General features: G+C 41.3%; 1 protein-coding gene across 1 annotated transcript; it reads right to left on the bottom strand.

The window, feature by feature from the left end:
- Window positions 1-49,080: 49,080 nt before the first annotated feature.
- Window positions 49,081-120,968, bottom strand: hs3st4 (heparan sulfate (glucosamine) 3-O-sulfotransferase 4; the record flags this gene model as incomplete). Its single annotated transcript, XM_079233088.1, has 2 exons — window positions 120,346-120,968; window positions 49,081-49,735 (listed from the first exon to the last, which is right to left on the bottom strand). Exons 1-2 carry the CDS (start codon window positions 120,930-120,932, stop codon window positions 49,081-49,083), a joined length of 1,242 nt encoding a protein of 413 aa, XP_079089214.1. The 5' UTR covers window positions 120,933-120,968.
- Window positions 120,969-144,179: the final 23,211 nt, after the last annotated feature.

Genomic DNA, 144,179 nt, shown 5'->3' with positions numbered 1-144,179 from the left:
AATTGAAGCACTAAATGGGAAGAAAGAAATCAATGCAGGTTCTGACCTCTGAATCCTTTTCTAGAGGTAATTATCCGTGGATACCAAATCATTAGAATAAAACATTATCACAAATAGGATGTGAAAGAAAGAGAGCCGGCCAGTCAGTCAGCGTAACACACATGATTAAGCCAATAAGCAAATGATGTCGACGGATGCATGCAGTATATTTAAAATGAAGACAAATGAGGATCGTGGGACAGAATATCAGTAGCGACTATTGACGGATGGAGGTAACTCTGGAGAAACAATAAAAAAAAGTGGCACGTGCGAGATTAAAGTGGATAAGAATACAGACATTAGTGGCGATAGCCGTGACAGTTTCTGGGCACGACTGTGCAAAATTAACATTTTGGGAATTTGGTTTGGCAAACTTTCCTCTGAATGGTGCAGCTGCAGAACACGAGCGTTGCCTTAATTATCAAATTATTCACTGTTTTCCACTGAGGCCCGCTGACAACTCTGCCCGGCCTCAGTCTGCGGGAAGTTTGGTCTTTATTATAACCGAAAGCACTCTGTATTGTAGTGTATATATCAGTCTTTTACTTCTGTCTCTAGTCTAATCTATGGAGTCATTATATGTGAATAGGGTTATTTGGCTGGTGATCCTTTTGTAAGGCTCATTTATAAAGCTTCAAGATCTCCTCGAGCATTCAATATTGAGTAGTAGTCATTAATAAAAAAAGGTATTTCTATTCTGATTCCGAACCTCGATGCATTTGTGGGGGTCAGACGGATCTCTGAATATATATTTTCAGGCACATTACCCCCTTTTTTACACATTAAGTGTACAGGACACACACACATATTCCCGTTCCTTTTTGTGATTTTATTATTTTCATCATTTCCCGGCTGAAAGGTGGTTGATCAAATGTCCAAGGTTTACAACCCTGTCACCACTTTTAAGGTGAGAGCAGTAAAATTGCTTCAAGATCATTTCAGCCATTAATGAATGACTTTGAATGTGCCGTATAGTATATTATCTTTAGGGAAATTACCACCACAACTTTTAATCACCCTGTAATTTTCATTTATTCTTACAGGGAACCAATTAATACATGTAATTGTACTTGTAAAGCTTCTTATGAAAAAAGAAAGCTCTTAAACAGCATCCTTCTGTGGAGGGTGAAGGAGAGCTCTATATTTCAGCTGTAATTATAGTTTCAAACTGCAGGATCATTTCTAAGTGAGACTCAAACATCAATATATCTTTGTTTATTCTCAGGGAAACGCGTGAGGAAAAAAAATAATAAAACCCAAATCCTCACCCTGAGGATTTCTTATTCAATTCTGGCTCGTCAATAAAAAGGAAACAATGTAATTAATGTGGTCATAATCATTGATCATATTTGTTGTGTTTGATATTCCTTCAAGCTTTATTTGAGCAAAACTCTGTCTAGGGAGAAATTGTCTCACTATAACCACATTAATTGTTTCAAAAATTCTCTACCTATCATATGCTTGCATTATTAATTTGTCTATTTGTCACATTAGTTTTTTTCTTCTCCTCACATAATGTAATAAATAAATGCAAAAGCCATTTTTCTTTTCAGTTGATCTGTTGGTCCTCGAGCTTGAAAGTTGACTTTCCTCCCAGAGTGCTTCTTGTTTTCAGTCCTACCTCCTCAGCTGAATTCCCTGATTCGATGGTTAAAGAATAAAGCAGCAGATAGCTGACCGGGAGGGGATCCTTCAGCTTTCTCCCTCCTCCTCCAGGAAGTCATTTGGAGCAGAAACACGGAGAGATGAAGAGACAGAGGAGGGAACAAGGGGAAAGTCAAGGCAATTTGGCACAGTATACTTTCTGCTCCATCATTAAACACGGACGTCAGTTATTCATGAAGCGGCCCTGAGCCGGAGCACAAATCCACAACATGCCTCACAGCCCATCAGAAGCAACCTCATGCGATGAACATGTGCAGGCTTGTTAAGATACATGAATAGAGAGGTTACTAGCAGCAGCCTTGAGTTGCTTGATACTGAATTAACATTGAATGTCTTTACATGGCTGGGAATAAACCACATTTATGAGGCTTATCTTGCTAATGATCATATTCAGGATATGATGTTTCCATGTGTTGGTGCTTTCACTCCAATAACCCGGCACAATCAACACATTTAAGTTCCTCATAGTAGCTTTAAATTAAGGGTGAAATTAAATTGAATCTTATTATCTTCACAAAGTCAAGGCCTTCTTCAGTGATCGGGTGAACCTGAATACTAACGTGCCCACACAGAGCAAAAGCCACGGTGTCATCGCCCAAAATGTCCTCGTGGAAGTGAGTAAAAGAACACTGACGCATTAAGTACAAAGGGAAAATTAAAAAAAAAACAACATAAAAGTCCTTCCAACTCTTTCAAAAAAAGAATAAAACTATCAGCTGTAATGACACGGCCTCTGCAGCGGGGAGACTCAGGGAATATTCAATCTGAAGGCTATAAAGGAGCATTGTCAACCCTGTTAACAGCCGACCCCTAAAAGCAATGTCTGGTTACATGTTGGGACTTAACCGGTGGAAGCACTTCCTTCGTGCACTCCATCTACCCCGAGGAGATTGAGTGTGAAGATAATGCACCAAGAAAGATGTCATAGTCACAGCTTAGGCCTCCCCTCCCATACCAATGTAGCGGTACTCTGGAGGCATCAACAAGGTGTAGGGACAAGAAAGTGATAAATCTAATACACGCTGACTGAAAGCTCACAGAGTCGGATTCTGTTAGGGATTTCTTTTTCTTCTTCTTCTTTTTTTTTTACATCGGTTGAATAAGTGCTGCATGGTTTACTCATACAGCAGCGACTGATTCATATATTCCATCTCCTTCCACCTTGGGCTTGATAAAACCACTGAAACTGTACTCACCGTCAATGATTATCGACGTCATCAGAATTGCACCGGAGGCTCGTTCGAGCACGTTTTTTGCGTCCCCGGAACCCGGCGACCTTGCGCGACTCGGAGAGAGAGCAAAATGTCGTGAGTATGGATTGTAATATATTTTTTGACAGGGTTATTTCATGCGGTCACAAGGGAAATGGAGATGTCAGCGCACTGTTGTCAAGCTATGATGTAAACAGATATTTTACATGCCTGTCAGACGGGGCAACCGTCGGAAGGGTGAGTTAGAGCAGTTGCCTCAGGATCTAATGTGAGTTTTCTAACAAATACATCAGCGGTTTATGCGAAAGAACACCTAGAAAATAGCATTCCCTCAAAAAATAAATGCATTAGTCAGGGAGCATAACAACAGCCAATTGCAGTGTTTAGATGACGAGTAAATGACGAGGCTGAGTGTCGCAGGGCTCTGTGTGCTTGCATGGTGATTGTGTCCCTCGCATTAGCAATCAGGGCTACGTACTTTAAGGGTGACAGTAACGAATGACTTGCTCTTTATGGACAGCGGGGCCTCCGGATAAGTGATGTCTTTCCCTACAAATTGCTTTGTTTTAAAACCTGCACTTTCATATCACAGTGGCACCAACAATCTGATTAAGTGTCGGTAACAGATAGCACTTTACTTTGTAATTTAAGATGATGATTGTTGGAATGTTTTTTAACTATTTTGTGGATTTTTCTCGTGATATTTGAACTGTGGCGAGAGTGATTGCTGAGAATCTCATACTTGTCTTTTGAAACATCGGTGCACCATTTACTCACTGCCTAAAAACTGCTTATTAAATGGCTAAATATAATATTTAGAATGCTACATGGATTACTGTAAAAGTACCGTTATACGCCGCTAATACCTTTGGTCATTGTCCCCATTTGCACCCCGCTGTAGCCAGCTGGCGCTCAAGCTAGTTCTGCGCTAATTTCCGCTAGCTCTCCGCTAACTTCCGCTAGCTCTCTGCTAGCTCCCCGACACCCACCAAAGGTAGGGACCAGCCCCGGCTCTATACCTGACTTGGGCAGAGGGGACTCGGACAGTAGCAGCAGCAGCGGCCAGTAGCAGCATCAGCGGGGAGCTAGCAGCAGGAGCAAGGAGCTAGTAGCAGCGCTAGCTAGTGCTACTCCTAGCTTGCTACAGCGGGACACTCACCGGAGGTAGGAGCGGCTTGTAACCCGACTTTTACGGTAAGTTAAAACAAAGAAAAAATACTACACAAACTTGTGGTTAGAAACTGTAAAGAAACAGAAGTGTCAGTCTTCCACCTCGACCTCCTCCTCCGTGGATTTCGTAGCTCTATAACAATGTCACCTTCCTCCTTTTCACACTCCATAATTATTACGGGCAAAACATACATACATACCAGGGCTCTCAAGTTTTTAAGACAGGTAAGAGTGACATATCCTGCCCACAGACCAGCCCCTCTCTCCCCATATTATTATTAGCTTTATTTTCATTGGTTGCTGGATTACATTTCACCCAGATACAACAGATACGTTTTTCTGATTGACTATTCGTGTAGCCCATTTCTTTTTTTTGATTGGCTGATGAGTGGCACCTCGCGGCAGAACTCCAGGGGATTCGGGGGAGACGTGCTTGATTCCTCCATGGTGAGGGCAGCGCGACCAGGTCATGTTTGCGCGCTGCGGCACATTAAATAGTTTTTTTTCAGCGTGAGAAATACGATGTGTGGCGGGAGGGCGTGACTTAAGACCGAAATGTGTGACAGTCACGCTCAATGCGTGACTTTTTTTTTCCAGATGTTCCTCAATATTGAACTGTAAAGTGCATGTATATAAATGCTGTGACCAACATGTACTGTAGAATTAGATTATTTAGAAGCCTTGGAATTAAGCCTTTCATGCTTTAAATGTCCACTCATTTATTTTTTCATCACATTTTGGCGGACTATAACATTTCCTGAGTGTGAATCCACACGCTTTGTCACACGCAGAGGTTGGTTGAGTATGAACGCATCATCAAAAAGAAGCGGCGCCATCGAGGCACATGGACGGAGCCAAGGAATCATTTTAATGTGCCGAGTTCAACGTCCATTGCCTCCATTGTTGCATGGATAGGGCTCGGATCAGCGAGGTGCGCTGCCATGCTTCCTCTAAGCCGGTGGGGTTCGGTCCTGTGCCCTGGAAGATATGCGGGTTAAACATCCCGGCCAAATTCAACACCAGCTGCTGTGTTGCTCTCTGTCTGGTTGAAAGCACGCTGATTGGTAAAATGAGTGGCTGAGGTTTGATTGAAAAGCTGCACACTCCACCACTGGCAGGACGGCGTGAACAACGGCATCATCACCAGCAGCCAAGGCAGGGTGTCGAGGAATGTTGTAGCATTGTACTCGTGTCCGTCTTTACAGAGCTGCAAAAACAAACTATACTCATCAGGCATCTAGCTTTTTATGAAAGTAACTACATGCACACTCATATTCCACTATGACAAGATTTTAAATTTGATATGGCTCATGTTAACATCATATTCCGTTTGGATATTCTGAATTCGGCCCACATTTCTGGTCTTAACCCTTAAAAAACAGCATGCGAAAATCCCCCTGCGCCTATTATCAGACAAAAAACAACAACATATTATCTCCGGAACCACATCGTTGTTTAACTTCATTTAAATTGCTACAATACCACAACCCTTGTGAGAAGACACATCTGGTGTGAAACATAATTCAAGTAACCGTTAAGTTTAAGTATTTACGTAAACTCCATTTTTTAACCGAACGACACAGTTTTTTGACTGAAACTCCTTTGAACACCCAAATGCTGTGTTCTATTATGATTTTTGTTGCAGATTCCGATTTTTTAGGTGCTAATCGTTCCTTAAAGCTGTCTTATTAGTATGTAGGCTGTTGTTAGGGCACCATAATACAGTTTGAAAAACTCGGTGACCGCTCAAGGAGGCATTTTTGGGAAATCTTGCTCATATCGTGCTGGATGTTCATAGTTTTGATCAAAATATCTTTTAAAAGTGATTTTTTTGAAGACTTTACTGAACAAATACATACAATAAACACAACTATTGGAATTAATTTGGGGTTCCTATGAACACTCAAACACAGGGGAAAAGAAAAAAAAGTGCTTAAAGGGTGAAACACATTACTTTTAAGCATTGTGAAGGACGCATACACAGCCTCCCTCTTTCATCCCTCGTTCGGTGGAAAACTTTGAAAAAAACCAACATATTTTGACGTAAAGAAGCGAAATTGCCCAAGTGGCTCCTGCTGTTTGTTTATTATGTATTCTGACGTGATGAACAACATGTTTGGGCATCGACCCGCCAAACACAGCCAAGGATGGCATCGATGTGGGAGTCACTGGTCCCAGTGATGAGGATGTGATGAGCTCCTCAAATGGACCAGGTGACGCTGGTAGGGATGGAGAAAAAGACACTTGGTATCCAGGTGGTTTTGGTATAAAACAAGGTTACACTAGGAGAGACGTGCAGCTGGAAAGAGAGGTACATGTAAGTTATTTAAAGTGAAGAATATGCACAGCCGCCTGTAAACGGGAATAATAATATTGGAATATTCATTTTCATTAGCCATGTAAACAGCTGATGATGTTAATGTCCCAAAGAAAAGCAACGCTAAAACTGTACAGAACTCCCTCCATGTGAATTGCAGGCTGAATAATTTAGTGTTGGACTGAAGGCCTTCTTCACTCAGAAACTCAGAACTCTGTAAAGTAATAGAGTTTAAGGACTGACAGAATGCGATGGATGCTTTCTTTAATTCAGACTTTCTGTGTCCTCGTTGGCTCAACAAAATGACCCAGAAATAAAACACTGCTTTCTGTTCAATCGGACTGCATGAATCCCAGAAAACTTCGGAAAAGATGAAGAAAAAATGACTTTGGTTGATCACTTCCTCCAAAACTTTTTTTTTTTTTTAAATGAAATTCCCTTTCTGGAGCCTGCGTTTTGTGAAAGTACATTTTGATATTGAGACAATAATGATGGCTACTGCTGCTTATTTACTCGAAGTGAACCCTGCATTGTTATATGAAGACAGCTGAGTGGGGCTTCTGGGTATTTGTGGTAATCCCATACTAGTGCTCTTTGGATTCTTCAGGTGTGCCGTGCTTAACTCATCTTGTGAAGGGCCTTTTGCATGGGGTCCATGTATGGGCTCAAAAAAGTATACATTGCAGGTCTTCCATTAAAAAAAAACCCAAAAAAAATCCAAGACACACACACACAGGTTCTACAAGGCAAGCTGTGTTTAAAATGGCCGACCAACACAAGTCTACATCACGGTCCTGCATCGCAATAATTCACATATAATCAGTTCATATTAAACTCATAAGCGCCTTCATTTTGTAAGTGTGGACAACCCTGTGATGCGACAGAATCAAAACAAGGGTCTGAAAAATAAAATCATGTAAAATGTTAAACATAAATCTTAAAGATGAATATTTCTTTGTGTCTAGAATTTAAAATTGGACGCCTGAAAAGCACAGGCGTTTTTACCCCTCCCCGTCCACCTATTAGGGTCAAGGCTCGACCGCCATTCAGTGTAACTCTGCTGTGAACAACAATGTGTAAATCTGGAATGCAATAAAAGCTTAACACACAGGTCACCTGAGAACTAAATAATGTTCACAGGCAAAGTATGAATACGGCTTTCCAGGTATAAAAACCACAGATGGGATTATTTACAGCAGGTCAATGACACATGATATGAAATGAATCAAAGCCCCCAAGACTGTACCCCATTTTTATGTCTATTTCCTCACACACCAAAGGCGTTTAATAGAGGGATAGAGATGAAGATGTTCACCTTACGTGGTGTTATACAAACACGTTCTGCCATCCTCACACATTAACACACAATGCAATAACAGAAAGGACTTTTGTTAGAACAATTAATAAACCGTCTACGTCTCGTTTTTTTTTAATGCCGATATGAAAATCAGGAATTAATTGTGGCTTTTCATTTCGGCCCCCGTTCATTTAAATTCACAGGGCATTGTTGCCGTGACGCTGTAAGAGACAAAGATAATGAAAAACTTGACGCGACCAGATCCTTGGAGTTATGATTTCAATTGCTATGCACAACTTGGTTTTCAAGGTCTGGAGTCTTTCTTGAATGGATGCTCGGGATCTGGCTCTGGGGGTTAACAAGGAAGGCTCCGCACGCTGTTTAACCATTCCGCCCACGCTCAGCCCACGTGACAGCGCATGCAATAGGGCCTGCACTTGTTTATATCTCTGGATAAAGCATCCCACTGGCCGCAAATTAAGCATTCAGGCTCGGCAGCCTGTTGTGCTCCAGCGTGACGTGGTTAGAGTACTAAATGGGACTCGCCGCCCGAGGAACACCACAATCTTGTTCGGGAGCTTCGTAAGGTCTGAAGATGTCAAACCCTTTGAAATGACTTCATAACAACCCTTTTCTTTCAATGGAAAGACTTCTGTCGGGGCTTTTGCCTTCGAGTGATTGCATGTTCTTAACCTGAGCATCTATTTGTAGAGAGTTAAACATCTTCTATTGGGAACAGTGGAAAGGTCAAATGTTGAAAAACTCCTAGGCCAACAATAAATATGACACAATGTAGCTTGTCACATATTTAGATATTTCATCTGGCACTGAAGTTAAAATAACTGTGGGCCCAAAATAATATTCACAGAATAACCGCGCGTCCATGGTGCGCCTCTGATTTCATGTTGCTGGGGCAGCAGTGTCGGTGTAGAAATGCAAATCAATGAAATGAAAAGATCCCCTCTAATACATTTTAATGATATTTCCCGCTGTGAGATTTTGCTTTTGACGGTCAGCTCCATTCTGCCTAGTTTTGAGTGTACTGTATGAGCCAATTCACTCCAACCTACCATCTCATATTATCATTCTGTTGGAAAAATATTTACCAATGTTTTCCTCATAAATGATGTGTTTTAGGAAAAGTCCCTGGACATCAATATCAAACCCTGCACCGTCCACTTGTTTTAAATTCCGTCCACTTGACGTCTCCTTTCAACACAACGTATGTATGAGATGACACCGGCCTCCGTCAGAGAGACGTGAGCAAGACTTCTCATTAAAGCAATTTATAGATGTTATCTCATAGTGACGACAAGCTGGATCCCACACTTCTTCTGACAACATATTACATGCATAATTAAGCACACAAGCTCAGTTTAGTGCTGGTAAGGGAGTCTCTGAGGACGTTACATGCAAGAAGAGACACGTGTCCACATTTCATATTTTTAGCACTTCCGCTGTATCTGGCACTGCAGGTTGACGTGGATGGAGACAAACCGTAGTGTGAACTGCCTTTCCGTTTCATTAAGACTCCTTACTTCAATTCAACTCCCCACATTTGCACAGATCAATACAGAGGAGTCTATAGAAATGTCGATACCTGAGACATAGGCTGCAGCGCCCGAGGAGCTGAGGATAGTACAGCACCCCCTATGTGGGTGTATGGCTAACAAGTTCCTCCCTTTGAACTCAATGCAGGCTTCTGTTGTGAAATACCAAAGCATTGATTAATCCATCTGTACTGATCTGAATGTTCTCTGCATCCCTTTGAGATATTCAACGCAGAGCTTCTGGTGGAACTATCATATGTACCTTTGCTCTCCTAGGGGCAAGCAATGAAAGAAGCTGAATGCAAATGAGCTATCAGCCAGGCGCAGTGAGAGAGATTGAAACCCCACTTAATAATACTCATAATATAAATATACACATATAAGGGTCGATATATACATACATAATAAGCACAGCTTTGCAATATCTGCGACCATTTATCTTCATGGATTCACACACACACACACACACACACACACACACACACACACACACACACACACACACACACACACACACACACAACAAATATTTGCCTCCCATGGCAAATAAAAAAAGCACCTCTCTGCTGAGACCAATAATGCCTCCTACAGTTCCTGAGTTATGAAAGGGGCGTGGCTTAAGTATAGGGAGCAGAATTCAGTCACACCATTAAAAGAGGAGCTCTGGGTTGAGTGAAATGGTGCCTGGCACAAGAATCCACTGTTCATGAGTTCTGCCACGGTACGTGGATCTGTTGATCTGCGTCAAGCTGTCAGAGCTACTAGCGCACTCCCTGAATTAATGTGATCTAATTTTGGGGAAAATCTAAATGCGATTTCCGAGAGAAGCGGACAGAAGGGTTCTACAAACGTGTTTAAATCCAGGATCTTAAACTGATCCAGCAGTGAAAATGAGTTAAAAAGGATAAAGACGGAAGCTAAAGCCGACAGATCACAGTGTGAAAGAAACACAAACACACACCTTCAGACCCACACACCTGACCTCCACGCCAACTTTCAGCCTCCGAGAGTAAAAAATGTGACCCTCCGAACAAAAAGAGTGCGAAAGGTCGCTGCAAAAATAACGATTTATTTGCTGGAGTAGTTGCAGACACAGTTTATTGCATAATTGTGAGCTGCACATATATTCGTACCATAAAATCCCAAGTTGATACATCACACAGCAGCTGAGAGTAACGTACCTCCTAATTTTTGTGGTTCAACCTGAGGATGAATGCTTCTGTCCATAATGCATCCCCTGTGCGCTGTGGACGTACAATACATTTATTAAAACACTGCAGTGCAGACGTTTTTTGCTTCACGTGCCGTATTTGGTGACAATCCATCTCCGCCTCTCCATCTAACTGCTATAATCAGACACTATTGTGTGGCAAGTTAGACACAGGAACAAGCAATGTTATGTTTACATCAATAAAACAAAGAATAATTACGCTATAAGGTCTGTAGATTGTCTTTAAATTAATTATATATCAAATATATATTTATTTTTAATGTTTGGGAACATATGTTGAATGAGCAAATGTCAGTACAAGCAATATGAATTGAAACATTCAGCAGATGAAGATGAAATAGAGAGAAGTCAAGAACCAGGCGATGAAAGAAAGTCAAGAACCAGGCGTGGATTATACAAAAGGGCTCCAGTTCAAGGTCATGCAGGCAAAGTGATTAATGCGTCTTCACCAATAGACCATACAACATACCTGAAATGAAAATAATTCAAAATGTATTTAAGTCGAGAGTGCAAACAACAATAAAACCAGAAGGGACCTGACACCAAGTCTGTACTGTAGCCTGAAGCTTGTTTTTATGTTGACAGCACATTTTGTTATTGAATTTTATGAGTTTCTTTCTTTATTAAATATTGATGCGTGTTGGCGCGCCTGGCCGAGTGGCGCTATCCGTGGTAATGGGGAATTTAATCCTGGCGTGTTAAATTAACATTCATATTTTGTTTTGTTGTATGATCACATCCCCTGTGTGTCCGCACCAAGAAAGGACGAGGCGAGAGTGAAGAATCACACTATTTATGAATTAAATACAAAATAAGTGGTTAAATTCAACAATTCAAAATAAATAAAAATATATATATATATATATCATTTTTTTTAACAGTACGTAGCCTACATTTTCTCACAAAATACTTTCAGGTTGTTTTTAAACTGTTTAACATTTGCCTGTGATTCTGTATTCTGTCTCAGTGGGTTTGGTTCAACCTGTTTTTCAACCATGTGACATGATGCCACACGTTCTACTGTATGTTGTTAAACCCCACTAACACATACATAATTAGCTAACATAGGCGACACTATCACCGTGAAACCTTATAGTAACACACTTTAAAATGTTAATATTTGCGCTTTGAAGCTAGAAAAAAAACGTGAGAATGTGAGGTGGTTTGCTTTCTTTCTATTTTTTTTGTATTTCACCACTGGTGAAGTTGGCCGAATCGCCCCGCAGTGCCGGTGAACAACCTAGAATACTGAACAAAAATAAAGCGTTTCCCTTCCTGTTTGTAGTGTTCAGTATCTGAGAGACGAGTCTGCGGGTCAGACGCCCCTCACCAGCGGGGCCCCTCACCAGCGGGGCCCCTCACCAGCGGGGCCCCTCACCAGCGGGGCCCTGCACTGCGCTGCATCATCTGTAGCCCTCAGGGCGAAGACCTGGACCGAGCACCGGCAGGCCCTGTGCTCGCACCCCAGGCGTCCACGTCCTCGCCGACTTTATCCTTCTAATTTTGCCTCTAATATGCAGCGGCGTTAAATCCTCAGCCGCTATCAGCACGACTGGCTGTCTTCTGTGCAGAAATGCAGGGTGTGTTTGACTCTTCTGGAGAGATTCTGCAACAGGGGCAAGCGTCTCAGCTGGCCTCACAGCGTCATCTCTCTCGACACGGCGTTACGCACTCGAACGGTTTCTCGTCGCGTTAAAGGCCGACACAGTCGGAATTAGTGGTTACAGCCAGCTACTGACTGTCTCACTGCACTCCTGTTAGAGGTCCACCTGGAGCAGCGGTGTGTCCACTGCTAACACTTTCATCACAAACAAGTCAGCGTTCTGTTGGTGCTGCGCATGCTGACCACGCTGATCCACCGGCCTCTAAACTACGTTTCCAAACAAGGAATCTGCTTTGTCAGTGTTTCGAGGGAAACGTGTTTGTTTTCTGCTGGATTCCGTTTGATTTTCACGTATCCCAAAGACGTTTCTTATCATATATACTCCTTTTGTTTCAGACTCATAGGTCCATATAGCAAAAAACACAAGTACAACAACAATATATAAAATACAATAACATACAATACGAGGACACGGGTAGAATCATTGCATTTAAAAAAATCACTCATGGTTAAAAACATACAGACACTTGTTCCGATGTTTCCAGAAACAGGAAGAATACCTCATAGTAGAACTCCTCAGGAGGAGGTAGGGGTGGATCGATGGGTCAAACAAACACAGGACTTTCACCCAGGAGGCTTTGTTCGTGTCCCATGTTAAACCAAGAGCCAACATGTTATTTACGTCCATAACTTTAATAATGTAACAAAACATTTTAAGACCTACCGTGATGTTTTACTTAACCCAACGAGTTTTGTTGTCTAAACATAATGCAGCCATTTTGTTGGTGTTGCTTTGTTTTGTGTAAATCCAGGAGAAAATATATTTCCCTCAAAACATAATTGAGAATACTGTTTAGTTGTCATTTGGTTGGCTGTGCCTCACCACTCATCCATGGTGAATGTTGTGCTCCTGCTTCATACACGGATTACAATGGGTCATTCTGGCACTCTGTTGGGAAAGAAAATAAAAGAGGCTGAACGGGAAAAATAAATCTGTTTGTAAGAATAAAACCACCTGCCTGATTCCATGTGAAAGCGCCATTAGTCAATCCCCAAGATTATTTGTAAAATTATAGAATGATATTCATTAAAACCAAAGATATCTGATCCAGCAAAGAACCAAAATGTGCATTGTAAAAAAGCTATATATATATATATATATATATATACATTTTTTGAAGGCTGCTTCAAGATTATTGACATCATTAATGTAAGTGTTGTGTGCAGGTGGTGACCTCCGGTTCTGCAGAGTGAAGCCAGTGTTTAAGTGTCTGCATTCTCTCTACTGCAGCATCGCTAATGGTCAACGAATGAAGCTTCTATTCCAACATTATGATGCGTTCAGGCTCTGTTCAGTGAGAATGAGTATTAGGCTCAGGTCAATTATAACGTTATTGGGATGTGTTCACATGAAATCGTGTAAAATGTAGTGTTGGTGAGAAACTAAATAAATATAGTTGTTTGAAGGAGAACAACGTAAATAGAACAATTAGATGAATTATGAAGTGTTTACAATATCTCTAAGCAGCGCAGTAGGAGCAAGCTCAAATTGTGGCACCGGCACCTCGTATAGGCACTTCCTGTGGCACCTCTAGTTGCCACTAGTTGTTGTGGCAGCTTGCCACAACAACTAGTGGCAACACGCGTCTGGAACGAACACGCGTCTGGAACGAACGCGTCTGGAACGAACTCGCGCTGGAAGGAACGCGCCTCGGTCCAAAATCAGAAATTTCTTTTGCCGTGAGAAATTGGTTGTGTGGCGTGAGTGCGTGTGAAAACATGCAAAAGCATGTGTCACACGGCGAAACCGTGAGAGTTGGTAGCTCTGATAATATATACCTTCCAGGACCTTAAGCAAGTTGCAGCACCGCTCTCTCTAACACAGGCAGATGCCTCAAAAACTAGTGGCACACGAGTGGCCATCGGAAATGCTGCCTCTAAAGTAGTGGCAGCTCGCGGCACATGAGACGTGCCACCGGAAATGCTGCCTCTAAAGTAGTGGCAGCTTCCGGAACAGCGGCACCTCCCTCCGGCACCGCGGCATGTGCCTCCAGCACTGTTGCAACTGAGCGGTGCCACAGGAAGTGACTGTACAAGATGCCGGTGCCGCAATTTGAGCTTGCCCTCTCTCAAGCAGCTGGTAACACATCGTTAAAACTAATGACATTATTTGTTTTAATCCATAAAAATACAATATATTCTGTTCTTTTCCTTCACGCTGACTTCAGAGGAGTTGAAATGATCTTTAGGAAAATGTAAAATAAAAGTCTGGAGTCTCATAGACGAGCTTCTATAATCAATCAACAAGGGATCTGTAGCTGCCAATATGGATCATCAATAATCTGCAATTAGTATCGGCGGCAAAACACGTGATCAGGGATTTAAAAAAATGAAACGTGAGTTTTATGATCCGTTGCACCACTAATAGTGGCCGACCTCATCTGATGGTATTTTAGTGAACGGTGTTCAAATTTATGGATATACAATGGTTGCATAAAGTTGCACTAACATAACCAGATAACTAAATACATTGATGACCAATTACAATATTTTTATTGTTATATATTTTTTTTTACACTGCTTATTCCTGAATGCAAATAAACCTTTGGAGGATTATGTCTGTATGTATGTATCAGATTTTAAACGTTGCCATTTCGACGATAAGTTAACACAGCTTGTTATAAGGATGTGATTATTATATTGATAATATAAAACTATAATCCAAGGATTCTAATTAAAATCTGTAATTAGCTTTTTTAATGAAGTCTCAGTTGACAAAGAGCAAATAATGAGTCTGTGTACTGCAGCACCTTAAGAGCCTCGAGGGGAAGCATTGGTTGCAGTATGAAATGCTAATGAAGCGACTCATTCAAAGCCATATTTAAAATGTGGCGCTGCATCGTAGCAGATTTGTCATCCTCGATTAGAAAAACAGGAACACAGTCAGGTCTTCTATTTAGTGCAGCAGGAACTCAAAGTTCTATCGTATCGTTTATTTAAAAAAAGTGTAATTTTCATTTCTACTGCCCGAACAATAACAATAATCCAAACAATAAACTTTGACAATCCAGTTTATTTTCCCTCCCCTAAAAAGCATATGAAAGTGAATCTTTTCCATACCACACGTTTGCTCTCATTATATTGGAGTCATCACTCTCTCAGCTCACTTATGTGATAAATGGCGGCAAATTTGACTTTATGACGGTATTTGTCCTCTTCTGATCTGAAAGATGACGAATACAATTCCTTTATATAAAAGGTGCTTTATCAATCAAACTTGAATTAACATATCCATCCATTGTCAGTGGCTGAAAAATATGCTGCAAAAATAACACTGATGGTGAATGTAATAAGTATTTGTGATCTGTTGAGATCATTCCGGGCATAAAGTTGCTTCCTGAATCTCAGAACACACACACACACTACGTTCACGGTTCATTTATTTTGGAGTGTCAGAAATAGTGTCCACCATGTAAACTCTGTTTTCCCAAAATGCATTGCTCCGTGTGCCTTTCTGAGATGACAGATGTGTGAAACCACAGATGTAGGACTCTTGTTTTTTTTTCAAAATATTCAAAACACAAGGCGCCTGAATCCTCAACTTGTGCTAACGACGCTCTTTTGAGAGCATCTGGGATGCTAACGACAGACGCTTCCTCATGATGACAGCTCACTGCCAGAATTACAGGAAACAAATAACACAGGAAGCAAAATGAGAAGACTTTTGTATTTGCCTGTGAACAGATTAGAAGCAGAAACATGGCAGCTGTTATTGATGGTGATGGTGAGAATGTGCAAATTATTTCATCTTGTTTTGTGCTTTGTTAAACAAATTACCCCCCCACACACACACACTCACACACCCACACCCACACATCCCGTTACCGCACATCAACTCAATAGTAAACCATTTATTTTTCCTGTAAAAACAAAGTCATGGAATTAAGTTGGACTCCAGGTGCACTAGCGATGTGAAGTGGACCATGTTTCATTTCTAGAGTGTGCAATCGTTTCACAATACAAACTACACTTGCTGTCCGTCGTGTTTGGGAACATTATACTTTCATGGTTTCTTCTTGCACCATCAAAAAGTTATGATGTTCTTGGATTAGTAAAAGTGCCGAAATTGCGATTACTTGTGTATATTGGTGATATTATCCAGAGGGCACGGACCTTTTGAATGTATTGACTCATCTACGGTTTCTGTCACTTTGGTTATGCAGCTCTACAGGAGGAATGACGGGTGCAATGTTTGTATGTTGACGTAGTTAGTTTTTCTGTCACTGTTCAACTTCATGTCACGCCTCATAGGGATCATATTAATGATCTTACACAAAGATAGAGACTCTACAGTGGATGTTGGGAGCATCCCTTCCACCACGTAACGAGCTACAAGCTTGTTAATTTCCCTTGGAGCGGCACTGGCATCGTTCTCCTCCTCGATGCGCCTTGCCGCTCACCAGCGTCTTATTGTTCTGCTGTGTGTGTGTGTGTGTGTGTGTGTGTGTGTGTGTGCAGGTTCTTCTTCAAATGTGTTTCCTGCTTGCAGATCTTTTTTGTCTGCTTCCTGCAGATTTCTGCTCATGTGCATTCTTAGCACTGCTCTTAATTTATTGTTCTAACTGTTCATATTTTTCTTTTGATTGCTCCTTTGTTCATAAGGATGTGTTTATGCTGTTGTTTGTCATCGTGGTAAAAATGAATACTCATGTGGTATTTTAGAATATAGTTGTTTTGGATTATTTGGTTCTTTCTGCCAGGTCTCTAGTAATATTGTATGTTGACCGTAGGGATGTGATCACAACTGTATTGTTCTGCACATATCTCAACCCTTTTTTACAGAAATATATGGGAAAATAAACGTGTATTCTTCATTCATTTACATTTAAATCTTTCAATCCGTTCCACCAACACAACGTGACTTCAGTTCTGTTCTCACAAATCCTGTTTCACTCGACAGGTGATCGCGAAAACTCAATGCTTTTCAGTAAGAATTCAATCTGCCTTGAAGTAACTATTTTTGCTTTCTTCTCCAAACTCAACACTTCTTCAAAAAGCCTCGGCTTGTCACAGCTGGCACTTTGTTTTAGTGACATCACAACCACCGCCATTTCTGTCCTAAGAAAAGTCATTTATTGTGGAGCAACCACAGCTAATTTAAGTCGAAGACGATTACTGGATGCTAGTGGCAGTATATTTAGCGCCGCATTAGCATCTTCTTTGTAAAATCAGATTTCAAACACAATGTGTGGAGAGATGTTCAGCCGATGTTCAGGGAGAACAAACGGGGTAAACTCTTCCACCAGTGGGATGATGCTTCATGCAGAAGCTGTTCTATAGGTTCCTATATTGCTGTCATGTTGGGCTCAAACATTAAAAGATCTTAAGCCATCTGGCAATGGAGCGCGGTGCGATTCTGAATGCTATTCAAGTGACATTGTGATGACTGGCAGTGTGGAGGGTTTTGCATCTGCAAACATGCATTGTATCCAAAAATGTAAATATTGCCGCTAACGGCTAGCCTGTGTGATTAAAAGGTCATTTAAATTTAGATTTTGACGTCTTTTATTGCTTTTTTTTTGTTGCCAAATCTGCCAGAAATATGAATACGCCATGACATAATGTATATGTGGTATTGCTCAGCCTTGGTATGAAGATGCTCATTGTTTTCATTTGTTTGAAGTTTGAGGCCAGACTACATACCTCACGTCTTATAAAGTGAGCAGTAAGGGACTGTCTTGGTAGCCACGTGGTTACCGTTTGCAATATAGCTGCATTGTCCCGGGTTCAAATCAGAACTTGGGACCTTAGCTTCACCCCCATAGAAATCTCTGAAAAAAACAAGTAGTCAGACGTTCCCTTTAGCTGTCATATGAAGCGTACTGACAATCAGAAAACCATTACTTCTGTCTTCTCATTATGAGACGCTGCAGAGAAATGACGGCCCACAACCCAAAGACACAATTTTGGCAATATTAGACAGGAACATATTTAATTGAAGAGATCCTCCTGCTTCACTGAGCGCAGCAACAAATCAAATTGAACTTGTCCGCTCACGCCTCTCCTGCCACTCAAAACTATCTCACACCTCGCGAGACCTGGGATTTAAAAGCTGTTTCTTTAAGACTCATTCACACTTTTATGTGCGGTATAATGGGAATAAAACAGCTCGAGGCACTTTGCATTTCAAGTATTATAAGCATGGCTCTTGACTATTGCAAACACTTTTTCATATTTCAAGATATTAATGACAGAATGTTGTCATGCATGTTATATTTTTAATCTTAGTAAAAGTTTAGTTTTTTAAATGTTTATGAAACAAACCAACAAAATTTGTTTTACATAAGGAGCAATTTATGTTGAAGTTAAATTTCAATTGAATCTGAATGTCGTAATCAACGAATGAACGAACGAACAAATGAACCAACGGACTAACTAACTGTAGATTTATAAAAGCCGTGAGAGGCACATCCTGTTTATCTTAATGTTGCAATGCAAGCAAAAAGTGGATATACTAGTAAAGCTGGGTAATAGTACTCCTTACATAGAGCAGTGAACTATTGTTTTCAAAGAAGGTGTTTTTAGTGATAAAGTAAACATGCTTTTTTACTGTCCTTGTTCATAGTAATAATTCTATATTTTGTATGTACTGTAGTGACTATGTAAGAAGTTCAAATTGTTTAAATGGAAAGGATAATAAGAATAAGAATTTTCACATCTTGAGTTTGTCAGTGAAAGGTGATGTTTAAAAATCTAAAGAAAGTGTCTAATCAACGTCCGTGAGGATTGATCACAATAATCAACCAATCTTCATAACCAGTTATTTGAAGTTCCTGCAAAAATATTATAGCATAATATATAATATAGCACAGTCACTCCATACAGAACTACATACAGAAGCTGCATTGTACCTTTCAGAAAATGTCAGAGGCCTCCAAAAAAAACGGACATCCACGTATGCATTCACACACAGACACACACCTCCATGGACGTAAGCAATAGTAGTTCATGATTAAGGATTCCTGCCACAAACGTCTACGGCAAACGCTTCATGAATGCGTTTAGAAGTTGTGGCCTTTTCTGTTACAGGCCACGCCTCCTTTTTGCCAATTAGCATTACACGCGAACATACACCTTCACAGCCACACACCTGACCTCCATGCCAAATATCAACACAGGGCAAACAACTGGAGCCGCTCTTAACAATGTAATATAATAATTATAATAATAATATATATATATAAAAAAATTATGTTGCACTTATTTACGACTCCATATTTAATCCAAATGTATCCAGCACCCTGGGAATGTGGGCTCCATGACGATGTCATTGTGAATAGTAAAATAGTTTTCAACCCCTTGAATTATGTAATACCTACACTACACCTTGTGTTTAAGTTCCCCCAACTTCTATAATTAATATGGAGAGCAAAAAAAAAAAATTACTACTACTACTCCACCTTCCCGACCATCTACCAGTAGATCTACTGCCCTGAGGCGAATAGAATAGCTGTCAATGCTTAAAAAAAAAGTTATACTATGTTTTGATGATCTTTTAACTACTCACACACACACATACACACACACACACACACACACACACACACACACACACACACACACACACACACACACACACACGAAGCAGCGGACAGGAGGAATACTGACGTATGTCTGCGTTCTTCATTCTTTATGAACTGAACTCAGAATGTCATTTATTTTATTGACATTTTACATTTGTTTCCAGTGAGATAATGACTTTCTATCGCGACTATGCTGTTTAGAAACAGTATTTAGCTATATACACATTCAAAATAACTTCAAATTCTGTTCTGAATTCATTCGTTTTTAAATCGTTGTATAACTTTATAAAAATAATTATCTAGTCATGTAGAAGAACCAAGTATTTATGAAAGTATCCTCCTGGCCACCGTAGTTCTCCAACAAGCTTGGAAAGAAAGGGACGGAGCAAGATGCCACTACAATTTACACACTGTCCCTTTAAAACTCAAAGGGCATTGTACATTCGCCATCCGTCTTTATTAATTAATAAGAACCACCCCTCCTCTGATATGGAATGGATGAAACCAGGTTTGGTTGGCTTTTTACTTTGACTGCTTTAACTATGAAAAAGGCTGAGACTCATTCATGTAATTGGGACGCTATAAAGGTCACGTGTTGAACAGAGCCAGCGCACTGTAATTGCAGTGGAGTTGGACAAAGTGAAGTGATATATAATTCAAAGTCACAGCGGCCACAACAACTGTGGTTCAAATACAAATTGACAATGAAGGAGAGGCACTTAAATATTGTTTGTGTATGTGTTGAGCTTAAAGGTACACAGACGTGTATAAAGCAACACAACCGTACACTACAAAGGTCTGGAAAAAGAAATTGTCTTTCTCATTTCAACATGACTGTGCAAGAGGGCACGTCTCTGCATTGCAGGTCATTCTCATGGTACAGACATGCACACACAATACAAGCACAGTCAATTTGAAAAACACTGCGTTGTCTCATCACATTTTTAAGTCTTTGTTCTAACGGTTACAACTAAGCCGCTCGTAACAATGGGCCTCCTCGTATTCAATCACTTGAATTATTACGTGACATAGTTGGAGATGTTGATAACATTGCCATTTGTAGCAGGCAACTCGGGGTATTTTATGTCACAATTTGAGAGCGCCGTCACAAAAAATTCCGTGAGTTATCGGTGCTGAGAGTAAAAGTGTAACAACCGTCCCCGGTCACTCGTATATCTTACAGCAATACAGCCGATTTAGAGTGCACTCTATTGTTACTGCAGCAGAAGACTTTGTTACTACCCGCCCTACAGTCTTCACCTGTGTTTGCTGAATGAGCTGGTAAATATGAGACTGTCATATTTACTGACCTGACCTGTCTCTCCATCCACTGCACGACCAAGCGGCACAACAAACTAGATGACGTCGTTCCCCGACTCGCGCGGGTTTGACAGCGCGTCGAGCATTAAGGTGGCGTTAGGGGTGTCGTGGTTTGGCGTGGCGTGGTTTGGCGTGAGGTTTGCCTTGGCGGAGTGAGCGCATGAGACAGAGCCAGAAGCACGAGAGTTGGCAAACCAACTTCTATCACCCCGTGGAGCAGAAATCCAACTGAGAATCCAAGACTTGTGAGGCAGCTGCGAGTTGTACTTCATAGGACACCCTTGAGCTAAATGATAGAAAAAAGAGTGGGCAATAAAATACTATACTTGCAATATTTCCACCGTATACACATTTGGAAAGTCCACCCATTTACCTTAAAAGTGTACCTCCGGAGCAGTACACCGTTAGCTACATTAGCACTGTTGCTGTTGTTTGCACGGTTTGAACCGTTAGCCGTCTCCATGTTGAGAGCTGTGTGGAGGCAATCTCAATCTCCTGTTGCTCATTTTTTTCCAACTTATATATTTTTGCTCTCTTTTTTTTTTCTAGGTTAAGTTGAATCCGTAGGCTAGCTCCTTTGTGCTAAGTCGTTGCAGTTCTTTTGTTAGTTTTACAGATTGAGGATCAGATCGATGTCATGACCTTGGCCTTACAGCTTTGTGTCAGTTGGCTCAGTTTCTGTGAATGGAAAGACATTTTCCACAGCCACTAACTGAACTACACATCCATCATACTGTACATAGTAGCTTGTGCTTAAGAACAAAATGAATGTGGGACAAAAAGAAGCAGGGGCTTATTTTCACGTTAGCTAACTAGCTAAACTGCTGTGACTCTGATTGGCTCAGTGCTCATAGTTATATAAATATGCTGTATTTTATGCTGCCATTGGCATGGGAAAATAATATTCCACCCTCCAAATGTTCTTCAAAAAGGTGCAAATAACGTGGAAATGATGGCTGGCGTCGTGCCAGAGTATGTGGCTGTGTGACAGGCTTTCCTGTCACTGCCAAAGACTCAGCTGCATTTGATTTGCCTGGTGGCTAGTGTTAATTTTCCACATCATACGCGAACATGAAATGTTGTTTTTCAAGCAAGGCAAAGGGACTTAGTCTTTCTCAATGAGCAACGCGGGCCAGCCTCATTTGTGGTGGCTGATGGACAAGCACGATCACGAAGAGTGTCATAATGAAATAGAAGTATGGAATTTAAATACTTCTCACTGGAAAATACGAAAATCTATAAACAGTCTTTCAGATTCAGGGTACGTACGTGGGTGAACACTCATCAATAAGCTTGTGACCGAATTGTTCCAAAATCTGTGAACATAATTAGCTTATCAAGTAGATTTCTTACAGTGTTCATTTTGGATCTTTTCATACATGACAGGTGGATCCCGATAAGCGGTTTCCACTGTATAGCCTTTGGACTCTGGCCTATCTACAAGGACAGTGAGTCAGTGAGCAGCAGGGGGGAAATGCTCCAACTGTTAGGATGTATAACCTTAATTTAATTTCAACGCCAACATGACTCAGGACCATGACCTTGAGTCAGGCCACTCGCCTTTTGTTTTGCCACTCCAAAGGTTTCCGCCTTATGTGTTCCAGAGTTTTGCCTTTTCCTCTCAGTGAGCCTGGCCCGGGATTGTAAACCACTGGAGACCTTAAGTTCGTGGCAGAAAACTTCCTAACTTTTCAATTGTTATTTATTTTGTTTCAAAAGCACCTCGGCATTATTTCAACATGAGGAATCACAGCTTTGCTGTGTATTTTCCTTTTTCAAATTCTGCCTTATTACAAACAAATCAAGCCAAAAGGTCTCTTTGGTGCATCTTAATTGGACTCATGGATTTGCGGTGGATTTTGCATTTCAGCCTCTGCAGAACAGACTTCAGGCTCAATATCGACAAAAGCTGCTGAGCATATCCTCTGAATTTAAAGTAATAAAAAAACATTACAGGGCCGACGGGAAAGGACAGCACCTACAAAAAGCACTGTCTGGGTGCTCTGTGTGTCTGACATTCATTGACTCAAGCTCTGAACATGCCCGACATACTTATTAGAAGTATGAATATGTGATAAGTCACTTTGTTGTTACTTTCCCACAGCCGAGAAAGCTGATTGGCTCTTCTCTCTTCGTGCCACTGCTCTCAGTCCTGGAACTCATCTTCAAGTTATCCCAACAAGAGCCGTCTTTGTTCATAATGCCTCTTAATTAAAGGGTAATGGAAGACGTTTCTGCATCAGTGTCACTTGTGAAGCAAACTTAACGTCCACTGAATAAAGACAGCAATACTGCGTATATCTGCACAAATCCTGCAGTAAGCCACTTATCCTCATTATGAACTACCTCTAGCTCTAAACTGCACAACATCTGTAGGGAAACAATAATCCGAGAGATAAAAAGGGCCCATTAAATATTTTTTTGTTGTTGCCGCTTTTGTGTAAACCATTTTGGTAAAACCGCCTTTTTCATTTAACCTCTAGTTTTTCTCTATTTGCATATTTCAGTTTAAAGTACAATCTAAACATCCTTATCCTGCCTGGAAGGAATGGCTTTTCATCTCTGGCTACTCTGCCTCCGTCCAATGTCTTCCAAGTTTTTATTTAATAAAGATCAGCAGCGCGAAGCAATGTGGAAGAACAACATCCCAGTTGCACTGCAGAGAGCCGGGACAGAACGTCTTCACCCTCACATCAGCAGGGCGATGGTGCAGACCCACAGGGCGCGGGGAAGAGGAAAACTGGCCTCAGTAATACTAAATTAGTGATTAACATAGAAGGATATTCAGCATAAAGCACAGGAGCAAGACACTCTCTCTTTGTCCCTTTTCTCCTGCAGCTCAGTCTGCAGAAACAATCTGTTCTGTATCTGCTGCATCTTTGTGTTTAGCATATTTCTTCCTCAATCATAAGTGCACTAGTTAAGCATAATGCTGAAAAACAAGTCAGAAAAGAAAAACTAAATGATCTTCGTGTTTTGTCAAATACTGCCAAGATGCTTTGTTTATTTTCTGTACTCTCTTTCTCATGGAATAATTATAACAACATCATCTACTCCTACTTGCCTGAGTGTACTATCTTCATTATTTATGTTTATAGTGGATTTTATATATTTATATTTGTTTTATTCCATAAAATATTGAAGAAAGTACAACTTATATACATCCCGTTGTTATTGATTTTGAATACACTGTGTTTTAACACAATTACAGCAAGCCGGATGAGTGAATCAGGCTACAAATGGCTGATTTGTCAATTTTATATTTTAAGTTGTTAAAGCAACACAGCAGGGATTCTCGAGGAGCCCGTCTGAAGTCTGTCAGTTACACTCAGTGGGGATTCTCGTATTTTTGGAGCTCTCAAGAAAATCGAGTGTCAAAGAAAGCTGTGTTAAAAGTGAACTCTAGAGTATTATTGCCACATGTTGTGATATCACACAGGTTGGGGTTTACTGCTATAAATGGAACTGGAACTAAATAATTAAAACTTGTAACTTGTTGTAGAAAGGTGTATTGTCTCTTATGAATGGTGACTTATTTTATAAAGAAGTTTCCTCCACTGATCCCCCTCAGAATGAAGCAGATAGCTTGCACCTCTTAGTGAACAAATACTACAGTACATACTCTCCGTCTACACTGCACATGCATGTGTGTTCTTATAGTTTGTTTCCCCATTTGCTGCCTGCAGCAGCTTATTATATTCTTACTTCTACTGCATCAAAGTCTCTTCAGGTGTGACTGGTTGTCCCTGCATTTTGTAGGATCCTCCAAAAATATGATTTTCCGACTACAGGCGAGGCAAAAAGAAGAAAAGAAAGTCCAAGAGGCCCCTCTCCTTTTAAATACCTTAAACATGATGCTAAAAGGTATACATGTATTATTGCAATACACTCTGCACTGCATTGATTTAATCATTCAATTACACTGGACAGATCATTACAGGAGACAAAATATGAAACTTTTATTTCCTAACTTTCAGCCAGGGTCATGTACTGTAGAGGGGACGGGTGGAGGAGCAGTGATGTCAGGTGATGTATGGCGCCACAGCTATTTTTGTTTACCAGGTGAAGGCTTATGATGCATTGAAAAAAAACACAGCACAGGTTTCTTCCTCTTGCCTTCACCCACTTGCAAATGCCATCCCGTTGACACCGGAGCATTCAGAAAGGGAGATCATCCCCGGTGCATGAAAACATTGAGCTACCGCACTGCAAACGGGGGACAATTCGTTTGTCGAAAAAACTCTGCAATCACTTCAGTTTCAGAAGCATTTTTTTGACAACATACTGCAAAGCAAACCACTTTCATTGTGCAGTAAACGTGACGACAATACCACAATATAATGATTAAAAACTACGTACTTCCTGTTTTATGGATTGAATGCAAGACATTTTCTGGTGTGGATATAAGTCTAAATTTGAACGCTTGCATACGGCAACACACACACACACACACACACTCACACACACACCAGCTGTTTCTGGATGCTCGCAAATGAGTTCATTTTTTTTCAAGGAGGTCAATATGAAGACAATTTTAGCCAATGATATATCCTCTGTTGTGGAGCCCGGCATTTCTCAACTGTCATCACCACCCCGGCTCAATAACTTTGAAAGATTGTCCGGGACAAGGTCAGTTCTCAGTCACCGTGCCCCGGTAGTTTCCAGCCGATCTAACCGCCGTCACGGGGCGCCGTGAGGAAGCAGAAATGATCTAACACTTACTCGGCATATTGTTGTAGCAAGCAAACTAGATTTGGATGAACAGAGCAGTTCCCTGCAGAGTGCAGCGGGACAAAGACGACGCTCATGGAGGGGGACGAGCAGGATTTAATGTAAGACGGATATTTGGTCCTTGTCTCCATTATGCATATAAAATGTGTATTTATTTTTATTTTGTTCTTTGTGTAAAAATATGAAACTATTTTGATGTAACCTCCAAAATGCCTTTCTCCTCCAAAATGACATTCCCATAAAACTAGTCTGCATCCTCAATTGGGTTTTGAGGGAAACACATGTCTCCTAAATTACAGTTGCAGTTTGAAAGACCTTGCAAAACAAAAACCAACATATTTTGGTTAGTTTTCATGAAAAAAAAACATGGTTTGCTTTAAAATCACATTAAATTGAAAGAAAACTTCTTGGTTATATTGAGGCAAACAACTTAGTTCAAACCAGACAAAAGCCTACTGACACAATAAAAACTTTTTTACCACCAAACCAAAACGACTCAACATGTCTCCTTCGAAACGTAATTCCCAATGCAGTTCCGTCGTATGGGAACGGCATTCTTCGGAGACGAGGCTGTCTAATGACATGCAAATACTGTATTCCACTTCCCTCCTCCCTCACAGCATTATCTGGTGAAAGCTCTGTTTGTGTGACTTGACAGGAAACTGTCAGCAAAGCTCCTGGAATGGGATGCGGCCCTGAATAAACGCCTCGATAAGTCCCAACTGAAAAGAGTGATGCATGCTGCGTTCACATGCAGGCGACGCCACAGAGTTTCTGCCCGTATTTTACAGCACTGTATGCCATTACTTACCGTCTATACTGCAGTCTGCTTTAATAAACATCCAGCTCCGTCTCCTTCTTTAGTTTGCGAATCAAAAAAGAAGACACTGTCAATTGTCAGATGTGTGACTGCAGCGAACATTAGAAAACTTCAGTCCCGTCATTTACTGAACGCACTCGCTGGTGCGGAGGTCAGTGGAGCGGAGCGGGGCAGCGTACTGTCCCATGAAACATAACTCACAGGATTTATTGCCAGTCTTACAGATTTCAACCCTGCTGAGAGTTGTGTGTGTGTGTGTGTGTGTGTGTGTGTGTGTGTGTGTGTGTGTGTGTGGATCCCAATTACAAATACAACTCTATGTGGACTATATTTAAGTATTCAGCATATTTCCCCTTACAGCCCATATGGAGTTTAGAACAGACGGATATATTTATGTCGACAAAAGACATGTGGTCTAATATAAATATATATAAATATAATCTAAACTCGACTCTAACGAGATGCATGGTGAAAGTGCATTTATAGTGTCCAACTCCACTTTCGCTACAGCACATAATCTGGGTGCAAACTAAGCCGCAAGGGTCAAAGAGGTCCCGTATGATCTCTTAATTCATGATAGGTTTGTTTTGGGCGTAACAATCATCATTCATGTGCCTGAACCTGGTGCGTTAAGCGATTTAAATGGTGGATTCTGCAAATTGGAGAATAGAGTGTTTTTTTTTTAAATGCCATCAAATATAGATTGGAGCGGAATATTCTGTGAGATAAAACAATGTTGCGAATCATTTTCCAATACTTTTTGGACCTTTGGAGTTATCGGAAAAGTTTGAATCACAAGAGTCAGAATCTAATTCTCCAAATACTACTGATAACATTAGCGTGGCCTAATCTTTATCTGCAACTGTGCAGAAGGAATGATTTAGAATCTCAAGGTCAATGAAGTTTTGAACCTAGTTTCATATTCTCTTTACTGATGAGGAGGGAACTCCGTTCACCGTTTGGCACCATCCATTAACGGGGATGCTGCATGTATTTCGCTGTGGGCGGCATGATGTGCAGGCAGGTAGGGGTCATGTGATCCTTGGCCGGTGGACCCTCTGCCTCTGCCGTCTTCTATTCCTCTCCCCATTAACAACTCCATTTGCCTGCATATGAGCAAAACCTGTTTTTTGTTGGCCAATGACGCAATCGCTTCCTGCTGCCTTTGGATAGAAAGCAACTTAATATCACTTAAAATGAGTGCACTAGTACCTTTTTTTTTTAAAGCATGGTTTAGCAGCTCCGTGTTCACTATTGTAGTTTAGTGTATCAGTATGCCAATATTTGCTAATTAGTGCTAAACACAAAGTATACAGCTGATGCTAGTGGGAATTTAATTTTGGCAGGAAACATATTAACCGAAGAGCATGGGAGAAATATCATTTTTAATTGACGATGGCACTTGATGACTAGAGGACCACCGCAGTTATTAAAGTTCCTCCTTCGAGGGACATGAACGTGTGAAATTGATTTCTTTGCCAATCATTCAATAGCTGATGATACATTTCACTCAAATCCACAAAATATCAACCTCGCGGTGCGAGAGGAAAGGCTAAAAAGGGCAGTCATTTATTTGTGCACGTCATCCCATATTTTTCCTTTTTTTGTATTTTCTGAATGCACGTTCTAAAGATCCTTTGATATGCTTTTGGTTTTGGTTGACAATGCCACAATAGCAGATGGAGAGAACGTCCTTTACGCTGCTGAAAAACAATTTCCAGCACTGAGCGACAGACACCTCGTGTACGAGGCCTCGGCAACACGGGTCGGGTTTTCAACTGTCGACATTTTCTCCTTTTATTATAATTTTTAAAGACCATATTACAATCTTTTTGCATATTAAAAGGTCTTTGTCACATGTTGGAATAGAAACTCCAGGGTACAGCATGAAAGAATAGCAGGGATATGAGCAATTTAAAATCTATTACCGGGAGAATTTCTTTTAATCCCACAGCTAAACACAAAACAGGCCCGTCACTCCGCTCTGATTTTGACAAACTTCGCTGCAGGGAGTAAATGAGTGGAAAGCAGGAACTGCTTAGATAAAAAAAAATAAAAAATCCACTTTTCATTGATTCCATCATCGGTACTGTAAACACAAATCGCCCGCTGTGCCTTCGGTACAAAGCAAAACACTCCATTTCCCAGCAGTGGCTTGATGTGGCCGTTGTGTAGCAGCGGCTGTATTCAGGAGTGTAATGATGCTGCTTTCACTCTGTTAGATGGATCCATAGGAATAGAGCTTGCATACATACAGGCAGTGATTTTCTTCTGCATGATCTATATGTTTACTGCAGATTCTCCTGCACAATGTTCACAGTAGGCCACGAAATGTCCATAATGCACCTCACCGCATCGCGACTGAGGATAGAAATATAGAGACGTGTGCATCGATTTAAAAATCGTTCGGCCTTTTTTTATACGCTGGGGGTTAAATAATTGCTATTAACAGCGTTCACAACACAAGAATAGTGTACAGACGGGAGGTGGTAATTGTAAAGATTCGCAGATGGTGTTCGTAACATTAGAAATCATATAAAGTGTTATTTTTTTCTCGGATGAAATTGACCAGAAAGAGACAAAAGAGATGCACACACACACACACACGCACACACACACACACACACACACACACACACACACACACACACACACACACACACACTCACACACTCCATATCCCCGTCTTTGAACCGGTGCTGAGTCTCATTCTCGTGATAAAGATGGCCGGCCTGTGATCTTCGGCACAGCTGTTTGATGTATTATTGGAAAACACTTGTTAAAACGCTGGAGCACAGACTATAAAGGATCTTTTTTTTTAAATTTATATATATATATATATATATACATATTCATCCCGGGTTTATGGTGTCATCTTTCTCTTCTTGAAGGGATTTGAAGTTTACCTTTTTAAATCTATATTACAGGGTTATGAACAGGACAATTACATTATAATGTTTATTAAAGCGTGATGAACATGACCATTATACATGAAATATGTATACATTTGGTTTTAATGTTCTGTAATAAAACAAACCAAGGTGCATGCCTTCTGGCTATATTTCTACTAATGTATTTATGCGAGATGGTGTAGTTTTTTTAATTATTATTAGTAAAACCTGGGAGTGTGTTTATGTTGGACATAAGAGAAGTGATGTATGGATTTAGGAAGTCTGTAAATCCAGTGACCCGAGCAAAGAGAGGACACACACTTCAATAAAACGAAATATCTTCATCAATATAATTTCACTATGTTGTTCCTGTTTATATCTGCACGACTTCTGGTCCCCCGCTGGCCATCTATTCATCACTATGCTTAAACGCTGCAGTGGGAAGAGCTCATCGCTACAATGGACACAGTGAAAGATGCCGTGGTGACAGACAACGGGTTCGCTGAATCTATTCAAACACAAACTGGTCGCTGCTCTCTAAAAAAAGCACAAACAACATATAGCGAATCCTCTTTTTTCCCCTCCTGACATTGTGGACAAAATGCAGGTGCATTCATTACGCTGTAATTACCCTGCTGTTAGTCTTCTGGTATATTATTCATTACAAGCGTTCTCCACACAGCATGGCGACAGGAGTGGTGAAATGAAGGAGCGCCATAGGATCAACATGCACTCCCATCATTAATACCGCGCTGCAGCCGGGGAGTAACCGCTTCTCAAGGCCACCGCTAAGTGACCGCTCACACACACACACACACACACACACACACACACACACACTGAACCTTAGCAATCTAATCCTGAAAGCACAGGAGGGCTTGTCCAATATTGGTTTGTGATAAAAACCAAATCTCTGAAATCTTTCGTTCACATCACGCTGAGAATATAAAATTCCAGTCCATTATTGCGGGTACGGGTGGCACTTCATTCTTGGGCATTTTTTTTTTTTTTTTTCTTCTTCATTTTGATGCATGAAAAGCGCCAACAGCTGGAAAATGCAATGTTTCCGTAAATGATACTTCACGCTAGATGGTGAACACGATGCCTGCTGACTGAGAATGTTTCAGGGGGTTGAAAGCAGGCCAACTTAAAGGGATTTGGGAGGATGTCGGAGAGAGATGGGACAGTGAATCACGCTTTGGGGATCACTGCACAAGAGGAGCAGCTTCACCTAAGTGCAAGCGAAGCTGCGGGAGCGAGAGCCCTGTGAATAAGGCAAGGATACATCGACATTGTATTGATCCACCAGTTATTCCTGCAAGGGGGTTGTTCCAGAAAAGGTGTGGAAATGTGACATGCTTTTAACCTACCATACTATTAAAAACATGTTTCACCAGATACACAGCTCCCCTATTCAAAATGCCTCTAGAAATATATATTTTGCCATTTTTCAGCACCATGGACAGAGAGTGGGGTTCACAGAAAATAAAGGATTATATCGACTTTCATGCTAATTTCTGGTGAGAAACCAAGAGGTGTTTAAAAGATAGATGTGTTGTCGTATGAAAGAACTCAATTGTCTTCAATGACATGTTTGAATCCAACACCTATCATCACGGACATCTTGTGTGCAGGCTGTTAGGCAATAATGTAAATCAGTTGAGTAAAGTTATTCCATAACACAATGTCAAAATTAGGTTTACTCACTGAGCCTCATGTAAAACATATTTCCCCTTTCAATGCATTTCGTAGAGGATACTTCAATGGATTTAATACCTTTGTGCTGCATGCTGTTGCCGCTTTCTAAAAATATATTTTTTTTTGTCATATCATAATGAGAATGAGAATTTTTCTTTTTTTCCACATAATGACCAATTAGTGGCGGTGTTTGTGTATCTGTTCCCAGGGACAACATTCAAAATAGATTTTGCTGCAGGTGATTCAGAACTGTCCGAGGTTCCCTCCTCGCCCTTTTCCCTTCAACCTGAAGGCCCACTTGGGGTTTGATTCCGGCCCCTCGTCTTGTGCCTCGGTCTGGCAGAGTTTCTGCAATACAGCAACATTTATATTTCAACGGCTGAATATGAATTATGCACAATAAGCAGTGAGAAGGAATTTAATGATGCCTCGCTGCTACAGTCTGCCTCAACAAACGAAGAGTGATTCCCCCTGTCTCAGCCGCAGGGATGGAGGTGCTGATTTGAACAAATCTTTGACCTCATCCTTCTTCTTGCTTAAGGTTTGCAGTCGATGCACAGGTTTGGAGAGGGAGAGATGGGTGTGAGGGTAGCTCATCCTGTCAGAATATTGATCCTCTGACATCTAATGTAATGATTCTTTGTCAGCAAAGAGATGACCGGTCAGGCTGAATTTGGGTCGTATCACCAGCGACTTTTAATTAAGACTCCTCTGCCATCTCCTTTTGACCTCGTCAACCAAAAGCGCAAGCAGCCAACGAGAGTTGACGTTTTCTGACATCCAGAGAGCAAACGCTGCTTCCACAGAAATTGGATGAGTTATCCTCCGTCGCTCAGTATAACCTTTATTTGTTAGGCAGATAAAACCTCTGCCTTTTAAAAATCTGATGTTATTCTGGAACAGCAACATACATATTCTTTTATGCGCAGAACGATTCTCTGAGTCTTCAGAAGCTACGCACTTGCATTGCTAAGCCTCACAAACACCAGACGGACTGCTTGGGTAGCCTTCACAAGCATTGGATTTAAGCCCCGGGACAAAGTGAGTGGTAACGTCCTGTTATCAGAGACACGGGAACGCTGTGCTCAAACAGAACCAAGTTATATCAAAGATACATCTTTGGCAAATACAGTTGCATTATAATTTGATTACTGAACTCAGTATAATCTTTTCTAATCCATCCCACATCTTATTTATAGTGTGTAACATGTTTTATTCAAAGTGAAAGAGAGTTTAAAATGATCAGTCTATTGTAACTTGGAAAATGTGTAAAATAATTCATATATTTCATAGTTGGAGCATTAAAATCGACGTATTGTCATAGAAGCACATTTAAACTTGATTTCCCATAGAATATACAGTTGTTATCACTGCTCAGTCTTTCTATTGTACATGTTGATATTCGTTTTTGACAACCAATTAACATCCGGACTATTTTTTTATTTTGCGCAGCCGTATTCGTGCCGACATATGTTCTCAATTTAATTAGATGTTATTGATCTCTCAAGCGGCAATTTGAGGCAGAGAGTTTGCACAAACAACAACACAAACAATGAATTTACACAAGTATAAAAAATATAAATTCAAAAGAATATACAAATATTACAATGTTAGAAAGAGTTGAAATTCATCAATGTATTCTATGAATTAATAATGGTGGATGTCAATCCATTGCTGGCCAACAACACAGTGTATTTTTCAAAATATACACAAGATATACTCCCAAAAAAACACACCTGTTGGAGAGTTGATGCAACAGGAGTCGTAAACACGCGGTTAACGTTGTGAATTTAAACAAAACTACCTGATTAGGTTCGGGAAAAGTTGATAGTTTTGGTTAAAATAAGTTTGCATCTGTAACTTGTTACGTAAGTTAAGTACGTTAAGTAAAGTAACAACTACGGCCACTAGAGTTCATTACTGATGAACATAAACAACGGGACGTAATACGCTACTCACTCTCAAGTTTAATGGCTTCTTCTTCTTCTTCTTCTTCTTCTTAATACATATCTGTTTAACCTTGATGAGGAGTGTTTCCTGTTGTGATGAAGCGATGCAGATTAAAGAAACTGCATCCTCCTCCTCCTCCTCATCAACCTTATGTATTCTGGTAACATGGTATCAGAGGGCATCTTCGGCAGTTTAAACACGCTACGAGGTTAACATGAGATAATTTCTGCATGAGCAGTTGTTGATATAATATCAACCATGATGACTTGGACAAAAATTGGTCGCAGTGAACAGCAGGAAGTGGATGTCTGAAGGAGGATTCATGGGGTTTGGCTCTGAGCCAAGACCAACACTTTTAAAATTAGAAGTCGCTGCCTGGGTGTCAGGGTTAAAATAGAAAGGTGAAAGGCTGCATGCCGGCCCGGTGTCATGCTTGTGTGCTTGTTTACCTGTGGTGCCACATGGACACTAGCTATTCCTTTCTGTGTCATGACATGCGGTCCTTTTATTAGAATTATTAATCATGCCCTGCAGGCTGAATACATGCATAACTGTGCCATTAATGCATTCCCTCACTGATTCCATCGCTCATGCACACATGACGGAACACACAGAATACTGTCGTCTTCGTGTCGCAGCCATTAAAAAATAGGTTAGAAAATAAAAAATACAATTTGAAGGTGCGATGCTGAAATGTCCTTTTTTTTATTTTTTCAGAAGCGGAAAATGGTTTTCAAAATATTTTTCGTTTTTTTTCTGTGCATGGCCTCAGGCTTCCGTTTGATTCAAGTCACAACAACGTGAATGCTTTTGGACACTCGCGCATAGCGGTGAGTTATATTCGGTCCACTGCAGGCAGACTTTCTCAAAGTGAATTCTGTCTCAATTAAGGGACCGACTCTCCTTCCTGCATGTCTTGTGTACACATCACTGAAACAACAAGGAGGCGTCATTTCAGAATCTTGAGCCTGCACAAAGAAAATCGCCTCTTCCTTCCAGATCAGTGACTCAGACGCTGAAAGCTATCCATCTAAATAATAATTGGGAGGTGCACACACAGCACTCTCGCACTGCTGTGATACGAGAATCAAATGTAGTGGATTTTCTACCAGCTGTGGATCATGAAAACGTCATTCCTCCACGATGAATTCCAACCTGCTCCGTGTTTCCATTAAACCTTCATGGGATTCAGTTATTTTGTCTCTTCCTCACAGTGCCCCTCATCGTACTATCTGCTGTGATTTGGTATGCTGTCAATTTCCTATTCAATTAAATGATAAGCCTTTTTTTTTCCTCTATTCAAATGAAGGTAAAGAGTCCAAACAATTTTCAGGAACGGAGGTTACTCTTCTACAATTTAAGGTCTTTTGTTCAAAAGGATTTACTTTTAAACCCCAAAGGTTTCTCAATGCTCGTCCCTGCATGAGGCGTCAGAATCTGTGTGCACCTTTTGGTAATATTAATCCATATCTTCTTTTTTTTATTATAAACAAAGTCTTTGTGATCTGGTTTCTGCTGTAAAATACACAAATTGGTGTTTCCAGCAGACGGGAGATGGCCTAATTTGTTGTAAGATATTATCATATCAATAGTTTTTGACAGCAGGCATACAGCAGTGTAATCCCATAGAAGGTTCATTATACTAAACCTCCTCAACCTTATTCCCAAAAGAAACACATGCACACACAAACCTAAATGCATAATATTTGTACTTTATAGTCCCTTTTTTTTACCTTGTATTCCGTCTCGTTGTCGCTGGAAACATATGTGCTGCATCATATGATGCTAAACACTGAAATCCATACTCTAGCATGTGTCCTGGTTCCATAAGCGACGAATGATGTTTTCATGCACCGACCATAGCTTTAGCATTGGTCTGCACGGTTTTGCTCAGGAGTTGGATCGCTCGAGGCGAAAACCTGCCATGACTTTGAGTCCTGCATCATTTATGCATTGTCAGCATCAGGATGCAATGGTTGCAACAGACTCAGCCCAGTGAAGAAACATATTGACACGTTGCAACCCGCTGAAAGATTAAATCAGGATAATTGTTTGCACTACTGTGAAACAAATGTTTTTTTTAAATTTAAAGTGATTTCACGATTAAGTCTGTCAACATCAGCTGAGTGCGAAAACAAAGATATTAAGTAAAGGGAGGGGGAAAGCAATGCTTCTAGACCCGATTGAGAATAAACATGAATAAAACAGGGAAATGCCAACAGCAAAAATCCTCTAGACACAAAAATAAAAAGAGCACATGAATGCATCTGTGCATGTTTAGTGAACACAGTGTTTTGTGTTGGCGGGGAAGAAGATTTTTCATTGTGTGTTCTTGTACTTTCATGTTTGGGACGGCGGGTTCCTGCTGCAAGCGTGAAGAATCAGAACATTTTGGGTAAAAAGAGGTACTTTAAAATGCTTTTGGTGGTTCAAAGTGTGATGGTCTGCTGCGTCCTGCTTCTGGCTGTCCTGTTTTTCCCTTTCCTCCAGCAATACGTTCTGGGTGTCCAGCAGCCCGGTGCTGGCGTTGGCCCCCAGTGGGGGCCGGTGGAGAGGCGGGGAAAAGCTCTGCTCCTGGCCGGAGGAGGAGACACTGCTGGAGGAGACATTGCTGGAGGACTTTCTGATGGACCTGCAGTCTAATTTGAGGCATCAGTATTCAATTGAAACTGTTTCATAACCAGTTAAAAGTTCCACACTGTAAGTTTAAGTGTCAACTTGGATGAAGTCAAAGAAACTGTAGTCTGAGGGGGATGTCCTTTTGCGCTGTCCTCCCTGACTCAGCTGATCATGTGACCTCTTGATGGCGACTTCTGACAATGAAACTGAACCAAATCACGACATGGAAAGAATGACCTTCCTTCTGAGACTGAGAAAATACATATACATAGCTAGATGGACAAAATGGACCAGATATCTGTCAAAATAAGGAAATTGGCAGGTGACTCGCCCTCCCTAACCTCACGGGTTTCTGGACTGTGTTGGCTCTAGAAGCTCAGTATCTCCTCAAAAGACAAGCACTATGTTCCATCAAGATGCAACCCCATATATAAGTTTACAACTAAGTTAGAGAAACCCTGTGAATAGAATTCTTTGAATATATTGTTTTGTAACATATCCGTATGTTGGCTTGAATTTATGGTTGACTGACGATGCCTTTGAAAGTGTTGCATGGTTGTTTTGATTGCTTTGTTTTCTTATTTTTACTCATTTTCCCGCTTAAATTTTTTATTTGTTTCTTTTTAAGGCCCTACTTGGCCAGATGCATGGTTAATTTCTTATATTCTTTTGTATTTTTGAAGGTTGTATTTCTGTTAAATTGTAAAAATACCTAAATAAAATATCAAGTATAAAAAAAGAAGAAACTGAACCAAATATTTGATCCCATGAATTTTGTTCATGGCTGCACCATTACACCAAATTAGGAATTTAGGGGCAACTTGTTTAAAAAAAATCTTAATATAGTTGTGAATAAAAAAAAAAGCCCTGTCAGCTTGCACAATACTTGGCCTTAAAGCACACATTAGTAATAATTAATAAACTTGGTCAGCACAGTTGACGAAGCAAAGTCTGCATTTTGTAATTACAAAAATAAATCAACTTGGAACGTAAATGCACACACTTTTGACACTTTCCCCGCACACAGTGTTCTCATTAGCAGCAGACAGTGTGCCGCTGATTCCATGAAGTGTGAAAGTCTCTGCCTCCGTTTAGTTTCACAGACTTCATTATTTCTTCTAATCAAACGATGATTTAGATTTTGAATGTCGGCGTTATCAATAAAGCGTCAAAGCTTCTAACTATTCGGTACAGACCTGGAATTGTTTCGCGTATTGGTGAGTTTCATTCTCTATTTACTGATGAGGAGGGCAACTACGTGGCGCTGTCCATTGACAAAGGGTGCTGAAACCAGAGGCCTATTGGTGGAGAGGGTCCGCATACGTCCACACTCAGCCACACTCAGAGACACTAAGGAGTGGGCTGCACCCAGGCGGAAACACAGCAGTCGTGGACTTTCTCCTGGACATTTCCTTTAAATGAATGAAAACACTTCCACCGTAAATTGGCGAATACAAATTCACCAGAAAGCAGGAAAAGGAATTGTTTGATCTTTCAAATTCTGGCTGTGTCGTTGCATTTTGAATAAGGCGCTCCTTCAAATAGCAGGAGAATACTGCGCCTTTGACATAGATACATGCACTGCATGGCTGCTGGGCGTGAAAACGGGTGTTCTGCTCTGCACCGGCCGTAAGATCGGGCCCAAAGTATTTTTCATCTCTGTAGAACTTCGCACAGTTTGAAGCATTTGATGCTCCACGCTGCCGTGAATGACACTTCTTCTGGTTGCATCCTTTTTTGTTCAACATTTGCAATGAAGAATTTATTTCCTCCACATATAACCATGTTGCATTCATCATTACATCGTCATATTACATACATTTGTATATACATACATGAAATCTGCTCTCTGCATTTAACCCATCTATAGCAATTTAGGAGCAGTGTGCTGCTGTGAGGCACCCAGGGAGCAACTGGAGATTCAGTGTCTTGCTCAAGGACACTTTGACATGTCAAGTATGGGGAGACCAGGGATCGAACCGGCTACCTTGTGGTTGCAGGACGACCACAAGGTCCATGAGCTACAGCCGACTGCATCATATACCTTATTATTCTGAGCACACAACACATACTTTTTTCTCCCAGTTGTCTTGTTTTTCTGTAAATCTCCCTGCTTGGTGGAGGATTTACTGGATGTGCCTTTCAGAACAGTCAGTAAAAATGAATGTGTGTGATTTTCCTGCGTGGAAGACTATCAACTGAAGTGAGACTGCAAGCAAAAGAATGTAGGTTCGGTTACGAGATTATATGCTTGCATATGGACATTTGAGTTCATTATAGACTGCATTGAGTTGTCACAGAAACACACTTTAGTGACTGGCAACTGGCATTTATATCCCTTTTAAAAACTCACTTGCATTTCAGAATACTTATAGTACTTATGGTAATGGGCTGCACAGTTGGACAGAACTCAAAAGAGGAAGCTTTGTTCGTGATCGATAGTGTTAGACCTCTCGCTTTAATTATTCTTTTGTCATAGCTTCAGTGTGCAGACGATAACTAGGATGTTTTCTCAGGAGGTAGATGAGAGTTTGAAGGATTGGTCCTCATAATGAGTCTAATTAGAAATAAGGAATTCATGTGATGATAAATCACCATTAGAAACATGTAAAATCATGTCAACAAAACATAGACAGCTCATTTATACATAAGACACTTTTCAGGATAATAAAACAATCAATTAATACTTTTGAACTTGTAAAAGGATAAATAATCGTAGTGTCGGTACATTTAGTCTGCGAAGCGGTGGCCAGGTGCTGTCTGGCCCCGCTGCAAAGTTATGAGGATTCAGAGCATGATAATTGCCCTCAAAATGCATGCATGACCACACAACACAACACAAATAACCCCCCTCGTCACTTCTGGGGCGAAGCATCCTCCGTGAGGCGAGAGATGAGAGCAGTGCTGTTGGTGGGAGGGGGAGGAAGGGGGAGGGGTCAATAAATCGATCATTTGAGTGTAAGAAGTCAGCTGGACATCATGAACGACCTCTAATGTCTGGAGCCTATTAATTGTTTTGTTTATGTAGCTCCAATCACAACATACCACACCTCTCCGACGGAAAATTAATGATTACTGGCAAAAGGTTAATATCCACTCAGCTGAAAATGAATCAACGGTGAATTAATGAGATCATTACCTGCATGGATTGGTAATGAAATTAGTCTTCTTTCAAAACAGGGCTTTTTGGGACGTGGTGGTATTGACTTGAGAAATAATGCATCTGCAGGAGAAGCCCTTGACCAGCTGGCCTGCGCTGAGCGAGCCGACTGCTGGAGGTCGATGAGAGACCTGTTGGGGATGCAAGGAAAGCTTCTTCATACCAATCAAAACAAGAGGTTGTTTTCAATACATGAGTGTAAATATGATTTGTAAGTTTATTGTACAAAAAGCTAAAAAGGGGATTAAAAGAAGATGTATTTCTATTGTAGGAGTTCAGTTATGGAACAACGCTAAAATGGATGCAAGAACTGTCAACTCATTTTTGGTTTTCAAAAGGATTGAAATGTGTGAATGAAATGTATGTATATGGAAGATTTATGTGTGTATATATGTATATAAATACATATATATACATATATATGCTATTTTTTCTTCATTTCGAATTAATTATCTGATTTAATTGATAATAATAATTTAGGATAGGAATATATAAGCATGTTTTGCTTCTACCTTTTCGTCTTTCTGTGTTGTATATTATATAGAATATTGTATTGTATTGTAATGATTGACTGAATAAAACATACAAACAAACAGCAATTAAAGCTTGATGCTATTGCATGTGAATAATACGAATATATGTGTTTTATATTTAAGTGTATGTAACCCATTATTTATATTTTTATTCATGTTTCATTGACGATTCCCTAATTTTTCACCATTTTGAGCAGATTTTTAGGGTTCTATAGGGTAAAATAAAAGAAGAGTACTTCAATCTGCCTTGTATTGTTCTATTTTGATACATTTTGACGAGAAGTATTTTTCATCAGGCACATTATATCGTGTCAAATATAAAATGTTCCTATTTATAACGTTGTGTTCTAGGGTTAATTGACTGACCTCAATAATGAAATGAAATGTTGAGGTTTCTAAATAACCGCATATGTACAATGCAAACGTTCCAGTGTCTCTGAGAAGAGAACCGGTTGTTCTTCAGCAGCCTGTCTGTAGTCCTGAAGAGATAAACTCTCTGCATGGTCCCCACAGTAATTTTAGGAGTGATTCACACATGAAATATGTCTCTGCAGAAAATTGTGCTGGGTTATTAATTGGCAGGAAGTCAGACAGTACTTAGAGAAGACTCCAGAGATGGGTTGATTCATCTTTCAATTCTTCATTTGAGCAGCACTTCACTGCAGTTTAGACCCGCATGTTGGGGAATACATTGGTAGTGCTTTATTTTGTATCGTTCTAAATTGTATGTTAATAAAAATGCAAATGAGATACTGAACTAAACAAACTAAGCCTTATCACAAGAATGCTTTGCTTCTTTCCCTTATTATAGCTCTTTGTGGCCACAGCTATAGTTTGACTTTCTTTCTCTTGTATTTGTAAAGTTACACGTGCAACACTTGTAAAGTAGTTGTGATGTATGCAAGCAGTCTAAAACATGCTGCATCTCCTCCTCCTGTGTGCTCATGTAAATGATGCAACACGGTGCAGACACTCTGGGGGTGAAGAGCAGACGGAGAGCAGTAAAAAGCACTGAGTGATCATAATAAACAGCTTTTAAAGAAAGAAAAGAGACGATGTGTCAAAAGGGGACGGCGGTTCAGAACGAAGCTCTGCGGTTAAAAGTTGGAAACAGTCAAAAAAAAAAGTCAAACGGAGGTCGGGTGCTTTTCTGACTGTTTTCCATTTAACAAAACGTCTTTTTGAATAGTTGGACATATATTCAGACAAGATCTACTGTGCTTGTGATGTTATAATAACTGAAGTGTTGCATTGTTCTCTGTTCTTGCCTCATCACTATAAAAACAATGAACATCGGCTTGATATACATGATTTAAAACTGTAATGGAGAAATACATTTCTACTGTCGGTTTGCCAAACGCAAAACACTAATATTACGTCTGCTTCATTTTAGGATATTGTTTCTTTTCACAACTCTGGATGACTCCAGTTATGCAAATGTCGGCTGATTTCTTGAAGGGAATGCCCCAGTTTTTTTTTTTTTTTCACAGGCTGTTGATGTTTTTAACCCAACAGTGATTTCAATAATCATCCAAACAGGCCGACTGATTCATTATGATTCTACCGAACATACACACTTTGTTTATGAAGACATACATAACGCTGTTTATGCATGTTTTAAGTTCCCTGTTTAACACATGCGCAGTAGCTTCAAACTTCACTTTTTCTTGACACCCGCTTGTCCTCTGGCTTGGATTCTCCAACACCACAGCTCATGAATACATCGCTGTGCTGCAGCCAATGAGCAGAGGCTTCAGAGCAGCTTCATTAATACAGAGGTTTGGCTTTCGGATAAGAGTCTGACTGCATCCAGCTGTGAAGAGTTGCTTCAGGCCGACTCACACGGGCCGCCGAGAGCTCACTATCATCAGAATTAAAACCAACGACGAGAAAGAAAAGAAAATGCAAAAGCTCACTTGTGCAATTTTCTCACTACTTACAGTATATCTTTTTATGTAATAATTATCCCCCAGTTATGACGTAAAGGCTCTGCGTAACATATGCTTATATTTAAAATAGTATATAGGCCAATCGAGATTCCCACTCCCATGACAAATGCCGAGTAGCGGGATGAGCCTCCTTCATTTTACACATAACGCAGCCTCCAAAGGGGCTGGAGAAAACTAGTTTAAGTACCAATAGTATCACATCACCTCTGGAAATATGGTATAATTTGCAGTGGAATTATGTATTGACCACTTACATGCCAGAATGTAGATCCCATACCAGCTCCCCAATTATAAGTACGAGAGGTCCCAAGGTTTTACGAGTCCTGTGCAAATAACACCTCACTTGGGGATCAAATCCTGTCCAAAAAGGGCTCAAAGGTTTTGGCCCGTAGCCAAATCCTGCTCCTCGAGGGCCGGCGTCCTCTCGGCTTCTGGTGCTCCTTCTGATCCTCCTTGGTGGCTAATGTGCCCCACTTGGCTCCGTGCACAGAAGATACAGACCAGGTGTGTGGCTTGAGGACCAGATTAAGGGACCCGAGTCCCGGGGGAAATTACATGAAACATGTCTTTTGGCTGTTTTACCGGTCTAGTTGCATGTCCAGGTCGTGTGCAGCGATCAGGTAGCTCAAGATTTCTTCAGAGGATAAGAAACTGATCATCTGTCATCTTTCCTCCGGAGAGCCATTGGGTAGATTTTTAGTACAAAAACAAGAATTTTATTCAATGGAGACGGTAATGAGCATCACAAAAGATTTACATGTTTGTTTCTCTGCAGTGCTCCTCTCTGTATTGTTATCTTTAATCACGAGTGTCAAATATAACCTATTTGGTGAGCAAAGAACTGCTCATCTCATTGTAAAGGGGACATATGCATTTTCAGGTTCATACTTTCTTACTCTGTGTTTTGGGTTTCTTCATGTTTACATGCTTTAAATGTTCTAAACACGTTCTTCCCATAGTGTGTTTAATGCATTTACAGACATATTCAGAAAGAATGTCTGAAATGAAGCCTAAATGTTTGTGCAGAAAAAGTGAGTTTTCCATCATATGTCCCCTTAAACATCAGGTAGTCTGGAAAGTGTGAAACCTTAACTTGCTCTCAACAATTAATTATATTAATACATACATTTCCCCCTCTGGTCATGGAGAATATTTAATACTAAATTAGTATCATACATTTAAATGAAGAGGCAGATAACCACATTTTCTTTTCTAAAGATGCTCACTATCATTATGGATTTTCATACATTTATGTATTTAGGCCACAACACCACCATTTTTTTTTAAAAAGTAATGAGAAATTTGGTGCAGGAAAAAGTTTAGCATCGCAGTTATTGTCTTTTCTTTCATATTTACTTCTCTACTTCCGAGTCACGATGACATCATGATGACATCGTGTGTTTGTTAGGAGCAACTGAGTGACAGAACAAGACATTTTGTCCCTTTACACAGGTCACATGACCTCTTTGTCTCTCGCTGGTCACATGATTCTACCTCGCTCTTTCCTGAGTGACCTCAACCAACTTCCTGTGAGGAAGTTTGGTCACAAGATTTTCACTTAAAGTGAACTCAAAGCAGCAGAATAAGCTCCTCCCTCTTTCTGCGTCTCTGTGTCTGTGTGTGTGTGTGTGTGAGTTGTTGTTCTTGTTATCGCGAGTATTAATCAAAGAGGATCTTTGGGCGACTGGGTTAATGGTATTCAGTTGCAACTGGATTACTGCACATTATCACGGCACACTTCGAGGAGCCGACGCGATTTTCTGCCGCTTTCATTAAACATACATTAATTATGTATGGCTCATTTATCGGTCGACATTATCAACAGGTTTATCTCTCCGTGATTAGTGTTTAATTGGTGATTAGATGATAACCGTGACGCCGCGTGGTGTTTTTGTTTTGTTTTTCTTTGGAAAGCTTCTTTGCTCGAGCGGACCTTTTTAAACATCAGACAATACCTCCACCGAAAACGCGGCATCTCATTAATTAAGACGCAGAACACAGAGCTGAGAGTCGACAGCACAAGGAGGGTAAAAATAGGTGAGCGGCAAACGCTTCTTTAAGTGAGGGCCACTTTTCTGCAAGAAGAAGAATGGCTGACGAGCAACGCTACAGATATTCACAATGTGTAACGTCTGATTCTGATTAGAGCTGAAATAGGGATTTAAAGCTGCGTTCATATTCCAAAGACTTGTGTTTGCTCTAGTGGGGAAACACAGAAGAAGATTTGTTTTTCTTCCATATAACATAAAAACATACTCTTCATTTTTTGTGTACTGGTCCTCCTCCCCCTCCATCCTTCCTGTGGAGGTTTTCACAGTCGTTATACTTCCTTAAGTCATGATTACATGAATTATACTGATTGTTTTTGCGGGATATCTACGTGTTACAGCGCACTACTTTCTACAGGTTTAGCTACGAACGCTGAGAGCGGCCTGTTGTGTGAGTTATTCTGCATCATGTTTCACTCAGTACGACTCCTGTTTAATAAACCTACAGACAATACATCACTTTTAGTCACTTTACATGGAGACAAAATTGATACTGAATGTTAATTCATGTTTACCGAATGAGTAAGTGTGTTAATGAGCGATAAGAAATCATAAATCATCTTTTAGGAGTCGATGTTTACTGGTATACTCTGATTATCCCCTAAACCCCAAACTGTTGTTGAGTTATTGTGAAGTTAAGTTTATGACGTTTTGATATATTTGACTTATTTTGAGCCCAACCATGATGTTTTACCTAAATACAAATGAAACTAAGAGGTTTTGTTCCCTAAACCTAACGCTATACTGTGATTCAACACACTACCTGCTACCATGTAATGTTATTTTAAGAGGTTGATGTAATTTCACATATTTCTGTGCGATACAGAGTCTGGGAGCCAAAGGCATTGGATGTGTTAAAACATGTTGAGAGCATTCAGGCTAAAACTCACAAGACAAATCTAATTGTCGTTGCTGCTCAAACTCCACGCAGGAATCCGATGGTAATGTCATGTGCATGGTGAGGCAGTGGGGGTGGAGAATAACAACAACAGCGGAGGAGAGAAACACTGCTTTGGATTTCTAAAATTTCAATTTGGCAGCAGATGAAACAAAGACTTCTGGTTTGGACTGCGGTCTGTGGAAATGGAAGGAACTGATGTGCGGATATAGGAGCCGGTTGTGATTGAAGACATTAAAGCAAAATCATTTCAGCCGTGCTGTTGTGGACTTTGTAATGGTTATTGCAACAACTTCCCTCCGAGTGTACACATCAGCGTCTGCTCTGGAATTGGGGCGTAGTATAATTTATACTCCACAAAGCAGGGTGATGCATAAATACATTTGTTTCATGGAGGATTTAGCAGTAAGAGTCCTGGTGAAGAAACAGAGGAGATACATTTTTTTTTTACGTTGGGTTGCGAGTCGCAATATATTCAGACACCAAATGCACCGGTTGTCCTTGGGTGCCCATCCTTCACCTCTTTTCCGAATACCTGAAGATGCAAAATATAGAAACGACTGCAGAGGCGGGGATTGTGCTTAATCCTTAATTCGGTGATCAATAAGACTCTGGTGCTCCGGTGGCCGCTAAATGAAATGAGTGAGTGAGCCACCTTGGGAACATTTCCATGCAGATGCAAACCGCGGTATAAATGAAAGATTTCATTACGGAGGAGAGAGAAAGACGAGCGAGGTCGGCGAGTTTACAGTTGCATCTCGTTTTCGTCTTATTTCATTTTGTGGTTATTGGTTTTGGAACGATTCACAGCTGTTGGAAAACCTCGGCTGTATGTTAATGAAGAGCAGAAAAACATTGCGTGTTGTTGTTGTTGTTGTTGTTGTTACTGAATTTCAAACCTTTGCTAAAAAAAAAGCACAACATGCATCTGTCTTTGAGGATTTTTGGATGACAGTGGGCATTCAATGAAGGATATTAGAGGCTAAGTTTGTGGTTAAAATTGACACCATTGTGCTTCTTTACTCAGCTAGTCGTCACTCACTCAAATGAATCAGATTTTGGCTGTTCATATTTTTATTTTATTTGACCAAATTGTGGGCTAGTTTGCTCTGTGTCACTGAATCCTGTTCCCATACATTGTTCATAGCTAAACATATGAAAAGTAATGCACTGTAATCTTTATATCCGACAAACAAAATGATTTGAATGTATATTGCTTCCAAAATGATCACGATGATCAGTGTATCTACCACCCTGTATAGACTTTTTTTTTTCAAAAGGAAGTTTGATAGGTGAACACTTTATTTACGTTATTTATTTACGCTAATTTAATTTAACTGCCATCTCCTCACCTGGTCCCTCCTGCTTCTACACATGTTCATGTTTCTACAGCCACACTATTCACACTGCTTTGGTTCAAACTGAGCTCATGTTGGCTGTACTGTTTCTTTCTTCCTCCAGTGTTATATAATTATAGATCATAAAACAAAAAAAGTGAACACTTTAAAGCATCTCTCAGACACAGATTACAGCCTTTCATCCCAAAATAAAACACACTAGCTGCAACGGCGAATCATTTAAAGGTGCATAGAGGTAGTTTTTTCAGCTATTTGCCAAATTGTCAGTAATGACTGACAAATATGAATTTGTACTTTGTTTTTTTTGCAATTGAGCCGTGATAGCTTAATGAGCAAACAATGCCCGACATCACTGTCTCCTTTACTTGATGCCGATGAACCAAATAGCGCCGCGTGACCCCCACCGGGAGGAACACATGAAGGCCAGCTTAACATGCCTTTCAAGTGTCGCAACTCTCGCAGGATGCATCACAGTTCCCCGCCTGTACCTAAAGCAAGCAAGAGGTACAAAAGAAAAAGGTGTGTGTGTGTGTGAGAGAGAGTTTCTGTTAATTAGCGGTTGGATACAAGTCTTGAGGAATTCCCTCGTGTGCGCGATGCTGGAAATGCAAATGACAGCAGGAGTGCATATTCATGGATGGGAAAATGGATTCCTCATCTGTCTTAATAACACTGTAGGGGGCCTTCTGTGGATTTCTTTGAGCATCTCTACACTGAGTGGGAGGGACTGTCTGGTTTGAAAGGTGGATTAAACAAGTTCTAAAGATCGGGGAAGCCGTGCAAATGAATAAATAATGAAGGTCTTTACTTGAAGGGGACAGATTCAGTGCTACAGACTGTTTTGTGTTTATATTATGACATGATCGGCTTTAATAAAAATACAAATGAAAAAAAAGCTATTATTTCCAATCTCAAACTGTGTCTGAAACGCTTGCTTTTAGCACCTGTATCTTTTAGACGCCGTCTCCAAAAATGCCCACTTTTCTCTCTTTGGCTTCCCAGAAAATAACCGTGCAACTTTTTGTAAAGGGTAGTGAAGCCGTGGTTGGAGATACTCAGACGTGGTTAGATGCTAATCAGCCTGTACATGAAATAGGAACAGGAGGTGGATCTGATTGGCTTGTTGAATCCAAGCAGCAACCGCTGGTGCAGAATAATGGAGCCAACGCGGAAGTGCCTACAACTCTAAGTGTCTCAATCCCCATAGACCCCCATGTTGAAATGCCCAACTTTACAGCAGAAATAAACATCTGTACAGCCTGCTTCAAAACGTGTTGGTCTCTATGGCCAATGGAGACCAAGAGAGAGTAATATAACAGTTGTTCAGATCAGCCTCGGCTCCAACAGCGATGCACCTCTTTGGCCGTTTTTGGTTGGCAACCCAATGGGTGATGTCACGGAGTCTACGTCCAGATTTTAGATGTAGAAAACGTCCTTCAACCATTGACTGACTGGTTGTTTTATTTTTATTTTTTCCCAGTGGGGACTCCAGATACCCACATGTTTGTGCACTTAAAATAGTAGTTCACGATTTGTACCCTTGTAGCATGTCTTACATTCAGCACCATTTATGCCAGAGTGCTGCAGCGTTCGGGGGAGACGGCTTCCCGCCATGCCGCAGCAGCTCAGAGGACGGATTGCGTGGAGAGAAAGAGAGAGGAGGTGAAAGTGCAGAAAGACAGAGAGATTTTCAAGAAAAACACAGAGGGGATGGCTGCAAACGAAAAGCCTCAAAGTGGAAGTTGTGACTCTGAGATAGCGATACTCTGAGGTAAGTGTTCAAGCTTGGCGCTACAAAGGGCAGTATAGTGCTTACTTTGATTGAATCAATTGCTCTGTGTAAGGAGCTGCTGGTGCCGGCCTCCCCAGGGTGACGGAGAGGTCTGCGGAGAGGGAACCAATCCAGCCATCCATGGCCAGAGAACAGGGAGGATTAACAGAGCAATGCATCATAGCTGTAGCGACCAGTAATGTGTAGCAGACTGTATTTATTGACTCATTGGCTGTATTGATTGTCTCAATTGATGAAAAGTCCAGAGACAGTAGACAGACAATGCAAGATATGCACAATAAAAAAGAATGAAGGAATCTGATGGGTCAGTGTTATTTCATTGCATGAGTAAAGGAGAATTTTCACAGCAAAAACCCTGTTATTTTCCACACAAGCATCTGCCCAATTAGTCCCGCTGTTCACAAGTCAACCTCGCCACACATCATCTCATTCCAGTTAAGTACATACAGTAATGGCTTGGTAATTTACCTGGGCATGTATGTAGCTTTTTTCCTTCGACAAGCAAATTCTCTCTGACATTGACTTTGTTCCGGCGGCAGCGGTTTATTTAACACGCCATTAATCTCTAACGACAGGAGAGCGCGTGGCGGCAGATGTTTGTTAGCAAACTTCCGCTCGGCCCCCTTTGACAATGTGTTACTGCGACAAGAGGAGATTCGCAAAGGCAAACACTCCGGCGCCGTGAGGGTCGATTGATATTTTCGGGTGCGCTTTTTTGGCTGACTGGAAATTGTTTTTGTCAAGATGCAGAATGGTTTGATCCACAGCTAACTCCTTGGTATTTGTAGTACATGGATTTATTGGTCAAATTATGCCAAAATCACTGATACTGCACCACGCCGGAGTGCACGGCCATCAGTATGCTAATGTTCGACTGTGCAGTGAAACAATCCAATTATTGAATGATGGCCACTGAGCAGCAGCGGCTCTCTCATTGAATATGTGTGCAATTAATGAGCGCAGAGCAACCAGAACACTGACACGGAGTAAATGAACACTTTGGCAAACTTAAAACAAACAAACAGGATTGTCTCCACTCACAACGGAAAAGATTAGCACATATCAAAGGATTCTTGTACTTTCTTTTCTCTTCTTCTAAAGCAGCAGGAGAGTATGAGAAGACATAAAACAGAGCAGGTTATGGCTCGAGCCATGGAAATAGAATATTCTTTCATAACGCTGGTGAGTGGGCGTGAGGGCAACTGCGGGAGAGTAAGGGGATAAGAAACAGACAGTTTAGCCTTAGGGCTCATGAGGTAAGGACACTTAACTTATCGCATGCATTGCCATAGTCAACAGGATTTTTTTTTATATCAGCTCTATGCTTTAAAAACAAAAAGGAATAAATCATCTCCTTTTCACAATATAAATATATTTTATGTTTAGTATTTACAATAATGATTTGCCATCAACAACATTAGTATTGAAGGGAGAGAGAGAGAGAGAGAGAGAGAGAGAGAGAGAGAGAAAGAAAAAGCATGTCAGTAAACTCTTGCTAATGGATACAGAGACACTGCAAAGACGGCCATGATTGATTGGCGGGCTCAAAGCGCTCTCTCTCTGAAGACGAAGCGAGACAATAGTCGTTTTTATTGAAGAAGGCTGGTGGTGTGGCGGCAGGCGGCGGCGGGCCAATGCCGCGGGCCGCTAGTCCTGAGAGCTGCGGGATTCACTGTCCTCCGTCAGCTCCCATTCAAAGTTCTGGCCGGTCATTTGGTAGAACATCATGTTAAAGGGTTTGTAGAACTTGTGCAGCCGGCGAATCACGTCCGGGTCAATTTTGGGGTGAGTTCTCCCTTTGGACTTGCCGAGGCACCGGGGAGTGCTGCTGTCCTCCGGCTTCTTCAGACACGGAAACCCTTTTGTTTTATTGAAGTAAAAGTGTTTGTCTGTGACGATCCGTTTGAGCCCCAAGAAGTCCTGCACTTTGCCCATCTCGCCCGCGGGGTCCACAATGAGCCTCTCCCCGCTGACAAAGTGCATTTGGGAGAGAGGGAAGTACTGCATCCAGCTCTCCAAGTGGAGCGCGTATATTCCGATACGCAGCGCGCTCCACGAGGCGTCTATGAGACCCAGCGTCCGGTTCTTAAAAGCCAGAACCTCAAAGGTGGAGATCTCGGGTTTCTTGGATAAAGTCTGTGTGTAGTCTGAGATGGCTCTAGTGACAGGATTGCGCACCACTATAATAAGCTTGATGTCCCTGGCCATGGAGTGGATGCGCTTCGGGGCATGGTTAGTCACAAAGTAGCTGGGCGTCTTCTCCATGGTGATCTGGCCCTCCAGCGTAGAAGGCATCAGGTCGCTGGGAACACAAACAGAGACAGAGAGAGAGAGAAGTCAGCTCGGCACAGTATTCTTGCAGTGCAAATGAAATACCCAAGGACACAACTCGAGCAAATTTGGTACATTTATTTAGCAGTGCATTATCTGGAATTACACGTAGCTGTTATTAACACTGGACATTATGTTGTGAGGAGAAACACACAGATAATTACATCCATGGAGTAATATGCGAGAGATAAAAAGAAAGAAGATGAAACGGCAGGCAAGCGAGTATGCTCATTGCTTAATTGACTCCATCTGTGTTACTCCAGGAGCTGTTTTGGAACTTTAATAATGAGTTGGTTGCATATCATTAATACTGGGGCGCCTGGGGTATTGTTTTGTCATACATTTATTATGCATGCACGGCTCACACTCTGAACAGGCAGTTCCTTCTGCTCCTGCTTCTCGTCTCTGTGCTTGGTTTGAGGTCGGGGGGGCTGTTCATTGAAGGCAGCAGTTATTAATTATCAGAATCAAGGTGATCATTTGTAAGAACAATAGAAGTGTCCCCAACTTGACAAATTCATCTCCGTCGCGAAGACATTCGCCACAACATATTATCGTCAACTGTGTTTGTGAGGATGAGTTGACACATTGGAGTGTATCATACGCACAGATTCCACACTTTTCTATTTTTGTGTCAATAATAAAGCCCAGCGTTCGCCTTCAGCAAACCCTTATCAAATGTTTACACTGATGTTCGTTCCAATCTGTGCTGTTTTCTTTGTTTCTAGGCGATGTGATTCAGAGCTAAATTGGTACATTAAATCCTCTGTAAGACACGTTGTATATTTCACCACTCACAAATATGAGCACGGGAGCTTCACGATATAATGAAGTTAAACTAAATCCGAGCATGAATACAGTTGTTTCCCCCCCCCCCCAAAAAAAAATATTCCATCTGGAGAGTTGCAGAGTTGGGTCCGGACAGATTTCCCATAATTCTGGGATAAAAGCCATTTCTTTCTCCATGCAATATGTCTTTTCCCCCCATAAGGCTACCATCGCACCACAAACCTACACTTGTAACGATAGTCACATCAATCATTTGCATCTTGGACATATTCTAAATTAACTGTTCTCCAGCAAAGAATCCAATTTACTCTGCAAAACATAGGAGCTGTTATGCACATATCGACCACCCACCCACCCACACACACCCACACACACACACACACACACACACACACACACACACGCACCCACGGATCCTGGGCTGAAAGTCTCACAAGTGGCCTGGTAATTGCATCTCAGCAACAGTATTGCCTTCCTGATGGGTAATTTCCCTCTGGATTGTGTTTGTCTCTTGACAGCATAGAACTGTGGTTACTTCTGGGCCTGTAATGGGATATTAAACATATCAACTGATAGCATAGTCACTAGAAAGAGTATTAGTTTTCATTATATTCCATCACCTTCCACACTTCCTCCGTTACAGTAATGAATGGCTAAAGATTTTTGCAACCTTTTCAAGGACTTTAGCTCGGTCTGCCGTTTAACTCGACTCTGAAGTACAGTAGGTGGTCCGAGGGTGCAAAACATAACCATGTATGGTAATACGAATGCACCATTAAATCACCTCGAAACAAGCGGTGTCCCACTGTATGTACATCTTACTGGTTATGTGCTGTGCATCTTTGGAGCAGATCCAATTGGACAGGACAGATGTATAATGTTCAAGGTTACTCCGTTTCAAACAAGCGATTGTCCACACAGGCTCAACGTTCAGTATCATGCTTTTAACGATTCAATAATGGGAACCGCGCAAGTCAAATACTTTTATGTTGCCGAGGCTCCATTTTGATTGGGAATCAGTCATGGATCATGTACGTCTCCAAATGTCAGCGGGACGACGAAGCGGGACGGAAATCAAAATGCTGATAAACAAGCTAATTCCTCCGTGCATGGCAAACGACTCCTCTGGCCTTGCAGTGTAGTGGAACCGGAGTAAACAAGAGCAAACTGTTAGCTCGGCTTCTTTCTCTCTTTTTTTCTTCCTTTCCTTCTCCCCATCAGCTGCACAGCTCGACACAGGTCATTCAGGTGGGTAGGTAAATGAAATCCACAGCGCTAAAGAGGCCTGCGAACCATCTGCTGTTTACTGCTTCAGACTGTTGACACGTCCACACAGCTTTCACACTCCTGCTTCTCTCCTCATGTGCACGGTTTTATTTACATTGAAGACAGAAGGGTTAGGATAACGGCCTCTCAGCCGAAGAGCAACTTTTAATGGTCTCTGCAGTGAGAGGCCTGCCAGGGAATTACCGTTGTTGCTTTGAGAGATGTGGTAGATGCAAGTAAATAACACACACAGACTCTTTGATGCTTCACTGAGCAGAACATAGTTTAGTCATCAAATGTATTTGGAAAACAGTTATAAAATACCCCTGCAACCAGATCCATTTGATGTAAACTAAATAATAATTAAAAACTGGTAAACAACATTTTAAACTACATGTCTCCAGTCGGTTGTGTACTTTAACTTGGGGAGGAAATCCATTTCACACCCATTCCGCGTGAAATGCCGATCCAGAGGAGGCAAAGTCGTCTCCAGAGGTTGATTCCTCATCCAGGACGTGCAGTATACCGGATCACAGCAGATCTTTCATGCCTTAACACCCACCAGCAAAAAAAAGTGCTCTGGAACATGGCCCGGCATTCAACTCAATGTTTCATTATGTTCTGTCAAATCAGTGTACGGGGAATATTTCGAGGCATGATGAGGTGAGGGATCACGCTAATTTACATTCCCGGGCACTAATAGGTCCATGCTGTTTCTGGAGGACGAGAGTTTCTCCAGAGAAACCGACTTGCTTCTAATAAACTCTGGCAGAGAAATAAACGCTCATTTGGATTGATCAGAGCTCTGCTGCGGAGTATCAATCCGAGCTTCCTCCATGTCATGTCAAATACAATCAATTATTCCAAAAGAGTCCACTCATAATAAGCTCCTGAGTCCTCGGAGAGCCCAATTTGGAGACGGTGCCAGTGGCAGACCTTTATGATCCACTGATTAATCCTAAAAAACGATAATATTGAGGTGTGATTTATACAGTAGAAATGTGTCATTTTGTTTTCTGTCAACATTGAGACCGAGTAATTTCTCTTAGAACGTGCAGGAATCGTTGCCCTTTGCAGAAGAAACATATTACATTCAATAAAAGAGTATGACAGATGAAAGCTGGAGTCATTTGATGTTTTCTGAAATAATCGTGCATTTTTTCCAGTAAACCAGTGCCTTGTGAGAGTGCTCACGGACAATAGGGAGGATAACGAAAAGGCATTTGTATTCAGGTGTTACTCTGAGTCCGATTTCAAATATCAATCCAGCGTGTAAACGGCTATTCATCAACAACAGTCAGCCAGGACATCTGAAGTGAGAGATACTGTGGTCAGTTTGCAATGAATAATCCCATTATGACACTCTGAGTGACATGTTTGTGATCACAGCAGCACAAAGAACAAAGACATTGGTTTACTGAGAGGTGGAGGAGAAAAAAAAAACGGTCGGTCAAATGAGTCATTCTTCACTCGACTCTCAACAAGTGGATGCGTGCATGTTTGGCACACGTGGAAAAAAAGCCTACAAGCCAGAGCAGAGGGTCTTAGAGGCTGTGTTGTGGAGTGGGAGGCTTTGTTTTGTTCGATTAAGGTGCAGCTTTAAGGAGGAAAACAAATACAGAGGATGCTGCCATTCTCGGCGATCAGATCAGGCTCAAGCGATGGTGGAGAGTTTGCTTTGTTTTGTTTTTCTCAACCTGAAGATGACCTTTCAGCCTCAGAGTAATGGGAGGATTCTTGTCTTGCCTTCAAGCTATCCACCAGATGTAGTTGTGTAATATTGTCTTATGTGTAGAGAAATGTGTCCTCATTGCATTTGCGTAATCAACTACCGTGTACAGGGGAATAAGGGGCGTCTTAAAGGGGCATTACGCAGCAACATGTTGTTTCTTTACTTTATACATTATTTCTCCATACCTTTTTATCCAATTAGTATACGTCACGTTCTTCACACATTTATTCGTCCAGTATCTCTTTCTTTGATCACCTCCAAATCCATCAAGTCCGCCCAACTGAATGACAAAATCCTATCTAAAATGCAGTCTGCTACAACAATGCTTCTGCCACAATTTGCATTTCCACAAGAGGTTCCTGTCGGGTAAATTGAAAAGGTGGATAACTCAACTAAACGCAAACGCAGGTGGTCTTAAAGGGACAGTGTGTCGGATTTGGTGGCATCGGGCTGGGTGTGGTTGAACATCCTTCAGCTCACTTTGACCTTTCCAAGACTGCGGTGATGTGAGCGTGCAGATTGCTAAGTCACCTCGCTTCAGAGGCCATCCTTACCAACATGGCACTAGTTTAGGAACAGTGAGACGCCAAGGATCACTTTACTGCAGTTTCACAAGCATGTTAGAGAACAACAATGGCCTTCAGGCAAGTAGTGGCTATGAAACACTATAGGACCCGCTCTCTGTAGATGTGAAGGGTTCCTTCTAAGCAAACAAAAATGCATTCTTAGTTTGAGGTGATTATACAGTACTGAAAAGGTTATAGCCATGTATAAAGTTATTATAACATGATATTGCATTCTGCTCATAGATTCCACAAAAGCCTCACACTGGACTTTTTACACCGCTCAATTTTTTCTTCTCTCAATCGCCTTCCTATAATGAGTGAGGGGCTGAACGGGAACAGAATATTTTCTGTCAAAGTTGTAACTTGTTATTTCTCGTGATTGCTATATTTATTTATTATGTTCTGCTTGCTCTTCTCCCTGATTTGAAGTGGGTGGGCTCAGTTGGATAAAGGTGATGTCGCTTACTGCTGTGCACCAATCAGTATTATTTTATTCATCAGTTGGTGGGATGTTTGGTTCAAATCAGATAAAACCACATTAACAGTCTTGCATCTGATTGGCTTAGTCTTAAACTCCTATTAAGCAACTTTATTTTGCCTAAATAGTCAAAAATTAGACTTTTTTTTATGTTTCTCGAACTGATCTGTTACACACAGTATGCCTCAGTACTCTGCTTTCACCTCCTTTTTAATGTCTCACGGACGACACATCTTTGAGTCCATCATCTCACCTACAAGGACACACCTCCTCAGTAATTAGCTACAACATTTTTGAGCCTGGTGGGATTTAAGACAAATTATCCCCGTCAAAAATAGATGAATCTACATCACGATTGTTGGTCTCTCCTGAGTAAAGTCGGTTATAGTGACAAGTAAACCATGTCTGTTGAATGGCAGGAACAAATGGTGAGACTAATTAAAACACAACACCGCCTCCCCACTCCAAATGAGCCCATCGTACTTGTACTTCTGCAGGACTCTGGGCTTCAAGAGAATAGCTGAGGACAGAAGTGGCAGCTGGTCCTGATCAAAACGTTATTCACAACTCTCTTCCTGAGATCCCCAAAGACCGTCCCTCTTCCAACAGCCAGGTACTCTCCTCCCCACATCACCAGGCTGAGCTCTGACGCTGTGTTCAGGTACACTTTGGACATAAAACATCCTGAAATAAAGCGCGGCGACGAGGGAAACCATGAAACTATGGGGATGTTTGCTATGCAGTAGTTCCTCGCTTCATTAGTCCAAAACGGTGTATATGAGCTGGGAAATGTGTCTATTTTTAACTGTATTAAAGTCCAGAGAGAAAATGGAAGTCATCTCATCTCACATCAAAAACTCAGAGGATATTGCTTTTTCAACTTCAGTGTCTTTTTAACATTACTGACTATAAAAAGGCTGTGAAGTCGCCTCACAAACCTCGGAATAACAAAAATGCAGTCCAAACGCTAAACCAAAAATAAAGTTCTTACATAATGGCTCATCTGTGCTGTAATTCAACAGCAGTAGCTTTTTTTTGTTTTTTACTTTTATTGTTCTTTGCTTGCTTGAGCTCTCATCAGCTCATCCAAAAGGAAAATACACATTCAATTGGATCACAATCGCTCTCAATATTCAGTGTTATTGGTGTTGCCACAACAGAAACAAACAGTTGTGATGTGCAAATATACGCAGAAAACATGTCAGTGTCATTTATTGATTTAGTTTGGAACACAGAGCGAGAAGAGAACCGTCTAGTGTGTTAGAAAGAACATGCATCTAATGAGCTTAAAAAAAAGTATTATAGTTATCCTAAATATCTTGTGAAAGGTTCTACTTTTACCTATATTAATAATGCACTGTTTTATCTGCTCCAAATAAATATAGGGCAGGATTTCCCCTTCATGGGTCCTTAATAACATCCACACTGTACCTTTAATCAACACATACGTTTTCAAAACGGCTATTTGTTTAAAGAAAAGCACAAACTGGCCAAATGTAATTGTAAGTCACACCTGAATACGTCAGAGTCAAAGGCTAAAATTTACATCCTGGAAATGTTGCAGATCCGGCTCAGTTAAGCAGAACCAATTAATATGACAGTTTGAACATGATAGATTTCCTTGTCTGGGAAAGAAATGCCCGGGCACTTTAGGATGCGTTCGTTTCACTGAAGTTGACCACGGAGGAAACTTTTTAACATGAATCCCCATCCACTGCTTATTTAGTGCACGGCATATTCATGATATTTTAAGGGGTATTTGCATTAAGTGGCTTCATGTGCGGTGATTCTCAGACAGCAGGTGTAAAATAATCAAATTTAATCTGAAAATATGAGCATTCCCGGCAGTTCCCAATCACACACTGTGCACCGAGCCTGCAGTGTTGCCGCATCTGACAAGATGATTGAAGGGCATCAATTACCGTGTGGAATAAACAAGTGGCTGCAGAAGATAAAAACTGCTTTCCATCAGAGCAACGCCATATGGCTGGAGCCATCATCAGAAACAAATGGAATAAAACCCGTCATTAAAGACAACAAACGAAACAGCATCTGTGGCTGATTTCAGTCTGTGCAACGGAGAGCAAAACTGAATTTTGTTGAATTTTGATTATGATTTACGACTGTCGGATACCTGATTCTGCCCATATGTTGCCCTGAGGTCTGTCGGAGGCTTCTCTGTCTTTCCCTTCTTCTTCTTTTTTAAATCCAAAAGGGTTATTTTTTTTTGGGCAGCACGATCTGTTTAACGCCTGCACGTGAACCTTTCCGAGAAATAAAAATCACAGTTGCCTTTTCCTCCATTTTTCTCCATTTCATTACGGAGCTGTAGGTCAGTGTGACACCACGAGGAAGGAGGAAGCACAAACTCTTCCTCGGTGTGCAGCCACATCGGCTCCTGCGTCCGCTAATAAAGACAGATTGTGAATCAGGGACTTCGCCGGTTTTCTCCTTTTATAGAAATTTAAAAGGTAACTCACAAAATATCAGGATGGAAATTACAGCAGGCGAACGTGTTCCATTTGCAATTTCTCATATCTGGAGACACTTAGGTAATGCGTGCCGTAAAACTTGTGATGAAATGTCATCTTCGATGTCTGTCTGCCCAGAGAACAGCACTGCGACAGTATTTGATCAACCTTAAAGGTATTTGCACTTTCACCAATGGAAGCTACTTGACTATCTACTTCTCCTTATGTTTTCCTGGAACACTTTTGTTCGTCTCCTAACACATGTAACGCTTTAGCAAGAGGAATACGTGCAAATCAATAATGCAAAGCAGGCTGCAGGTCGGCAAGCTCAAAAGCAAGAGCGACGCCGTTGCGATGCCATTGTGGTTGCTTAGTAACGGTGCTTGTGTGCACTGATTGGCCACAACTCCCTTTCTAACTACTCTTTGATTGATTTGAAAAATGCCTATCCAGGTATACCCAAAGTAAATTGCAAGCTGTACTTGAACTATTTGGAGTAAATGCATGGTCCTGGTCTCTTTTGAAAGGTAACACTATGAAGCATTTTTCCCTCAATAGTCAGAATCACTTTAAGTGCTGCTGACACTGAGTTATATAAGTTTGAACATACTAAAGTACAAGGTTTTTATTTCCGCCTGCAAATAGATGCAGACGGGCACAACTCCCTTTCTAAGTACTCTTTGATTGATTTGTTATGGACCAATAGCATTAAAGAGACACACTGACTCATGGCCCGGGTCAAACTATGACACTATAGCGCTGCAAATGGTCAACAGGACACATGCTTTGTGTGTTTTTTTCCATTCCACATGGGACCTGGACACACATCTCCTTATCTGTTGGTTTCAACCAACCACCGCCTCACCCTCTCACCATGCCTGGCATTTTTCCATCTTTATACTCCGGAGCATTTTCTCTGATAATGACGAAGATGGGTAAACGTTGTAGTTATTTTAAAGCCCAGTGCCTCTGATACAGACTAGCCACTGAGGAATGAGAGTGGGCTGAATCCTCAATGTAACCACTTCTCTTAAACTAAAATCTGAACAAAGTTGATTATTAATGGACTTTTTCATGTCGTCGTGACATAGACTTTAAATCACAAACTCCCCTTTTCAAAAACTAAAATATTAAACATCTTTAACAAATTAAGTTGAGTTAAAGTTGCCAGTTAAGCTTTACACGAGTCGCTTTGCTCCGTCTTGCTCTCGACATCAGAGAAGAGATTGCACCCTCGCCTTTCTTCAAGCGCAGCAGGAATCTCACAGGGATAAATGGTGTGGGAGTCTTCCACTTTGTCATAAATTAAAACGAACGAGGAAATGAAAATGACAAAGACACGTTTCATACACAGCCCTGAAATATTCCTAAAACGATCAGCAGACGAGGGATAGCTAACTTAGCCGACTTGAATCCACTTTGAATGCCCACTAAAATGGAATACATCAAGATTCAAGAGTCCTTCGGTTTTCTGTTTGAATTCCTCAATGGATGAATGTCCGACCTCAACGGCGTTGAGGAGTCTCCTCCCTCCATCATCCCGAGATGGAAGAGAAGACGAGGGAAGTTTAGATTAGATTGTGTGACGAAAATAAAAGAGAAAGTAAAAGAGCCTTGGATGGCTCTGTCATGATCTATTACCTCGCTATTAACACCAGGCCTATATCTACAGCGTCCCTTAATGCTCTTTTCAAGTGCAAAAAATGTCCACATTTTCTATTAGGATTTTTTCTTTTTTTACTGCAGGCGAGTCATAACTGAAGAAAAATGTCATTTAAGTGTAATGTCCTGTGCAGCAGCAAAGCCTTGTGACTCGCGTTTGACCCGTCGTTGTAATGGATCCATCTGCAGCGCATTGAATGTGCATTGATCTCGCTCTTTAAATAGTGCTTTTAAAATGAGCTTCTAACAAAAATCTAAATGTATATGTGAAGTGTTTGGTCAGCAATTTCCTGCTGCAACTGGTCAGCATTTAAATGTGACAAATGGAAATGATTTCAGCGATGTGAGACGCTTCACGTGGGTGAGAGTTTCTGCCTGCTGCTGTCTCTGTGTGTGTGTGTGTGTGTGTTTTCAGATCACCTTAATATTCATGATCTGTGCTGACAGCTTTTTGCAAACACTGTATATCATTTTAAACATGGTGTTTTAAGTTCCTGCATAGCATGTGACTGTCAGTACATTGTCAGACTGTTATTCCTGCTTTGGGATCCTCACTGAGAACTGGAGGCTTTTAAATATCATCTAGGCTCAAGCTACATGTGTAATTTATAGATACATATTTGGAATATCCCCAACATACGTGTGGTTGAGATTTTTTTTCATAAATCTATTACTTTTATGAGAGATTAACCAACTCCCTCAGAGATCTCTCATGCAGGTTTCAATCACACGATACGCCCAGTGGTGTGTCGTACGCTGCAAAGACACCTTCAATAGCAATCGGCTGTGTCACGAGTTACAATATTTTCATCTGCCGTGGCAGGTCACCTGGACAGGATATTATAAAATATGAATGCTGGTTGTAGCGCTTGAGAGAAAAGGGATGAGAATGGGTTCATGGTAAGACTACAAGGGGGCGGAGCTGCCATCAGGCGACTGCTGTGCAGATTCCAGAAGGATATTTCTGTAATTTGTATTCAAATTATCTTTTAAAAGGTTCTTAAAACGACATTCAGAGCATTACTATAGCAGCAACTATTTGCACTGTAAAGACACAGTGGAGTATTGTCTACCTGAGCAGAGAATGAAGTCACTTTCCATCTGTGTGTGTTGCTATTCAAGCATCTTTGTGCCATGAGAGCATGCAGAGGTCATAGATGTGCTCTGGCGTTTGTATTGAGCACCTTTTTAATGCAACTCATCAGAAACAACATGAAAGAGCAGCAATCTTTGTCTTAGAAAGTTGAATTTCCACCTGAATCAGGTGTTACGCAGCATTTATTGAACGGCCTGTAGTGATGACATAGTAGTAATAGCAGAGAACTCAATCATCACCACAGCAGAACGTTCCATATGTCTGGATGACGCGCGAGTAGCAAAGCTCACGCTGTTTCAAAACATCAGAAAAGTATGTTTTCTCTGAATAAAATGAGCTCCGACTATCCCCCTAAACTTCAGCAGGATATAAGCCAGATGTTCTGAGGCCAAACAATTACGCTGTGCATCCAAAAAGCACAACATTCATCTCATTGCCTCCTCGACGCTCTGCCTTCACATGCTGAGCGCTTGCCTTCGCGTGCCTGTTCATAAGCTTTCACTTTGATGTCTCAAGTAAGAAATGAACCCATAACCGAAAACGTTTGTCGATATGTGGACTTATGCACGGTCACGAAAACGGTCTCTAGAGTGGAAGGAGCTTTTTAAATGACCAAAACAACACACGCGCACACGCACAGTCGTTTGGTAATTAATTTTTTCAACTCCATTTCCATCGTTGACAACACCAATTATGAACCTTTTTAATTTCGCTAAACTCGTCTTTGGTCGTTGTTTCTGTTTATCGATTGTGCCGAGCATCACGATGTGCTATTATTTTAATAATACAGGCTTGTGTCCTGAGTGCACTGAGGTATACGCACAAATAGTGTGAGGTGAGGAATAATTTACTTTATCATGAGAGCGTTTCATCAGAACAGCTGGAGCTCTTAGTTAAAACGCAGCCACAATCTGAGCTGCTGGAAATCATTTACAAGTGAAAGGTTTGAGAAATATAGCTACTGCACGAGGATTTATAGCAATTCAAAAGCAAAGTGTGAAAAAAGCGACTGAGCCGCTAAATGTCAATTAACTAAAACATTATTGATATGTCAGTGTGTTCCAGCTGAAATGCCTGGTGCGTCTGAAGTAGGGAAACATGTTGACATTATGATGCTTTGATTCAGCAAAATCATGTCCAAGACGATAACTTGTAGCATAAATTAAATGTGGCAAATAAATGAGTGTTGCTTTAAAGCATTTACAACGACGGAAGATTGATTTAGACATTTCCAAACAGCAGTACAGATACAATCAGGTGTTTTGTCAAAACCCATCATATAGAGATATTTTAAAGTGCAGCGTTTCATGTCCCTGTGATCTAAATGTGTGTGAGGCTTAAAGGGAGGCAGAGATGTTTGTACTGTAACATCTGGATGCATGGAAATCGGCTGCTAAGAATGTTATAATCATGCAGACAAGGCCTAAGCTGCTCCATTACTGGCTAAGCTGACCTATCAGTGGGGCTTTTGCTAATCCAAATTGTGCTTTAGCTGGCAGAGATTGCTCAATTCAGAAGGTCTGCTGGGATAGAGAAAAAAAAACAAAAAAAAAACGCAAAGCAGAAAAATAGTACACCTGCCATGTGAGCTGCTATCATTTATGAGATATTTATCTCTCAGTATCATATGTGCACAAACGCTTAGCTATTAAAAACAAATTCAGTTGGAAAAGCTCATTTCCATGTTGGCTTTTCTATTTGCATAACATATAAATGCCAGCTATGACCAGTCCGCCGTGCCTTCAGCGCGCTTCCATTCGACACAAGCTTAGCAACCCAAATGTGATGAGTGACAGCTATATTTACCGCTGCAGACAGGGGCCAGCACAGAAAAAGTTATTTTCTGGAGGCTTTACTGTTTACTTTTAGTGTGGAAGCACGTGATGGGGTTTCTCTTACGGCTGCCCGGAAAGCTCTTTAGTTTGCTTCTGGTTTTAGGGTGTACTTTTTGGGGGGAACGCAGAGTTCTTTATACTTCTCCCGTGACTATGTTGCTGGGACACTTATAGGTCCGCCGTTTATTCCGCAGCAGGTTTTGACTGCAGCTCACAGTTGGCTCCACAGATCACCACAGATACACTGTGTTAGCCAGGCTGACACGACACTGGGGAAATTAATTTGCCACAGTCATAAAATGGTTGGTTATTTAATCACTGTAAGATTTAATCTAACAACTTAATCGCAGCGGGCTGCTTCTCCTCCTGGAGTTTCATACCTGCTAAGCCAGGGATTAGAGACAAATGAAACGCACCCGTTAGGAAGAAAATGTGAAAATGGGGACTAAACAACCAATGAAGTGTCCCTTTTAGTCATGTATGTATCCTCCGTGTCATGGAAAGCTAAGCACCTGTTCCAAAACCAGAAACACCTTCGATTCAACCAGAAATGCATCGATCCACATCAGGTGCATCTATAAATCCCACTGCATTTGTTTTGTGCAAGAACAACTATAAATTAGGAGGTGTTTAGTATTCAACTCACTGGTCTACAGATTGGTACAAGTTCAGGTATCGGAACAACTCTATTGCAGCAATAATATTGAGCAAACGTCTCACACGAGAGCACAGAAAGCCTCTGCAGGACCTCTAACCTGTTTAATGCGTTTGTTCCGCATTCTTCCTGCTGGTTACAGCCCCAAACCAACAGAAGCCTTTATCGTGGAGAAAATGAACAGACAAACACCTCAGCAATGATATGGCTGTTTGCAAGTCACTGAACATCTCGCATTGGTTTTCCATACTCAAGATGGGAGGCGATAGGAGGATGTAATCCCTGAATGGATGCCGGTGTCGCCCTCAGCCCTTTTCTGAGCAGCTTCTTTGAGCACTTCCAGTAAACCCCGGCACACGCCCTTAATCTCCCAGGCAGAGGAAGTTTGACACGAGAAGTGAATCTGCCACAAACACACGTCGCACAAATGCAGGATAATGTTTTAGAGATGCACAGATTAATTGGTGTAATCCAGGCTGCCAAAGGGAGAGTTTAAAGAGAAATGTGTCAAATGTTTATAGATAGAATAAACCAAGTGTTAACCCGTAATCTCCAAAGGTTTTTTTTATCTATTGTTGTCCACACATGTTCTGGGAGTATAGGGGGAAGATCACTACAACATGGGGTGAAATAATCTAATGCTACAACTTTTAATTCATCTTTAAATTGAAGAGCAACTTCTCTCTAAATTATAGCACAAATGGTTTAAATCAACAAAAAAACACAAAATGCTTATTTTAAAAAGAAATGCCAAAGATAAAAGAAAACCCAGAAACTGAAACAAAATTCAGTGAATTAACTTAAGTCGCCCAAATGGTTTTTCCAAGTAATTTCACGGAGTGACTGAGTGCTTCGGTGTCACGCAGCAATTTGCAGTTTAATTTAAAAGACAAGAGTGTTGAACACAAAAAAGATGACTGCTGCCCTGAACTCATAAACGGAGGTTATTCTGTTGGGAGATGTGCAGCCACTTCACTGCCGTGTCAACCGGACAAGTGCAAAGTGATACAGATTGTAGAGCAGCTGGAGCACAGAATAACCTTATTAAAAAGTGACCTGTTGTTACAGACGTGCCGCATATCCTTTTATTTTGGCTTCATTTTCTGTGCTGTATTATTCTTCACTGAAAACAATGTTTATTATGTAAAGAGCCAATGTGCATTGGTGGGATGAATATGCCAAGTGAGTCTGTTTTAGTATTCTGCATAGAGCATTTGGGATGGAGGGGAAAAGGATACATTAAATATATATATATGTATATGTATATATATATATATATATATATACATATATATATATGTATATATATATATATATATATATATACATATACATATATGTATATATATATATATATATATATATATACATGTATATATATATATATATATACATATATATATATATATATATATATATATATATATATATATATATATATATATATATATATGTGGTAAGGCAGGTCACTGGCAGCCTGCAATGAAGGACCCAGGTAAAGGGGCGGAGCCTTTAAAAAGAGGGTGGGAAGCTCACCTGCACCTTTCTGCCTAACGACACACGCACACCTGAGAGCAGCTGAGAGCAGCCAAGTTGAGGGACTGATCTGGTGAGCTCTCCTTCCTTATCATGCAGGTTTTAAAAGCATGATTTTAGCCATGTCATATAATCTTTTGTTCCTTTTTCTTTTTAAAGAGTCCTTGCCAGAGCGACCACTGTTTTTCCCAGGCCTTTTACATTTACATTTCCTTTTTAAAGTCATCAATTACATGTGCCTTTTTATGTTTGATTTTAGCTTGTGGGGTTTTGTGCTGAAGAGAGGGACGCAGGGATAGAGCAGCCATATATATTTTGCATGGGCATTTTATTATTGTGTTATTTTATTTGGTTTGTGTGACTATTTGCTGTTTTTGTTTAGCTCTATACTGGCCTCCCTGACTGTGCAGTTTTAGTCGCACATGATCTACTTTCTTGTTTGTGCATTTTTGATTTAGTTATAGTTTACGTCAATTTGTCAATAAAGTCTTGTTTGGTACGTAGTCTCTGGCTCCAGTTTACTCTGGGCGTTGTGGGTTTATCACCGGGGCATATATCTCTCTCTATCTCTTCAGTGATGAACTCGTTGGCTCAAGCGGTCACACTTGATTGCTCCCACAAACGGCTCTGGGCAACATGAGGTCACATTTTCTCTCACAACAAGTCAAAGAAATACAACTAAAACTAAAAAATCTGAAAGCTGCACTGACCGATGAGAGCGGACACAATTCTGGTCCAAATGATAGCATGTTGTGCCACTTGAGACAATTCACTGCCTGAGACATGGCTTGGATTAAGACGTGTGGTTCATTATTTCTTTATAGTCAGAGACATTTTAAAGCCCTGATAAGCAGCCGCGGGCCCTACCGTATATACAGTGTGCATATAGCACCATGGACACCGTTTACTTTCAGGTAAGCCCTGTCTCCTAAAGCACATGTTCCCATACACACAACAGCATTGTGAGTTAGGTTTCAAAAGAGGCATATCATGTTGTGCATTGACGTATCACATTAGTACGCAGAGGTCTGTGTGGGGAGGAGGTTCGGGGTGTTAAACGTCTCAAAAACACAGGTCTTTCCCACCGGTTTAGTTTTCTAGTCTTTTTAAGCCAAACCATGATGTGTTTTTTAATAATTTTGCAGGAGACAAAAGGTTTGTTCAGGTCACATGAGATCGCTGCTGCTGCAGCACTTCTTGCTCCTCAGCTTGCTCAACACATCCACTGGTTGCCTCTCTGCACATCCACCAAACAGTATCTTCCCCCCAGTTTCCTCCTCGTTGTACAATTAAATATTACCTCTGAAAAATGTCAGTTATTCCATGTGTGACTTGTGGTAATGGCATGTCAGTGTGACATCCTTCCCCACCGAATCTGAGCCACAGTCTGGCTGTTTATTTGGCCCACATCTCTGCCAAAGAAAAGTTGCTGACTGGATAATGGAGCGAGAGATATACTGTGCACCGCACTGTCCCAATGCACTCAATTACTAACTGATAAATGCATATTTTCAAAGCAATGTGTAGACTCTATGGTCCGCTGAGCCCAAGTTGCTGTTGTCCTTGGCACCGCGTTGGTTAGAATTTACTGTGTTCAAATGTAAATGAAGTGTTTCTCTCTGCACTGAACACACACTGTACATTTATGGGATCTGATTACTTGCCTGTAGCCAGAGGGGAATTGGCTTTGATTTAATCTTCTGATGGAGTAAATCTCAGAAGAACCTGGTTAAAACCTGCTAAATTATAATGCTGGATGAACTTCATTGCTGCAATAGCTCTATATGTTGACAGCTGGGCATTCATGCTCTGCAAACGTATTGCTGACCCTGAACATCCCTTATCAATAACCAACACTTAAAGCAGACACGCCTCCACCACAGAGGATAAATAAGTGAAAGTGAATTATCCATACGAGGCTGAGTAGAATGTTTTAATTACTCGAGGAACCTGCTCTGCTATCTCTAGCTGTCTGCCTTTCACATCGGTATTCAATTAAGCGCGCCGATCAGATGATTTAGGAGAGCAAACTGCACTGCGGCTTTTTTTTTTTACGCTTCTCTCTCCCGAAAGACAACCTTTCACTAAAGCGTTGATACTCAGACAGGCATGAGTTTTTTTTATTTGTCAACAACACATGGCAAAGTCAGCGTTAGTGGGACTGTTAAGATATTTAGCATTCTTACTTGTAATTTGATACATTATGGACGGATGTAATTTCACAAATAGCTATTCATATATATACTCCTCCCTCTATACTTGTGAACCTTGGCTGCGGTCGAATAGTCCTATTTGGTTAAGATGGTTCCTAACCAAAAAGCAGTGTTGGGAGTAACGGATTACAGTAACGATATTACTATTATAGGTAACGAAGTAAAGTAACGCATTACACTCAAAATATTGGTAACTACACTACTTTACTAGACCTCAGTAACGCGCTTTCCTGCGTTACCCAAGACATTTTTACCAGTCCGAAAAGTTCTCTATTAGTGGCACGCGAGTCACACGACACTTCCTGCATGAACAGTAGCAACAAGCTGCTAGCTAGCGCTGCTGCTGCTACTGCCCGCGACCCCTCTGCCCAAGTCGGGTATCGAGCCTGGTCCTGCTATCTTCGGTGGTTTTCGGGGAGCTAGCGGAAGTTAACGGAGAGCTAGCGGAAGTTAGCGGGGAAGTGACGGAGCGCTAGCAGGAGCCCCAGCCGGCTACAGCGGGCAGCTAACGGGGACTCTGACCGAAGGTAGTAGCGGCTCGTAACCCAACGTTTACGGTAGATTGTTTATGCAGGAAGTGTCGTGTGACTGAATAAATTATTATTGAAAATAAAGTGATGAAAGGGCCATGATGTTTGTCCATGTATCTTTGCAGTTCATTTGAACATTTGCTTAAACAAAATGGAAAGTAAAGTAACTAGTAGTGAAGTTACTTTTCAAATGCAGTAACTAGCAAAGTAATCTAGTTACAATTTTCTAGTAACTGAGTAACTACCCCAACACTGCCAAAAAGGTTGAAATGACCCGGAAGTCGCGAAGTGGCCGCCATGATAAGTGCTGGTCGAATTCTCTAAATGCAAAGGACAGGAGCTTCAATGCTTCCTAACTTAGCTCCTATAGCATAGGAAACACTGGATCTTCCTTTACGAAAAGGAAAGGAGATAATGCCGACCCACAACTCCTTGCGGCGGCAACATTTAAAGTGACGCACGAGAACAAACGACTATGAAGACAAATGCAGATCATGTAAATGATGAGGTGTTTCATAAACTATTGTCTGCATATTCTTATGATCGGATTATAATCTGCATATAAACCATAACAACCAAAAGGGATATAATACATTGTTTGTGGGAGAACGTATTTAATTCAGCATGTTAGAAACTGAACAGACAGTTTAGTAGCTTTGTTCTCTGTGACACTCTTGGTTTCACTTTCATATTCCTTCCATTTCAACCTCGTTAATAAAGTAATATATGAACCGGGTTGTTCATGTCGCAACACTGCAAGAACACAAAGTATCTTAGTTTCTGTTTTGTAGTCCAGCTCCAGAACGTTGTAGTTTCACCGTTGCGGACCGACGTCACTAACAGAGGTCAAGGAATGCAACGTATTGACTCCTCCCACGACAACGTAGCGAGTGCTGAATCTTAATTATTTCACGTTATCCAAGAGAACGTCAGTCTCTGCTCCGTTTGACGATGATGAAGACGCACTTGACGCCAACCCGTTAGTCCACTACCGTTTGTTGCCTTAAATCCGTGTGCAGCTGTATTCTTAATCTCCGGAGTCTCTCCAGATGGAAGACAACAGGACTTCCTGCTGGTTTATCTCTGTCACAGCCCAGGTTTTCATCGGCGAGGAGTTCTGTGTTGCTATACGTCATTAACCACCGTGAGCTCTCTACTGATTTATCACCCGAAATAAACCGAGTCTCCGAAGCGGACCAACCCGTGAACTCTCCGTGTCACTCTGCAGTGGACGAGGGCCCGACCCTTAAACAGTGCATAAAGAAACGGGAGAATATCTTTTCACAAACAATCTCCTCTCATAAATCAAATTGGACACCGGGGTATGGAAAGTTATACAATAAATTAATTTCCTAATGACTCTTGCACATACAAGCAATATATTCTCATGATAGATATATAATAGAGGGCTTCTGAGAGGCTCATGCTTTAGTCCAGACCGTACAAAGGCAGAGCACAGGAGCCCTTTGTAGCTGCCTGTTGCAGGCGAATCTTGTAATCTCGTAATAGAAGTTCAGATATCATTCACTACACAAAGTGACTTCATATGCTCTTCAATAAAGGATCTGTTTGGGTAATAAATGTGCAGGGGAAGCTCAAAACAACTTCGCCAAAGGCCCTCTCCAGTGACTTTTTCAGCTCACTCTGCATGTCAGAAATGTGTTTAAGGGAAACTGTTTCTAAAGGTGTGATTATTTCCACCAGAGATGCAGTGTGAACGGAGCCCGGGTGGGAAATACTGCTGCTATTCAATTTACTCTGCATGTCATCTATTAGTTTCAGAAAGGTGTTGCCAGTTATTTACTTCAATAATGTTAATGAACACTGGTGGTTACATTGTTCAAGTGTTTGTCAAATCATATGATATGACAAGAAAGCCTTTCATTAAATGATGTAAGTAAGATTTTCTGAACATATCCATATATTCACACTGCTTGCACAATGCAAGGTCAGTATAATAATGTCAGTAATAATAACACCAATAATAACTGAATGAATTATTGACATATATGGCACATTATACACTTTATTATTACATTTTCTTAAATTTAATACGCTATTTTTTTTATTTGATTGTTTTATTGTATTGTATATATTGAGTATTCATACTTAATATTTGTATGTTTCCTATGTAACTTTGCTTGCTGCTGCCACAAACACATGAATAAAGTATATATCTAACTATCTATTTTATGCAAAGGTAGAGTCCAAAGTGCTGACAGAATTACCAAAATAAAATAATCTATCTCTCTATCTATCTCTCTATCTCTCTATCTATCTCTTTATCTCTTTCTTATTCACACACCAAACAGCCTTTGGGAGCATTTTGGGGTCCATATCTTTCCACAGGGACACTTTGACATGCCAGGGATGAGCCGGAGATCAAACTGAGAATCTGGCTCCATCCAACACCTTCGAGATGAACCAGAACGAGGACTGTGAGCCAGACCTTTATCGGCCAACATCAGTAGCAGACCTCACTAATACTGTTGTAGCTGATTGGGAGCAAATCCCTGCAGCCGGGTCCCAAAACCTTCTGGGACGTCCTCCCAGAAGAGCAGATAGCCGCAGATTAACACCCACGGTTTGGGAACGACAAAGCAATGACAGATGGGTGCAATGTTAAAGTGTTCACATGCTTTTGGCCTTGTATCTTTAAAAATAAAACACAGCAGGCAATGTTTTGAAATATTTACTTCATGATGTTCTTTGTGCACTTTAGTAGATTTGGACAATTCATTAATTTCTTTCAGTTCCTGTTGTTTTCTCTGAGCAGATGTTTTTGGTTATTAATATCACACACTGCAGTCATCTTTCACACAACAAGAAATATGCCTCGTGGTTTCAACTGGAGATATCAAACTGTTGGCCTCCCACCACTTTGTATTTTGAGGAAATTATAAATCTAAGCGTGGTTTCCACAGGGATAATCTCAGATGAGCTGCAACGGGTATAGAGCTGAATGTTTTTAATGGACAGTTTTTATATCGGAGTATTGCGGTTAAAAGCCTTGAGTGAAAGAATTTCCTGCTCAATTAATCCTCTGCTTGGTTGTTCACATGGTCACATTTCAAACGTACATTTTCAAGTCGACAGGCACCACTAATCTCTCCAAACCTGCAGCTGAATGTCGTGCGCAAACCCTGTCGGCAGCACGCATTAAAAAACATGTAATGTGGTGTTTTTCCTACACTTCTGAGGCTCGTTGGGGGAGGGGAGGGAGGAGGGAGGCGGTTGAACGTGTGTCAAGAGAATTTTTACATATTATGACAAACAATATTATCACAAAGTCCACCTGATGATTGCCTCATTATAAACGGTCTCCTCATTGACTTTTACCTCAGCGAGACAGAAGGCTATTAAAAGATGCTTTATTCTCTGTCTGGATGTTCATTATTTCTCAGAACTAAAGATGCTGACACCTGAAACAAAAACCCTGAAGTGACCAGCCTCCGGCCTGTCAGGGGAGTGGAGATAAGCCTCATATGCATTCATCCGACCGCTCCTCCCGACTTTTATATTTTGTTCAAGGCGAGACGCTACAGGCTAAAAACAAAACAAAAATGTCATGCACTGATCGAATTTTGAGATATTGGGCTGCGTTTCTTTCTGACTTTCCGATCTCAAATATAGATTTAGGAGACACTGCTTGAGTCTATTTGTGTTTTGCTGCTATATTAGATAATGCCTCATCCGTTTATTTTAATACATTTCAGAAACCTGTAAGCACTACAAATAATTATCTAAATGTCAGTAACCAATTGGAGAAGTCTCATGGTGGTGGCTATGAGTATTTGTTTTACCCCATTCACCCATATGTCAAACAGATTTAAGGCTGTTTTCTCTAAATCCAATTCCTTCTCAGACTCTGATCCAGAAATCTTGCAAAACACTTACGTACACCAAACTTTCAAGATGTATTCCCATGTATATGACATTCATAGACTGACTGTTTAAAGTAAAAATAAAGTGTTTTAATTTATTTATGACATTTGAGTGCTAAAATGAGACATCCCAAATTTCAGTGAACCTGACTTTATTCAATGTTAAGATTTCTGTATGAAAATATGTGCAAATTAGTGCATATGTATTATAACAATGCTGTATTTAAACAAACAATATCAGAACCCCACCCCCCCAAAAGGAAGGTAAGTGATCAGTTCATCTATTCAAGTGTGTACCTTATTCACCAGGGGAGTGCCGACAATAATAAAGCATCATGATATAATTTTCCATATTCATTGCATCTCTTCAACTGATCTGTTTCTCTTGCTGGCATCACGACGAAGAGGAGACAAAGGCCTCCGCACAGCAGCGTCAGACGTTTCTGGGACAGAAGGATGGTGTCTGAGAGAAAGACGTATATTATTGATAAAGATATGGTACAAGTCCCATTTGGACAGCTCCGCATTCATGACGACTTAATGTGCAGCCTGTGACAAGCATAACCAATCTCATGACCACGTTGTCAGACATTCCCAATATAGCCTGTAATTATTCATGTCGCTTAAGTGCTCCAAAGCAGAGGAAGTGTTCGCTTCGACTTATTTTACTGAGAGAAGAAGCCTGCTGGAAAGAAATCCTGCTTGTTTTTTTCCCGAGAGGTCTTCAGAGGGAGGAGGTGTTGACGTGAGGAAAACACTTCTCGGTTTATGACGGTCTCTAATTGCTTCCAGGTAATTTTAATGTCTTAGTAGTGTGTTTGTATACCTTAAAGGTTCATTTTGGTATCGTAGACTGTAATTTCTGATGTCCCTGACATGCCAGTAATCAAGTCAGACACTTATTATGCTGTTTTGCAGAGTATTAAGCAACATATTGCACCCGTGATATCACCCTGTTTTTCTGAGAGCAGATGTTCAGTGCAATCTGACGGAGCATCACAGGCAAGTGAAACACTCCTATTTACAGATATTGTACTCAGACACACTGGGTATCACGACAACACCTCCGGAGAGGCTATTGTCATAATTATCACTTCCTAAATGCAGTGTGAGAAAAAAAGCATATCTCCAAAATCTTAGTCTTGACAGGCCTTCCATGCCTGTGATTGGATGATGACTATTTGACGGTGAGGCTTAGCGAACGATCAATAGGATACGTTACCGTCTTATCCCTAATAACTGCATTATTTAAGACAAAGCACCCTTTTTCCTCCCTCTCTCTCTCTCTCTCTGTGTTTTCAGTGGCCCCCCGACAATCGTCCACCTCGCGCTGCAAGCTGAGTGACAGAGTCCCGTCTGGCTGTCATTTGTCCATGACAGAGAAGCATACGGCCGCAGGCTGCACACACACGCATTCGTCTGTGCCAAATCTGGCCACGCTAGGACATTGACGCTCTATCTCCGTCGGAACGGGGCACGTTCAGACCACCGAAAGCCAATGCTGTTGTCTGGTACAGAAGTAGTTTTGGAGGTGGCTCTGAATATCTGTCAGGACACGTCATTGTTGTTCCTTTTGGCAATTCAGGAGCACAAATACACAATAGAAGCCGATGCAGCTCGGCCAGACCTCCCTGCAGACTCATCAGCTAGTAGTTTGATGTATTCTTTCATGAAGGAACAGCAATCATCCTCATACAAACACATCCACAGTCCAAAAGTCCCAAACATCCTCAAAATCTAGTCATCTGGAAAACTTTCAAAGCATATTTCATGAATAAATTGCGTAATTTAAAAAACTAAACGTTTTCTTTTCCAATTACACCACCTTGCATTTGACTTATAAGTTCAATAAACAATTTACTTTAACGAAACAAGACTTTGCCAAGTGTATGTTAATGAAGTTGTTCCAGTGACCTCCAAATTTGATTTAAATTCAATACATCACTTGCCAAGACACTCTTGGTTGTTGGCACGGAAGTAGCACTGAGCTAGCTGTCACTGTTTTGTTTCAATTAACATAAGCTGTCCTAAATATGCTGAACACTAGTCTTCTTCAACACCACCCCAGGGGCAATGCCTAAGAGGACAAAATAATTAACAGCTGTGCTGACACTTAAATCTGTGGCGTTTCACTGTTTTCATTATCTGTGTCATAATCATTTAGCTGTGTCATCTCCGCAGAGAACGAATGATGAATTGTAAACATTGGACCATTTGGAAATGGCATTCGTCGTTCAAAGATTGACAGCATGAAGATATGGTTGAATGTTTTATCCTTGGTTGAAAAAAAAAAAGGGTACTTACATCACCCATAGAGACACATGAACTGACATAACCATGATGTCACATGAACAAATGTCCCAAATGATAGCCCTCAATAGTATAAAGAATAGCGCAACATTTTAGAAAATACAGTTAAACCCTCATTTCTTGTCAAGAGTTAAGGCCTTTACACACCACGAGCGTGAAGAATAAACCACGTAACAATGTGAAATACTTGCCAAAGAATAGTTTGCATCAAAACTATTCATACCTGCATTGATGCACACAAAAAAATGCTTAAAAAAAAGGTTCCAATAGATCTTATTGACCCAAAGCAGCGTCTAGTAGTCTGTTTTAGGCCAATGAATGATGGTGAATAATGCTTAGTTTGGGACCCTTGTTCTCAGCTATTTTTCACAATGCATTGTGGGAAACTTAGAGTCCATTATATTAGCATTCGGACAGCACTAGGAAATGGTGCACTCACCATGAAGTCACCTGTACAGTCGGATGTGAGTGATTTCCTCCGAGTTGTATCTTGTGTCGGCACGTCTCGTTATTCCAGCAGATTGACTGCACAGAGTCCCGTAGTCAATAGAACAAGAGCCACCAGAGACTGATCAACAAACTCAAGATTTCTATAGGGAATAGCGCTCCTTCACATAAAGAGATTGTCTGAAATAGCCTTTTCGTTCTGCATTACAATTGCACATCCAAGAGTATTTTTAAATCTGTCAAGACACAAGCGCTTAAGCCTTTGTCTTATATTCATGTTGATAGCATATTGTCATTCTGCCTCCCTGGTACATCAAGGGCCACAGAGGAAATGAGTCTTTATTTTGTTGAAGGTTATCCTGCTTTTCTCTTCCTCCTTCCAACTTGTTGTACTTTAACATTCAAATAAATCGTGACCAAACAGCTGTCATTCCTCCAGCGTCGCGCTGAATCAAAGGTTGCACACGCGGATGTAGAGGCTATTACCCGCAAAGGCATACGTATTGTGATAGCTGTTTTGATAGCGGGGGGGGGGGGGGGGGGCGTCCTGTGAGGTCTTGGGAATAAAAATCTGAAGAAAATGTCAGTCAAAGCAATTAAATGTCATCTAAAATACAGGAAGGATCAGGCACTACCACTTCACTGCAGCCAATTAAAGATAAATAAGCCACGGACTGATAGGGAGACGTAAGGTTATCGGGTCATTTGCATTTCCTAGCAATTAGTCGGATGCAGAGTCCAAGTTCTTGTGAAGGCTGAGCCGCTCAGCACGGTGTGAGGAGCTCTGCAGACCTGGCACACGACATCAGTTAGCTCACGTCAAAGCCTCTGACCTTTGCTGCCTGGAAGATTGTTCGAGTTTTTCTGTACAGCGCTTCCTAGGATTGTACCGCGTACAGATCACAGAGAGGGCCGATCCCCTGACCCCTGGGCCCGGTTTTACCCTTCACTTGTTGAGGCCCTTCATGTTAACAACACGGCACCTTTATAAGGTTGAGAAATAAAGGAATGCCTTCGATGACCTTTCGAATGTTCCACCATTGCCATCGGAATTGACCCGTGGTTCCAATTATTTGCCTCCCTGCAGGGAAACCAAGGGGCATAAATCACACGAGTGGGCCGATATTAACAACAAAGGCAACTTTAGCACAGCGGTTGATTAATTTGTAAAAAGAAACAAACCTCACATCTTTTTCAATAACCCAACTACTCCGTTTGGCTTCAGCAGAAATACGACACACCTGGTTATCAAGGATTAACATGCGAGCCAGGCGGCGCGTTCTGTTTCACCACGTGTACCCCGTTCCCCTGCACTCGATTAACCTTTGCTCGAGTTTAAAATATAATACTAACATCTCTAATATAGACACAGCTTCGCGGAATGAAATTTGTTCAATTTGGACAGAGCGGAAAGGCCAATGTTACGCGAACCCTCTGTTCCTGGTCGGCACGGTTCTGACATAATGAATGCAGGAAGTGATCACATATTTACACTTCTGTAACCTTATCACATCAGTAGCAAGGAGTCTTTGCTTATTTCGTCAGGAGGTACTAATTGAAAAAAAAAAAGAAGGCTTTATTGAATCAAACGTGAAAAAAAAAACTTTGGCAGACCGCACTTGAAATGATTGCTTTTGGGGAGAAGAACAGAAAGCAACGAGCGGAGTGACGGCCACGGAGGAAATAAAAATCTATCAGTTTGCCGTTAATTCCCAGGCGGTCAGAGAAAAAAAAAGACAAGCTGACTGGACGGTTTATGCTGCCTTTCTTTAGATTTAAACTGATGAGATAATAAGGAGCAAAAAGAGAACGAACCCCTGATTCATTACGTCGGAAGCGACGGGTATTTAAATGACGTGTTCTTATTGACTGGAGTGGTGTCGGGACTCATTGGACAGCTCTGCTGAACGGCACACATCGGACACAGATTGCTTTATTTTCTCAGCTTCTACTCGTCTGAATATTTTATTCATGATTGTCTTTGCGTTGGCTCCTTTTAAACAATCATTCCCTTTTGAAGGCCTTGATGCTCCAGAGGCGACGTTGTCATAAAACCTGAAGTCCCCACTGCAATATCAGAGTTTATGTACTGGAGTAGCTACAACTAAACAAAGAATGCAACATTAATCTCCAGCCTGTAGCATTCAGCGCATCAGATCCTGAATTATTGACGCCTTTTGTCATTTTTGTGAGGCAGTCCTCCACACTCTGGCTGGCGTTTAACAGGTTAATCAGTCAGTCATATTAAAGCCCACATTTCCTCAGGTTGACGCAATAAAACAACAACAACAACACTTGAGTGATCTGATGCTACGCGTACCGCCGTACACCAGCCGGGACGGCCCTCTGGAGAGAAAGAGTCGGGGAAAAACAATATCATAAAATATGGATGTTTGTCTTCTCCTCTAAAAAGGTGAATTTGACCAAGTAATGGATTGTTCAAATAGCGACTGAGGCACAAAGGCTATTCAAGCAAAACAATACGGCCCCTTGAGGGGATATGATCGCGGCGAAAAATAGTATAGCATATCTTAAACATTAGAGTTACTACTCAGCAGTGGAGGGATGCATACACACACACACACTAGGGTGTTGGGAGTCTGACAAGATTTGTCTCCAGCTGTTACATTTCAACTTGCGATTCCTTTGATGTTTCCGTTGTTGTTGACGTCCAATGTTCATCGAGTCGCTTCCTTAAAATCATCTCTCCGTCCTGGAGCTGTTTCTCCGTAAGACGTGCGCTTTTGTCTGAAGGGCCTCTTTTTCCGTTTCCCCACTCGGTCCGCTAATTGGCGTAAATTAATAATCTACAGCACCGATGACACTAATGTGATGTGAACGTATTGATTTTTCACTTAGGATGACAGTAAAAGGTTTGAATATGTGAATATTTCAAAAGACTGAGATGACACAAAGCATTATTGAAGAAGCTCCTCTGACTCGTACGCTGTTCTCTGAGTCGCTGTCACTGTCCTTTTTATGCAGTTCAGTGGAGTCCAACTCTGGGACCGCGGGGTCAAATGTCCGCAACATCAGTATGGATTCATCTGCTTTCAGTTATTGCTACCATTTTTCATTTTTTTTATGAGATGTGATGTCCTCCCTGTTGCAATAACAACTCACCCATCCCTTCCTTTTATTGAATCGCTTAACATCAAGGTAGAACCTTCCTTTTGGCATTTCTTAATTTCTTTTAGTCTCCAATGGAAAAGACCCAACCTCTGTTCGGGTTTACTTTGAAACCCAGTGTGGAGTGTGGAGCCGCGGGGGCTTATTCACTCCTCTCGTCCATCATCTACATGTCAAAAACACTTTTAAAATCTTATCGCTCCATCTGGGGAGGGAGAAAGGAAATGGCTCGGCAAAATGAATGGCAAAAAATGAAATGTGCCTGATAATGACAGCCATGACAACCACGATAAAAAAAAAGGCACGACACTGACATGTCTTACTGACACACGCACACAAGCACGCACACACACAAATGCACAAACACACACACACACACACACACACACACACACACAAATGCACAAACACACACACACACACATACGCAGTGTGGATGGTGTGCAGATAATAAGTGATATTATGTAGATGCCCTGTGTATTTAAACCTGTTCTCACCTCATATACGGGTGAGGGATAAATTTGCACCTGCACTGTGTGGTTACCGTGGTAACGCTAAGAACACTAAAGGACAATACCGAGGCCATCTGTTTATTGGAGGAAAAAATAAAGACATGAATAGAAAGAGAGAAAACTTAAATTTCTGTCTCTATGGCTGAAAGTGTCGCCAGATGTGAGGGTCAAACACGGGCCAAAGTTTATTGCACAATAAAATAGTTTAAAATTAAGTTTTTGTTGAAGTATCGTGAATATTTAATCTTTAAATGTGCATTTGTAATGTTCAGGAATTCATCAATAGCATCATGCTTTTTATACAGTTTGGAGTTATATTGAAATGCTATAAAGAAATATGAACAAATTAAACATTACACATTGAGTCGACTTATTTACAAAGTAAACGAACTCAAAAGTATTCAACCTCGCTCTGAGATCACGACACCCAGCTGTTGCTCTTTCTGGAAGCAAACTATTAGAAAATAAGCTTTTAGGATCATAAGATGGTGAAAAAACACAAGTTTAATATGAACGCGCTATTACCAAAACATCGTCATTAAATAAACCGCAGCAGGTTCAACTGAAGCCATTGTTACATCCTCAGTTTAGATCTTATACTGTGAGGTGCTACACGCTAAACATAACACTAAAAACAATGATCCAACTGAAATATACAACAATTTAGCTCAGTGAAATGAGAGAATTTGTGCAGCTGCTTCTTCATTCACGGTAATAGAAATGGCACTAATGACCCTCTGGACTTGAGCGCACACACACACACACACACACACACACACACACACACACACACACACACACACACACACACACACACACACACACTACAGTAGCCTACCCAGTTGTTTCTGTTAATGAGGAAGTGCTGGTCACTATGATGAATTATTTGCTTATTTTTATAGGACTTCGAACAGAATATGAATTGATGAGACTGAAGCCACGTATCTTAGCATGCGTAGCCTCAAGCTAATGTGCAGTGGCTGTCCCTCTTGCCCTTAATTACTAACTGCTGCCTAAACGCTCACACTATGAATTTTTCAGCAACCGTTAATGAGCGATAGCTTAGAGAAGGCATTTAATGGATCGCTGTTGAATTACAAACCTTCATGAGTTTATTTATGAGTTTGGCTGTGAAGGATAATGTACATGAAGTAGTTGATGACATTTATTTACATTTTCTCAGGGAATGGTTTTATTTCAATGGCCGAGAGGGGGAAACGGCATGATTTCCTCCAAAGTTGAATTATTATGGGAATAATCTTGTCTCCCTCTAAAATAAATGAGCGTGTCATGCAGCTAAGTCATGAAATGATTGCAGACTGAATCACCTATGGGGACCGTGTTATCCATCTTAGATTATATTTTTTGTCTAGACAGAAAGCAGAAGAAATATGACAAAGATAGACTTTCCTTTCCCTTTTTGCAACAAGATGTGTTTGACACTCGCACGTTTTATTTCCAGGGCAACGCTAAACATGTTTGGGAGAGGCGGATTTTGAGACTTTAAAAAAGCAGCCACAGCTTTAAAAAAAAAAGGGTTGTAAATATCAACCATTACAAATGCAAAATCTGGAAATTGTAGAGCAGCACTGAGCTGTGTGCTCCCTGGTAATCCTTTAAAACCCAACAAATTCTGGGAATTTGGGAAACTAATGCCATGCTTGACCGCTCTGAGGTGCCTATGCTGCTTTAGTAAAGCAGAGGCGGTTTTGACATCTAAATCGCTGTTTGTCAGCACGTGCGGGAAAAGCTGAACATACCACAACGTGATCATTGTTTCTATAGCCGTGTGAGGCCGGATTGTTTTACGCCGACAAAGATCCTCATTAAAAGGAACGGCAGCAAAAACAGACCGACTAATTGAGCATGTTAAGTGTCCTCAAACCAAATGAGGTATGACTAAATGCTTCCTTGGAAATATGAAGCTGTGTTAGGTTTTGGAAAACAAAGACTCATTCTGCATTCTTTACCAAAAAACACTGCAGCATGCAGAGGCTATGGTTTCCTGCCAAATATGCATAATCAGCAATCTGCAGAAAACTGAACAACCATATGATTTCCTAATGTGCTGTGACTATGACGGAAATCCTGAATCGTATTCATTGCACTGCGACGTGCTGAAAGCACAGGAAATACAGATGAAAATACCATCACTAATTTACAGCACTGGTGTCAAACATCTGTTTCGCACTTCAGATTTCCATATCTCCAAAAAAAAAAAATACTGGTCTTTTCTGTGTGTTCTAGAAGTTTTACTTCTCGGTTGACTATGAAAGACAGTAAAAATAGACACAGTGATCAAAGGCACATCTGGGACCGGTGAGAAGAAAAATAATTCATCGGCCGCCCGGAGAAAGTGGGTCTGCCGCTCGCGTCTGTCTAAAAGCAAAAGTAGAGAGCGCGGAGCAGCTCGGCTCCTCTGAGAGCCAGGTGCTCAAAATCACCTGAGGTCACCGACTGCCTCCTCCCACGTCCATGCCCTCTGCAGGCGCTATCGATGTTTAAAAGCTTTATGAGCGGGGAGCGACTGAGGGGGTTTGTCATATAAAACTAAAAGCTACAGAGGAAAAAAATAACTATTAGAGAGAGGATCGGGGGAAGGTAAAGCAGCGTTTGGGGAATAGAGACTGGAAAGAGAAGAGGGGGTCATTTTTGTTCACTTTCCAACCTCCAGCTCTCGGAAATCCTCAGCAGGGTAGTTCATGTATTTTGGAAAGCCTTTTTTTTGCAATAGTTGTTAAAATTATCTACATATATTCTGACTGCAATCAATAAATCAAATGCTCTGACAAGAAAAGAAAGAAAACATGGAGTATCTGTGGCTGAAACATGCGTCAACAATCATTGTACGTCTTCCACGAGCTGCTAGCTTGACAGCTGTGATTGCTAACAACAGCCATGTTTGTTGTTTACGATCATGAGGATCATTTTGGGGGGCGTGGCCTTGGAGGGAGGCCTCATGGGAGGGGACGTCAGTGTTGCAGACTCGGCGACTTTCTCGCCAGATTTAACGACTTTTGGAGCTAATGCTGCTAGCTATACTTTGGCAATACTGGGCTGTTTTTTCCGGTTGGATACTTTTCGGGATACGGCCAATATTGCCGACCCCAGCTTTATGTGGGCGACTCAGTTTGGAAAGTGTGTGTGTGTAATGCTGATCTAACAAATTGTTTAATACCCCTCAAAGGATACAAGTATGAGAAGAAAAGACATTGATGGGAAACAAAACATAGAGCGTCTGCTAAACACCGGACAAAGAAGGCTAATTTTATTTAAACACCAGCAGAGCCAGAAGGAGCAGTGCCTCGCAGCGTACAACTGATTTCATTAAATGCTCCGTCGCTACATACACAGCAGGTTTAATTACTCCCCAAAGCTGTAGATGAAGAGAGCACCGCTTTAAAAAATAAATAAAAATATATTCTTCTTAGAGGATGACGCTCAGCTTTGGTACTGGGCCCAGTCACACGGTATACAGTACATAACACAGCACGGCGCTATGTGTGTGTTTCATACAGAGAGTCTCTTTCAGCGCGACTGATATCCAGAAACCTGCGGTGTAAATTACAACAACCACAGCCGTCAGCTAGAAGTTGGTCGGGTGAGAAAGCCATTACTGGAAATGTTACAAGTCATTACTAAGTGCGAGGGTAATCTTGGCGGTGAGCAGCATGTGTGTGTATATAAGTGCTTCAGATTTGGGAAAAGCAATACGGAGAGGGAAGAGAGGGTCGAAGCTCGCCGCATGCGTTCTTTGTCGGAGTTTGAATCACAACCGAGTCGACAGAAGACCTTTTACCTCCCGGGTCCCTTCAGATGAACGTGCCAAGGAAATACTGAACACATTTTTACAGACAGTCAGTCACCTTTGTCTCGCCGTGTGACGTTACAGTCCATTCGCCCGCGCACTTCGTTCAGATCGCTGAACGCCGTGTGAAGTGTGCATTTGAAATGTTGCCCTCCTGAAACCTCTGTTTGACTTCGAGGGTTGATTTACCCAAAATGCGGAAGAATAATATTTCTTTGCTGACGGCGAGTCGTTTTAGTTGACTTTCTGGTGCCTTTTGAAAGTTTTGCCTCCACCTAAAACGCAAGGTGAAGAACCTCAGTGTGAACGGTCTTTGTTGCAGTCTGTCTGCGGGAGAAAGTTGTTCCAAAGCTAAAAAAAAAGGTCAATCATTCATGAACATTTTCCCATTATTATCGAAACTTTCTCTTTCTCTTTGGTGCAGTGGGCTTGTGTGAGTGTGACACGTAATGACCGGCGTGAACATGAGTGGCGCCTGCATGAATGAGGGGGTCAAATAATGTAAGATGTTCATAATGATGATAATAATGTTGTAGTGTTATACAATCAACAGACAATTGTGATAATTGTGATATTGTTACCGTATACCTTATGAATACATTCATTTGATTGGGTTTTCAAACTCAAAATTGCTTCAAAGTAATGAAATATATAATCCATAAGTGATACATTTAGGCTTGGGTAACAGCAAACTAAATGCACATGCCTCCTTCTCGTACATTGTGTTCATATCTAAGAGAAAATTCTCCTAAATCCCTCGCACAAGATTGCATCTGTGTGCATGAGTGCTTCTTGCATGAGGCCCATTGTTTCGTACATTTTTTTAATTTACATTTTTTTAATACTCTGAGCTCCATTAAAGAGATTACACTTATATTATGATGACTCGATACCACGAGAGCTTTTATTTTGGAAGGCAGAATGAACCTTTTACATCAAGTTTGCCTGAGTTTTACATAACAGTTAGGTAGTACATTAATGTAGTCTAACTTCATCCTTATTCAGCAATTCTGAAAATGATTGCATTAACTGAAACATACATAGACCTAGCTATGAAAATGCCCTTTGAGGGGCTTTATACAGATAAATGCACGCATTCAATCAAAGGCAGCATCATTACTGACGGCTGAAAGCTTTGAGAGCAGTACTCAGCCGAGACATCACAGTCCGAACTTAACGGGGGGGGGAAACGTAAAATTTGCATCTCAAAACAAATATTTTTCTATTAGGCGAGACGGAACGCCGGCTCTCGCTGCGTTTTCATGTCGTCAGTGTTGGCCACGTCACACCCACCGAGATGAGACGAGTCCTGTTGAGAGGCGGCCGCTCAACCCGTCTCTCTCCTTGCGTGCCTCTGACCTTCTAATGATGGAGTCTCGGGTCCGGGATGGTAACCTTTTTCTCAAACTGCAACTCAAGTCAGAGTCAAAGGAGGGAGATACGGACGGTTAAGACTATGGCGCACAGAGACTCATTTCATCGCACCTTGCGAAGCTGATAACAAAATCCCTCTGACATTAGGGAGGTAGCTGCGCTCCCATTTTAATTACCAGAGAAATTGCAAAGCCAAACGGCATTACTACAGCCTGCAGATTCTTTGATGGCATTTGTCATTTTGGAAAGATAGGAAAAACTGTCAAGTAGGGTAACCCCTCTTTAAACTGGCACATAGATTTCCAGCTAATCCGGGTGGGAGAGGCAGACAGAATGGATAAACACTGAATGGAACTGAGCAAGCAAACAATCCTAGCTGCGGCTGAAAGCATGTCTTAAAGTAAACAACCCTGTCAAAGGGATGTTCTTAAATTGTCATACCTCGAAACAGAGGATGTACGACAGTGGTTTTACTTCAAACCGGGGGGTGAACTGCAAACTGCTTTTATTTATTTAGTGCGCTGTTTTAGTTTTTTTTTTTTTTACAGAGGATTCTTCTCCGACTGGCTGAAAATATCCCCTGAATAAGACGAGGACTTAAAAGAAAAATAGGAATGCTGTGTTATGCCAGTGTAAGCAATAAGCCCGGGGTGAAAGACGCTAAAAGCGAAGGTCTTGCTCAAAGCTCCGGTGCTTAATGGCACGGAAACACGTAGGGTCAGTGCTGGTCTTTCTTTATGTTTGTGTTGGTAATGGTGGGGCATCTCTGCTGATATGTGCTCGAGTAATTAATGAGGTCACTGGATCTAAGTGCTTTTTTTTCCATTTTTCTTTTTTACTTCTCTGAAGATATACAATTTTTAGGGTCTTAAATTGAAAGGAAAGGGCATCTTTTTACATCATATTGTATGTCCTCATATGTTTTTTTTTAATGGTACATACATTTTCAATAATTGTTCAATTCGTGCACCAATATTAAACGTTTAAATACATGTATTATTTCAGCATGTGAGAAAGCTCAAAGCCAAAATATCTCCATCAAACCACAGATGTTTTGCATTTCCTTCAAAAATAACAAAATGTCCTCAAATTTCATGCAGCAGAAATTCATAATTGAGTATGCTCATAAAAAACAAACTTAAATGCACACTGCTTCCTGTGTAGCCATTGTATCACAGGTTTTGAGCTTTCATGATGCTCCGACGAAGCGGACACCTTTGTGTCTGAAAAATGAAGCCAACGCAGAAGTGCGATAAAGTGCAGTTCCTCGAATGGCCACTTGAGGCGGGCTCTGAAAGCGGGTCAACATAGACGTTAACATTGGCAACTTTACAGGATAAATAAACATGTTTACAGTCTGGTACAACAAATATTTCCGGTCTCGGGGAGGTTTTCCCGCTCATGACAATAGGGTTACTTTGAGTGACAGGTAGCTACCAAATATGGTCACTTGTGGTTGGAAAAGAAAAGCAAAATGGCAACGTCATAAATTCCAAAGTCACGGACCCCAAACCAATGGGTATAACACGGTGATTATACACCTGAATGTACGCCGCAGCATCAGGACCAGACTCTGGCACAATGTGATTCCATTACTCTGGTTTCTTTAGTAATGAGGAAATGAAAGAGATTTTGAGATAAACAGATACAATCATTTAATTATTCTGGTTTCATAGCAAAATCAGGGTTCAAACACCAGCGTTAGCTCCCCCTTTAGAGCTGTCTGGAGTTGAAGTAGCACCGCGAGCTGAGGTGATAAACGAGTCTGAATGAGGATCCTGTTTTTCTCCTTGATCAATGTTATCTGTTATCCTTTTTCTCTGCTATGTTGTGTGCTCTCGGTTTCCTGTCCACTTGCAGCAAGTCTCACTTGAGATAGTGTCAGCAGAAGGGTGTACTGAGCTCTTTAGCATCCCCTCTGTTCTTGAGACACTCTTTGTCTCTCATCAAGTATCCAACCAGACACGGAGAGGCACTCTGAAAGGGTATCGCTGGTCACGATGTACCGCCATCGACCATCACACCCCGAGACTCAAACACCGGGAGCTGAGTGACACCGAGGAGTTCTCAAGAAATACCAAGCAAAGCCGAACCCATTTAGTTTCAAAAATCATATATGTATATTTCTTCCAAACAGTGTGTTTCCACTGCAGTAAACAACACCCTCAAACCATGACTAAACTGTGTGATTTTCAGAAAACTGAAACAAAATACGTCCCAGGAGAGGGGGGGGGGGGGAAGTGTGCTCATTTGATTCACTGCAGAGACTGCAAAAGGAGAAAACTTGAAAGACACAAGTTTACTAGAGTGAAGCAAGGCTTCCCCCGGCACACAGTAAATTATCTTTTTCACTTTGAAAGTTAGAAGCAGAACTAGAACTAGGAAAACAGCCTTCGGGAGGGGAAAAGATGGACATCTGTGAAGAGTAATACTTTTCTCTTTGAAAAAAAAATTCTCCAGCACGCCGCCGTGATCATTGCTTGTCTCGCGGTTCTTGTTGTTGACCTTGTTATTATTTATTCATCCAGTTTGCTTTTCATCAATACGACTCCGCAACTGAAATATCTTGCCGATATTTTTTACTGCGTTTCCAAAGGACTGTCGCTTTATACGTTGGTGGCATTTAGCGAGCTTAAAAGCCCATCGCCGCGTCCCACAGGTCGGCCATTAGACGCAGCGAGGAACTCTTAAGTAAGAGGTCTGTAACGGAAGCGTGTGCACTCGCTGCCATTTGTGTGCAAATGCTGCAATTTTCTCGGAGGGCATTTAAAACGACTCCGGTTTGTAATTATGCCCGAACGGCACAAATGTGGAGGGACACTGAGCGACGTTGAGGACTTTATCTTATCCAGGAATTATCTGAGCATAAAAGTAGCATTTACAATAAAAGGGCAGATTTATGTCCTTGTTATAAAGTACCAGTTCAGTAATAACCCTTACATAGCCGATAAAGAGGTGAAAAGGCCCTTTTCCCCGTGATGAATTAAGATTCCGCTCTCTCTCCGGTCATGACATGCGGTGATGTGGCGAACGGACGGTCTCCAGATTTACACTTCACATGGACCGTGGTCTCCAATAGCTTCAGCAGAAAGTAAGAGGTGTTTAAAGAAGGGAAACCAGCCGGGCATTTCGGGAGAGCAAACGTCTTCATTCCTTGAGACAGCAGTGCACATCGTAGACAGAGAGGAGGATCAGGAAGTGAACGCTCCGTCTCTTCCATCTCATACTCATTCAAACTGAATTAATTTGAGCTGCTGCAGCTTCCAGCCTAGTCACATATTTATGTGATATTTGAACTCAATTGTGCTACACTTTAACCTTCATTCTCTCCTTAATTATTTTGAATTGTTCACTTGTAGACCAGTAGTTTTATTACAAGGAAGAAAATCTTATTTGTGTTTTTTTCCAGTGGCAGGATGAAACTAACAGTACTTTTGTTAGGTTGTTGTACTTTTTATGATATTTTATTTCAGGGAAAATGATTGTACTTTTTTACACTACTGCATTTATGTGATAGCTAGACCATATATCTAACATTAGTTACTCTTCAGATTAAGATTTGACATAAAACACAATGAGTATATAACATATAACGCATTGTTGAAATTAAATCTGTGGTTGCTCAACTTTTTTTATTTGTGACCTCTCACAATAAAGTAATTCTTTTAATTTATTTTTAAGAATGAAGGACGAAAAAAAGGCTTTTCTAAAAATATTTGGCAACAAAACACTGCTGACCGACTAACTACTCTCCTGACCACTGAGGGACAATCGAGTCTATCGAGTCTCATGTTGCAAAATGTAAACGTTACTTTTAGTTTTGCACGTGACACAAACAGAGGTCTCCTGCATGAAAGTCCTGTGTTTGTTTGATCCGAGCATGGAACCCAAAATACAAGCATCACTCTGAAAATGAGCACGTGTCCCCTTTAAGAAAAGTATCTTCCACCACCGACTATTTCGAGCATTTCAAATGATTCATACTGTGCTTCAGCTCTGCCTTACAGTTTACTTGATTTAATAAGCAACATGTGCAAATATTTATTCTAAATGATGAGATATTTTTTCTACGAGATTTACAGTAATACGATCTAATGCAATATACATATTCGGTGAATGTAAATGTGCCTCCACAAACTAATAAAATGCCTGCAGTAAGTAAAACAGGTTACAAATCAACGGCCCTGTGCACCGGTCTGCTTCGCCTATCGAAAGCTTTAAAGCGGTTCAGGCACTTGGTCATTTGGAAGGAAAAAAAACAGAGATCAGAGATTCATTTTTAACATATCTCTTCATTTATCTATTTCCTGCATGCGTGGTCCCTTTGTGCCATCCATCCCGAGCTTGAAAGGAGCTTTCTTGTCCGCCGCCATAGGGAGCCAGTCATGCGGTGTAATGTTAGAGGATGCAGTGAGAGCGTGTTCTGGCCAAAGAGACTGCACCGAATCCACGGTGAGACACAGGATTTCTGCTCTAACTGATTTAAATAATCTCCTCCCATTTCTTTCCACCTCACAACAGATGCCCAACACTATTCGCTGAATGAGGCTAAACGCCCGTGTTCGGCCCTATATTCCCTCCATATTGGACGTGTGTGAAATGTGTCTGCTGAGTAAATCAGAATCCATTTGACAGCTAAATGCATTTGAGGGCAGTCTGACGGGGATGGAAATGGATGGTAATTGTGATCTTGGAACTCGTCGCATAATAATGGAAAGATAAAATACTGTAGAAGATGTACTCAAGCCAGCAGGATAATTGTGAGGTACAGAAATGACAATCTCAATGTCAGTCATTATAACTTGTTTTATGCATTTTTTTTTCCTTTTCTTTTTATCAGTCACTTTTATATTTTGTCTTTTATTTTGCTAAAATGTGACCCCTGAAGAATTAATGACAGACTAGGTGACAGTAATTACAGTATTGCGGTATGGACGTTGAAAACCAGCTCATCTTGCTGTTACGACTGCGTGTTGAGGAAGGCTGTAATGAATTGTCACATAATACCAACTTGTGTGCCTTCCACACCGAATGAGAACAAAAGACAAAGGGATAACAGAGCTAGTTGTCTCTGATATTGGATATTACACTCTATGCCCACAGAATAGCTAATGAACTTCATCCAGCTCCATGCTAATGGTTATCAGGGTGATTTCATTCCCCCGGCCTTTGTGTGTAATTATTGATTGTCCCAAGAAAGGTGGGCTGTACAAAGCCTGGCAAACAGCAGGTAATTAGTATTTTTACACCTTTGGCAGGGTAATGTCCTGTGTTTGTATGCATGAAAGCAGAATGCAAGAATTCTCTTCACACACTGAGATAACTGGGAGTAGACTCACGGGCGGCTGCCTGTAGCTGCATTTTATCTTCCCTCTTAAACATGGCAACAATTATAAATCGTGATTGGAAAATAGTCACATTTTCAATTAAAGCCAGTAAGGTAAATACTCTGCTAAAAAAACACAGTTTTCCATAATAATGGGAGCGGGCGCGTTGGAGACATATTCTTTGTGAGCGTTATTGTGCCCGAATGCCTGAAAGGGAATCATGTATAACATGTTCGTCCAATACGCCGACATCATCGTGATTTATCTGAAGCTCTGGATGAAACTACGATATGTGAATCCTTCTCCCTCCCAGAGGATAAAGGGCACCAATTGAGTATAATCGAGAAGGTGGGTTTTCATATTCATATGGTGTCTCAGCTGGAGGACCCAGAGGTGGTTCATGGTATAAGTGACACAGGAGATGCCTTGGGCACCAGTGTGAGGGTGGATAAAAAATAGCTTGGCGCTTCTCTTCTTCTCAGACTAATAACTCAGGCAAATGTGAATACACAGGCAATGCCATACTCCTGGATTCAGCGTGTGGGATCTCCTATTTGGACAACCATCCATCTAGGAATCCACTTGGTCATCATAGGAAAAACATGCTTCTCATAACTTCAGATCTAGCCTCATAATCTTCACGATTAGACTTTCCCTTCAGCCTGGTGTGCTGCTGATTATGTTCATTTTTGATTAGTCCAATAAGTATCCGCTCAATCAATTAATCGTCTCGTCAATACAACATTTTAGTTTCCCAGAGCAAAATAAAACATCAACTCATATCTTGTTTTGTACTAAAAAAGAGTCCGAAGTCACAAAGAATGGATCACATAAATTGCCCATCACTTCATAATCAAGCGCAAATGTCCCCATATGTGATTTCAGGCCTTTTTCATACGTTGTCTTCCCAGTCACTGATGGCTGACGAACTGTGAAACCCAATATTATTCATTGTTTACGACGCCACTGGCACTAAACTGGAAGAACGAATCACAATGTGTTAGCACTGGTCGTGAAAAAAATGGGCGGGGCGGCATGAAGTGAATAAATGGGACAGCAGTGTGTCACATCTCATTTCCCAAAATCGCAGCCTGTATGCGGTTGGAGGAATGGGGCCTCATCCTTTTGCATCCTTAGAAAAACAATGAAGATGTTGTGTAGTTTACATCTTCTGGAAGCAGAAGGATTTTGCCCAGTTCTTTTCTCCAGAGAGCAGAATAACGTCTGGTTTCATATCTATTAGACTAATTTAATATCTCCCATTCCTCCGGTGCTAAGCACTGATTACCAACACTGCAGGTGGGTGTCGCTTCTGCACCAGCAGAGCATTATGCACCGCTATGGCAATGTGAGATTATAACCAAGTAGCTGCTGCTCACGGAAGTGGAAGTATTACTTGTATTTTCGATCATGGGAAGCCGCCACTTATCAACTGGAAACCATTTTGGTTTTAAACATCTTCCATGCAGAGTGAAATGGAAAGCTGATTTGTGCAGCTTGGTGAAGCATCACCTCTGCCGGCATGGCCGGGGCGACCTGTGTTTGTTCTGTAAGAACACAACGGACTCGCTTGAAATGCAACACACCATTAATGGACATTTGTTGTGGATCAGTCACTCCAAAATGTCAACACGGTTACAGGCTGCCACTTTTCTTCTCTTTTGCAGTCCTGGGAGCGGCGACGCAGGGTCACTATTAGAAAGCCCCTGCAGCTCTACATGAGCATGCATCATTCATGGGCTGGCAACAACAACAACACACACACACACACACACACACACACACACACACACACACACACACACACACACACACACACACACACACACACACATACAGAGAATATGATTCCAGGAAAACAAGAACATTCAAACAGTTTGTGAAAAGATGGCTGTATGTTTGAAATTTAAGGAACTCTATAGACTTGTTATTAGTTTTCTGAACAATTATTGTATTATTTTGATCTGTCAGCCTTGTGTTTCAGTTTGTCCTTGACCGTCAAAGTGAGTGCAGTTCCTTAATAAAAACAAACGTTGATAATATGCACAATATGCACGAAATATGCACATAACACCTACACCCGTCAAACCGCCTATTGTCAACAGAATGTTTTACAAGTTTTGAAGGAATGCATAAATGTATAATGATAAGTACTAGTGGGCTTTTGTTAGGCTTTTGGTTTACTAATTGTATATATTAATCATAATAATTTACAGCTAAGCATTAACAAACAGTGTGACATGCATGTTGGGCCGATCAAAAAATATGGCATCTCTGGAAGGCCGGATTGTAAGTTGGTGTATGTGAAGAAACATATTCAAATGCTTCTGTGCCAGTTTTAGGAAAAAAATCATTTCTTAAATGTACACCAAATGGCAGTGTACAAAGTCCGAAAATCATGGAGAAAATATATATTTTCATTGCCAGTGTTTACTTTCACAGCTGCCTCTACAATATGTTTTACGTGTGTTTATTCAATACCGACACAATCAGGAGGAAATTGTAATGGATGTAGTTTTATGGACTTGCTGTTGGGTGAGTTCATAACAAACACCACCTGCAAAGGCATATGTCTCCTCCGTCCTCCTGCCGGAATAAATCAAGTGCAATGATCTCGAAAGAAATCCAACATGAGGACACAACTTTTACTGCACTATAAAAATTGCCAATTACAAAAAAGAAGTCAAACCAAAAAAGTGCTGAACGACCAATCGCTCCGTGGGACAGATGACCTTTGACCTGGGTCTCGCCCGACCGAGGCTGTTGGCGCCCCCGCCGTCCTGAACTCCCTTCATCGTCTGCAAACTGCTCAAACTGATGTCTTCGTGAGTTTCCTGTGAAACTGTTCCGACGTAAAAGATTCAGAGCCAACTGTTCAATCTTTCAGGGATATTTGCAAATCCTCTGAGTGGGAACACACAAACCTACTCTTGTCTGTGTACCTGATGCCTTATTTAACTCCCTCCTAATGACACTAAACACTCTGAAAATTGAAAAGAAAACTCAAGAAGGCACCAACTAATTAAAACAACCTTTTCATTTATGTACATGTATGGAGTCAGTGCCGGTGTATAACCTCCCCCGTGGCCTGCGGTGACTCCCATGATGGATGGACATCTGTTGGGCTCGGCTGTCTCCCAGCGGCACGTGGACGACCTGATTGATTACAGTTACCGCCAGTCTCCCCGGGAACTGACAATACCCGACGTCTTGCCAAAATAAAAGCATCCAGTGTGTATCTACTACAAAGCTAAGACGCTCTGCGACTGGAGTGCACACTCGACCCCATCGGATGCCTGAAATTTCATACGCTCCGGGCTGCGTCGGCTCTCTGGAATTTGGGCCTAATTTGAGGAAAGATTAAAGCGCTCGGCGGCTTGATGCAGCTTTTGGGGGAAGTTAAAAGAAAGCACGATAAGCTCGACACATGATGATAAGGAGCTATCCTTAAAAACGTAACAAGAAAAAAAGTCCCTTCGGCTCGACAATGTATAGGATCATTAGTCCACTTATTCCCCCCCTCCTTTTATCCACTGCGGTGTTAGATGATGCCTCTGACAGGATGTGGAGTCCAATACATCATAAAATAAACGCCTAAATGTCCCTGAAATAACAGTCTGAGTGTTTAAAAGCTGGATAAAACTCACTTCATTAAAAAAAAAGACAAATGTGGGGAGCGGTGACAAAGCAAATTGCAACGAAATTACATGCTAAAAGTGAGACAATTACAGCGCCTCTGTTTTTTCTACAGTAGCAGCTGCATAATCACATGTAAATGGGTTTTATGGGCAGATATCACTTACCTATGTGTGAATGGCATGCACAAATCACTGAGGGGCAATTTGACTCTCAAATCACTTATTCTGCCATTATGAATAACAGAGGTATGTGCGGAATGATAAAGAGTTGGGTTTTTAATGCACCAAACACTTCTTAAGGTTAAAACACATCTGGGGTGTGATTACACCGCTGGTAACATCCTGTTCGCTGAATAATGCAAATGTTATATTTGCAGATTTGTTTAGTTCCCCAGACGTCGTACTGTTGAGGTGAGACACTAGGCAATTTCTTGATTTTTTTCATATTCTTTGGGTGTTGCTGTCATGACACGTCTTCTTTTAGATTAGAGGAAAGAAACGTAGAGGGGTTTGTCTCACACTTTTTCTATTTCTATAGATTTCTACTGGATTCACCAATAGGTAGCATTAGATAATGCCACATTTGCATATTCAAACATTCTATTTCAGATAACTTTACCATGAATTATCTTTATATAACTATATTTATCAGGGAAGGTTTCATGGAGATATATATTAGTTGATCAGTCGCACTTATATACATCAAACCTTCCAGTTTCATTCCATATTCTAAAGATTCTTTACCGAGAGGTTTGTTCATACATCATTCATAGACTAAATTATAACATTTTAACACATAAAAATATGTTGTATGGCTCTTGGTAGTTACTGATTCGTGGTGTGATAAAAACAGATATCTAAACCTCTGTAAAAGCTTTTCACTCTCATGTGTAAAGAAAATGAGAAGCTGGCTTCATCCAGTATTCAGGTTTATGTTCTGGAAATGCAAATTGGCACATATTTAACAAGAAAATTACGTGTTTGCATGTATAAACACACATTTCAGAAAACGTGTAATACAAAAAAATAGCGTCTTAACGCAAGTAATCACCTTTGGAAGTGTCATGGCGATATCTATTAGTTTGCTTTTTCCTCTGTTCACCTGCAGTGTCTCTCATCAAGCGGAACGAGGCCGAGGTTCATCGTTTTTTAAGAGAAGACAAAAAAAAGCAGGGGAGGTCTCTTTTTCAGTCTCTCCACTGCATTCCCTCCAGGAGATCACTTATCAGCAGGCAAATCAGCCCAGTCATTGACCTCGTGGCCTCTGGCGCTCATTAGTGCAGCGTGTGACGGTGACTGAAGGGTGGGCTTGTCCCGGAGTACGCTGCTCACACGGGGAAGACATGGGTCGCAACTGGTGGGTGGCCAGATTAGTGTGAGCTCCCCGTTGTGCTCGGCCTCGGGCGAGCTTTTTGCCTGCTTTCCTCCCTCCCCCTCACCAAAAAAAAACATATTCCAGCCTTCTCTCTTTCTGTTCTCGTTACCCTGGATATCGGAGGGGGAGCTGAGTGAGGTCATGTTGCTCAAGTAAGCACTCTGGGCATTATGGGTAAAACGCGCCGAGTGCACTGACATGAGAAAGGATCAGCGCTCTCTCTGTAGCATCGTGGTCTGTGGATGGTGTGGTATCTTTGGAGAGCCATGGGGGTCACTGGGTGCCACATGTTCTCATACAACACTTCATAAGATCTTTTTTTTTCTTCAGGAAAAGATTGTGAGATACTGAGTTAGGTTCATGCAACAAAACCCCTCGGTAAGGTTTATTAAAGAAAAGACTGCGGTTTGGGTTTAAATAACCGGTGACGCAACAAATAAATCAACGTTGACTTCTAGTTTCACATGAGGAACATCCAGCAGTCCACCCATCCACCTCTGGGTGCTTTACTGGTCTGAATACTTCCCGTATTGCTACAAATGCTGGATGAGACCAGCCTACCTTTAACCTTTTAAAAACCAAGGTATTTTTTAGGAAATAACATACCCAAACTAAAAAGGGTGTATCTCCCATGTGAGCTTTTGTTCAGATGTGTAAATATTAGTATATATGTTACTGGTTAAGAGTAAATAAAGTTTGAAACACAGCAACAATAGAAGTTTCAGGTCCGCCTCACCCTATATAGGTGCCATGGTGCTTCAAAGGTTGGTACTCAGTGTTGGACACACTGACAGCAATAGCTTTTTATTGAATTAAATCCAATAGAGCTGGCTATCTGTGGAGCCTTTAATGGCACACGTTTGTGTCCAATTCATATGAATATGATGTTTTAAGCCTGTTTGGGTTCATACAATTGTATTACTGTTATATCTCACTCACAGCGCTTCATTTTAGATTTCTACGCCATGATATCCAGGACAACAAGCCCTAAATGTGAAAGCAAAAGATAAGCATTTACTTTAAAGTATTTACTGCACAGTTATAGTACACATGAGGCAATGCATTGGTTGTACAAAATCCTTTTCACTTGCTTCATATTTGAGATTATCACTATCTTCCGCATTGAAACGCAGCTATTATGACACAAAGTGTGGCAATAAAAGGCACCTGAGTGAGACCTTCCCATTTGATCAGTCTGCTTTTTGGGAGTTTATATCTTTTTACTCTTCGGGAGGTTTATTTCCAGATCCACACATCCCTCCTCGCAGTTCCACCTGGATTTCCGACGCTGACACTGCTGTCGGTGCAGACGCTGACGCATTAGGAGGCGTCTTCCTGTAGCTTTAGGTGTCTATTGACTGTGCTTCCTTAAATAACTGCGATGGTAATATGATTACTGCGTGTGACAGAAAATGTACGTAAAGAAATTGTAGAGAAAAGAAAAGATTGGAGTGTGTGGGATGTGTGGCTAATTTCATTCTTTAGTACAGGCGGGTGTGAGTACTGTGGAATAGCGTTCACCCACATACTGTATTGTCCGGATTAAGCTGGTTGGACAGAAGCTCCCATGGTATTTAATCAGCTTCCCCAGACCATTACCCCAGTATGGGGGAGTGCAAACACCCAGTATTGTCTTTTCTCTAATTCTATGCTATCTCTTATTAAACCAGCATGACAAGAGCAGACGTGTGGGCAGTGGTGCTGTGTGTGTGTGTGTGTGTGTGTGTGTGTGTGTGTGTGTGTGTGTGTGTGTGTGTGTGTGTGTGTGTGTGTGTGTGTGTGTGTGCACCAGAGGTGTGTACTTTTGCAAAGCTTTAAGCAATGACAAGAGCATGGAGGGTCCACAGAGAGAAGGTAAATAAAGGAATATATCTCAACCTCTAACAAGGATTTTAATTGGCTATTCAAAGATATAATTACACAGACTTTGAGTAACAATTACTCCAAATATATGACCTTCAATGCGGCAAACAGTAACCAAATTGGCCTTGCAGCTTTGTAGCTGGTGTCCTTAGAAGAAGAAAAAAAAATCATTCATTAATTTAAATTATACTCCATTTAAAATGATAAAGGAGAGAGAGGGACGTTGAGGGAAACAGGATGTTTCACCTCTTTGACTTTGCTTCCAGTTGCCGGTTAAAACCCAACAACCTGACCCTTCCTCGGTCGTCTGGTTTCCTCGGCAGAAGCCTCCATGTTGTCTTTATTGTGTCACACAGTTAAAAAAAAATAGCGAGAGAGCCGGCCTCTCTGAAAATGGAGATCACTAACTGAATACTTGGCACAATCTCGTACCAAAAAGCCATTAACCTCATTATGTGCCACTTTCCGAACAGATGTAATTTGAGGTGCACAATTGAGTGCTGAAGTTCAAGTGTTGAAATTGTCATTTTAAGTACAGTTGAAAGTGACAAAACGGATAGAATGAAGCGCGCGGCAGCGAAGATCCATCAGGATCTGACTGAGCTGATGCATGTTTGTTTTTATACCTCCTCTAATGAATCGGATAGCAGATGTTAATCTAGGCATGACATGATTGGATTTACATCCATTAGAATAGTGATGATCATTAGCTGGAAGTCAGTCATATTTATAACCCAAATCTTTTGTTGCCTTCAAAATAGACACACATCATCAGCGCTCTCTCAGCAGATAGAAGTGCGAGGCTTCGTCCGGCAGAGGAATCGGCCCGCGGACATTTAACCGGAGGGACCGGCAGACTCGGCTCTTTCCTTCTGTACTGCGTTTAATGCAGTTGTGCCACTAAACCTGTCAGTGCCTGCAACAGCAAGGCAGATGTACAGCTGCCAGCTCCAAAATGCTATTACTGGTAAGACAGTCACCGGCCGCACAGAGATAGCAACGCATACAGAGCCGTAAACCTGGTGGTTGAAACAAATCCAATTAACATGTTAAACTGTTTTCACTGGGGACCATTTCACCCGGTTGACAGAAGTCTTCTTTGATATATAACGGAGAAAATTACATTCTGTCAATTCAAGACAATCAGTGAGGTAATTTGGCTTTGTTGCAATAACAATAAACCTTCTAGTTTCAGACTAGAGTGCTGCAGTAATGAGTCCTCAAACCTGGATATGAGTCAGCATTTTGTGCTTCCTGTTCCCTTTTCTCAAAGTCAATGTTGTTTTGGTTCAATGCCTTAAATAGGATCTGTGGTGAACACAAGCTGAAGAGATTTGTTTGCGTTTGACGACATTAAAGTACGTCGATGAATATCCCACTCGTGAATTTTTGAGCTTTTACGTATACAAGGTTGTTTCTAAATGAGAATACCAAACGTCGTACTGGAACACTGCCTTTACGTTAGCGGCGGTTATATTCACGCTTTTAAAAATCCTAAAAGTAGTGTTCATTTGTGAAGATTATCTTGCTGAATAAAACATGTAAATATCATAATCGTCTTTTGTCAAGGAGCTTATTTTCTGCAATAATCCAAAATCCAATTGAGAAATCCTTTCGGCTTTATGTCGAGGGAACCAGTGCGACGCTAACTTCCGGGTTGGCCCACAAAAAATCCGACATCCCTGCAACATTTCATAATGCCGTTGTTATCGCGTGTGTAAAGGTCGGGCGGCGCAAGCTTCTGTTCCACATGGAGACAGTCAGACTCACCGCAGACTGTGGACTTCATGATGTGTCTTTGTTCTAAAAGATGAGGTTTTAAAACTATGTCACGCTTTCATCCCAGACTTCACAGGCTCGTCTCCACGAATACAGCTACACCATTTAAACGACGTGTTTTAGTGTGTGGATTCATCCCCGAGTCCAAGACGACACGCTAAGAGATCATTACGATGCAGACGGAAGCTGCTGCAAGAGGACATCGTACCCGAGAGCATTTCCCCCCCCCCCCCTCCCAAAACCATTTCTTTTTGTATCCATTATGTTTCTGATGCAGAGGCCCTCAGAGAGGGAAGACAAAGCAGATTTACTTTGTGCAATACGATGTAGGCTGTAAGCCTTAAAGCAAGGGTCAAGCCCCGCAGGACACGCTCTGACCAACTCTGGAAGCAGATCAGAGAAACCCAGCAAACCCAGACGTGCTCTGCTAAGTCAGGGCATGCAATGGGAAAACAAACAGAGTTATGAGTGAACACAAATTATGATGTTTTGCTATCATGGAAAAGATGATTTCCATTCGTGGTGTCTCTTTGTGATTTGCATTTTTTGTCCTCAATACAAATTTAAAAAATGCAGTTATTTAAGTGGTATTCAGTCTTTTCTTATTGGTCGACTTGGGTTGTAATGGATGCTGAGTGTGCAACAGAATTGTAAAAAAGCTTGATTAATCCATACACAATAAAATAGAATACAATAACTGGAATGAAATATATGTACAGCTGCAGAGTGTATTCATTCATTTAAACCACCAATAATGCAATATGATTAGTTCTTTAACAATAATTAGAAGCTAATTATGCTGACAAAACTAGGATTTATACACGTATCTATGTTGGTAGAAACTCCAGATACCCAAATGTAAGTTCACAATATGCCCTCTCAGACTACAAAAGAAGAAATTCCCAGGATTCTCAGCACATTTTGCATTCATGTGCAGCCTTATTTCCCCCTCTATCACCGAGTGGCAAATTACATGATCGTTCTTCAGCTGAGCAGCGAGACTCATTACTTTCCTTGATTCAAGGGTAGTTCTTCGGCTAATCTGTTGTGCAGTGTCGAGAGCAGTTTTTTTTTTATTCGCCTGATAGCGGAGCAAAAAAAGTCGCTTTACTGTTGCCATGGAAAACTGCGCTTCGCACATTGATCATCAACGTATCAAAAGTGGATTTTGCTCCAGTAAAGTTCCAACGCGACCGAATCAAAGTAATCACAGTTGATCAAAACTTTCACAAACCAGATGCCCCAGTGCAAGAAAAGAAACATGTGTCCTCACACTTGCCTTTTGTGAGCAGTGCTGTTAAAGTGTTCATTAAGATTGAACATCCCAGTCCGCTCTGTGAAGGGGTGAACAGGCCAGCGGGCATCACCACGGACAGCTATCGCTTCAGCCCCGATGAATGAGCACAAGAGAGAAGCTGGATATTAACATATCATCTGATTTCCATATTAACAGTTTGCTTGAACATGTGGCCCAAGCGCTTGTTTTCTGCAGTTGAAATCCAAGGTCACTGCTATATTAACTCTAAATCAGTTTTTTTCAAAGCACAATATGTGATGTACAGCACATTCATACTGAGAGGGAGGGTCAACAGTGTGTGGGTGACGGTTGTTGTATTTCATGATTGTGTTGTGATGCTTTGTGCTTCATTCTCAGGAGACCTAGTGTGTGCACGGCTCTTGAGAGACTCACATCCAAACCTTTCTGTGTCTACAACATACATCAGCCAATTGTGTTGCGCATATTCAAAATGTACATATTCAAAATGTGCAAATTCAAATTGTAATTGGCTTTATGATAAGTCACCACTTGCCAGATCCTCTGACTGATTAATCACTGTACATGTTTATGTTTATCCACACTTCACATATTACATACATAACTTGCATTTTTGCACTCTCCTATTGTTTGTTATTGACTGTTTATTAACACACACTTAATATACACATACATGCATACTTGCACTTTTGCACTTCTACTGTTTAAGTTTAATTTAATTCCTAAATTAATACTGTGCTTTTCTTTCATCCCAGCTATTTTTATTTTATTATTTTATTTTATTATTATTATTATTGTATATATCTTATATCCCTGCTGTTTTAATGTCTTATTTTCTGTCTTTAAATTGCTGCTACTTGACACCAAATTTCCCCTTGGGGATTAATAAAGTATATATTCATTCATTCATACTTACCAGATTCCCTCCTAACGTCCGTTCACCGTAAAAGCACTCGATCAGTACTGTTGACCAAAGACAAATTCACTCTGAGCCTTTCGCTAAAAGGAAACTCACTAAAATAGCGTACAGTGACTTTCCAACACTTTAGCTCAGACAGACGGACAGACGCTGCTCTGGGTCAACAGGATATAGAACTGTCGCAAATCATGAATAGCTTCTATGCAAAAATATTGGCAAGATAGTATTCAGCATTTTTCTCCGTCACGCCCCCGGCCTCTAGAGACCTTAAGCGCTTCAAACCCTTCAATTGTTCCAATGCAATGACATATTCACCAAAATGACACAACATCTTCAAAATGATGAAGGTGGGATTACATGCTGCCATACATGTAGTCAGCAGAGAGAGGATGACATATTAATACGGATGTGACAACTAGACTAAAAAGACAGCTGAAGTTTCTGTTGGGCTCCACGGTGTCACCGACAGATTTGTCCCCGCCGTTGCTTTGAGCGGTGGATCCTGACAGTTTAGGAGCAGAGGTTTACATACGCAGAGGCAGGAAGGTCATTCCCATTTGGGTACCGAGGCACACTGTTTACATAACATTCTAAGGGGAGTTGTGAACCACATACTGCATGCAACTGAATATCATACACTCCATAATCATCCATCCAGCTCATTTAATCAATGAGTCATATAGCATATAAATAAAGCATGTGTGTGAAACATACTGGCGGGGTTAAAAGGTTCATCTACCGTTCATCGAAACGTTTAAACAGGCAAGACGTGTGATTGCAACTTTTATCGTTTCATGACTCGGAAACAGCTGATCTTCAGGGATTTTTGGCAAGCCGGAGTGGCTATACTTAACCGAGAATGCCGTGATGAGCTTGGATATACACGCAGTCAGTCAGCGTCATGAAGGAAATGGTGCAGAATGTTTTTCTGAGCACGGTTGATCTCCTTCCTATCAATTAACCATCTTAACACCGGAGCTTACTGGAGCACTGGTGCTATACGCATTCCTTTAAGTCTGAAGTGTGAATGAAATGGTACTTAAAGGCCTGGGACTTTCGTTTAGGATGGAGTGGTGAAGTGACCTGGAAGTTTGTAATTAAATTAAACTTAACGAAATGTGTGCCCACTGCAGCTGTGTTATAAACCCATGAGGGTTGGGCATGTTATGTGCATGACCCAACAATGAAGATATCTATATAACTACCGAAAGGAAAGAGATATCTAATAATTATCATTCAAAAGAGGACACTGAAACAAAGATAATGTGTCACAGTAGCACATAATAACTACACTATTTAGCATTAAAAAAGCATGAGTAAATACTTAAATCATTTATAAAGCATTCTTCCAACATGAACACTCATTAGTATGCAATTCATAAGCAGTTATACATGTTTTATTCTTTATTAATAAGCTTGACATTATGCGTTTCATGATTGGGTTTTCATACTTTATAAATGATGCACTAATGGTAAACGTCTGCTTTATAAACGTGTTTTAATACTGCAATTTAAGATTAATTCAGGTAGTTACTAGTCGTTAGTTAAGCATTAGTTAAGCATTTTGTGTGAGCCCATCTAAAGTGAGGTATCTAAAGCATCTAAAGTATCTTTACAACGCATTTATAAATGACATTTAAAGGCCAGAAGTGCCTCAAAGCTAACAGAAAAGGGAAATATAGACACAACACAAAGTGATAATTAGTAGTTACTCTAAAGTGCGACCTCTGTCACGTACGTGACAATACGAGTGCAGATAATGTGTTAATTGTTACAGTGTGCAATTACCCCTCTCACATCATCTCATCTGCTTCAATCGTTCAGTGAAACCGCACCTTTTGTCGAGCCGCTAAAGCGCCGCGGCTGTCAGTCTGAGGACCGGCTGCTCGTGGTCACGAGCAGCATGGAGTCGAGTTGCACAGCTGGAGTTATGTTCAACGTAAGGCGAAGTGACAGAAATGCTAATCAAGTATCAAAACTGACACCGGATTCCCGTCGATGCAGATCGGACCTTCAATGATTTATTAGTCAAAGTGAAAGCATGTGTCATTGTGTTGACTGCTCATGGGTAAACACGGCTCCCGCCAAGGTGCACCACTTAGCGGCTCTCCCCTCCTCTTCCCCCTCCAGCGCGAACAGCACTCTCCACGAGGGCCCGCCGACAGCGCAGTTGAAGAGTAACTTTCAAAACAGGTAAGCCACCCGCAATGCATCTAAGCAAGTCACTTAAGAGTGCACTAAAGGGCTATAATAAGAGCAGAAGGTAGAGGGGTGATGTGTGTCCCGACTTCAAATGGGTTCCTTCTGCTGAGTAAGCTCTCTCCACTCCCGGTCCCCAGATCACAGGGAGGACGGAGAGAGCTGCAGCGGACCCCAATTATCAGACCGTCGTTTCACCATCCTACACTCTCCGACCTCATCCGCTGCTTTAATTTTAGTCAAGATATTCCTGCCAGAGCCATGGGGAGCACCAGGGGTGGAAAGGTTAAAGACTCCGCAGAGCAAACCCAGTTTTGGCAAAAAGAACCAAAGGGAGACGACGAGTCGTAAAAAGAGAAGGAGTTCATTTCTGTTATTTGCATCGCGGACAGAAGAGGAAAAGTTGTCCGTTTGTTGCGTCTTCACTTTGGTGTTTGGTGTTGCCAATTAAGTCTGGATTTCTTTGCGAGTGGATGGCTGGAACAGGGCCTGGTTTGATGGATAAACAATGCTCCAGTGCATAATTTACTTGAGCGCGGAAGTGAAAGCGAGATTCATTCACTCTCACTCTCCCCGTTGTATTCTTAGCATCTACTTAAGATGACAGCAGGGTTGTAATGAGATTATTATGATTCGACAACTGGAAAACTGATAATTGCACACTTTTCTTTTGTCCCTTTGAAGTCTGCAATATCAGCTACGAGTAACTGGGACGAATACATGTGTGACGTTGTGTAGCTGCAGCTGCTTCTTCCTATGCGCTAGAAATTATCACATATATAGTGATACATATTGGAATAGCTGCTTTCTGCATAATTTATGCCCCATAACATCTGAGAGAATGCCCGCCCGCCCCCGCCGACACATTCCATTGGCTGTCTTGGAAATCGAGAGGAAGTCCCTGCTGCTTAGTGTTGATGCTATAGTGGGTTTGTTCATTTTTTATAGCAAGGGGAGAAAAAATAGAATGGCTAATGATGTTGATTATTCAGTTGAGCCGACCAACATGTGGAGAGCAGGAATCGCTACAAGAGTACGGACTTCCCGTAGAGAAGACGCGGTCCGTGTGCCGGCACACAATGTACACAAACACACATACTTGTGCACAATTATGGATTTTGATATTTGCATTAAGTTCCTTTTTGCATACGTTGTTGGTTTTTAATAACTCGATTAGAGAGATTCCTTCTCACCACGTATGTAATTAATGCAGCGTCTTTGATTACTTCAGAAGAGAAGAGGTTGAAATGAATATTCTACTCCAGGCAATAATGATTTCCACAACAGCATAATTATGTATGATGAAATCTCTCCAAGCATGAGGAGGGGTGTCCTATGTATTTTTTTCTTCTTCTCCCGCACTGATTCTTTCCCTCTTGGGGAGCAGTTATGTGGATATGGTGCCTGCTCTCCTCTTCCAGCTCGGGCAGCAGGAGCTGTTGTTGCATGAGATAAGAGCCGGCAGCCATGTATGCTTTCATGTGAAAAGTGAGGGGAGAATGCTGTGGGAGATTAATGGCACATAAACAATATAGATGACTTTGTGAGCAAATAACCGGTGTTCTTATAGTTTTTTGTTTTATCTTTATGCATTTTATATCTTTTTTATTTAGTCTCAGGCAATTCTGTAAAGAATCAGCCCAGATGCAAGCCTTGCAGGGAGGTTAACATCCCGAATGTATAAATAAATATACAACCTATCTCACACTTGTACGTGTAGACCTCGACCTCAGGAATTCCACATTTCCTTTTAATTACTATCTAAAAAAACAACCTGGTAACACTTTATAATAATAACCATCATTGATGAATAATAAATGAATTGTTCATTAAATGTTGGTTAAAGGAAATTATATGTTCTAATATATCACTAATTTTAACATTCATTTGATGAGAGACAACAATTATATTCTGATCAAATTGGTGCACTATTTATAAAGTGTATTGTTACACACACTGTAACATTGTATGCACTATATTAGATATTTGTTCATTATTACCAAATGATTTGCAAACTGCAAACATTGTTTTTATATGATTAATAATTAGTTTCTGGTCCTTCTATCCATCTTACAGTTATACATGATTTACAAAATATTAAATATATAACATTTCTAAATGCTTTACAAATGATGTATTACCCAGTCAACAAAGTATATTTGTCATCAGTTTATAAAAGTCACCAAATAATGTTTATTGATTGTTTACAACCCCATTAATAACGTTTAACAAAGTGTTACCAAGTGTATAAATATCTGGTTGTTAATATGTACCAAGATTATATATATGTGATAAGGCAGGCCACAGGCAGCCTGCAATGAAGGACCCAGGCAAAGGGGCGGAGCCTTTAAAAAGGGGTGGGACGCTCATGTGCACCTTTCTGCCTAACGACACACACCTGAGAGCAGCAGAGAGCAGCCGTGTTGAGGGACTGATCTGGTGAGCTCTCCTTCCTTCTGATGCAGGTTCTAAAAGCATGATTTTAGCAATGTGATATCATCTTTTGTTCCTTTTGTTTTTAAAGAGTCCTTGAAGGGGCGACCACTGTTTTTCCCAGGCCTTGTACATTTGCATGTCCTTTTTAAAGTCATTAATTTTGTTTGATTTTAGCTTGTGGGCCTTTGTGCTGAAGAGAGGGACACAGTGATAGAGCAGCCATATATGTTGCATGGGCATTTTATTATTGTGTTACTTATTGTGTTTGCTGTGAATAAGTACGTTTTATTCGGTTTGTGTGACTATTTACTGCTTTTATTTAGCTCTACACTGACTTCCCTGACAGTGCAGTTTTAGTCCCACATGATTTATTTTCTTGTTTGTGCACTTTTGATTTCGGTATAGTTTACCCAATTTGTCAATAAAACGTATGTTTTTTTTCTCTGGCTCCAGTTTACTCTGGGCGTTGTGCGTTTATCACCGAGTCACATATGAGACTTCCTCCTCTGCTCAAGTCCACATTACTGCACTATATCTTTACTTCGCTAATAGTAGTTGATGATATAGTAACGATCTGAATCCCCTTTTTCTGCACCTTTTTTAAAGGTTTAAATATCCCAGACACTGCCCTTCTGGCCATGTATGTGTTCTGAACCTCTTGCATCACAAAGCCATTTCTCATCTGGTGGTCTGGCGGCCCATTATTATTAATTTCAGATATTCAAGGAATCAGCGGGATGCAGTTTCTTCAGCATCTGCACCACAAACATTCAGATTGTCACGGGTACCAAGAGGAGATATTTGGCATTATTCAAAGTTTAATCTTAAAAGACGCATGCGGGTTTTGACGGTACATTTGCACTTGAATGAAACAAAAGGGCCTTGCTGGTTGACGTTGATTATACAGGACCAAATCAAGATAAACACATGCTGACAACAATTACAATTCTTCTGTCTGACCACATCCGTATCATCAAATGATAAAATGCAATCTGATACTTGCGAGTAGAAAACCCACTGCTGCAAAGCAAATCTCTGGCACTGCATCGCTGAGAGCGACTCATTTTACCCCTCATTTCATTTTAAGCAGGTTAGTTGCACACAATGGGCTACAAATAAGCAACTGTACTTTTATCAAGTTAGCCTGTCACAAGCTATACATTAAGGCTTTGATATAGTGCCTGTGTCCCTCTGAATCTTTCATGAAATCACCTAACACAAAGGAGAATAATGTGTTGGAGAGTTTGCAGAGTGAGTGAGCGTTACATGGTCTTATGAATCTTCCACAAATCAATTTGAGGCCCTCTGAGGGTTTCTAATGAAATGCAAGCATCCCACAGGGAGTAGTACCTTTAATTAATTTGGACTTGGAACATACGTTTTGGATTTGGGATTGAGGTGTAAACAGATGAGTGTTTGGCAATTGACCTCCTCTGCAATAAAGATGTCCCCGTAACACTCCCAAATAGCTGCAATATGCAAGTGAGAGAAGTCACAGTGTGCCCTGATTTATTTGCTGTTATTAATGAGGCGGTGTGGAAGGAAGTGGTCTGTGGCTGCCAGCACAATATCTGACCTGAGAGTGCATTAAATCCAGGCATTAGGGAATGCAGTAATAAAGAGGCCAGCTAAGGCTCTGAACCTGCTCCCAAACAAACAAACCACAACACTAGCACAGGAAGCTGGAATCCCAACCAGAGGCTTCTCTCAAACAGAGGAAGCCAACATGGAAGTACACCATCATGTGTCGGTGTAACGGCAGCAGCTGTTAACCAGTCATTCTCAAGTACGGTTAGGCATTGCTTAACACTAAAACTATCCCTTGTTTTCCTTCTGGTGGTTGAGATTAAATACAACTGCCCCAATAAGGAGCAGTGGAGCTGCATTTTGCAGCTTTTCATGAAACCATTCTTGGTGCATCGATAGTATTTGTTTTAACAGGAGTACACTTCAACCGCCTGCTAGAGGATATTAAAATGCCAAATACAAGACTTCAAAACCGCATCCACAAACCAATGGGAGACGTCACAGTGCCTATGATTGAGACCAATTCTGACAAATGTATCCATCTTTCTCGTATTGTTGTCACAGTGGTGTAAAGGCAGCAGTTTAAGACAGCAGGTATGAGCACTACTACCAATCGTACAATCTAAAATGCTATGTGGGAACAATATTTTCTACAAGTTGGACTGTTGCTTATTCAAATGTTGAATATGGAACCGAGCCATGGAGCAGAGCATCCAATTAGTCTGAAACATTGTGCTCGGTAAGCCTGTTGAACACATTTTATTTGGAAGCAGAGACAGCAATTTCTCAGAGGAAAGATTGACAACAATCATAGTTAGTAATAACAAGAAAAAAAGCGCTTCAGAATATCCCAACATTAAAAAAATATATCATAAGAGATCCATACACCTGACCAAACCTGGCAACCCTGTTTTATTTCTGCCCAAATGTCCTCAATAATCCAAATAAAACATTAATATTTCAGTTGTCAAGACTTCACAGTGACAATTAGTCAATTTGGTGGAATGTCAACAGTGTGCAACGGCAACCATCTGCTCCACAACTTTTTTTTATGGCCAAGGCAGTGAGTCCCATCACTTACTTCCCCAGAGATGTCACTAAACGCAAACAGTGTTTAGACGCAGCCGCCACACAGACAAACGGCCTCTTGACTCCAACCTATATCTACTCGTCAGCTCACAATGTTTGCACAAGCCTTAACACTTTTATTGACTTGTAGACACTGCCAATGCTCAATAACGCTCATGTATATGTGCTCAGAATTATTGAGTTTACAGGCTTCTGCGGTCATTGGACCCGATGCGAGAATCTTTGTAAACTTTCCACAATTCTGTCGGTGTGTGCGCCGTGTTCAACATTTCATAGTTTCAATCAACTTTGCTGGAAAATGGTGAGAAGCTATTGCGTCGTTCCCCCAGTTCACAGCTCCAAGACCTGACATTATTTTTTTGTAAACGCTTCAGACCCATGGGAGGCTGCGTGATTACATTCATTTTCACTGCATGATTTCTGTGCCTACTTTTAAAAATTGACAGAACTTGCAATGGACATTGTTGTGCCTTTTCAGGTTTTGAGCCTTCACAAGTCAAGAACAATGACTCGGGGGGGAAAAAAGGAAATGAAGTGATGGAGGGAAAGAGCTCTGTCTAACTCTGTGGGTTAGCACTTATCCAGGGCAGGGGGCATGGCCTCAGAATAATTTCCATGTGAACTTAAAAGTGGCAAACGTAAAGACATTTAAGAAAATATATATATATTCTTCTTGACATTATTTTGGCTTAGTGAAAAAATATGTTTGAAAAGAAAACATTTGCCGAATCGCTAGATAGCAATTAGAGTAGATGGCTTTGGAAGTAGATGAGTGTTTAAGGCGGTATTTCTCCATGCTGGACCTAAAGGCCTGCTGGTTTTCAGTTTGAGTGTGTAATCAGGAAGTGGGTTTACACCTGGGACGCCAGGTGAAGGCAATTACCTGCAATCAACTACCTGGCAGGATATAAGCAGTGCTCCATTTGCTCAAGACCAGAATAGCAAAAAGAAAAAAAAAAAGAAAAAATGGCGTTACAAAGTGTTTGCTGGTGAGTTTTAAAATGCCGTATCTTCAAATTTTAAGGTTTTTCTTGAGGAATGTAAGGAAAGTATGAAAGTAGAATCTGCAAAATATCCAATAAACACTTCAATTAAGGGTCAAACAGGGCTGTGCATTTATACAAACACTAAAATATCCTAAAATGTAGAGATTTTGAAATAAGGAGCAGCCATTGTGCCATTTTGTGTCAATCCATCTGTTCAGATGAGACAAAACCGCACCAGGACCATGAAATAACATGGAAAAACATATGCACATTACAACCGAGGCAAATTGCACTGTATATTATTAAACTCAAGGTGTGAAATTCCTTCCTCTGGCATTGCTCCGTTGCTTAACTAATTATCATGGCACATTAATTTTTGAAACCCTGAAGCCTTTGTTGAGTTTACCCAATGTGCAGAGCGTACGTGTTTATTCCTGTAAAAATGAGGTGTATTACAAAACAAATTTAAGAAAAAGCTATTCGCTCAGAGCCGAGACAACAGAGCCAACAGCTTCAGGGACGCCTTCATTTGTATTCTACAGATTGCATCATAAATTTGGAAAATGTTAATTGGAGACAATGTGTTAAGAGGCAGATATGGTCTGATATGTAGCCAACATAATAGTATTAAGGGTGAATTAATTATTGCAATATGCTGAGAGTGAAAATGCCATCCTCAATCCATAGAAATACATAATAGATGATAAAGATAGCAGTGAATGCGAAACATTTAGACGGACAAATATGTCGGAGTGCTTTTTGGCCGACACGCTGAAATCAAAAGGCACTGGTCGTCCCCCCATCCCAACAGTGGACGTGGTGACAAAACCCTCATTTATTACAGATTCCCAGCCAGGCGAGCACAGCCAGCGTGACGCTGATTAGACGGCTTGTACGAAATAAGCTGGAGAGCCCCATTTCACCACAAACCTATATTCATTTAGTTCTGCAGATTTATACATCCAGCTATCTAGGCCCGAAAATCCAGCATGACATGGGAGTGTATTCTGCCCTTTCCAAAAGAGGGTTAATCTCTCTTTTCTTTCATGAAGAAAACCTCAATCTCCCAGTGACCAGCATGTCTCGTATGATGCAGCGGCTGAAGCAATAAATTGAATTAAATAAACCCATTAGTTACAGCAGCTACCTTCTCACCTCGGCCCAGATACACACTTTCATGGTGAGTCGGTCCTTTACGGAGAACCGGAGGACGCAGCGTAAGACTGTGATGGCAAAGTGACCTTGAGTCAGAAGACAGACGGCATGTCCTTGTTCATTACTCAAATCAATTAAGGCGGCCTGTCTGCTGCACAGCGCCGCCCGCTCGCTCCTGCAGGTATTTAAAAGTAAATGTATGCTCATTCTAAAATCAATTCATACTTAGGATTCTGCCTCCTCCCGTCTTGTAGACATGAAACAAACCAGAGGTCGATCGGAGTGGAGAGCGACTATTGGGAGATTCTCCGTGGGCGTACTTAAGATGCATGGAATGAATAACAGAGCTTAGTTCAGATGCCTCATGAAGAAAGGCCAGTAAGAAGTCAAGGATCCTAATCCTGCAACAGCCTCAAAGCAGTTGGGGTGTTTTTACAGTTTTGTCCCTGACAGACTCCTAAATTAAACACATACTGAAGTTTTTAGATTGTGTTTTCATATCTATAATGATGCGTTTCAAAATATGCGAATCTGACTCGCTGGGTTTTCTGCATTTATGAATAAGAAACTCAAATGAAGAACGATAATTTAACTCTTTGTTGTTCAGTTTTTGTTTTTATTTTATTTTCCTATATTAAAGCATAGTCTTCATGCGCTACCAGGCATGTGGCATAATGTCTATATTCAAACAGCCCAGACACGCATATTAGGTGGTGGATTTGCTTTTGACATAAAAAAAAACTTTCATCCAGGAAAGTGCCGTAAGTTCACTGTGTGAACCAAATATGTTGTTGCCTAAACATATTCAAGTACTTTTGTTGCATTTTCTTTCTGATTTATTTCCGTGTCGTCATTTCAAGCCACATCACAGTGTTTTTTTAATAACCTTACTAAGTAGTTTAGTAGCATTATTTGTATTTCTGTTTTGTTTCAATTGCCAATGTTGATCACATGTTTCAAACTGTTAACAGCAAACACGGTTCACCCAAAACATAATGAGTCCAGTTTAGTTGCCATTTGAGGAAACGGGTCTGATTCAGAATAAATTGGACTATTCAGAAATACCGCCATGTTAAATACTGCGTATAGTCCTTCAGTAAACTGTGAGCTTCAACTGAGCACCTGGTTGTTTTGTCTTTGAAATATGTTTCCATGTTCGTGGCTTAATAATCTCTACCAGTTATGAACCATAAATGTACAGACAACAAGTGTACCACCGGTCAAATGCTGATACAGAAGAAAAAAGACTTTTTAACATGATAACAGGTATTACTGGATAAGAAAATGCATCTGATTCCAGCAATATATTAAAACAAATGTTACTTTAGTACGTTTTTGTGAATACAAATATAAAAAAAACAAAATGAAAAAAGGATATGAAGGCAAACTAAACTCTCCCCATTAGCCCTGAGGCTGCAGTAACACTGTATTATGTGCACTATCTGAAAGTGTTATTAATGTTTTCTCTTTGACTGAATCACTATTCATTGTGTGTGTTGTGCATTATGTATTATGCATATAGGAGACAATATATCACACATGTGGGAGGAGCCACAATGGAGTAGTTGGCTTCATGGTTGAGAGCAGGTAACAATCTTATTAGAAAGGCAGAACACGCCAATGCTAAACCTTTAATGCCAATACTCCAAAAGTACCCAGGAGGAATAATCACTTCCTGAAACCGCCATTAGCAATTAGCATAATCCCTAATAGCGTCCTTTTGCGTTCCATTGTCTTAATCCACATCGCAAGGGAGTTTGGCAACGGCATAGCTTCTGTTGCTGACCGAGCGCATTGCCGGTCGCGGAGACGTCGGCAATATGTTTCATCACGTCGTCATGGAATCGGGATCGCCAAGCGACCCCCGCCAAGCCAGCGTCTCCTCCGCATGTATGAGTGCAGTGTACACATCTGATACTCGGCTCATACGTTGTGTCACTCTGTGCTGAAATTATTCTAACGGAATACCCCGTGGTGATTTGTGGGAAAGAAAAGAGCATGAATAAGTAAACAACATAAAGCGATGAGAAGCTTCAAAGGCGACGGGACAATCACAGCAAACAAGATCCTCGAAGCCAATGAATGAGTTTGTCTTTGTTTGTGACAGTGACTCAGGGGTGTAAACGGGAATAAGCTCACACCTCCGGAGTCTCGACACGTCACACAGCCGTAATTGAATTAAGTCTGTCAGGTCGCTGCTGAACTGTAGACGCCACCAACGGGAAAACAAGACTCATTCGGCCACGAAGATCACCTCTGTGAATGCTGCTACGTTTTCATTTCATCAACAAGCAAAAATGGTAATTGCCGGAAAAAATTAGAATCCTGAAAAACGAGCTGAAGTGGCATCTATGTTTAGCAGCCGGCGCTAGATGCTAATTTCTGTGCTTCCTCATTACGGACAAGGATTTCTTCATGGGCGAGAAGAAGAAAAAAAAGCCGTATCGCTGCATATTTATTCAGCATAATGGTCATATGATAATGCTGCCTATTCTAGTGGGAGAAGCCAAGATTTTCACCCCACCATCCCTCAGCATAACACACCTATCAGCTCATGGACACACATTTGAAAAACACTCCCAGCAGTCCCTGTATCTTGGCTCCATGACCATTCCTGTCAGGGTTTTCCCTTTGACTGAACAAATGCATCAGCTTGTGTCATGAGACCCACATCCCTCACAGCCAATAAGGAGCACCAGCAGCGCAAGTGCTCCAGGAGATGTGGAAGGAAAATTGGAATCTCGACAATTGTGATTGACATGCGCATTTGTCCCAAAGGTAGTCTTATTTGCCGAGATTTTAAAAGACGTCTGTAAACCCACATTCTGCCGAGCAGAGTGATTGTTCCTCCAGACTCGAAGCACATCGCGGCAATTCTGTTGCATGCAAATAATCATTTGGGAGGGATGAATCTCTTTTGAGCATAAAATGACTTTCAGCTGAGCTTATACTTTATTTTGGGTCTGAAATAAATAATTCAACAAGCTATGTCTTTCATTTTGAGACAATCTGTCCATGTCGCGGAACAAAAACACACGCCATAGTCCTCCCTTCTATCACTGCGACAACGGAGGAGACGGCTGCCCTGAATTTTATCAGGCTCTTTTTGATGGACACGAAAATAAAGTGGATATGAGCCTTGATGGTGAACCATAACCCACGGCCACTTCATGGCAATGGAAGGGGGAAAAAACTGTGAATTAAATTCAAACCATCAGTGAAATAGACTTCCACTTGAAAGCGTCGGAGTGTAGCTCCAGCAGGACAGGAGAAAGAGATGAATGGCTGCGTGAGAGAGGAGGGATGCACATGAATTCTGAACAGGACCAAAGGCAGGATGAAATTGGCTATACCCATTAACTTCTCAAGAGGTTTTTTTTTTTTTTTCTTCTCTCCATATGCAAAAAGGATGGAGCATAATTCCCATGTGACAATACAGATTGCTACAATGAGATCAAACCAATCTGTAATCCTGGTATGGAAGAAAGAGAAGAAAAAAAGGAAAAGTCTATTCAACCAAAACAAAACCAATGAAAGGAAGAAGCTCCTGAAAGGTAATTCAGCGCTGTGCTCTGTGTTGATCCATCGCATTAGGATACAGAAAGATATGAAACCTGGAGAACGGCGCCGTAATGGCGGCACTAATTAGCGGTGCTGAAGTTGTGGCTGTACTTTCTGAAATTTCAAACTACACCGTCTTACAGGAGTTCAATCATTTAAAACCTGATGATGTTGATACTTCTATAAAAATAAAATGAAAGCTGATTCTAGGACAACCCTGTATGTGTTTTGCCTGAATAAGTACAAAATGGGGAACCTTTTAAAAAGTAGCATGAAGTTCATACTGCACATGTCTGCAAAACGCTGAGTAATGATCCAAGTCATTGGTTTTCTTCCATTTTCCACTCGCCGACCAGCAGGATCTGGCCTCGGTTAGATTAAATCACGAGACTCAACGCCTTTACTTTTGCAATATTTACAAGGCTTTCTTGCTGCAAGTTAAATGGGGATATTGACAATTTTTACTCTTTACACTCTGGGGGTGGGGCAAACTTACAAAGACTGGATTGCAGCCGCTATAGAGACGCTGTATGTTTGGCAGTATGAGTACATTTCACACTTTGCGGGTGATTTGAGAATTACAGTTTCTTTTTGTTTAGCGACCACAAAAATATGATGTGTTGTGTCTACCATTGTTTATGCACAGAGTAAAACAAAGAGGCAGGTTGTAAGACTGTTTCCCTCCGTTTCCAGTCTTTGTGCTAAGCTAAGCTAACTAGCTGCCGGCAGTAGCTTTATGACGATTGTATTTCCTTAAATGTTGAACTGTTAATTTAATTCAGGCCAAAAGTCTGGGAGATAAACTTTAAAATATTGGATTTAAAAAAAAGGTGAACATACATAAAACACATGTATATCTGTGATGTGGAGCAGTCAAACATAATCCTCAACAGACTTTCAGAAGCCAGGATAATGTTGTTTATAAAATGATCAACCAGGTTTCTTGTGTCCCTTAATATTATTAAAACTATAAGAGAAACAATTGGTCTGGTCTAGTGTGCACGTAGAGATACTACTTGAAAGACTATATGTTGATGCCATTATACTGAGGAAAAAAACAAACTTAAAAACAATCATAAATATTATGAAACGTTATGAATCCCCTCAGCGTTCCCAGGTGACGTCTGACGGCCTGGAGCGCCGCCACGTCTAGAAAAGGCCATATGCACAACACTGGACCAATTTCAACTGAATAAATGATCATACGTGCCATAAATGATTCTCGTCACGCGAGGCGGTCACATGCACACGTTGCCACACAAGAGCCTATTAACATTGTTACAATATGTGAGTGTACAATATGTGGATATGCAGTTCTACCTCTGCACTCACCGGCACTCCAGCATTACCCTTCTTAATCAGCTGCATGTTGGGTAATCACTGAGGAGTGCCGACGATAACAAATCACTTCTCAGCTCCTGGAGAGATGACTTCATGATGCTGTTGATTCAACAGGGTGGACAGCAATAACATGCAGACTGCTTTGACTCATGTGGCGCTGCATGTGAGGCAGAGCAGGAGGGGAAAAAAGGGCCGCTTTCAGGCTGAGGGATATAATGATTCCTTGTTGTCTGCTATGCTGCATCTAAGGAGATCCTCAAACAAGAATCACACATGATTGCTCCTGCGGTAGCGTGAACCTCAGAGCTTCATGATGCCGGTGCGTTTAATCAAGTGGAAAGAGGGGCGGGCAACGATGAGAAGCCTTGTGCTGAAGCGGTCCCCTCTCTTGACGGTGCAGGGGTATGCCGCTAATTAAAAAGTTTAATTCCACAAGCGCAGCACTGGCAATCGGAGCACTCGGAGGTGCGTCCTTGTGAGTCTTGGCGCCGTCTTATCAGGCGTAGGCAGATTCTGCCATGTTGTCGGGGGTGGGGGGGGGGGAGGCGTGGGACAGCGAGGCGCTGCAGCAGCACGAAGGCCCAGCTGGAGGGGGATGGCACCCAGCCTACTCGGGGATCTGGCCCACCTTGCTTTTTCCCAGAGCGGATTCACGGGCTCCCAGTCAGGTGGCAGGAGTCAGAGGGCTAAGCTGCCCATGCAGCAGCTGAGAGAGGGAAAGCAGGGCTAAACAAGGGATAAACGCTGGATTTAGACTTTCTGCTGCTGGACTCGGCAGTGGATCCATGTCTCCATTACACATTTCCTGTCGCCGGGTCCCGCCTCATGACCGGAGGTTGCAGGTACACTGAAGCCGGCGCTGCAGTACACACTGTTCCTTCAAAGTCCCACAGCAGCTGAATCGGATGGGGTACACTGACAACGCCTGCATGAATAGACTGTCACTTTTATTTATTTTTTAAAGGGAGAGATGTGAAAAAAAAGGATTAGTTTCTTTGATGAGGTGAGGTGGGAATGCTCTCTCCTGTAAGACATCGCTGCAGGTAAAAGTTTCCTGGATCTATTGATTGGAGCGTATTATAACTCTCAAAGGCTAATTCTCTGGCATGCAAGAAAAGATGAATAAAAAGTCAGCAACAAAAGGAGAATAGTTTCAGAGTATGCTGGAATAAAAACTATCTACTGGGACTAATCACCACGGAGCTGGAAGCTACTGCTGACTCGTTTCTCAGCACAGGGACGCGGCCCGGAAAGGAAGACCGCTCTCAAGATTTATAGGCCCATCCCCTCGGCTTTTATTACATTGGGGGTTAAAGTGTAATTTTAATAACACAGAGATATTAGAGCTTGCAAACCTCAGTAAAAACTTTGGCTTTTGTTCTCAGTTATCTGATTTATCTTACTTTGTAGGGGAGGCAAAGAATACGCAGGAAATATTGTGGACGCACAGATTGTTGCAGTGATTTTCTCACATGTTGACCAGGAATATCTCCATTTTTAAAGCGACGATGTCATTATGCATAGTTCATCGTTGCCGGTAAATCAGGCTCTCTGGGTTTTTCATGAAACTGCAAAGGAAAGTTGTTGAGAATATGAACTGCTCTATAGCTTTGTCACTTCACTGTGTTCTTAATTTACTGCTTCCAAGTGCCGACTGAGGAGCTGTGCTTTTGATAAATGATGTATTCCCCTCATAAACAGGTGAGCTTGGCGATGAATCCTTTTGCACTGGGTCAAATCCATAGAGTCCGTGGTGAAACTCTGTGTTACAGCATGTGGCAGCTTGGCGTGTTAGCAGCAGGCTGGCGGAGCCATGAGTTATTTAGGATGGCTATTCGTGGTAAGATATACACTCATGTTACCGAGAGGGACACATGTTTCTTCATCCATGACTGTGTCATCTTTTCCTCTGGCTGCTGTTGCCCCAGAGCGCATGCTCTTAGTGGCAGGCACTGTGTATAAATCAGTTTTATCTCCTGTTATGTCTTATGCTGGGACACTTTATGAGAGAAGTATAATTTATGGCTTTTGGACAATTATTGCGACCTGAAGTGAGTGTAAAGCGATTAACAGGTCTGTTCATGTACACATATTAAATTGATGGATAACTACTTTTTCCTTCATTGGATGTTGACTCAATTCAGAGGATTTGAAAAGGCCTTTTTGGTCCAAAATGTGTTTTTATGTTGAGACAATGTAAAGGCTGTGTATCTGGTTCTCATATTATTTAATGTGTAATTAACCACATGGGTCACAATCTGACACGAACACATGCGATTCAAAGCTGATCCAACAAGATTATATCGGGTAATTTTTTCCCATCTGTGCCGTGTTGCTCTCTGTTATTCTGCGTTTTTTAAATTAGTGACCAAAGTCAATGCTACCGGTATATGTTACGTAACACAGTTCTTTAGTTGAGATTCCCGACAGTGTTGCATAAACAAAGACCACAGAGACGGATGTTTCAAATTTGAAGATCTCCGTTTCACAGACGTATTGATTTGTGATGAATTTCACACAGGATTTGGGATCTTTGATTCTGTGTCCATGTAGCTGTGTCTTTGACTCTTGTATTGATTTTTTTTGTTTTTTTGTTATGCGTATCAGTTCAACTTGTGTACCTCTGGCAGATGGATACTGATATAAAGCCTGAAGTTAGATTACCAAAACACAGAGCATCCACTTTTCATTAACTTATTGTAGCTTTTGCTCATACATTACAGAGATATTTGAGGACAAATTCATGCTTCACACATTTATAACATAATTCCATTATTAAATGGCACATTCCTCAACCCCAATTGCTCCGTACCAGGTTCTTTGCGAGTGAAGAAAGCCATTCTCAGTCTTTGTGAAAAGACTGATTAAACTGCTCCCACTTTGAGAACAGTCCAGTTCACACATCAATGCAGAGCGGAATTCCATTGAGCCTCAACAGATGAGGAAGCTCCTTCCTCCTGCTGAATTATTTGATGTGGCTAAACACTTTTCAAACATAAATTAATATAAATCGGACAATCTGACCCATTTCAAAAAGGTTTTATTTTTAACAACGTGGCACCGACACTGTTAATATGCGAGTGAAAGGAGCAATATGTAACCCTGGCAGCTAGAGATTAAAATGGGTATCACAGTCTAACTCCTCCAAAGACACAAAGATCACACGGGTTGCCAGGTTGAGGACACTTAAAAATAACGAATAATCAAGAAAAGCACGTCTTCAGATAAACCTAATGATAAAACCAGCCATGTGTTAACTTTCAAACAGTGTTGGGCAGATCAGATAAAAGGAATGTAACAGTATTTCGGCCGGCAAGGACTAACGTTATTTATGCTAGCTGGCTAATGTTAGCTACATTGTTTCACTAAAATGTCTTCCGAGCAATCTAACACTGGCGAAATTTGAAGACAATCGGTTCAGTCACAAAATTCAATGAACCAGTAGCTAGGCATGGAGGGGCTCAAGTGACGTTATTCTATATTTGGACATCAGTATTCATTCAGCATTACACGATGGAGTAGTCAAACTTATTTCGTCATATATTTCTGTCACGGTGGTTGTTGCAGAGGGATCACATAGGCCAACAAAAACAACAGATGTTCTGCACTTTAATGGAAAATTTCAGAGAAGAACACTTGCTGCAACATTGTTGTCGGAAAAGCCAAGTTTTCAATTCAGCATGGTTCCTTAATCCCTGGTGAAATATGGTGGTCATTTTATGATTTGATGCTATAAATATCTTGCATATTGGTTCTTTAACTCCACTACTACTCTAGTAAAATGCTTAAAAATATGTATTTTCCTATTTAGTATTTTAAACATCAACTGGTCTGTCAAGCTTCCATAATTGATATTATTTGTATCTACCTGTCGCAGATGATTATGGAAAACTTTATCCCGACTGCTGTTAACATTTGTATTCTTCTTCGTTTTGTTTGTTCTGGCAGTTGCTCCTTTCAAACCCCTTTTTGCTTTGCACTAATGTAAACACTGCTTGTTTGGCATTTTGCAGAAATCCTGAAAATACCAAGCAGGCAACCTCCCTAATAAGCCCTCATTAAGCCGGTCCCCAACTAGCGTGGATTCCTGCCGAGCATGCTCATGAATCTTCATGTATGATCGATAATCAATGACATTCTTTAGCACAATTTATGAGGCCCATTATCTTTCCACTAAAGCATATGAATGCTGGCACAGAGATAGAGCAACGTTTGCCATATTGGTCATCATGCATCAAACGTTTGCTATTCCAGGATGGGCATATTTCACCAGGTTGGGGGGGGGGGGGGGGGGGGGGGGGATGCTCCAGAGAGAACAGATAAGTTAAATCCTCGCGGTGGTGGCTCATCCTCTTTACTCCGAAATAGAAGCAACGTTAGAAGCGCCAATTGGCTGATGGCAGTCCTGTGTGTACGATAATGATGGCACTACATTGCTAATTGCTTGTTCAAGTAAGCCCAAAACACACTGGAGAAACTGTCCAAGAGTGATAAAAACAGGAAAGCAGCACGAAGCACCGATCTGGGCCCGTCTACGGAGGCTGATACCAGGCCCACACTAAACCTGGGACCCTGATGTGAATATTAGATGCGTGCAGACATTGCTCTAGACATGGACGTCTGTGTTTACACAGAAGGATAAAACCTTCTTCGTGGCACATTCTGACGTCGTCACTGTAAGGAATACTTTACAGATTTTAAATGACGTCTGAGTTTACTTGAGTTACTTTTGCTGATGTTGCGAAATCCCCCCCCCCCCCCCCCCCAGCTGCAAAGGTGTGAGTAATGGGCCAGTTTTATAGAATGCACTACTACAAAGCTTTAAATACAACAATGGGCTTTTTTTATTTTTTATTATGCGAAATTGTATGCAAATGAAGTCATGTAAACATAAGACTCAGAAGTGCTCAGCAAGGCTCTTAACATGGCGGCTGGCTGCTAACGGTGCTAACAGTGCTGACAGAGCAGTGTTTACCTGAGAGGGAACCAGAAGGTGGGCTCTCGTCTTCGTTATCATTTGTAAACGCCATATGAGTAATTTACTGCTATCTCACACAATAACAACACAGACTCTAACCTCCCAGAAATAGTTTTAGTTGCAGTTTTGTCAAAAGGCCAATTGCCTTTTTTTTAATTAGATTTTCCTTTTGGAACAAGTTGATACTTGCTATAGGGCAGTTATTAGGCTTTTGTCCTCGATATACATTAAACACTGCTTCTGCCTGGTGGTTTCTTTAATTCCCAACACAGCGGCTGTGGAATAAGAGGGGGTGAGCGATGCTGCCTACTTATAGGAGCTCATAGTTCCTTTTTCTTTTCTTCGACTGTCACTTACATCTGACCGTGTCAGACATTTGCTTCCGTGGAGGATTCTTCTGATTCCCAACTAAAAGCATTGCTACTTCATGAACAAAGAGGTGGCAACTAAATGTCCAAGAGCTGGCACCAACGCATGTTTACAGTCTCATTCAAGCCGACTAGCTAGAACCTCCAGTCGACCGTGCAGTAATTTACTGGCAAAGGCTCCAGGCGTATACCTGAATGTATCCACACTGTATATTGTCGCTTCAAGGTTCTTTAAGCACAAAACTCAATGGAGCTTTTCTTCACCCTGCCTTCTATCCTCCGGAGCACAAAGTCAGAAAGCAACACACACAAGAATAACAACAACAACAGAAACGCACAAAAGATCACTACACCTGAATCTGTGAAAGGATAAATATCACTAGTCAACACTGCAGTAACGCAGCGACGTCGTTGGATTCACTGAAGAGAACGTTTGAGTGCATGTACGCGCTGATGAGATGCCTTTGGGTTGCGTTCCCCGGAGTCTATCGTATCAATCAAAATGTGGAGCAGGTGTTACTGCGACAAGCCCAAATTTATGAATCGCATTTTACCAGATTACTGGTCTCGTTCAACTATACCAATGTCAAATGGTTGCAAACATCTGTAACTGATCATAATTTCACTTCCATTAAGTCCACATTAGCCTGAGCATCGCAGACAGAGAGGAGAGACGCAGTATAATGCATCATTTAGAAGCAAACAAACAAACGTGGTCTGAATTAATTTACATATTGGTGTCTGGTATCTGGAGAAAAAAAAAGGATTATTTTTAACCATCAACTTTGACTGCAGTCGATGTGTTTCTCCCGCTCCTGAACGCATCATTCTGAGGTGAGCGGTCCACACCGGACAATAGCAGATATGGAAATAACATGGGTTTATTTTGCTCAGGGGCCCTTAAACACACAAGCACACTTATTATTATTCATGTACGCATGTCCTCCTCCTGTCTAATGAGCCTTTTCACCGTGAGTGTAATGAAACAGCTTGCATTAACACAGGCAAAATGAACAGCCGAGAGCTCCCATGTCTCTGCAGCGAGATGAAAGCAGATGCTCCGCAACCCAAACACCAGCGTAACCGACACACGGAGGAACAGAGGGGACTTTGAGTCAGCGTCGCTCCCGTCAGCTCGTTGACTCCATTAGAGACGTCTTGGAATGCCCTTGGTCAAACGTGGTGAGAACAACGCCGAACTGAGCCATGACCAACTGACTGTGAATGAACCCTCAAATTGATTTTTGTTTCTCTCCCATGAACACGCTGATGATAAACAGGTTCCACTCTGGCTATTCAAGCTGGACTCAAAGTGAATGTTAACTATCACACATGTGGAAGGTGGTGTGAACAGATTCACACTCTTTTTTTTGAGCAATCGGCTGCCAAGGAAAAAAGAAAATGTTTTTCAGATAATACAGCAATTTGGTAATTGAAGGGTTGAATGTTCTGTTGAGAAAAAGAGAATACTGACTGACGAGATCAAAACAGAGAAATGCCAGGGGGAAAAATACTTCTGGTACCTCTTCATATCATATTCAAAAGAAAGAATACCTATAATATAGTAAAATAACTATTCACATGTGTGAATGTGTATAACAGTGGAAGGGAATCTAAACCTACAATTTCTTAAAGAATTGTATAATTGTAAGAAGTGTATTTCATATTTACCTCTAATTGTTCAAAATACTCATCTAACATGTCACAAATAACGTGATTTTGGTTTAAAGAATCAACAACTTTAAAGGTCAGACATTAAAAAAAGAAGAAATAACTGTTTGCGTGCCACGACATGTGAACAATTGTAACTGTAATCTAAACTTCAGGTAACTTGATTTGACAGGCAGAGCTGATCACTATACTCAGTAAATATAATGCACCTTGTGATTCAGAAAGGAGGTCAAACTAAATGTAATGTTATGCTTTCAGACTCTCAACACACTATTTCAGAATTCACTTTATTCAGTTAGCCACAGTCTCTTAAAGGACCTTTCCACAGTTTTACAAATTACGACAAATAAATGTGCTTTAATAAACACTTTCCAAAAGAGCTATTCAAGCATGCATTCAGTTTTTGCTAAATAAAAGATTAAATTAGCAGGAGAGGTAAGCAAGCACACTAATCCAATCTGAACTAAATAAAGTGTTGAGTTTTTTTAATCACAGCCAAGAAAAAGCTTATAATAAAGTAATGTGGCTGAAACTACAGTGAGTGAAAAGTGAAGTTTGACGAACATGCATAAATCTCGATGATTGATGACTCATCAGTGTGAGCACATTGATGTTGTTCCCACCAAGACAAGCATGACGACATGTGACTATGTGATGCAATAAACACCTGCCTTTAGAAATACATCAGCACACAGACATTATTTGGAAAATGGTAAACAGCAGCTTTAAGTGTGCTTTTTTTTTTTTTTTTTTATAAATCAGGCTGTCAAACACAACACTGTCAACACGACTGAACTCACCGGTACCAGTCTAGCCCCTTCTCGTAGTTCCTGTCAAAGAAATGTGGCTCATTCCCCACGGCCCTGACGTCCGGGTGCACCCTGAGAGCCTCCAGCAGGGCTCTCGTGCCCCCTTTCTTCACCCCGATGATGATGGCTTGGGGAAGTTTCTTCTCTCCGTAATCCATGGTGCAGTTCACCCTGAGTTCGCTGTCCGTGGTGCTGAAATCCTGGCGCTCCTTCTCCAGCGCGCTGGTGTGATACGCCGCCGCCGATTTAGTTGGAGACGCCTGAGTCCTAATCCACTCCACTGTCCTCTGCTCGGCCTCGGCATGATCCTTCACGGCGGAAGCCGCGGTGGGTCCCTCCGCCTCGGTGGAGCCCTGGGAAGCGGAGTAAAGTTTCTCCCTCAATGTCACAAAAGTTGTCTCCTCCGTCACCAGCCTCCCTTGATACGCGTAGTTCTCTTGCAGGGGGAACTGCAGCGAGTTGTAGCAGCTCATCAAGCTGTAGAACAAGTATGTGACAGAGAGGGAGAGGGTGAACATGAATAAGATTTTCCGGGGCACTTTAGAGGTGAAAACCGAAGTGCTGGACCAAAATGCCATCTCTGATAGCAGTGATCCTCTCAAAGAAGTGGCCAGACATGTTTCCACCCCGAGTCTTGCATGGAACAAATCAACAGCAATAATCAGTCACTATCAGCGCTGCTCCAGCTACAAAAAAGCGTGAAGCAGGAACAAACCAACGCAATCCAACCGAATCGCATATTTATAAGGATACCGGGGGGGAAATGGGTCGTTAAAATTCCGGAAGAATATCGGGTCCTTTTTTTTTTCTTCTTTTTTTAGTATCGATTTCTTATTCCAAGGCTGACAGACAATGTCACAATTTATTGGACTGAACTTGCAGATTTGAGAGGCTGGAGGTCTGGCGCCCTTCCAAATGAGCACCCTGGCTTCAACTGGACGGAATATGATGGACCGAATCCTGGCATTGTAGAACAAGGAGGTGAAAGAAATAAGAAAATCAACAGCAGAGTGTGTAAAGTCGGCCGCTCAGCCCCGAAGTCCAGTCCGGTCTGCGGTGCAAGAGTAGATTCACGTCCATCCAGGCAAAGCTTAAATCCACTGTATCTCTCCACCAAGGGGGCGATCCTGTCTCTATCCTCTATTCTTCTTACTTTGGAGCAGTAGAAAGTCCGCAGCCTTTGCACAAAAGCATCCACTCACCACTGACGGCTGCTGCTCGCCGTCCTCGCGCCTCCTCAGTGGTAGAATCCAACGGTGTGAGCATCGGCTGAGTGAGCTCATCTGAGCTGAAGCGCCGTGGAGCCACACGGCACAACTAGTGTGTACACCCACTTTTTTTTTCGCCCTCTATCCGTGCACAAGTAGGGCTATAAAGCGTCACATTCCCTCATCGGAAATAGTTGCGTATAGAAATCCGCCGGCCCCTCATTCATGCGACTGCTCGCAGAGATGGGAATTACAGTATAGCGGGATGAAGGAGGGCTTATTACATTGCGAATTGTTTAATAAAGTTGGGAATGAAACTCCATCTCAGAATGTTTTTGATAGAGATTATATTTTACAGAAGGCTCATGTCTGCACCCTGCTGGTTTTCGGCGGAGCAATGCATATTTTAATTTACAAAGAAATATAGAGAAATAAGTTTATTCGGATCAATATGAGAGCAGTTTATATGAGCCAATGGGTAATGAGAATCACTGTTTTTTTAATTAAAGTGATGAGTCATTGGGTGTAGTTCTCCTCTACATCTAAATGTAATTCTGCTGAGGAAGGGGATGCTGCTGCTGAGGAAGTATTAGCCACTGAATTTATTATACATGGGTGCAGACTATAATTACTGGTGAGGATATATTCACTAGACCTTAACTTGTACACGTTGTTGCCGCAATATGAGGATTTAAAAATTGCATGCTACTGAAATGTCTCCCTGTATTAGAGGATCTCATTCATCACACACCTCCAACACACCAGGAGAGCAGCGTCACACTCAGCACTGGGTCTCTGATCATTTGCAATGCATCTAAGAACAGCACGCCACTGTTGTGTTTTTAACTTCAGACATATTCATGTGAATGTGTTGCTGGGCCAAATGTGTGTCTTAATGTCTGCAGCTAAACCCCGGGGTGACACACAGTCATTTCATTATAGAGCGTTGCATGAAGGACGACTCTTCTGCGTTCAGTTTGCTGTCATCCACTGCAATACCAGTACAGAGAAGACACATCTCATGTGTAGTAAAGATGTTTGAACTCAATGGAGATATAACCGTTGCTTTCTAAACTTAAAGCTGCCGTATGTTTTTAAAACAATGTGAAAGGGGCCATAGTGATAAGTATATTGCAGCTACTCTGGAATTACAGAGCTTTATAGTGAGTTTCAGCTCATTTAGCTTTCCGCCCTACAACTTCACTGTGTTGGTTCACTCAAATGTCTCTCATAACTTCATATTCTGATGCTAAATCAAACCAACTACCCGCTCGGCACCAAACGGAAAAACGGACACAATCGGCGACTAACTGGTGGACATGGTGGAGTATTTAACAGGTAAAGAGACAGCTATTTACCGATCTACCAAAAAGAAGGTATCCTTAGTTAATCCCCTCGGGGAAATTGGTCTCTGCATTTAAGCCATCCTTAGTAATTAAGGACGTGAGGCCCCCGGGGAGCAACTAGTTCAGTGTCTTGTAAATAAGCAAATAACACAATTTCAACGAAGTCATACATCACGTCAATTTAAGAGCTCAAAATGAAAAGAACATCAAACACTTTGTTTTCTGCATTCTCATGACTTTTAAAGAATAAAACAATAAGTAGAGTAACAAGCTTCGTGTTACCCCGAGTCCCCCCTCAGGTACCTCCGCTCTCTCTGACCGCCTTGCCCACGGTGACTCCGGTCTCCTCTCTCGCGCCTTCGTCCCTACCCACGCTTATCAGGGAGACGCGATTAGTTCCAGCTGAGGCCAATGAGGCCTCTTCCCATCCACCGTTCCCTGAGCCACTATACCCACACTCCCCTCTGCAGCTGGGCCCAACTACGCCCCCGCAACCACATACTGTAGTATTATGTTGAATACTTTCCAATTTTATGTCCCAACCAATATGGAATATCGTATTTCCGGGCAAACTCAACCTGTACAAGCAATGCAGGTGATTGGGCGAGTGGGAGGACGGCACGGACAAGTGTTTGGAGCACAATGGTTCGCGGGTGTTTTGGCAGTCAAGAGAGCGTAGGAGAGCTCAATGGGTTCGATGCGATTGTTGTATTCGCAAATTGCCACTCGGAGAAGCGGAAAGCTCTCTAACGGCAATCTGCCCCGTTCGTAAATTATCGGCGTTATCAGACTTCCTACACGTCTTACGAGTCACCCCCCCCCCCCCCCCCCCCCCCCCCCCCCCCCTGTCAGAGATTTCTGAGCATGCTCAGACGCTCCGGCTGTGGAGCGGTCGCAGCAGAACGTGTCAGTGTTAACAACAGGAGTGAAGTGTCATTAAGATGGCTGCCGCTACTCAGTGCTGATGATAAATTATTGTCAGAGCACAAGAGGAAATATATTGACCCGTTTTATCTCCCCTTTGTCGTGGCTGTTATCTGAGCCATTCATAAATCGCTCAGACATTGTCGGTCCCTGTGGAAGCTGAGTGCTCAAATTGTGTCTATTTGCATTTACAAACAAGCACTCACTCAGGGGAAATGGAGTTTATTGAAGTTGAGTTTAAGTCCCGGCAGCTGCTTTCTGAAGAAGAGAATATACTGGTTGTGTCAAAAGGCCAATATCAAATGAGCGATTGGTACTTAATGCGAGCAACAGGTTTTAACCGGCTTTAAGGTAAGCTAAAGGTCCTTTAACATTGTCTCGTTGCTCCTGTGAGCTCGCCACTGCAGTCACAATCTAGCTAGCACACAATCAGGCCGTGAGCCACAAGAAGAAGAGTGGAGCGCATTAACATTCGCCTCTTGTCTCGATTGTATTCAGATATGAATTATCCATATTACATTTATACCTGGAATTAAAGATGTCTTAGCCACAGAGTGTGTCTGTGCAGCTCAACTGCAATTATGATTTTCATTCCAGAATTGCTCATCTAATTCATTATAAATATCATCTCACAGGATTTATAGACGGCTGCAGCACTGACTCGACTTTATTCTGGTGTGTGTGTGTGTGTGTGTGTGTGTGTCTTTTATACACGTATGACATAGCTGATCCACAGTGTGTTCACAAAGAGAATGAACATTTAGTCCACAGCTGGATGGAAAATAAATAAAACTCCCTTGTTTTTAATAGCAATATAATATATATTTTACATAACTTGTGCTGTGTGTCACCAGGTACAGGTGTAATGCAAACCAGACAGCTCCACACTAGTGATTGGTGGCCAGTGCATTGTTCTTTTTGGGGCTGCAGCCTGGAAAAGCCTGGAGGCGGTTAGCACAGCTAAACTGCATCTTATAAAACACCTGCCATCAGTTGTATGGTGAACTAAGGAGCACCTTCAGTATGTGATTCATCATCAACAAGGTGCATTCTATCTATAGACTGTTTTAAGCACACACAAAAAACAACAACAACTCCAAAGACTTTTAAAATAATTCCTGTCCTAATTTTGAAGAAGCACCAAACATGAACTTCCTGTAAAAAAAAATATATCGGCTGCTGTCACCGCCTTGGGATTTGGATAATCTTATATGAAGTGACCTGATTGTGAACTCTGAGACTGTCTGGCGGAGCTGAGATGAACGGGTCATTGTGGGGGAGATGTTGGCACCGCTGCAGTGCTCAATGTAATTTAAGTCGGAGCACTTTGGCCAGTAGCACGCAATGTTATTCCACAGGGGCTGACAGCAGAGAGGGTTCATCAGGCTGCAATTAGACAAAGGATGTGACCGGCCCACCATCAGTTAAAATCCATGACGGTCCCCAAACTATGACAACGGGGACATCATGACGGGAGCAAATGTCGTCAAATCTACACACTCAAAGTAAATCTTAATTTTCATGACTTGGTAATTTATTCTAAAAGAGTCATGTACTCGAGTCAAGTCGCGTGTTGCATTCTGATGACAAAGAAGTCAAGCAAACATGCATGAACCTGGGCTCTCTACACTGTATAGTGCTGACTCAGGATCAGCAGAGTCTACAGCCCTGGCCTCTGCATTTAATGAAGATAACAATTCATGGGGAAATTTTCATGAGGGAAAATGCCTCAAGTGATACTTGAAGGCATTTCCTCATGAATGTCTTTGAAGAATTCCTCCGCAGGAAGATTGGAAAAAACAAAGATTTCGTTCACAGTACTCGGTGGTTGGATTGATTTGTGAAAATATATTATAGGTTTATTTATTTGTTTTACATTTTATTGTGGAACGCATCATTTGCAACTACTGGAAAAAAAACAGATTTCCATCGAAATGCAAATAGGAATGCCGCATTTACTCGTAGACAGCTAATTAGGGATGTGAGAATCCCATAGTTTGTTTAAAATGCTTACAGAAAACAAATGTTTCCCCCAGAGGTTTATGTGATAATCTAAATGCATTTACAGGCCCAGAAATATTCAGAAATCTGGTTATTGCACGCACACGTGAAGGTAAACTGAGAAACAAAATGTGTCAAAAGACCAGAGTTCCATGCATCCAGAGACCTGAAGCCCGAGGCCAAGTGTGTACAGCAAACACAACCTGGAATGTATGAACACAAACACAATGTGCAAACATGTGTCACCCTGCAGCGGTGCACCCTGGGTATGGACTGGTCCTTTTAATAGGGTGTGCTTTGAAGACAACAATGACATTTCATTAAAAACATATGCCTTTTTTTTTAAATGGGCACGCTAACATGCTAAAACAAAGTTTTGGTGGACCCTTCATCTTGCGATGTGCAGTATTTGGGGATCACACTTACCCAACACTGACAGTGAGGGAATGGGAGTGAAATGGAGGCAGACTGGAGATTCACTCAGTGCTTTGAGCCCATAACTCCAGGCTACAGCCCTGATTCAACAGTGTGCCTGGGTCATCACCCTGTTGGAACACTGGATGACGGCCTGACTTAAAGATGGCTGACAGTTTTTTATCTTTTTTTGTTTTCCTTCCGGTGTGTCCCGCAGGACATTAAGGAGTTTGGAGGCACCTTAAGGCCACGAAGAGAACCAACTGCAGGAATCCTATCGATAGATTTTTCCCGATGCTGTGTGTGTGTGTGTGTGTGTGTGTGTGTGTGTGTGTGTGTGTGTGTGTGTGTGTGTGTGTGTGTGTGTGTGTGTATATATATATATATATATATATGGGAGACTAATTGAAATACATTTAGACTAACTAGCTTTAATGTTGTAATATTTGTTCCTGCACTGAAATAATCATGTTAATCGTTTATGTGATGAAATATTCAATGATTGCTTTGGCACTTTTCAAAGAGTGGCTGAGTTTGACAGGAAATTGGATAATTCTGATTTGTTTGGGGTGGGGGTTTGCTTCACAGATATTGAATGTTTTAGCAAAAACAACTTTGCTTTCACAACTTTGAGATTAAATCAAATGAATATATCAAAAGTACTGCAAGTGTTTGAATGTGTAGTATTGTTCTGAGTTATAAACAATGGGCGACGGAGACGCTGAAGGCCGAACGGGGACAAAGTGGGGCATTTAAAGTAATAACAAATCACGGCTAATTGTCGGATCCGACAGCTATTGAATTAGTCAGCTATTAGGCCTGGTCCTCTGCAATGTACACTTGCACATGATTTATCGCGACGATCGTTTGCACTGACGAGATAATTCGTAAATGAAAAAGTGTGTGTGTGGATGTTTGCCCGTGATGTGTGCAGTGGTCATTCTTCACAAACACTCGAACCCTCTGATCCTGCAATAAATAAAAATCAGTTCTGGAGCATATTTGCAGAACATATTTGCAGAACATATTCCAGCACTGTGACACTGTCCTGTCCTCTTGATTGAATTATTGCATAGCTGCAAAAGCCTCGGAATTCCCAGAGTGGGCTGTTTGAATCCAGATTCACTTTAAGTCTATTGTTGTTGCTAAAAAGCATATTTTTTATTTTTCATTGTTGAACTTGCTCTCACAACTCAGCAGGGTCAACTGTCAGGATGACTAATTGATGCTTGACAGTATCGATCTGTTTGTTCTGACATTACAGATCTCAGCAGAGACGGCTGTAGCTGTGTACCAAAGTTCAGGAGACCCCACTCTCAATATTCGCATTTCCCAAAAATCCAAATGCATCATAGCGGCGTCGAGGAGGCCTGTCCCGTTTCAAAGGCTACTCCAAATGTGGCCGAGGAGGCCAGCCTTGTTTGGCCGAATTTGGAGGACAAGTTGTTTGTGGCAGCAATTATTTGCAGATGTATATAGGAGGTCCTTTTAGTTTGGATATAGCACACGCACATATCTTATTTATTATGTATTTGTGTGGCCACAAATGCAAACATTCAGTCCTCTGAGGAAGGAAGACACCTTTGTCGGCATACAAATTGGGACACAGTTTGCATTTCTGATTATATCACGTCCTCTGTGGAAAAGGAAGTTATGGAGTTTGCTGTATGTTCTTATGGAGGAATCATTGACCTAATATTTATGATAAACACCCACACCCTGTTTCATCTCGGGCGTTTGTCTTTCGAGCGCCCCCCCCACCCCCAGGATGTAGCAAAATGCACACTTACCATAGATCACATACATTTCTCTCTAGTGATGATTGATAGAAATATACGACCGGCATAAATGTATGCGTCTGAAAAGAGAAAAATCTACTTCTAAACAGTTTCATTTGTATTCTAGATGTTTCCAGGTGTTTCTTTTTTGCAACTAAATGCAAATCATCATCCCGTTTGGCTGCTACGATAAATATTTTCAGACTTGTGATTAAGTATTTTATTGTAATAATATAGTGACTTTCTGTGAGAATAACGTATGTATATGCGTGTGTATATACACACACACACACACACACACACACACACGCAATACGTTCATGTTTAGCTATGACCTATACAAATGATATATAACTGTGTTAATAAAGTGATATTTTTGCAGTTACTCAGTCAACTTAAACAGTTAGTACATCCTTTAATTATTAAAAACTGCGATCATACATGTATTATATTTCACATGATTCTAAATCCAGATTTCTAGTGCTATACTCTAGTTGTGGTGTTTTCTGTCCCAGTAGTCGTCGCACTGCAAAGTCAGTACAACAAGTCTATTAGTCGACGGTCTAACCGGAGGACAAACAAACGGCTGCCGGTTTGAATGGGAATCCTGAACCTCATCGCACTTTGCTGCGACTAAATCGTCTCCCCTGTTTTCAAATGGCTGGAGTGTCGATGCCGAGCTGAAATGATAGATACTATCCTTTACTTGATCAATAATTCTGCTTCCCTCCAATGTTGACTAGGCTGCCACATAGCGGACTAATTAGATGATAAAAAGTGATGGATGTGTATTAAATCCAGCTGGCCCTTAAGAGAACTCCTCTGGGCTTTGTCCCATTTTCAGCTGACCTTTTGAGTCCTAACTTTATTGTAGGTGGATGCACTTATATCAATTTGTTGGGTGCTTGTGATGCAGCAATTGTCCTGTGCTGTATTGATTCACGCCAGAAAGAAAGAAAAAAAAACTCTTTATATATAAATATAAAAAAAACGGATAGAAAAAAATATTTTGAACAAAAGGACAATGAGCCAGTTTTCACATCCCACCAATATGAATAAAACAAAGCAATAATACCTATTGATCCTCACTTCAAAACACAAGATAATGAGATTTCAGAAATTTTCTCCCGGATAAGTCACAGTGGCTTTGCTGCGAGGAAAGGGACAAATTATCCCTACTGGAGATTGTTGTGCCAGAAAATCCAATAACCTCTGTGAACGGGTCGTATGTTCAATAGCCTCCTATGAGGACGGGAGGACCAGTCGGCCATTACTGGAGGGAAATGAAGAAGGTGTAAATCAAGGGTGGATCATGTATTCCCAACCCGATCAGTTAGAGGCCACTTCAATGCCTTGAGGCGACTGCAGAGTATTTTAATATGGCCTATTTTACCATCAAGGTGTGTTTAATTTAGAATAAGTTAAGCACATTTAGTGTTGTTAAAAAAAATGATGTCTCAAAGTAAAAAAGAAGTGAATATCTGTCAGGGGGGGAGAAAAAAAAGGCAAGATAATTTGTTTTCCCAACAGCACAAAAAGACCAGTCCTCTATTTTGGAGGAAAAACTCATTTCAAGAATTTCCCAATCTCCTCATCTGCTCCCCACACCTTATCAGCTGCTCAGTGACAACAACTAAAAGACCTTGATCTCAAGCCAAAAGGAGTGAACCCAAAACTATTTCTCTCTTAAAATATATATATATTTTGCATTGTGAATAACTCAAATGTAACACACCGTACCAGTGGTTTTTGCCTCACAAATACGATGAAACCAACTATTTTCATGTGGCCTGAAATGTTCCCAATAAGATGTGGATGTCACTGTTTTAAAGGATGGCGTGTCTCTTTGCAACGTCTAATCACACAGTTTGCAGAGGATTTGGTGTTTTTCTCCCTTTTCCTCGCATTGTTTACTCGTGCATTTTGATCCCATTTTTTCTGTTTTACTCATCCACCCATTGTGCCAGTGTGCTATCTTTAGGGTGTTGATGTTAGACTGATGCAACACTGCTGTGCTTTTTTTTTTCTTCTTTTTCTTCTTTCTTTAAACATGTCAGAGCACAGCCAAATAATGGGGTACAATTAGAGCTGTGGTGAAACGGTTCCGCTAGAAGCATCATCACAGAAAAACAAAAGCCTTGAACTAGTTTAATTTTAATCACCTATCAGTGGAAAACGTCTTGAATTGATGACCTCCACTTGCCCTTTCCGTAACGTGTACTTTTGGAAGCCAGTCCCGGCGATAACGTCCTCCGCGGAGTTGCTGTAAAAGTTAGTGACTCTCAGACTGGAGCGAGCCGCCGCCGGCCATCTCCTGAGTCGTTGTTCCGGAGTTAGCAAGCCGGCCCCCGGCGCCTCCCAGGTGTGGCTCCCTCAGCATAATTAAGGTGGGATCTGCCAGGGCTTCTGGGCCGGGGTCATTCATCAACTGGATCACCCGCAAGATTAATGTGCACTTGCTGCAGCGCTCCAATGGATTGCTGCCACTTGCTGAGATCATTAGCGTTGGCCTCCGTATGACTGCAGAGGGCTCCGCTCAGTGGATGGGGGAGATTTGCAGCTTTGCATACTAAATGAATAGTCCATCATTGCCTAATTAAGGGATTATTGGAGACACTTGTGTCCAGTCCCGCGGACAGTAAACCATAACTGAAGGGCAAACGAGATAGATTAGCTCCACCTGCTTAGTAGCAAAGTGCAAAGTAATGAAACTGCTGACAAAAGTAAGCTCAAAGGAGAGCGGGGGGAGTGCGCCATTACACAACATGTAAATCCCAAAGGGACTCGGAGACATTGTTTAATAACTCTCCGTTTTTACGGCGGAAGGAGAAGACATTGCAATATTTCATTATCCAAGCACAGTTTTGCGAACATTGATCCGGCAGATGATCACGGGCCGCCACTTCAAACAGAGACACGGTCTGAAACGAGAGTATTACCTTCCATCACAGCAGTACTCTTTATCGAGTGTTTTTACGATACTAATTTGACAATTGCAAAGCAATAAACATTGTTAACACTGTATTAACCGACGGACCGTTTGGTCAGCTAGTCAGTAACTGTGTCTGTGTTGCTGCTGAGCAGATGCAGGCTTAACAATGAGCTGAAACTCACGATAAAGCTCCTTAAAGCCGAGGGTATAGCTGCAGATTTTGGCAAGAACTCTAGCTTTGGCACGTTCTCACATACCGACGCGTCGTTACGCCCCTCAGCATCTGATACCAATGTGTTGGTGGTTTCTCCCCTTTCACTTTGTCATGCATTGTTCTTGCATTGTCATTTGATACATTTTTATAATGAAAGTATGGATAAGAGCCACATACACAACTACTACTACTATTGTGTAACCAACAAATGTCTCATTAGCTGTGGTTGGACCTCTTTTCAGCTGCAAAGAACAATATCACATTTATTTACCTGACATTTGTAGCCCTTATGTACTGTAACTGAGGTGTCATGCTGGGCAACACCAGTGATGTTGCTTGCTTAAAAGAGATAATGAGAGTGGGAGACCAAACCAAACAAGCAGCTAGCGCCTGCATAGTTGGGTTTATAAGGCCTAAAGGTTATAATTACATTATGTTAAATATATTTACTTGTATTCAAAGAGACTTCAGCCTCCGTAGGAAACGGTTGTAGTAAATCTCTTCTGCCAACAAGACACTTATGCACAATCCAACACCATTTTGAATACGTCCAAATGACCAGACGGGAGGAGCCGTCGCCGTTTGTGTGAACAGTTTCACACTGAGAGGAGAGGGGAGGGCTGAGCTCGGCTTTCCTGGCTGTAAGCCCTGCCTGTATATGAGGCTTGTTTTTCATTGACTGTGTCAGGAATCAAGAGGGCTAATCCCTCAGAGACTTCAGATGAAAGTTTCAAAAGAAATAATGAAAGGCGTACTGCCTGAGGGTGCATATCGGGGTGAACGTACAGCGAGCTGGAGAGAACGGCAGCGGCGCACGACAAGCAGCAAAGGAAGAACATAACAGCTTCCCTTGCTGCCACCCCCACCAGTCTAACTATAAATCACATACTCTGTCTCCAAGACATAAACAAATACGCAGCAGAGCACATCAGAAACTTGGCACTGCATGAGTACTTATAAAACGTAACGTTTCGCAGCCTGTTCTTTAAAAATATCTGAATGATCCGTAAAATGACTAGAGACTTTATAAAAGGGAACAAGAGGCCACGTTTTTTTTTTTTTTACAATTGGCTTCGTATCAAAATGTCTTCCTCCAGTATGAAGAAATCCTCCAAGATGAAGCACTTGCATATTCTGTGACTAAGATAATGTGTAATTACAAGGATGTGCGCAAAAGTATGATACAAAACCATTCAATCTGATATGGCAGCAATGCTTGGAAAAGGTCCTCTGTGTGTGTGGTTGTGTGTGGGTGTGTGTGTGTGTGTGTGCATTCATGTGCCTTTGCCTGTGTGGGTGCATGGGTGAGTGCCATGTGGAATCGGTCCACGTTGTTAGGTAGGTAGATATGAAATGCTGGCTTCACACACAGAAAAAAAAAAGAAAAAAAAATGTAACCTGATAGATAATTTAGCTCAACGACTTTCTGTTGATCATAGGAGAGATTTTAATAATCTGGGTAATCAGGCAGATGTGGTGGACCGATAGTATAAAGTCTGCGTAGGGAGGAGGTCATGGTGGACCGGTGGGTTTATAACGACTTAATTGTTACGTAACCTTCCTACTTAAGTAATGTCCCTTCCATGGTTATTTTAACACCACAATATGTTCCAGCTGGACATTCGTAGAAGAACGCACAACAAATAGAAAAACTACTTTCTGTAAATCATAAGAAAACCGTTGCACGAGTTCATGTTGCATCATCCATCCATCTGCAGAATTTGCAACATGCCACAGAGTCGCTTAGGTGTTATTCTTTACTTAACTGAACCGTGCTTCATTTTTCAGTTTACATTCCAGCAATTGGGAATGGCACACACAATGTTTCTCTCATTCCCTTTTGAGTTGAAAGATATAACGGCCCACTAAGAGATGAGTCAGTGTCAGACGTTACCGATTTCGCCTGGCCATTACCTCCAGTGGGCTTTATGATGTGTTTCACAAACAAATCATTCTTGTGCCTTCAGCTCTTTCAGCAGATGAGACATGTAGACTGTGACTTGGGGGCTTGAGCTGCATAAAGTGTGCGCTATACCTCTGAAATGACCGAATTAGAATGCCATACTGTTCACGAGCCATGTGCAGTGAATGGAGAACACCTCGAATAGTGCTGGCAGAGAAATGCATCTGCATTCTGCTGGTCATGCATATGTAAATCTCTTTTCCCCCCCTCCACATAGTGATGATTTGTAGGTAGGGCCAGGCAACTTGGCCAATAACCCTTCTAATTATTAATGTGCAAATAAGATTTTTTGAAAGATGCTGTTAAGCCAATTTTCTTTATGCAGTGAGATCGCTGTGTCTGTTCGTAATGGTCGGTATCAAGGCTGCCAGCCACCGGCAGAGCAGGCGAGCAATGGTTTCATAGAGGCTTAAAGCATGAATCGGCCTTATGAAACATTCATTCTGCTTGATTTAAATTGCAATGTTCACGATCATTACACATTTAAATACGGGGTCAAACCCCATAGCCAATTTTGACTTCACTGTAGGTTTTTTTGACTGTTATACCACAATCTATGATATAACAGTAAAACATAACTAAAGTGAAGTCTAGTATACTGTGTATTCTGCTCACTCCATGTAATGTTCCCTCTAGTCCAGTTTTCAGCGCACAGCCAGCTAAAGTACAATAATAATATGCGTTCTGCTGAGAACAGCTGCGCTGGGACCGGTCACAAACAAATGCTTCTTGAGTGAGCATGCATAACCTGCATATGTTTTTATGTAGAAAGCCATTTCTGCTGCATTACTCATATAAAGGGTGCTATAACAATAATGTATTATCATCATTATTATTGTTTGTAATATTATTATTATTATAATTATATCCGGTAAAGGTTTGGAATAAGGACTCTTAACCTTAGATAATAATTGTTGTAAACTTCACACAAGCTATATATATATATATATATACATATACATATACATACACACACATACATACAGCTGTTTTAGATCGTGGGCACCTTTTGCTGGCACCGCTAACGCAACAAGCTAAAGATGCTCTGCAGATGATTTGAACCGTCTCCGTGTCTCAGCCTGCTGGTCAGTCGGTCCACCATCTATGTTTCAGTTACATTTGCTACAAATATGCACAGAGCCCTGAGGATGAATCAGCAGATGTATGATTGTTCTCTGACTTTCCCATTGCCGCCACCAGGAGGTCAACATGTTTACTTATCCAGTGAAATATCTTTACAGCTGATGAATTAGCACAACATTTGGTGGAGACGTTCATGGTTACCAGACAGTTCATCATGATTTCGTGATCAACTTTTTTTAAATAATAATAATCTGGCAGTCCATCCAGCTATTGTATCCAAGACACGCCGGGTTACTGGTCTCATCATGCTGTCGTCATTTTCTTTTCTTTTTCAGAATAAGCATTGGGAAACACAAAAAAACAAGGATAATAAATACGTAATAATATACGTTTACACATGTTTAACACCCGTTTACATAGTTCAATGGGAAACTTCTGGTGCAACTGTCACAGAGATTACACTTCTCCCGTCTGAATCTGTCTCAACGTTGCCGTGACGGTGCTTTCTGAAAGGCGGAGGCCTAGATCAGCTGCAAGGCGCCCCGCACATGTTCCTGCACAGAAGGAATAGTGGAGGCAGCTGTCTCTGATTCTCCACCTGATTTACCAATAACTGACACGCAGAGCCGGTTCCCACAATTGCTCTGCTGGGCTGGGATTTTAGTTTCACACATTGCATCAGATGTCAGAAAAACAAGAGGGTCAATGTTTATTGCAGGCATCAGAAAGAATTCAGATTCAAGTCTCCCCTCGGGTGCCTCCAATACCCAACCTGAATCTCTTCTTCCTCAACTCCCCCTCCTCGTCTTCACAGCCTTTCCGCCATGTGACAGTGAAATACACAACACAAGCTTTCTCTGGGATGACTCCCCCTCCATCCGACCCACCTCAAACGTCTTAGTTGGGGTTGAAAGTGCAAATCTCTGTGCTGTGATTTATTTTAACATTCTGGTTAAGACTGATGGGTGAGGAAGCTTTAACTGTGGCAACCTTGAGACTGTGTAATAGAAAAGCCGTCCCCAAAGAATCAGCCCAGCCAATGGTTAAACTGTTCTTAAACCCTGTTCTAATTAATTAGCTTTTCACTGTGTCTGACATGTTCTCTTTTTCCCTGACGTGCCTCTTTAAGCTTTTAACCATGTGAGTTTTAACCCATACGTCTTCATTACGCTGGCATTTGAAATGTGCCTTTCTTTTGCAGAGTATAGTGACTTTAAAATAGACATTGCTTGCCTCAAATCAGAATTTTCAATTTTTTATGAGTGAAAATGTGCATTGACTTTTTTTGCCGGTGTGTTTGCACGGCCTTTTGTTCCATATAAGTCATGTTTCCTTACTGTGAGAGGTTGCCATGTTTCTTCCCGTGAACATGTGGGAATATAAAGGATTCATCAAAGGGAGCACATGCTCTGTGCAAAGAGAACATTTAGTCCAGATGTAGGCGTCAGGACTTGCAGTACCTCCCCATTCAGAGATGAGCAGAGGGTTAATGTTCACATGGACAAGACATATGGTGCTGCTCGTTGCAGTTTGATAACAGCCAGACAGAGGTTACGTTTATCCACTATGTCGAGAGATAACGACTCTGGTCTGGTTTTCCCATTTCTTCTGGGATACGCCAAGTTCTTATCTCTAAAATGTGACATGGTGGAACAACTGGAAGCCTGAAGTTGTCGGAACAGAACTCTAAAGATGGAGCGGTTAAGGTTCTATTGGTTATTATTAGTATATTAGTATCTGGTTATTCTGTAGCATGAATATAGCATGAATATATGAGAGTATACATATACTATGTGAATATCACAGAATACGCATATACTCCAGTAATAACCATTAAAGAAAGAAAACAAAACAAAAAATATACATTTTTTTTTTTTCCGTAGAAATGATTCCTACATGTCTACATAGTGAGCGTTGGGTCCTCTTAACGGAGTCCACCATGTTTTTTCTGTCGCTCAGAGCTGACCATAGTACAGCCATCTGTTGTCTGACTTCCATTGCTGTTATTATGGTATTGGTAAACTCTGAGCGAGGCCAACAGCATTCACTATTGTGCATTTGGAGTCTTGAAAAGGGAGGAGTGGGCGGAGGGCTATTCAGTTAGCATCTGTTCACACTGCTAGATGCCACCTAGTGCACACTCACTGTATTTATGAACAAATGAGTTACACTCTTTTGTATCTGTAATTGATAGATGTATTATCATCAGATTTGATAGTGGTCCCAATAATGAAGGGTAACGACAGAGTGGCAAATGATTTATTTCAGTAACATTAGACCAAGTACTGTTTTTATTCTTTAAAAAACACACACAGGCACAGCCTTGAAGTAGTGACTGGATGTGGTTCAGTTTGATCACTGGGTTTATGATATTGTCAAACAAAATGAAATATTCTAACCACAGCTCCAACGTTGTCACCTTGCGTGTGTGAGTGAAGTACACTGAAGTGCTTTTGAGTGGGCCACGAATTAAAAGTTACTGAAAGAAACAAAATAAAAAAACATTAGTCTGAAGGTCGCATAGGGAACTTGCACAAGTTGCAGTGGCGCTTTTATCAATTCACGCCACGTTTTGAATGAAAAGCAACTCGAGCCATACCATCAATTCCTAAGATTCTCAACTGTCCAATTAGTCTTATCTGTGCTCTGCAAGAACAAAAATGTGCCATTTTATAGAAAGATGTGATAGAAATGTGGGAATGTAATTGTCCAAAGAATCAAGAACAGAATATATCACCAATTTATTACCTAATTATATAATCATTACAAAGCTCTGCTTGTGTCAGTGCCTGTTTTATGGGGTGCCACGGGCAATTGTACCCAAAATGACAAACGAAGATTGCAATTAAAGATGGCTTTCAAGTGGGGAAATTATACTGGTCTGTCTCATAGACACAGCGTTCCACAGCCAGTAGGTGTGTCATTCAACCCGTAATGGCGCATTAAAGTGCAAGAGAAAGTCATACGAGTGAAACTCTGAGATAAATCAACCTCTTAATCGGTAGCACAACAGTTTAGAGAGGATCATTTTTTTTCAGTATGACTGATTTCCTTTCAGTTCAACGCACAAGATTGTAACCATATTTTCTACACGCCATCAGAGCTGCATCAAGGTCCATCTGAACTAGTACAAACATTCAGCATGCCGTCGCGTAAAGGTAAATGTTTTCCAGAGAGTGATGGCGCTCTAACTGTAATAAAAAGATGATGGACGCGCCCAAAACGCGCACTCAACAAATGTTTGCTCGGTATTCCAGCGGTTTGAGTTTCAGCCATCAAACTGTGTCATTACGTCTGCTGGCATGAAGGACGCCTCTCGCATGAAACAACGCTACACTCCTCCGCGGGCCAGTTGTTACTTCTCGGCAGGTGCCTGTTGCGATTGGAAGTGTATGAATCATTGAGCGGGGAACGCTGTCAGCCGAGATGACACCCCTCATAAACACTGCTGACCGCTGGCCATGGCATTGTACTTCTTCATCAGCTCTCCCCATCAGACGAGCGCCGTGGGCACTTCCACATCCTCACTGGAGGCGAGAACCAAACTCTCTGGCTGGCGGAAAACAGCTCTATACTCTGGAGTGCAAAGCTTTGAATCGCAGTGATGTTTCCTTGGCAAAATGTGTGCCCACGGCGTTGATATAGAAAAACAACATTTTGTTGCAACGAGTTTACATCACACTGTAATGCGGCACAGGCTTTTTATCAACATAAGCAAGCTGGGCCAAAATGATTGAATATTTCTCTCAAGGCTATTATATTAATGAATATGGAGGAAAAACACAGACCATGTGTAGTACAGTTAATGCACAGTGATAATAATTAAATGTCATGGTTTTCAGATATGTTCTTCTGCACTTCATGATGCAGTGAATGTTTACTCACATGTTTTGGGTTTATATATAATATATGCCTAAATAATATTTGTATTTTATATTAGTGCACAAACACCCCCCCCCCCCCCCCCCCCCCCCTCCGTCGGGGGAAAAAAATAATTCCGAGAGATCTTCTAAAAACCTATCAGAGGCTTATTTGTAGCATTACAGGTGTATTTCAACACACGGCACTTCCTATTTCTAGAGAAATATTGCTTAACTTCTGACAAGTTGGTTTATATTGAATGTAATATAAGTTACTTCACTTGCAATGGACACTTAAAACTTGAGAAAGATTGGCACAACATTTGGATCTGTCATGGTTATATGATGATGATGTATCCTTATGACTTTTGCCCGTGCACCATGAGGTTGACATTTTTGATTCACAGTGGAAAAAAATATTTAAAATTATATGAATATGGTTCTGACATTCATGTCCTCATCGGAATGAATAGTAGTAACTTTGGGGATCCTTAACTTTCCATCAAGCCCATCATTATACCAACGTAATAGTGCTGATTAGCACATTTTAGCATGCTAGCACGCAAAACTAAGAAGGTTAACATGGTGAACGTTCAGCACATTCTCACACCAACACGTCACACACTCAGTCAGTGGCACTAAGCGCTAAACGTTGACGCTCTACATACCCCTCTAGCGTCAGTGTTGCTCTGAGACGTCGTGTCAATTTTCACTCGTTACAGGCACTGTTATATTGTGTATTATAAAGGAACTTCGGTTTCAGCCAAACAAACCGATAAGTTAGATTCAGGAAGAGCACAGTTTGCGTTTACTCGACTGACGAACAGCTCGCGTGACTAGCAAGCGCCAACCGTGAGTCCAAAGTCACAGGACATGAACAGCGGCGTCCAGGACTAGAGTCCCGTGTTTGTTTGTTCCATCCTCTTCCCATGGTGGTTGTGTGGGTGTCAGAAGTCGAGGAGCACTCACCAAGCTGCAACGACTCGTTGGGACGCAACATTCAACTTGCTCAGTGTCAGCATGTTAGCATGCTAACATTAGCCTTTAGCTCAAATCACTGCTGTGCCTCAGTTCAGACCCCATGACTGCAGACTCCTTGTGTTCCACAGTAGCACATTGTACAATAGATTCATATGTTCATGTACACAGGTGGGTTGTGTCCATATAGTATGAACCTACTATATGGAGGAAACTGTTTTATGTACGAGTGCTTAGTACAACATTCTATAATTTATTTTGAGTAAATTTGTTTTCTGATTTGAAAGCCATATTTTCATGTTTTCCTCCCCACACAAAAGTGTAAACTTTTAATAACTTTTCTTAAGATAACTGAGATGTGGATTGTGTTGGCAGTAGCCACTTTCTCCTCAGGGTATCGGGGACCAAATGTTCATGATTAATAATTCATGTGATCCGTTTGATCCCCATCATCATCGAAATACTTTCCTCTAGTTAATCCCCCTCAGTCAAAATTAAATAACTGTATGAATCAAATAACTCTCTGGAGGAAAGTACACCTCGACTATAATGCCTCTATTGCTGACTACGTTGATATGTGCTGCATTTTTAAGAGTATGTGTTGTTCGGTGGAGGAGGGAATATCGTTTCAGAGCCGACTTCCAGTATAGCTGGATTAGAGTCCAGCTGGCAGATGTCCGCTTCTTGGGTTGGAGGCAGAGAAAGGAACGGACTGCAAAATGAACGCAGGCGCAAGTGGTTTCTGCACGACATGTATTGTCGGAACATTTCATCCATCGCACCTGAAGGACCCGGGACGTGGTCGAAGGGCGAAGATGAAATGAACAAAACGTAAAGCCTCATTATGAGGCATGAGCCTCGTATGGCAGCCGCCTCTATGCCTGGTACTGTTGTGCCTTTTGAAACAGTATATCCTACTTCCATTCCTGTCTGTGTGGGGGAATCAGTCTCCTTAGCTTGCTGAATAGACAGCTTCATTATTGTATGTTAATCAACTCTCTGCTGTTTATTTATGGCACATGTCTGTTCTTGCGAGCTTGATGTGCATGTTTCTCAGACTTAATTGAAAGACATTACGCTGAGGCAGTGATGGAGCACTAAAGCAAACAGGTGCATTTATAAAACAGGCTGCAGCATACTGGTCATCAAGCAATGATTTCAGGCGTGGATCTATAAACAACAGAGGAAATTATGTTAATTTTTTAAACAGCAAAGCGTAACAATATTGATTGGCTTCCATGCACTTCATCAAAGCTAAAGGGAATGCTAACTGACTGGCTAATGGTGTGATAGCAGTACGTCTTGAATGTGCGTCTTTAAAGTCCGGTAAGTAAGGAGCTATGTGCTAATCATTGGCTGTACATTTTCCTGTGGTTGAATATTATTCAGCTGTGTATGTTAAATAGTCCAATATATCCTCACCTTTTTTATGGGTTTAATGCAGCTACAAATATGTGTTTTTCCAGTCGGTCACAAAAATCTTTCTGATACAAATGTCTGTTTGCACAATGAATAATTTATGGACATATACATGTATATATTTTAAACTCTGGGGATGCATTTTCAAAATGAATGGGAATTGGACTCAGGTTCTTGGACACTGTGTATCCAACACAAAATTCAATATTTAAAACAATCTTTTGTTGTATTTTTCTATTGTACGCACTTTCCCAAGACATAATACAGTAATATACAAGACTAAATGGAGTAGTTGTGCAATTATAATTATAGGCTGAATTATATGAATCAAGCCAATAATTCCTATATTTGTTTGCCTTTTTAGATGAGAGCCTATGTGATTTCCAGTTTATTCAGCTAAAGCCATTTAGATATTTTAAATAAATGCTGTTTAAGAGCTACCAGTCAAACAAAAAAAATACCTGAAATGAAACACGACGTTCCAAATTGAATCAGATCTTTCCCATTCCACACAGAGAAATGATAGTCAAATAAAAAGCCACATATGAGGCTTCCACACACTGAACAAGGTATTCATGTTTACCAAGTATTATCACTCACTGCTCAACATTCAAAACACCTGAAATATGATTAATGGCAGGACCTTTCCAAATGAGAAAGCGTGGCATTTTAAAACAGTTGTAAGCACAGTTATTGTCCAGGGCTTCTAAACAGGTTCTGCAAAGCGATGAAAACCCTGAACTCTGACTGACCTAATGTTTGTTCAGCAACCACATCGTCTGTAGAAGGTCTTCTCTCAGACACCGATAGGGAGCATAACAGGCCTTTGTGTTATCTTTACACATGGTGTAGTGAACATGCAAACGTAGGAGACTGGAGTTGACCACTTCAAACCGTTGGCAGAGCTTGTCCTGCATCATCTTTGTTAAAGAGCATCAATGGTGTAGTGTAGGTTTTAGATTTTGTCCGTTTCGCACATCCAGCCTTTGAAGCTCAGCAAAATGACCCTCGCTCCAAAAATAACGCCACTTTTTTTGCCGCGTAAAATCCACATTCTGTGTGATGGCGCTCGTGACGAACAGGTAAACGAATGTATTTTTAATCACAAGTTAAAAAAAACGCCTTCGGTGAGCAAAGGCCTTTCTACTGAAACACGGTGTGCTTGAATGGCTTATCCTTCATTAAAATGACTCAACCAACTGCCACCTACACATCCAATCGAGAGCAAACATAAGCCTGTGTCACTAATGGGGGAAAAATATCCGCTGATGTTGTAATCTAGGTCAACGGAAACGACTTTCTAGTGGTTGTTATCCTGAATGAAGTTCTCCTTCTGGTTTTAATGCCATATAACACCACAAAGTAAAACAGTGTCAGTCTACATCAGTCAAGATTAATACCACAGTCCCCTGAGCACAAGAGCTGATTGGGGATTTATACTTTAAACTCAGGCATAAACAATACAATATGGTAAAATGCAGATTGCTGAGTTACACGGTAGGCATTGTATACATAAATCTGCAGATTTACAGTAACTTCAGGGTATTCAGAAACACATTCCATGTCTTTGAAGCGGTCCCGTTCCACATGTACATTAGCAGCCATATTGCTATTGCTACGGCTGCAGTGTCGAGCTGTGAAGATCCTTTGCGTCTGGATTCTGCAGAGAGGAGCTGACATGCACCTTCATCACATGGCTTAAGGAGACTGAGGCTGAGGAGACGACAGGGCTGCTGATGAATGGGCTGCAGGCCTCGCCTCCCGTCTCCCTTTGACAGAGCGGCTGTAATCTGTTAGAGCCACCGTTGCCTCTATTAACTTCTGACACATGCACACCTGCACACTCACTGCCGCTGACCTTCCGCTCCTCCGCATTCATTCCGACTCCGAGGCGACGAGAGATGGAGCGAAGCTAAATATTTGAATGTGTTTAACGTGGGCGCAGAACCAGGGTTTTCTCTCGTTCCATTGTTGTTGTGTCAGAAATTCACTTCCACCGCCGAGGGATGTTTACTTGTAGATCTCAGAAACCTAAAATAGCATCTTTTCAGTCAATACGCTGATTAAGCCGCGGGGTTAAATACTTGATTCATCCGAACACTGCAAGATATCTATTTCACTGACTCGACACTCGGGGGAGCCTGCCGTTGTTTTTCTTTGTTTTTTCCCCAAAGATGTTGGTGTCAAGGAAACTAAAATTATTAGTGTTGACGTCTCTTTTGACAAATACATAACGGTACAATGCAATCTAAGGTGAAAGCAAACAATAACTGTAGTTGTATGCACTTCAAGTTTTGAGGAAAGAGAAATGAACAACTTTGAAGCAACATTAAGAATCTACCTGCAAATGTAAATTTGACGAATTGAGTTGGTTCTCATTGTTAACTGGGTCTGTTTGTTTATGCAGTTAACAATCCAGGTTTTTTTTTGAGGATTCATAAACGACGCTTTGGAGTTCTGTAATAAGATGAGACAAAACAAATATATTTTTTATTCGTTTTTTTTATTTCTATGTGAATCACCTATTCCCCATTCTAAACTCCTTGAATATTACATTATATAAAAATATTAAATACCAATAAACTGCATTTAATGATAATGAAAATGCATGTATCAAATGGTTCAAACCAAATTGTTTTGTGGTGAAAATGAAAGAAAATGCATTAGAGATTCAAAGTGCTACGTCTTCCTGTCCTTTTAGACTCTTTTAATCTTTCCTCTCTTGTTAGTAAGCCAGCCGTGTAGCTACCTTACAATAAGTGGAGAAGAGGATTAAAATCTGATAGCAGTAGACACTCAGTGGCCTTTAAGTACCTTATCTACCGTCTTAATGGGATTGAGAGCATATCCATTACTCATATAGAACAGCCAACGGGTCAAGGAGACAACTATCCGAAAGATCTGTGTAATGAATCCAAAGAAATCACAAAATAATTTTGCTGAGGTGTATTTTTACCCAGACGTTCAGCCTCCCTGTGAAACCCAAAGTGATGCTGATTTACGATGAAGCGTGTTAAGGTTACAATGCGTCTGTCTCTATCTACTCTGTCCACTTGAGAACTAATGGAACATTTCTAAGTGGAACGGTCTTTGTTTAAGAGTGAGCTGGGATGTAAATTGTTCATAATGCAGCTCTTAGTGGGTTTATACAGAATAGTTAAAGGGGAAATGTGCTCATTTTCATATTGCATGTTATTTCTATTGTCTAAGAATGCCAAAAAATATGAGTAAACATGTATGAAACTCTCAAATCCCAAAACGAGAGAGCTAAAAAGAATGTGTGACGTCATAAAGTGCAGACCCGCTCCAAAGACAATGAACTGAGGAAGATGTTATTGATGACACCCGGGGGAATGAGTCTATGGTACATTTTCTTTTTCACAACTATGAACACTACAACTGAATAAAGCTCCTTTGGGTATGAAACAGAAGACGAGCGTCCCGTGGTTCCACAAAATCAATCTTCTTTTCGTCCTCTATGGAGAAGCTCCAGACTTTATACTTGACAACTGAAGTAAGTTTGAGACTCACTTCCCTGTCGTCTGGCTTTGAGCGAGAGGAACTCCTGCTCTCGAAGATTCATTCAATTTAGGTGATGCAGATGACATCATTGAAATCTCAATTTAGGCGGCGTTCCCCTTTAACCTGGTTTATGGTATTGTATTGACACAGTGATTGATTGGTGTAATGAAGACAAATTACAAC

The sequence above is a fragment of the Taurulus bubalis genome (genome assembly GCF_910589615.1).
Source record: "Taurulus bubalis genome assembly, chromosome: 17".
Lineage (NCBI taxonomy): Eukaryota > Metazoa > Chordata > Actinopteri > Perciformes > Cottidae > Taurulus > Taurulus bubalis.
Note: the sequence above shows the minus strand (reverse complement) of the source record. Positions and strands in the feature narration are given on the sequence as shown.